This window comes from Tursiops truncatus, chromosome 20, assembly GCF_011762595.2.
Source record: "Tursiops truncatus isolate mTurTru1 chromosome 20, mTurTru1.mat.Y, whole genome shotgun sequence".
In the NCBI taxonomy this organism is placed as follows: domain Eukaryota; kingdom Metazoa; phylum Chordata; class Mammalia; order Artiodactyla; family Delphinidae; genus Tursiops; species Tursiops truncatus.
The window spans coordinates 40926314-41065365 of NC_047053.1; the positions used below are offsets into that span (position 1 = coordinate 40926314).

Here is a 139052-nt window from a genome sequence, read left to right on the forward strand (position 1 = left end):
TATGTAAATTATAAAAGTTCCACGGTGAATTATAAAAAATAAGGAATTTGAATTTAGGCCTTCTGCCATATGCAGTTTAAGGTAGCTTTAATTTTTAGCCTAGAAGGGAATTTTCGTATTTTTACTGTTACCATATAAAAAAAATATCCAGCACTGGCTTCTTAAGAAACCAGACAGGCAGGTGTTTGCATACAGGTTTAAGGCAAATCAAACAGGTCCACAACTAAACATCTTATCAGGGCTTATTTCCCAGGAGTGCCTTTGTTTTGTGACAGAGGAATCTTAGAACAGTTCTAGCCAGGGTCTCCACACTGCTACTGGATGAGGACAGCTTTGTGCACCAGCCTTTTGAAAGAATTGACATTATATACGCACCATCAAAGCATACACTGGCAAGGCTTGATATTTAAAGGACTTCTGCAGTGAATCACTTTATCTTCTTTGAAAACACAAATAGGTTTTCAAAGACTAGATACAAATCTGGACACATGAATGAGATTCAAAGATTTCTCAAGTCAAAGAAAGATCTCAACCTCCCTCTACTATGGACTTTCTTTCCAAGACTGAGAACTGATTCATCCTCCTCCGGCTCCTTACATATCTGAAATCTTCCCTGCAACACGAGAGGCACTTTTATTAGGTATGTAGCATCTATTAAAACTTTAAATCCAGGGTAGAATTTGCTGAACAAAGTAATAACACTAGCCTAATAGGCATTACCTTAAGAATTATTTCCCCTTTAATATAAAAGTATAACTACAGTGGTCCAATATACAAATACAAAGAAAAGTTCTCATACTAAAAAAAAAAAAAGTACCATAATACTGTACATACAAAAACTGTTCAACAAGAATGATTTAAATATATCTGTTCTTTTCCAGATCTGGAAGACGCAAATGTAAAGTTCTGCAACTGTATTATTGCTGGAACATGTGTCCAGGAACACTGTGTTTCCCGTTCTTTCCCCCTGTCCCAGCCCCCACTTCAGAGTCCCCTGAGCTTGGATCATGAGCCAACAGCATCCCTGAAAATAACCAGAGCTGAATGTTTACTCAGTGGAAGTCGTTATTCCGTGAGCCGCTGCTTACCGTGAACTATGAAAAGCACAAGTTTTAAGCCCAGCCAAGGTTAAATCCAGACGGAGGTCTTCCCATCCCCCGATTTGCTACTAGCACTGCTTTTGTTGGACCCAGCCTTGGACCCCACTTTGGCTTTTTTGTCCCGGGGACCATGGGGGTTGTTTTGGTGACTGTAGGCCTGGATTGCCAGATCCAGGCGTTCCTGAGCCATTTTGATTTCCCTCTGCAGAGTCTCCAGGTCAGCTGGGAGGTTGTCCTCATGGCTGCCGTACTGTTGTTCCTGGGCGATGTTGGCCTTGTTTTGCTTGTAGGCAATCTTAGCGTTGGACAGTTCGGTGTACTGGATTTGATCTGGTTTGACGGCAATGTTATAGCCAGGGGGAGCAGATGGTGTGTTCCAAGTGAAAGGATAATTATAAGCACCCGGATCTTCCAGTTCCCTCCTTTTACTGTTTAGTGAGTCTCGAATTGTCCCAAATCCTAAATGAAGCATCTCCCAAATGTTAAGCAACAGGCAAAGGCCTGTGACACCATACATTATCAGAAGAAAGATGGTCTTTTCAGTGGGTCTGGAAATAAAGCAGTCTATCTTATGAGGGCAAGGAAGTCTGCTGCACACATAAAATGGGTGGACTTGGAAGCCATACAGGAAGTACTGCCCTATCAGAAAGCCCACCTCAAACACGGTCCTTGCCAGCAGCTGCAGCACGTAGATTTTCATGAGCCCGTCCTCCTGAATCCGGTGTCGGCCATCATGCTTAGGTTTAGATTGGTTCTGATCTTTATTTTCTTTTTCACTTTCTAATTCCATTTCTGGATACATCATGGGATCCTCTTCATGGTCCTCTTCTGTTTCTTCCAGGGCCCGGTGCTGTTTCCAACGCATTGCATAGGGTTTGCTCCGAGCGGCCTTCTTGTCTGCTTCACCGTGCTCCATTTTGGCAATCTTATGAATGGCGTAGCCCAGGTACATCACTGAGGGGGTGGCCACCAGGATGATCTGGAACACCCAGAAGCGCACGTGGGAGAGGGGTGCAAAGGCATCATAGCAGACGTTCTCGCAGCCTGGCTGCTCTGTGTTGCACACAAATTTGCTTTGCTCGTCGTAATAGATGGACTCTCCTCCTACAGCTGTAAGGACAATCCGGAAGACGATCAATACAGTGAGCCAGATCTTCCCCACGAACGTGGAGTGGTTGTGGATCTCCTCTAGCAGGCGAGTGAGGAAGCTCCAACTCATGGTGACTGAACTGGTTCACCCTGATAAAAATGAAAAAATACTAAAGGAAAATCAGCAAATATTAAAATCTTAATTTTTTCATTGATGATATCTCTAGTAAGTACTTCTCTACATACTTGAAATTTATCTTCAAGGCTCATACTAGAATGACTGTTAGAATAAATAGCATCTCACTCTCTATACTACCATCAGGTAGGACCATTCACCTCAGTCTAAGAGCACTGGTTTGGGCCTACAGGGTCCTAGGAAGTCTGATTAGTTTTCATGTCTTCCTTAGCTTAAAAGGTAAAATTATAGCTATCATTTGAGATATATATCTCAAAATATACTGGATTTTTTTTTTTTTTTTTTTGCGGTACGTGGGCCTCTCACTGCTGTGGCCTCTCCCGTTGCGGAGCACAGGCTCCGGACGCGCAGGCTCAGCGGCCATGGCTCACGGGCCCAGCCGCTCCGTGGCATGTGGGATCTTCCGGGACCGGGGCACGAACCCGCGTCCCCTGCATCGGCAGGCGGACTCTCAACCACTGCGCCACCAGGGAAGCCCTATACTGGATTTTTTACATACAGTATTATTTCATAAGACCCTCGAACTTTGTGGAATATAGAGAAGAAAACAGCACAGAAGCATGGCTATTTGGTCACAGTAAGACTGCCACTGAGAACATAACGGGGACACCCGGGCTGGATGGACTCCATTGTGAAGAGGTACCTTAGCAGGAAAGTTAAATTTTGGACCTGGTGACAAAGTATTAAAAAAGAATTAAGGAGATAGTACAGCTGCAAATAACTGGCAAAGATCAAGAACTAAAATAAAAGACAGAAAGAAACAAGGAAGACACTCCTGAGCCAGGCTGCATCACAGACATTCTAGCATTCTGTATGTTTCTGTATTTTGTTTACGGTAGAAGTTAAAAAATGCCTGTAGATTGAATTGTGAGGACATTAAAAATCCAATCAATAGACAGATCCACTTAAAACAGCATTTTGAAGGATAGTTTTATTCTGAGATTCTTAGATCTATGTCCAGAATCCAGGTAAAAACCATCAAATGAGATAATGTACGTAAAATCCCTAATACAACCCCTGCCACACAGCACACCTAGCTTTTCTCTTCTATCTTCCCTCTCTTGGTTTACTTCTGCAGATAGTAGTTGATTATCAGCATCACCAAAGAAATCTAAATATACTTTTTACCTGTTATCCAGAATTTCTGTTATCCAAACTTTTCTAAGAGAAATGATGTTTTGCTTACAAGTTTTCCAGATTCCCTCTGGAAGGGAAAAAGAAAAAAGAAGGTCATAAGTTTCCTCCCACAGAAAACAATAAATCACTAGAACGCCATTTTCAGGGAGAAACAGTTTTCTATGTACCATAGGAATCAATCAGCATGAGATGGAAACAGGCTTGAGTTTGAATATCACTGTTCTCTCCTCCTATACGTGGTAGGAGAAACTACCTAACAGTGACTCAAAGAGTCTTAGGTCACTGTAGTCTAAGAAAATATGACAGGAAGATGAGTCATTGGTGAAAATCTGAAGCAGATGAACTCTGGCACCTATAGGAAAAAGCCAAAGTAGAAAATTTCACCAAATTTAAACTGGGTCACTACAGGCCTTGCAAAAATCTTCACCCTGTGTGCTCTATTCCTGTTCTATTCTCTGGAGCAGCCAATACCTCTCCCAATGGGATCTGAGCAGCCAACTAGGAGCGAGCTGTTTAGTTTAAACACCCAACAGCTGGCTCTCAGTCACTGGGACACCCATATCCACAGAAGGTGATTTACAGACTCAACTGCTCACAGAAGGAAAACACCTGCATCTGTATTGTGATTAAAAACTATATATATAGGACAAATTATTGCTCATTATCAAGTTCTGCAAACTATGGAATAGCTATGGCCAAGAGTCATCCACACTTACTATCATTTAATTTAATAAATGAATGTAAAACAATCCCTGAGTGTTCCAAGTTATTATGTGTTCAAAATAACTTAATAAAAAAGATACATGAAAAAAACTCAGAACAGTTCCCAAAAGGTCAATGAAGAAGAAGAAAAGTTCAGGCATCTGCATAACATGCGAGTACGAAGATTCACATACAGAATCCAACCACACAAAGATCTCACCATAGGACTTCAAGTACAACTCTTATTTCCAGCCCTGATGTCCAACTGAGCTCACCACTTCTCTCACTGCATACACAAGTTATAAAACCACACCACAAGAAGTAAATAATATGCAGTCTTTAAATGGTGATGTAAGCCAGATTTCCAACACAGAACTCAATAATGATTCACGTCCACAAGTCCAGATTCACATTTTCCCAAACGCCATATATATCTAAAGCATTTCCCTTAAAGCCTGAAATTCTATTTGTTCCAATAAGCCAAAATCGTGAAAGTGCAATTGTTAATTAGTTAGGAAGCTCATCCTCTACACTGCCGTCCATACCGAAAACAAATGGGTACCTTTTTAATAATTATTGCTATGAAATAATTTCTCAACAGTTCAGGGGGAAATTAGTGACAAACCCTTCAAAGCTTATAAGTTATAAAGCAGCCACTTAAACACATCCAGAAATACACACTGCATACTGGTTAAGCTGTAGGCCTAGACAATGATGAACCCTTAGAGCCTGGTTTTCCGTGGCTACTTATAAGTGCCACAGCACCCTATACCTGAACCCTGAGTATAAATGATGTGTAAGGTAATGTAGCTTCAGCATCTCATAAAATGGGTGACGGGTGATTTTCTTTCTAAAATAACCATGGGCTTCCTAATCAAATGGCAGCATCACCACTATGGATCTACTGAGCTGTCAGTAGGTTTTTCTTTGATACTCTTCCCTTTCCAAATCCCTTTCTTCTCCTTGTAAGCATTAAGAGAAAGGCTTAAGTATCAGAGTAGACTCCTCCAATTTGGGGGGTGGGGTGGAAAGGGGAAGAGGGAGAGAGGGTGTGAGAGAGGAGAAAAAACTGAATGAGTAGAATGGTGGGTTCTGGAATTGACATTTCTAAGCAAAAACGTGTCACTGCCAAGTGTGGTCTTGCTGTGTTCTTGCTCCACTAAAATTCCCTTTTCTCAGAAACATTTTTTCGCTCTCCTACCAGAAGCCTAAGATTCAGAACACAGTCTTCTCTGACTTCCCTGTTTCAGCACACAGACTTGGTTATAGAGTAGGGAGTGAGAGCATGCAAAATTAACCTGTGAACAGCTCTCGTGAAAAAAATAAAAATCATTTCCATACTCTATGAATGGAAAATATGGGAGCATGTGATGAGTGGTGGTGAGAGGTGGGGGGATGCCAAACACCTAAATATTTTTTGCCAATTAGGAAAGCCAACTGATTTAAATGTATTTTGACAATGTCTTCTTGAATATATTCCTTTATACTTTGGTTGAATTTATCTATAGACAAATTCTAGGAAGTGCTATTATCAGGACACAAGAAATGTAAGTCTGCGTGGTTTTTGCTCTGTACTGGCATTTGACTTTCTAAAAAGGTCTTAGCAGTTTACAATGCCTGGCAATGAATGAGTACAATTTTACCTCAACCTCATCAGCACTGTCTGTTATGCTACTTTGCTAGGTATAAAATGGTATTTCAAAATTATGTCAATTTGTGTGTTTTTAATACAGCAGGATACCCTTCCCCTATATTCCTCCTTCTTTGTGAACTATTCTATCCTTTTGCCCATTTATCTGCAGAATGTATTCTTAATACAGTACAGAAATCAATCATTTGACATTTAATAGGATTCTCAATTCTCTCTCCACCCCCCAACATACTGAAGAAAATCATGTTTGCTTTTATAACATTTACTGGACAGAAATCAAATGTGCTATTTTTAGTCTGTTTTCCAAATAACTTTCAAATCTACCTTGTCTTACACTAGAAAATAGAATTTAAAAAATTACTTGGTATCAACACGGTAATAAATTAAGTAATCCCCTCCCAAATTATTTATATTTGAAGAGTTTTCTATCAGCTACATCCTAACAGGATCAAGTCAAAGTTTACTGTATGTCTAAAACTCAGGATCTTTGAAGATTAAATATAAAAGCTCATTATTTGGATTATCTCTGGAGGTGGATTATATGATTAGATCTATTTTAAAGATGAAGAAATGAGGTCCAGAAAGTTTATAAAATTTGCCCGAGATCATCCAGGTATTAAGAGGTGAAACTAGAATCTGAAGTCAGCCAGTCTTGTTCTAGTCTCAGCTTTTAACTACTAGTAAAGAATTACATTCCAGATGAGGTGGAACTATGTACAGGCCCCAGGTGAATAAAGAGGAGGGCACCTCGCCCCAATCTTTGGAATCGGAATTAAACTAAATAATAAACTCACAAAGATTAAAGGTGGGGGGTTAGTTCTGCTGCCAAAAGAAAGTGGAAAAAAAAAAATCAAAGGGGGAAATTTCAGGGTTTAAGATCTTACACATAGAATGAATTGAAAGTTAAAACAAAACAAAACCCCCCAAAACAAACAACAACAAAACATAAAACCCAAAAAGAACTCCAAGGTTGTTTCTTGGCAGTTGGAAGGGAAGAATAAACTAGAAAAATGGTATCTTCAACAAAAATGTTTTTTTTCACTAAGAAGGATAACTTCTTTGGGCATTGAGAAAAGTGACACAGAAGGTGGTAAATTTAGTTCAGGGGTGAAAATGCTTGTAAAAGGGTAGATACAAAGATGGTATACATATGAAGTGCTCAGAGCTGTGCCTGGTCTCAAGGCAAGCACCATTATTACCATTACTACCAGTGTTGCTGCAACTTTTTGTCTTACCACCTCAACTGTACTGGGAGCCCCTAGATGTTAGACACATCTTTTATCTCTGCTTCCCTAGCATCTAGCCCGATGATTGGCCATTTTTTAAAAAAATCAATTACCTTATTTATTTATTTTTGCCTGTGTTGGGTCTTCATTGCTGCACGCAGGCTTTCTCTAGTTGCCGTGAGCCGGGGCTACTCTTCATTGCGGTGCACGGGCTTCTCATTGAAGTGGCTTCTCTAGTTGCGGAGCACAGGCTCTAGGCGCACGGGCTTCAGTAGTTGTGGCACGTGGGCTCAGTAGTTGTGGTTCACGGGCTTAGTTGCTCCGCAGCATGTGGGATCTTCTCGGACCAGGGCTTGAACCCGAGTCCCCTGCATTGGCAGGGGGATTCTTAACCACTGTGCCACCAGAGAAGTCCCTGATTGGCCATTTTAAGTGCTAAATAAACATTTGACAAACAAATGAATAAATGCATTCCTATCAGATTTGCCTTACATTTTTCACTGCAATCTCTTCTCTCTATTTTTTTTCCTCCTAGATTCCCACTGCATCAGCCTGTCCAAAAATGGAATAAGCAGCCTCATGAAGCAGTGAACCCTGGTATAAATGCAGCAGGGAGGGTAAAGGGATAAAAAGGGAGGTGTCTGTTCTTCACTGAAATCTATAAAATGTGACACCAATGATGGCAATACATTATGTATGTACAGTGTAATACCTAAAACAACCACTAAAAAAGCACACAGAGGGACTTCCCTGGTGGTGCAGTGGTTAAGAATCTGCCTGTCAATGCAGGGGATATGGGTTCAAGCCCTGATTGGGGAAGACCCCACATGCCACAGAGCAACTAAGCCCATGCACCACGACTACTGAGCCTGCGCTCTAGAGCCCACGAGCCACAACTACTGAAGCCCACATGCCTAGAGCCCGTGCCGTGCAACAAGAGAAGCCACCGCACCACAACGAAGAGTAGCCCCTGCTCGCCACAACTACAGAAAGCCCGCGCGCAGCAACGAAGACCCAATGCAGCCAAAAATAAATAAATAAATTTAAAAAAAGAAAAGAAAAGAATAACCATACCTAGTGTTGGTGAGGATGCGGAGAAACTGGTACTCTCATACAAGTAGGAATGTAAAATAGTATAATCACTTTGGAAAATAGTCTGGCAGTTTCTTAGAAGTTAAACATATACCAACTATATGATCCAGCCATTCTGCTCCTAGGCAAGAAGTGAAACCGTATGTCTATAAAATGACTTGCACATAAATGTTCACAACAATTTTATCTGTAATAGGCAAAACCTGGAAACAACACAAATGCCCATCAGCAGGTTGATGAGTAAATTGTGGTACACTCATACAGTGGTATACTACTCAGCAGTAAACTATTGATACGCATAGCATGGAGGAATCTCAAAATAATTAGACCAAATGAAAGAAGTCAGGCAAAAAAAAGGCACACACTGTATGATTCCATTTATATAAAATTCTAGAAAATGCAAACTAATCTATAATGACATAAAGCACGTCAGTGGTTGCCTATGGATGAGTTGGGGGTGGGAGGCAATGAGGGACTGGCCAGCCTGATATCAAACTCTCGTGGCTATTATTTTTCAGTTTCTACTTCTGTCTTACTTTTCCTTTTCCAAACTTCTAAATACATATCCTGATTTTTGTCCTATCTTATTAGCCTCCTTTTCAGTGCTCTTTGCTGGTTCTTCCACCAGAATCCAAGCTGGAAATGATGTCCCACTTTGCTCCAACATCTCCCTGAAACTTCAGACTTGAAATTCATCTGCTACTCAACATCTTCTCTTGGATGTCTAATAGGCACATGAAATTTAACATAACCCAAACCAATCCTCCCATCCTCCAAAGAGCTACTCTTACTCTGTCTGCAGTTTTCCCAAACTCAGTAAGTAGTTTCACCATTCATGCAGTTTTTTAGGCCAAAACCTTCAAGGCAACCTCACTCCTTTTTCTCACTCCATAGGCAAACTATACCAGCAAATCCTGTCAGTTCTATCTTCAGAATATACCCACAATCCAACCACTTCTTTCCACCTCCACTGCCATCAACTCTGATCCAAGCCCCCTTCAACTCTAACCAAGATTATTGTAAAAGCAAGAGTCTTCTAATTGGTCCCCTAGCTTATGCTCTTATGCCTCTCAAATCTCTTCTCCAAAAAGCAACCAGAGTAAAGCTTTTAGAAAGTAAGTCAGATCATGTCCCTCTTCTGCTCAAAACTCTCTCAGAACAAAACCCAAAGTCTTTACTATAGTCTACAAGGCCCTTTATCATACAGCTACGAGCACACTTCCGGTCTCATCACCTTCCATTCTCCCTCTTGCTCATTCCGATTTAGGGATATCTACATCCTCACTATTCCTCTGATCATACCAATCATGCCATACTTTTGCCTCAAGATTTCTGTACTTGCTATTTTCACTGCTTTGAACTTTTTTATTTCATAGATATTAGCAGAACACTCTCTCATTTCATTCAAGTCTGCTCAAAAGTCATCTCCTTAACTTTCCTCAGACCACTTTCCTAAAATAACATCTGTCATTCTCTAGCCCCTTTAATTTTCTTTATAGCACTTAACCCTCACATAATTTTTATTTTATAATTTTACTGTTTATAGAATATAAGCTCCCTGAAGGCAGGATTTTGTTCTTTTATCCCCAATATCTAAAACCCCACAGCCTGACAAATGGTAGTAGGTTCTCAATAAATATCTGTTCAATAAATTAATTCAAACATTTAGAAAAATGCTCCTGATGTATTAACGGAAAAATATAGGATACGGAACAGAATTATCCCAATTTTGGAAAATTTATGCATTAAAAAATCCTAGAAGAAAAACAAAAATGTAAAAAAAACCCCACCAAAACCTGAAAGGTTATAAACAATACCCACTACTTTCTCCCTGCTTCAGCCTGTTTCCTGCATCTCTACTAGAATTCTCTCTCTAAAATGGATGTGTTACTCCTTTGCTGAAAAACCACTAATGGAGGTGGCTCCTCAAACCAGTGGGGCAAAGACGGACTTTTTAAAGTATTAGAATAAAACACAGTTGATATCTGTTATAACTCTGGATATGAGAAGAAAAGATGAATCTGAGTACAAAAACTAAAAAGTGTCTCCGTGGTTAAAAGAAAAAACAACCTAAGCAATACTGAAAAACAATGGGAACTTGCCTGGTGGCGCAGTGGTTAAGAATCCGCTTGCCAATGCAGGGGACACAGGTTCAATCCCTGGTCCAGGAAGATCCCACATGCCACAGAGCAACTAAGCCCGCGAGCCAGAACTACTGAGCTCGCAAGCCACAACTACTGAAGCCTGTGTGCCTAACAGACTGTGCTCCGCAACGAAGAGTAGCCCCCGCTCGCTGCAACTAGAGACAGCCCATGCACAGCAATGAAGACCCAATGCAGCAAAAAATAAATAAAAATTAAAAGAAAAACAATGAACTGGGGAAAAAGGTTTCAGTAACTCTTTTATAAGCAAAGAGCTAATTTCTAATATATAAAGAGTTCAAAACGTACATTCTACAGAAATAAAAACACAAATTCCCCTTTATAAATGCACAACGTGGATGAACCTTGAAAACATAATGCTAAGTTAAAGAAGTCAGACACAAAAGCCACCTATTGTATGATTCCATTTATATGAAATGTCCAGAATAGGCAAATCAGTAGAGACAGATTAGTGGTTGTCAGGGGCTATGGGAAATGGACTGTGACTGTTAATGGATACTGGGTATCTTTTGGGGATAATGAAAATGTTTGGAATTAGACAGTGGTGGTGGTTACACAACCTTGTGAGTATACTAAAACCACTGAACTGTACACTTTAAAAGGACAAATTTTAGCACATGTAAATTATGTCTCAATAATAAACTACTCTAAGATACAATTCTTCTCCTATGACGCTGGCAAAAATCCAAAAGTTGGAGAGGCTATGGAAAAACAGACATTCTCACATATCACTGATGGGAGTGGTACAACCTCTGGTAGCAATTTGATAATATCTAACAAAGTCACAAATGCATCTATATCCTTTGACCCAGTAATCTCACTTTTGGGAATGATCAAACTATAACACTGTTTTTATATAACTCAAATGTCCACTGTCAAGGCAATGGTTAAATGCACTATGGTCTATTTATACAACAGAATACCACGTGGCTGTAAAAAATAATGAGGAATGCTCTCCTTGTATAGAAAGATATTTAAGGGCTTCCCTGGTGGCGCAGTGGTTAAGAATCCGCCTGCCAATGCAGAGGACACGGATTCGAGCCCTGGTCCAGGAAGATGCCACAGAGCAACTAAGCCCATGCGCCACAACTACTGAAACCCGTGCACCTAGAGCCCGTGCTCCGCAACCAGAGAAGCCACTGCAATGAGAAGCCCACGCACCTCAACAAAGAGTAGCCCCCCCTTGTCACAACTAGAGAAAGCCCGCGCACAGCAACGAAGACCCAACGCAGCCAAAAATTAATTTAAAAGATATTCAAAACATTTAATTAGTGAAAACAGCAAGGAAGTGTATTTATGTATATGTCTTTTACATAAGGAGAAAAAATATCAATCTGTGTTTTTGCTTATATTTCTACAAAGAAACACAAGGATACATTTTTTAAAAAAACGAATAAAAGTGGGGAAGGAGACTAAGGAGGATGGGGTAGGATCAAGACTTTGATTATTAATCTACTTAATTAACTTATTTGGCTGTGCCGGGTCTTAGTTGTGGCACTCGGGATCTAGTTCCCTGACCAGGCACCGAACATGGGCCCCCTGCACTGGGAGCACAAGACTTAACCAATGGACCATCAGGGAAGTCCCTGATTATATTAATATCTTTTTACATTGTCTTATTTTTTTTAACCAAATGAATAAGTTGCCTTTTTAAAGAAAACACTGCTAAAAGCATTCCATGCCCTACAGAATAAAGTCTGCTTGAGATTTTAAAGAAATCCTTTTGCAAACTTTTTGAAGTTAAAAAAAACTTACATATTTTTCAGAAATTAAATGTTTTATAAAAAGATCATCTTTGTAATGAATTCCTTGGAGGTCCACTAGTTAGGACTCAGCGCTTTCACTGCCAAGGGTGCAGGTTCAGTCCCCGGTCGGGGAACTAAGATCCTGCAAGCTGCGCTGCACAGCCACATTAAAAAGAGCTCATCTTAATTTCTGTTTAACCCCAAATTTAAATACCACCTGTACATTTCTCATCAGCTTACACTATACATTTTCACATATGCATTTGTTGTTTCCCTCCATTAAACCCACTTCCCTTGGACATCCTCACAGTTTACTCCCTCACTTCAATTTATGCTTCCCTTCAGATGTCACCTCCTGTGGTGAGGACTTCCCTGACCACTTTCCTACGATAACATTCTTCCATCACTCTCTACACCCCTACCCTGCCTTTTTCCTTCAGAGCACTCAACACTACCTAAAACACTTTTTATTTGTTAATCTGTTCATTATCTGTCACCCCAATAGATAAACAAGGACTTTGTTCTTGTATCCCTGGCACTTAGAACAACTATTAACTGAGTGGTTTAATAAATTTGAATCTCTGCTCACTGATTTTCCTCTGCTTTATATGGTCTTTCCACAATTTCCTATTTGGAAAAATTTTTATCCTTTAGGATCTAGCTCAAAGGTCACTTCAAGTTTTCTTGACCTCCTCGCTTAATCTCCTCAGAAAGTCCATAATAATTTTTCATTCCACAAATAATCAGGACTTAATCTATTAAACTGAGGTTAGTACTATCCGTTTCTTCTGCTGGAATATAAGTTCCTTGAGGGGAAAGTCCATGTTTTTTAAAATTCTCTGAGCCCTCAGCATACAAAAATAACTCAATAAATGTGTGCTATATTTAACAGAAGATCTAAATGAATTTATAGGAGGTAGAAAATATAAAATATGTTCACTAATACAATCATTTCAGGGCGGAATACAAGGAATGGTATAGAAGTACAAAATGTGAAAATACTCAGAGAAGGAAAAGAGACAATTCCTACAAACTAAGAAGTATAAGCTGTCAATTATACCTCAATGAAGCCAGAAAAAAAAAATAGTATAAGCTTACTGCAGAAGACAAGTGGGTCTCTGAAGAATGGGTATGGTTTCACCAGGCAGAGCTGGGGTGGGAAGTAGAGGCAAGGCAGATGGAGAAAGTGGTGTGAGTGAAAAGTTGCACAAGAAGGCTCTTAGACTGGAACATGATGGAGGATGTTTGGGAAGTAGTTGTAGAGAAGGCTGAACAGGGAAGTCAAAGACCAGTTTGCAGAGGGCCTTAGCACACCATGGAACCTGAAATTAAAGCATGTAAGTAATGATGAATAAATGTTCCTCAGATGTGGTCCACAGACCACCTTCATCAGAATTATCCAGAGTACACGTCTAAAATGCTGATTCCTAGGTCCTACTTACCCAATTCCCACTCTCAGGCCTACTGAATCAGAATTTAACATATCTTCTATGGTTAGACATTTAAGTTGTTTACAATGATTTATTACAATACTTATAACTTTGTACACATCCCCAGTTATAGATTTAGGATACATTTTTCTAAAAGAATTGCTGGGTCAATAGTTGTACAAACTGTGAAAAAACTGTGTGTGTTATTAAGAAAAGATCAGCTTCTTTATGCACTATCTCTCCAAAAATTCGAAGGCTTTTAATATGTATTACCAAATCACCCCTGCAAAAAGCCGGTACCTATTTATATTTCCACTACTGAGAGTATGAGAATACTGGTTTCCTCACTCCCTCACCAATGATTTTAATGCATTTTTCAAGAAACAAGGCTTGGGTCAATCTGTGTTTAAACTATAAGAAGTTTTAGATGATCATTAATCATTAGGGAAATGCAAATGAGACAATGCACAGTGAGATACCATTTCATACTCAAAAGGATGACTACTATTAAAAGAAAAGAAACAAAAAAGAAAAGAAACAAGTGCTAAAAAAGTTATGGAGAAACTGGAATCATTGTTGTGCATTGCTGGTGGGAATGTAAAATGATGCAGCTGCTGTAGAGAATGGTATGCTTATGATTTTCTCAAAATATTAACTATAGGGCTTCCTCGGTGGTGCAGTGGTTGAGAGTCCGCCTGCCAATGCAGGGGGCAGGGGTTCGTGCCCCGGTCCGGGAAGATCCCACATGCCGCGGAGTGGCTGAGCCCGTGAGCCATGGCCGCTGGGCCTGCGTGTCCGGAGCCTGTGCTCCGCAATGGGAGAGGCCGCAACAGAGGCCCGCGTACCGCAAAAGAAAAAATGTATATACATTAACTACAGAATTATCGTATGATCCAGCAATTCTACTTCAGGATGTATACCTAAAAGAAATGAAAGCAGGGACACAAACAGATATTTGTACATCCATGTTCAGAGCACATTATTTACAATAGCCAAAAGGTGGAAGCAACCCAAGTGTCCACTGACAGATAAATAAACAAAATATGGTATATATCCACAATGTTATTCAGCCTTAAAAGGAACGAAATTCTGACACATTCTACAATGCTGAGGAACTTTGGAGACAGTATGCTAAGTGAAAGAAGTCAGTCACAAAAGGACAAATATTACGTTTCCACTTATATGAGGGCCCACTTATATGAGGGCTAGAGAATAAAATTCATAGAGAGAGAAAGAAGAATGGTGATTGCCAAGGGCTGGGAGGAATGGGGAGTTAGCATTTAATGGGTAAAGAGTTTCAGTTAGGAAGATAAAGTTCTGGAGATAGATGGTGATGATGTTTGCACAACAATGTAAATGTACTTAATGCCACAGACCTATACACTTAAAAAATGGTTAAAATGGTAAATTTTATGTTACGTATATTTTACCACAATGAAAAAGTAAAAAAAAGTTTTAGACTAACTTCATTCATGCAATTAGTATTCACCTACCATCAAGAAGCTTGCAATACAGTAGTTTATAGGAAATTACAAACACTTAAAAAAAACCCTACAGTTGTTTTCAAGAAGTATTTAATGTTATATATGCTATGCAACAGAAGATGAGGAAATAACTGGAATCATCTGTTAAAGTTTAAACATATTTTATAGCATAGTGACTCTACAGGGAAATGCTTCATTTTCCAGTTTATCTGATTCATTTTTTCCATTACAACCTCTTTACTATAATGTTGGCCACAAAAACACCGTTAATCCAAAAATATCTTTCATATATATATCTTTGGAAATGTTTCTCACAGACTCATGTTTAAAAAAAAAGCTCCCAAGGGTTTCAGATCAACAACTATAAAAGTGTGTAACTTGTCCCTTGTCAACTTTTTTTTAAAATAAATTTATTTATTTATTTTTGGCTGTGTTGGGTCTTCGTTTCTGTGCGAGGGCTTTCTCTAGTTGTGGCAAGCGGGGGCCACTCTTCATCGCGGTGCGTGGGCCTCTCACTATCGCGGCCTTTCTTGCTGTGGAGCACAGGCTCCAGACGCGCAGGCTCAATAATTGTGGCTCATGGGCCCAGTTGCTCCGCGGCATGTGGGATCTTCCCAGACCAGGGCTTGAACCCGTGTCCCCTGCATTGGCAGGCAGATTCTCAACCACTGCGCCACCAGGGAAGCCCCCTTGTCAATTTTTTAATGCTCACTAAACTAAAATAACCAGGAAATTTTAAAAATTTAAATAAGTAGTGCTATTCTAAATGTTTTACAAATTCAACAACCGAGTCCAAATGGGTCAGAGCCAAGTTTTAATCTGCTTCTAATTAAAAAAATTTTTTTAAACCTCAAAATCTATAATAGGTAGACCATATTTAAAAACCTTAATTTCGGGCTTCCCTGGTGGCGCAGTGGTTGAGAGTCCGCTTGCTGATGCAGGGGACGCGGGTTCGTGCCCCAGTCCGGGAGGATCCCACATGCCGCGGAGCTGCTGGCCCCGTGAGCCATGGCCGCTGAGCCTGTGCTCCGCAACGGGAGAGGCCACAACAGTGAGAGGTCCACGTACCGCAAAAAAAAAAAAAAAAAAACAAATAAAAAAAACACACCTTAATTTCTTTTCTAAACAAAAAATCCAGGATGAACTAATATTCTAGAAAAGTGATTCTAACTTTGAATTTTGTGAAACTAAGAGCAAGCACTTAACTAGGAGCCAAGAGATTCTAACAGGCACTTCAGGAATAAATATTTCTTTCCACTTTTTCATTTGTGAGATAAGTGAAGAATATCAGATTAGATTATTATTAAGGTCCCTTCTACTAACAGTTGATGAAAATCAACTCAGGCAGAGTACTATTCATAAAACAACCAACAAATTATGTGGAATTCTGAACTCTAGGGACAGGAAAGAAGCAAAGTAAGAGCCGTGAAATTAAACAATAATAAAATGTCAAATTTTCAAAAAGGCACTTCCTAGTCATCCCAGAAAATCTGTGGTTGGACTAAAATTAAAAATTTCAATATTGACTCACCATGATTCTACATTATTAACTATCTGGGCATCCCAGATTATGAGCTGAGCTATTAAGAATAGTGCTAGTGACTCACATTCCTGAATGAGATTGCTTTATGTGTAGAGACAAAGAATCAATTAAAGGGTTTACAATGAAGTTTTGTTTAACTGGAACGTTTTAAGTGGAAGTTAATTCTGCATGAGTGATAATAGATGTTTAATAACTAGCTAGTGACAATTTCTAAGCAAAAGCACTATGGCAGCCTTAATCTATGTATTACAAACAGTAATCTATGTATTATAAATATGAAAACAACTTGTTTTTCAAAAGAGCTCTTGGCTATGGACGATATTTGAGAAACAAATTTTTTTGTAAATCAAATTATAAAATAAAGGAGAGAAAGTAGTTTGAAATCTTGGCTCCATTAACAAGGAAACAAAATACACCATTGTGGGTTGAAGTGTCAATCTATGCTGGCAAAAAGCCATTCTATTTGAATGTAAGAACCTTCAGGAACCAGCTGGAGAAGTATGGGGAACCTGGGATAATGTGTTCATTCACAGTGCATCGTAAGTGGTACTGTCTTCATGTAAAAAAGGACAGTATTGGTACACTTGTCCAAAACAGCTTAAGTCAAATCAAAAGGATGACATCAGTCTAGGAAAATGACATGTCTAAGAAAAAATTTAAAAAAATAAACATATAACATTACCAGTATGACTAGGGTCACAACACAAAATTTACAAAAAACATTATCATACAACTGATGGTGAGGATGGTCTGATACAATCTTTCTGGAAGGCATTATGGTAATATTTATCAGAAACTTTAAAATGTTTTATGTCCTTTGATCAGTAACATCACATCTAGTAATTTATCTTAAATGAATGCCCAATAAAATATAAATATATTTATTTATAAAATAAATATCTTAAATGAATGCCCAATAAAAGAAAAATTTTACATAATTTATGATATAATCTCTATGAGGAAATACTGTACAACCATTGTAAATCTTGTTTTCGAACAGAGATCACAAAATCCAAATGTCTACAACTATATAGAGACAAAAAGTAGATTAGTGGTTGCCTAGGACTGAGAAGAATGGGGAAGAGTAGGGAATGACTGATAACAGGTACGGGGTTTCCTTTGGGGGGAATGAAAAAATTCTAAAATTAAACTGAGGTGATGGCTACACAAGCCGGTGGATATACTAAAACCATTGAATTGTACATTTTAAACAGGTGAACTGTACAGTGTGTGAATCATACATCAAAAAAGCCATTTAAGACATTTTCTAAATGTCTAGGCACCAGTAAGTGACACAAGGAACTGAAACAGAAAAATGGGGCCTGGACAACACAGGCACCAACTAAAGAGAGGCTACTGATTGTTAGCTACAGCTGCTGTTGTTACCAGACTGTCATATCTTTCAAAATAAGTCTTCAACCTGGATTTTTATGTGAAGCCTGATTTGGGGGTAATTTTTTTCTTTTCTTTTCTTTTCTTTTTTTCCTCTGTGTTGGGTCTTCGTTGCTGCACGCGGACATCCTCTTGTTGTGGTGCACGGGCTTCTCATTGCAGTGGCTCCTCTTATTGCGGAGCATGGGCTCTAGGCGCGCGGGCTTCAGTAGTTGCGGTACATGGGCTTGGCTGCTCTGCGGCATGTGGTATCTTCCCGGACCAGGGCTCGAACCCATATCTCCTGCATTGGCAGGCGGATTCTTAACCACTGCGCCACCAGGGAAGTCCCTGGGGGTAACTTTTTGATTGAAGTATAAAATACCTACAGAAAGGTGCACAAATTTAAGTGTGCAGCTCAATGAATTTTCACATATCCATGTAACTAGCACTGAAATCAAGAGCAAAGCATTACCAGCCACCCAGAGCCACAGTTATGCCCCTTCCTACCCAAGGGAAACCGTCACTATTGACATCTTGGATGATTCTTTGTTGTGGGAGACTGTCCTATGCATTGTAGAATGTTTTGCAGCATCCTGGCCTCTTCCAGTTGTGACAACCAAAGATGTCTCCAGATACTGCCAAATACCCCTTGGGGAACAATATTATACCACATTGAGATCCACTAGTTTAAACTGTCCTTGAACGTTACATAAATGGAATCACAGAATGGACTCTCTTGTATCAGATTCATAAGGAATACACTTCTAAAAAATTTTTTTAAATAAAAGAATACACTCTCGTGTCTGTTTTTTTTTTTTTTTTTTTTGTGGTACACGGGCCTCTCACTGTTGTGGCCTCTCCTGTTGCGGAGCACAGGCTCCGGACGCGCAGGTTCAGCAGCCATGGCTCACGGGCCCAGCCGCTCTGCGGCATGTGGGATCCTCCTGGACCGGGGCACGAACCCGTGTCCCCTGCATTGGCAGGTGGACTCTCAACCACTGCGCCACCAGGAAAGCCCCTGTGTCTGATTTTTGTTCAACATCTGCTGAGTCACCAATCTTATTGCATTTAGCTCTAGTCTGTTCATTCTCTTTGCTTTATTATATTGCCAGTGTGTATATATCACAATTTATCCATTCTACTGCTGATGGGCATTTGAGCAGTCTCCAGTTTGGAGCTATTATGAATAATGCTACTGTGAACACACCAAATGTGCCTTTTGGTGATTATATGTACATTTCTGTTGAATACCTAGACCCAGAATTGCTAGTTGTAGGGTATGCATATGTCAGCTTTAGTAGATCAGTACTTTTCCTAAGGGGGTTGTATTCATTTACACTTCTACCTGTCTCCTTTTTTTTTCATGTTGGCAACTAATAGAAAAAAATTTTTAAATAATATTGAGCCAGATATTTTATTGGCTGAGTAAAGCCTGCCAATTTGTGATCTGTTTTAAAAAAAAATGTTTCACTATGTGAGAAAATGCTCATATGTAGTAAAGAGACAAAAAAACAAACAAAATAACTCCCAATAAGATAATATGCCTGAATGGAAATACACCAACATTAACAATTGCCTATGAATGTTTTCTCTTCTATTTGCTTTTCAGTATCTTCTACAATAAACATGTAATAATGAAGTTGGCAAAGCCTTCCTATGCAACGAAAGCCCCAAGAGAAATTTAAAAAGTAGGTCAGGGTACAAATTTCATAATATTTGCATACATACATATTTTACATTCATGAAGACCTAATTAAGTAATGAATACATCACAGAAAAGTTAACTATCTCATAGAATCTTTGGTACAATTACTACACGGCCCCTCCATAAGGGGGTCCACGACAGAACTTATATAAAATTTCACCCTAGAGTAAAATATAGGATGGTGAGAGTACAGGGTAATCCTTAATTTGGAAGGATATATCAAAAGATAGTAGTCCTCTGACATATGTTATATAGCAGGTAGTATAATAATGCTGCTCTTCCCATTTCTTTAGAGACTCACTCTAAAATGCTCCAGAAGCAACACAGAAAATTAACATACTCAATACTCCCTTGAAATGCATAGTTGTTGCCATTGCTACCTGCTGGTTATTGAGTGCCTGATATTGAATATTTGGCAAGAGTCACCTCTATTTGAGAAAATGATTATTAAAACAGCCACCAAAACCTTTCCAGTGTCCCTTATGAGTTCTATTAAATGTTTACTTGACACGCGAAAATGTTACAAACCTCATACTTCCTGTCCTAATCACTCCACTTCATATCAAGGATTCTGCTGTTGGGATAAGACTGTGCCCATGAGATTCACTACAAACCCAAAAGATGTATCTCCTGAGTCAAGATACTAAATGCTAATATACTGCCTTAAATGGAGTTTTTTAAACCAAAATAACCTGTTACTTTAAGGCTTTGCTAAAGGGCACTAATCTGAGCACTGCTCCCATCTGCATTTTCCTATCAAGAAACTACACTGACATGTATATAATTATAAAACCAAATGGCAAAAAACAGTTTTCTGAGGCAAAATAAATAAAAAGCAGTAGAAAAAAAAAAAGCAGTAGAAAATAAAGCTTTTAACTACTAAGAGCATTCTAGCTGGGGTTCAAAATGCTAAGGTTGCTTTAAATTTCTCATTGAACTAGTAACCATAATTAACTGGCAACCAAAATAAATCTATTCAAGCTATGCATACATAATTTTCCTCCCAGGATATATCACAGATCATAAACACATTTTCCCATCCTCTTTCCTTTTCAGAGTTCAAGTATGATAGGAGACAATGGCTTCAGATACACAATTCAATAAGAACTGAGATACTCCCCCAACTCCCGGTAATTTTTCCAAGCTCAAAAAAGAAAGCTTTCCTTTCCGAGTGAATCTGAGAAGTGCACATCTGCTTGAACTGCTCAACCTTTAATAAATATAAAGCTTTCACTCTGAATAACATGAACATCTAGTACTGAACTGGAATGTGAGATCAAAGAAAACTATTTGAGTTAGACAAGCAAACAAATTCCCTTTCAGAAAGTACTATATGGCTTCTCTCGCTAAATCATTTTCTGTACAAATCCAGATAGGCTAGTCAGTCAGGTCTTTTAAAAACAGAACTAATAATTAACACTTCTGACATTATAAGCTTAAAAATCATTATCTTAAGAAACAAACAAACAAACCAAGCACCTTTATCACCCAAATCTTCCACAAACACACGGTTTCATAGGTTCACACACTATATCAATGGTAAAAGAAATGTTAAGAGATTGGCTACGCTAGTAGTAGTCTCCAATTTCTAGAGTCTGAGGACCTTTATGTAACTGCAAAAGATTTTCCACTACATAATAGTGGTTATACATTTATTATCTATCTTTGGAGAAAACACATACACTGGTAAAGTTTAAAAATAAATCTGCAGTTTATGTATCATAACATCACTCATATATACATTTGAAAAGGTTATACGTAGCTGTAAGACATTACTTATACACTTCACAGATAATACTTGCATGGATTCTGAGGTCATCCTTCAACTATTCTGCAGTGGCCCATTGTCTGACACCATAGTATGACATTAATATCCTTATTTTACTGAAGAGAATACTAAAGATCATGATGACTTGCTTAAGATCACACAACTAATTAGCTGTAAAGCCTAGAATACAACTCAAGACCTACTGATCGTTTTCCTATACCATGTAGATTTAGTATTTAATTTTATTTTAAGACCAAACAGAAGGTCACTGAAAAAACTGACAGTGATATACAATTAATATAACTAAAGAAAAGATTCCATTTAAAACAGCAACAAATAGATGAAAAAAACTTAGGAATAAGCCTCACAAGAAACATAATACCCAGGAAAATACTACCGAGGAACACAAAAGACTTAAATGCGTAAAACACGTTAAAGACTTAAAGCATTCTATGTTCTTGGATATAATAGCCGTCATAAAAATATTAATTCTTCCTAAATTAATCTAAATTTAATGCAATCTTGATTTCTAAAAATGCCAATAGGATTTCTTTGGAACCAGACAAACTAATTCTAAATTTAATGTGTAAAATTAAATAGTAAGAATGGTTGGGAAATTTCAGAAAGAGAAATGAGGGCATACAAGCTTCTCTCAATATATACTATAAAGTTGTAATAATTTTAAAATGTGGAACTGGCAAAACGATTAACAAACTAGAACAGAATAGAAAGTCCAGAAGATCCAAATACATCTGAGAATTTAATGTATGATAAAGGTGGCATTTCAAACTAACGGAAAAAACATGGAATATTCAATAAATGATATTGAACTACCATGGGTAGCTATCTAGAAAAAAATTAAAGTTGGATCTTTAAATTCCAGATGGATCAAAGATTTTAAATTAAAAACAATACAATAAAAGTTAGATGAAAACATGAACATTTTTTCTTAATAATCTTAGTGAAAACTTTTCTAAAATGACACAAAACCTAGAGGTCAAATGAAAGAAATGACAAATTCAATTATATAAAATATAATTTCTAGAAAGCAAAAAAATACTATAAACAACTCAAAAGATACACTAAATGCTTAAAATTATTTGCAATTCTTAGAATAAAAGGCTAAATTCTCTTAACACATAAAGCGCTCCAGCAGATCATTAAAAAAAACAAAAACACTCAATAGAAATGTGAAATGCAGACACAGAAAACAAACTTATGGTTACCAAAGGGGAAGGGGGGAGGGATAAACGAAGAGTTTCAGATTAGCAGATACAAACTATTATATATAAAACAGATAAACAACAAGGTCCTCAACTATACTTCAATTTAAAAAAAACGTGCAAAGAAGAGAGAGTTCTCAGAAAAATATAAATGGCTTTTAATAATACAGTATGAAAAGATATTCAATATCACTTGTAATTAAAGATTTACAAATTAAAACTATACCAGTAGGGCTTCCCTGGTGGCGCAGTGGTTGAGACTCCGCCTGCCGATTCAGGGGACAAGGGTTCGTGCCCCGGTCCGGGAAGATCCCACATGCCGCGGAGCGGCTGGGCCCGTGCGCCATGGCCGCCGGGCCTGCGCGTCCAGAGCCTGTGCTCCGCAATGGGAGAGGCCAAAACAGTCAGTGAAAGGCCCGCGCACCGCAAAAAAAAAAAACTATACCAATATACTACTTTTTCATTTATCCAATTGGAAAAAATTTAAAAATTGATAACAGATCAGCAAGAAGGAAGGGTGTATATATAAAGAGGCATTCTTTGTGCTCTACTGGAAGTGATGGGGTAAAATGGTAAGCTTCTATAAAAGACAACGTGGAAATATCCATCAAAATTGAAAATGCAGATGTATTCTGATCCAGCGATTCCAGTGCTCAACACTTATCTAATGAAATGTTCAGACATACAAAATAATGTACAAGAATATTCACTGCAGTACTGCTGATAATGGGCTGTAAACAATTTAAAGTCTATCAGTACGGGACTGGGTAAACAAATTACAGAACATCTATTAGTCAAAAAAAAAAGAGCTCTATCTGCAATGATATGAAACAAACTAAGATATTATTAATGAAAAATGCAGGGTACAGAACAGTGTGTAGAGTATTCTACCATTTATGTACGTTGGGGGGGTGGGGGATACTGAATATATGGATATCTGTAGAAGAATTCACAAAAAAAGCAAACAGTAATTGCTTCAGCAGAGAAAAGAAAACTGAGTGACTGAGAAGAGAATAAAGGAAGACTTACTTTTTTTAAAACATATTATTTGTTTGTTTTTGGCTGCATTGGGTCTTCATTGTTGCCCATGGTCTTTCTCTAGCTGTGGTGAGCGGGGGCTACTCTTCGTTGCGCTGTGTGGGCTTCTCATTGCGGTGGCTTCTCTTGTTGCAGAGCATGGGCTCTAGGAGCACAGGCTTCAGTAGTTGTGGCATGTGGACTCAGTAGCTGTGGCTCACGGGCCTAGCTGCTCGAACCCGTGTCCCCTGCATTGGCAGGCAGATTCCCAACCACTGCGCCACCAGGGAAGCCCCAGAAGACTTATTTTTCACTGTACATCCTTTCATACCTTTTGATTTTGTATTATGTATACCTATTTCAAAAAAAAATTTTGTCAGTGAAGTGAAATACTCAAACTGTCGATGTCAGCCTTAATGTATAACTGCATAATATAGCCAGGTTTCTTGGGACATTAATTATACTGACTCTTGGCCCACCAAATGGGGAGAAATTAAAATTAGAACTAAGTACAGTATGTCAAAGGAAAAAACTAATCTTCAATTTCTTTATTCCATCTGATAGCAATTTCTTTATTCCATCTGATAGCCTGCCTAAGCCTAGCTGCGATTATCTTCCTGGGAGACAAGAGTCTCCACTGTGTATACCACACCATAAGTGATCATTGTATTTCTGGTCTATTAAAACTGCTGAAGCGAATTCCCTGGTGGTCCAACGGTTAGGACTCCACACTCTCACTGCCGAGGGCCTGGGTTCAATCCCCTGTCAGGGAACTAAGATCCCATAAGCCTTGCAGTGCGGCAACATGGATGGACCTAGAGATTGTCATACTGAGTGAAGTAAGTCAGACAAAGAAAGAGAAATATCATATCCCTTATATGCGGAATCTAAAAAATGATACAAATGAACTTATTTACAAAACAGAAACAGACTCACAGACTTAGAGAATGAACTTATGGTTACCAGAGGGGAAGGATGGGGGGAAGCGATAGTTAGGGAGTTTGGGATCTACATGTACACACTGCTATATTTAAAACGGATAACCAACAAGGTCCTACTGTGTAGCACAGGGAACTCTGCTCAGTGCTATGTGGCAGCCTGGATGGGAGAGGAGTTTGGGGGAGAATGGATACGTGTATATGTATGGCTGAACCCCTTTGCTATGCACCTGAAACTATCACAACATTGTTAATCAGCTATACTCCAATATAAAGTTAAAAAAAAAAAAAAACTCCTGAAGACTGATCAGGCCATGGCTACCAGTAAGTTCACATCAGTAAGTATTTACTGAAGACCTAGCACTGTAATGGCATGTAAGACCAAAAATACAAAAAACAAAATACAATAATAAGGCTTCTAGTCAGAACAAAAGCTTTGTCAGAAGTTACTTCATTACCATCAATAACTACAAATAAAAAAGAAATTAGTAAACATCCAAATAATTGCTGAATACCTAAATGAACTATGAGCTGGGTGGCTGGGGATACTGGCCATCCTTATGGAATATAAAGTATAGTCTGGGAATTCCCTGGTGGTCCAGTGGTTAGGACTCGGCACTTTCACTGCCGGGCCTGGGGTTCAGTCCCTGGTCAGGGAACTAAAATCCCTCAAGCCAGGGCATGGCGGGGGGCAGGGGATGGGGCGGGGTATAGTCTAATGGTGACACAGGTATTATACAAATAATTAAATTAATTAAAACTGTGATCTGTCCTACAGAAGGGAAGTGCAGGGTGCTATAAGAGTGTATTATAGGGGTCCCTAATCTAATATAGGAGAATCAGAGAAGGTTTTTCTTCAGAAGTGATATTTAAGCAAATTCTGAAGAATGAAGAGCTGCCTTCCAGGCAGAGGGATTAGCTACAGCACGTACAAAGACTGCTGGGTGAGCTTTGAACCTTCAGGGAACGGGGCGGGAAAAAAAAAGATCAGTATGGCTAGACCATATATACCAAGAAAGCAAGTAAAAAGAAACGATGCTCGAGAAGCAGGCAAGGCCAGATCACATCATGTTAAATGAAGAGCGAAGGGAAAACAACAGAAGTTTTCAGGTAAGTGACTCGATTAAATTTTTTTTAAAGATAATTTTAGCTGCTGTGAGAAGAATACAAGAGGGTATATTGCTTAGGTGTATATAATACATAGTAAAAGTACAAAGAAATGCAAGAGAATAATAAATTCAAGTTGGTGATTACCTCTGGGAAGGACGCCTACAACAGTGGTTGTTTGGGGTACGGGGGTGCAATCAGGTAGGGAAACAGAGAAGACTTCAACCGTACTGATAATATTGTATTATTATTATTATTTTTGAAACAAGAGTGAACGAGGAAGGACCATTTAAAATTGACCTATAATAGGGACTTCCCTGGTGGTCCAGTGGTTGAGAGTCCGCCTTGCAGTGCAGGGGACGCGGTTCAATCCCTGGTCAGGGAACTAAGATCCCGTGTAACGTGGGGCAACTAAGCCTGTGCACTCTGGAGCCCGCACAACACAACTAGAGAGCCCTCGTGCTAGAGAGAAGCCCGCGTGCTGCAATGAAGCATCCCGCATGCCACAACTAAGACCCAATGCAGCCAAATTAATTAATTAATTAATTTAATTGACTATAATAATTGTCGGGACTTCCCTGGTGGCGCAGTGGTTAAGAATCCACCTGCCCATGCAGGTGACATGGGTTCCAGCCCTGGCCCAGGAAGATCCCACATTCCGAGGAGCAACTCTGCCCGTGCGCCACAACTATTGAGCCTGAGCTCTAGAGCCCGTGAGCCACAACTACTGAAGCCTGCGCGCCTAGAGCTCGTGCTCCACAACAAGGGAAGCCACCACAGTGAGAAACCCACGCACTGCAATGAAGAGTAGCCCCCGCTCGCCACACCTAGAGAAAGCCCGCGCCCAGCAACTAAGACCCAATGCAGCCAAAAATAAATAAACAAATTTATTTTTTAAAAAAATCGTCTTGGGAAAAGGCGGCCTAGACTAGGATGGGGAGACTAGAGTGGAGAGAAACTGCAAGAATCTAGCCTCAGTAAGTTGTTGATAGAGCCACTTAATGAAACTGAGTACAGTGAAGAAGGTCTAGGTTCGGAGCCAAGATCAAGAGCTCAGTCTGGGCAACTCAATTAAAAATACCTCTGAGTATCTAAGTGGAGTTGTTGATTGAGCAGGCAGCTTGGATCAGAAAAGGGGTCTGAACTACAGATTAAAAAATGGTTGTATTCAAAATATACATGGGAACTGAAACCACAGAATGGATAAGATTAGAGTGAGAAGGGAGGAAGACTAAGGACCAAGACCTGAGAAAGACCATCAATTAAAGATCTGGTTGGGGTGGAGGGGACCTGCAGGAATAGCCAGAGATCGAGGAGGGAAAATTCGAACCCAAATAAACACCTACTCTAGATAGGCACTTAGGAATCCAAGGTTCAAGAATGAGTCAAAGGGAATTCCCTATAAATAGACAAGAGTCTAGATCCACTTTACTCTGAACATTCCCAAAAGGAATGCTGTAACTCAGTTAAGTAACAATAAATTCCATCAAAACTGATAAATCCTTCCAAGATGTAGATGAAAAGTTTTCTAACTATTTGAGACTTAAATACAATTAAGAGATTAGTCGAAAACAGGGATGTGGAGTTTATTCCATTTCTGTAGAGAAAAAATGAAAACCCGAAATCCTATACATTTCTTTTCTTTCAAAGATTTTTAGATAATTTCCAGATTGCTAAACCTTTTTAGCATGTTAAACCAGGGGTCCAAAATTGAAATCTGGACTTCCCTGGTGGTGCAGTGGTTAAGAATCTGCCTGCCAATGCAGGGGACAGGGTTTCGAGCCCTGGTCCGGGAAGATCCCACATGCTGCGGAGCAACTAAGCCTGGACGCCACAACTACTGAGCCTGCGCTCTAGAGCCCACGAGCCACAACTACTGAGCCCGTGTGCCACAACTACTGAAGCCCGCATGCCTAGAGCCCATGCTCCGCAACAAGAGAAGCCACCATAATGAGAAGCCCGCGCACCGCAACGAAGGGTAGCCCCCACTCGCCACAACTAGAGAAAGCCCTCGTGCAGCAACGAAGACCCAACACAGCCAAAAATAAAAAAAAAAACAGGGGCCCCCAACACTTGGGCCACGGACTGATACCTGTCCCTGGCCTGTTAGTAACTGGGCTGCAGAGCAGGAGATGAGCAGCAGGCAAGGGAGGGAAGCTTCATCTGTATTTACAGCCACTCCCCATCGCTCACATTACCGCCTGAGCTCTGCCTCCTGTCACCATTATGGTGAGTTGTATATTTCATTATATATTAATGTAATAATAATAGAAATAAAGTGCACAATAAATGTAACGCACGTCAATCATCCCGAAGCCATCCCCACCCCACCCCCATCCGTCCGTGGAAAATTGTCTTCCACGAAACCAGTCCCTGGTGCCAAAAAGGTTGGGACCGCCGTGTTAAACTGTAAGCATTTTGAGAACAAAGCCCACATAACATTCATCTTTGAACTGAATCTTCAGCCCAGTTCAGTGTTTAACATAAGTACCTGACGGAAAAAACAGTTAGCTGAATGAATGGCCACCAGAACACTTTTGTCCAAACTGTGCTAGTGCTACAGCATATATAGCCTCATAGAACAGGCTTTAACTGAGAGTTCTACTCATTCCACAGAAATAAAGATCTCTCATCCTTGTCTTATGGTAAAAAAAACCCCATGGGGCAACACATTCCACTGGTCTGAATGGTAAATCCAAGTGCTGTCAGCCACTGCAATGCTTGCAAAACTCAAGAATGTACTAGCCTATGCCAACCCGTACTGACTGATCATTCATTCTTTTTTTTTCTTTTAAATAAGTTTTAATATTTAATTAATTAATTAATTTGGCTGCTCCGGGTCTTAGTTGCGACACGTGGGCTCTTTTTCAGTTGCGGCATTCGGGATCTAGTTCCCCGATCAGGGATGGAACCCGGGCCCACTGCGCTGGGAGCGCGGAGTCTCAACCACTGGACCACCAAGGAAGTCCCTGATCATTCTTTCTTTCTTTCTTTCTTTTTTTTAAATATTTATTTATTTGGCTGCACCAGGTCTTAGTTGGGGCATGCAAGATCTTTAGTTGCAGCATGTGGGATCTAGTTCCCTGACCAGGGATCGAACCCGGGCCCCCTGCATTGGGAGCCCGGAGTCTTAGCCATTGGACCACCAGGGAAGTCCCTCATTCATTCCTGAGAGCTGTAGAAAACAGCAATGCTCAGACTTAACCAAATAGGTCCTTACTTTCACACAAACTAAATTCATCAGCTGCGGTAGTGTGCTTGAAAAACAACTGTTGACACTTTGCTGATATTAACAGTTCATAACTGTTTTCTATGTGTAAGCTTCAGGTTAATGATAATAACCAAAATCTATCGTATATGTATTCTCAAAGAAGTGGTCTACAAAAGCAAAAAACCCACAAAAAACCCATCCTTTCTCTGCCTAAATCTTCACTAGATATTTTGGATAGGAGCCACACATGTTCTATGGCCACAAGAAAAGCACAAGTTCAGAAATAAGTAATTATACCTCCAGGTGCACTTAACTATCAAGATTAATATTAAAAACAAAACAAAGGAAAACACCTCATTTATTTTGAAATGTGAACTAAAAAAACCCAGCTTTTTTGGAACTCATCACTTTGCACTGAATAAGTCATGGAACAAACTATGTATTTATTAAGAAAGTCATGCTCTGAATTTTAATTATATGTTTTGTATTCTAGGATCCCAATTAATGAATTGATAGGTAAGCCTGAAGCTAGAAGTGAAGGAGGGTGTAGCTAATCAGAGACCCACCCTGAATCCTTTCACTTTGGCTAATTTATACAGATACAAAATAAGAGTAAAAATGATTAAGAGACAGCGGCATTTATAAGTAAGATTATTATGTTGAAGATATGTTAACTTCTTAAATCCTTTCTTTTTTTTCCTTTTTTTTAATGGTTAAGATGGTAAATTTTGTTACATATATTTTCCCACAATTAAAAAAACCAAACACATCTATCTTCCCTCCCTCTCCCCCCCCCCCCGCCCCCGCAGGTGAACTCCTTGTCTTGATCCCTATTTAGTTGATGTAACCTGGAGAAAGCTGGGAGGAATTCTTAAATCCTTTCAATTAAAGACTGAAACTCAATTCAACCTTCATGAACTGAATAGAAAGTTACTGAGTCCTTTGCTCCTTTTTAAGAGCATTGTGGCTACTAGCACAAGTAGAAAACCAATTCAAAAGTCACACAACCTAAAAGGAAGCTAAAAGCGTTGACTTTTGGAAAGGATGTTGGAAATGCTCTGGAAAAGTGCACAACAGTTTAAGATTATTAGTAAATAGTATCAAACCATTACAAATCAGGACAAATAATAAAAGGAGAATTTTCACATAACCACCATGTATTCTCTTCAAAATGTCCTTTGCCTACAACACCCTGCTCACAAAGATCTGGTGAAAACTAAGACACAGATTTGTTTACCAGCGCTTTTTACCTTTTACCCAGAACAGTTCATGTTTCTTTAATTCTGCCATTACATAGCACTTAAGAAATCCAAAGCAACTGCAATATACAAAACTCTGCTAAAATCCAAAAAATAAAACACACACAAAAAAACATCAAATGTAATCACAATTCACATACTTTTAATCGGGAGCTCTGCAGTTAAGTTTATTTTTCTGCATTCTTATTCTGAAAAATACCTAAGCCCTCTTCCAGGGGTAAAGGATTTGATCCCTAAACTACATTATGAAGCCTTTTTTCTACAGATATTAATGTACTCCGTTTATCAGGGAATTAAAATCCCTTTCATTTATAGTTTGATTTTTACAGCACTTTCACCGGAACGTATACACAACACGAACGTATAATAATTTTAGATTAATCAGGCCTACAAGATAACGCTTATCCAGAACTTATTCTAACTTGGTTTATTCGATCCCACAAAGTAATCTCGATGCTAACAAAATAAAGCTCGAGCACAATGAAATCTGTAACACTGCTGGTTCTCAACGAACAAAAATTCCTTCAAATGGTAAAAACCAAACTCGCCCATTTCCCAAAGAAACTGTAATCCCAATCTTAGAAACAGTCGCAAAAAAAAAAAAAGAAATAAAAAAAGAACAAACAATTCTAAACCACACAATCATGTAACTCTTTCCAACTCAAAGCTCCAAGAGCAGCCGCCAACCACACAACTGGCCACAATCACAGCGTTAGCGCCTTCTCGTAATTTTGAATCTGGAGACAGAAGGAAAAAAAAACCACAACACACCAGTCATCCAAAGTTTCACGAAGAGGAAAAAAAAATCATTTTAAGTAAAGAAAACGTGTTAACCGAGAGGCGACTACTGCATTCCCCATCTCCCACTACCAGCCCGCGAACTAAATCTCTCAAACATTCAAGGAGACAGAAGTCCCGGCAGGGATGTTAGAGGAAAGAGCCAGACGAACCGCACGCCGCCCGGAGAGATGTCAGGAGCCAAGCATCGGGAGACAAAGACCAGCCCGCGAAGAGCCCCGGCGCGGCCCTGCGCCCCTAACAGCCCGAGGAGTTGCGAGCACCGCCCAAGAGCGAGCCCAGGTCCTTCGGGCTCCCCGCCCACCTGGCGCCGCATCCGCAGCCCCGGCCCACCCCCGAGCCGTTTTCCCTCCCAATTTGGGAACCGCGCGCCTGGGGACAAAGAGGGAGGGCGCGCCGGGGGCAGCGGGTCGCGACGCCCCTTCGGGCTCGGACGGAAGCCCTTGGTGGCGTCCTCTCCCTCCCCCCTGCCCCCGCCTCACTCCCCGCCGGCCCACCTGCCCCTCTCGGGCCTCCCCACAAGTTCTCCCACACACCCCCTCGGGCCCCGCCCCTGGCCCGCCGCCTCTCCGCCGACCCTGTGGCCGCCCCTCACCTGCCGGCGGGGTCCCCCGGAACCGCCTCCTCCACCGGGCCTCGGCCCGTCCCGCCGGCCGCCGCCTCATGTGCCCCGCGTCGCCATCGCCTTCGCCGCCACCGTCATCTCTCCTCCTCCTCCTCCTCCACCGCCGCCTTCGCTTCAGTCTCCGGCCGCGGCCAAAGCCGCTCCCGCCGCCCAGAGCCACAGGGAGGCGCCTGCGCAGTGCGCGCCGCGGTGGGGGCGGGGGCGTCCCGCCGAGGTCTGGGAGACGGGGGTGCGCTGCACGTGGAGCTGTGGTAGGAGGGGGCGTCCGGAGCGCGGGGGCGGAGGCGCGGGCGTCCAACTTTCCGCGGTGGGGTCCGCGCGCTCCCGGACGGGGCAGTGGCGCGGCGCTTGTAGGAACTACCCAGGCGCGTGGAGTCTGGGCCGTGGGTGGGCGCAGCCTTCGCCTCCCGGACAGTTCATTCCTCCAGCTTGATCCTCAGGACAGGAACTCCGCCGTGGGCAGTGCCTCACTTCGAGCGGGCAACTAACGGCGCAGTGAGGACACGCCTTACCTGGGTATCCTGGGTTGCTGGTCCAACGAGCCCCGGAGTTGTATTCTGTGCACTCCGCCAAGGCCTGGGTCCAGTGTAACGCGGGATGCTGATTCCCCGTTCTAGGTTCTGCTCTACAATTACTCCAGGATCCTACTGGCCTCCGTCGGGTTAATCGTCCGAATTCCTTGGCCTCTGAGCTTTTAGTGTTGTTCTAGATACTTTTGAAATCCTGGACTTCTCCGATTAGCCAGACCCTAATAGGCCATTTCCTTTTAACCCCTTGCATCCCAGCAGGATCCCATTTTCAAAGGACTTTGCATAGGAATCTCCAGCCTTGAATTGCCTCGTAGGAATGTGAAAACTCCTCAAATGGTTTAAGTAGAGGGAGTCCGTGCATAACAACAGAAGTCGTACTAAGGAGATGAGAGAATACTTTACTTTGTAAAGTGCTCCTGAATTATCTTATTGACCATCATTATGCGGAAGGATAGGTTTTCATTTTACCCTTTTGACCACAGAGGAAATTAAACTCTAACTAGTGAGGTGTCTTGCTACAGTTCAACCCCACCCCCTCTACGAAAAGCCAGGCCCTTATGGCCAGTCAAGTGGCTGAAAACTTGAGGGCTGAGCATCTGGCCCACTGACAGATGTTTTGTTTGGCTAGTATGATGTTTTCCAAAATTATGAATTAGTTGCCACATTTTAAAAATCTGTCTTTTTGACTTCTCTCTAAAAAGTCAAAAGTTTCGCTCATTTTGAGCCTCTCTTTTCACGTGACAGTTACTTCTGAGTAACATCTGTCCATCCAGGGCAGGCGCTGTCTCCACTTAGCTGCTTGAATGATTTTCGTTAGCTGCTTGGCCTCTGTATTTAAATTATCTTCCCCCTATACTTGCCATGCCCCAGTCTCCGTCCCCTCCCCATTATCACGTTCCCTCTCTACAAATGTATTTAAAATGACAAGCGTGAAGACCCTGTAAATATGTGAAAACAGGAATAAAGAACATGTTAGCTAAGATGACACAGGAGACAACATCCATACTGACTACAACATTAAAACTCTCATCTATTGCTAGTACAAGTGTAAATCGCTACAAATCACTTTGGAAGACTCTTTGGCGGTGTCTACTAAAGCTGAAACTGGGAATGCACTGTGAATCCGAAATTTCACAGAAATGTGTACAAAATACTTGTTCTAGAATATTCATGGCAGCACTATTTGTAATAGCCAAAAAACTGGGAACTACCCCAAATGCCCATCAACCATAGCAAGGGTATATAAAATGTTATATGCTGACAATGGTACATTATGCAGCAATGAGAATGAATAATCTACAATTACACGCAGCAAGATAGATGAATCTCACAAAACTTTCCATTTATATAAAGTTCAAAAACAGGCAGAACTAATCTGTGCTGTTAGAAGTAGGGATAGTGGTTATCCTAGGGTAAGGATAGTTATCGGAAGGGAGCCTGAGGGGACTTCTAGGGGCCTGTTCCTGTTCTGTTCTTGAGCTGGATGCTGAATACACGATATACAGGTATCTTTAGTTGCCACATTTGAGCCGTTCTCTTTTGATAGTGATAGTACACTTTTATGTGGCATGTTGACTTCAATAAAAACCTTTAAAATATTTGGTTATATATGTATATATAATATTTATAAACAAATATGTATTGTGTATTATATATAAATTATATATACATATATATATATATATATATATATATATATATATACTCAAATGTTTATTGGGTATTATTTTCCTATAAATTCATGGATGAACCTGCCAGGAAGTGTGGAGTCCTAATCACTGGACTGCTAGGGAATTCCCAAGAGCAACCTTTTAAAGATGCAAATGATGTGCTTCCCTGGTTAAGAGTCTGCCTGCCAATGCAGGGGACACGGGTTCGATCCCTGGTCTGGGAGGATCCCACATGCTGCAGAGCAACTAAGCCCGTGTGCCACAACTGCTGAGCCTGTGCTCTAGAGCCCGTACTCCGTAACAAGAGAAGCCACCACAATGAGAAGCCTGCGCGCAGCAACGAAGACCCAATGCAGCCAATAAATTTAAAAACTAAATAATTTTTTCAAAATAAAATAGAAAAATAAAGATGGAAATGAGACCCAGGGAAGCTAAGTTGTTTTAACTACAGATAGTTAAAAAAACAGAAATGTAGCCAAAGACTCTGTCTCCTAGTCAGGACTCTTCGTCCGTTCCTCTGTCACCTTGCCAGCTACTGACATCCTTTAATCCAGTTACAGGTGGGGAAGCTGAGGCCAGAAACCTAAGCCAGAGGTCCAGGCATTCACCATGGTCCGGAGCAAACCAGGGCAACACTAGAACGTGAGCTCCCTGAAGGCAGGGCCGCTGTGTCGCAGCTCCTTGAACCCAGCCCAGCACACAGTAGGAGCCTGGCAAGTGTATGCAGAGTGCATGAGTGAAGGAAGGCTTGCCATTGCTAACATAAGAAAGGCTACGGGAGGGAAGAAAAAAAGCCTCAAGTTTCAAACAGGGAAATGGGTCTGGTTTCCATCCTCTGGCAGGGAGTGGTAGAGCCGGGTGCTGTGAGAACCATGTCACTTTTTATTCACATGGGGCCCAGGCAGGAAAGAATCAAAACCCAGTTTGAGAACTTGAGAGTCGCCCTGGGGCTCTGTGGTTTGGAAACTGTAGGGTCAACTTGAAGGCTGCAGTGTGTCACTATTTCCATTACACATTTTCCAGGGTCCCCACTTGGCTGGTAAACTCGGAGCAGATTCTTCTGTCCAGGGGGATGGGAGCAGAGGCCCAGAGAGGTAGGATTTGGGAAAGCTCCCGGTTGGCAACAGGAAGCCCTGCTTGCCCCAGACTGGCTGGATTAGAAGTTCTTGATTACTTGTGCTATTGGGCGGGGGGTGTTAGTAGCACAACCCCCTGCCCCCATAATCCCCAGCAGTTTCAGTTAACCTGTGAGACACATTATACTGCTCCTCCCTGCCACAGGGATGTTGTTTGAAGCAGATTTTTTGGAATAGGTAATGCAAGTAGTATAGAAGGAACAGTAAGATGACTCCCCCCACTGTTTCCCAGAGCCCAGCTAGCTGTTTCTTGTGTAGTTAATGCTGGATTTCAAGTTAAGGTCAATTTACTTGCAAATGAAGGGCAGGTGAAGTATGCTCAGGAATTAGGGGTGGGGAGAAGGGTATGGGAGCTGAAGAGACCTCCTCTGGTACCACCCACAAACAAGGACTTTTGGACACGCTCAGAACACAGTGGGGGGGAGGGATGAATTGGGAGACTGGGACTGACATATATACACTATTGATACTATGTATAAAATAGATAACTAATGAGAACCTACTGTGTAGCACAGGGAACTCTACTCAGTGCTCTCTGGTGACCTAAATGGGAAGGAAATCCAAAAAAGAGGGGATATGTGTATACTTATAGCTGATTCACTTTGCTGTACAGTAGAAACTAACACAACATTGTAAAGCAACCATACACCAATAAAAATTAAAAAAAAACAAAACACAGTGCGCTGGCTCAGGACCTACCCTGCCTTGGTGAGAGGCAGTGCGGTGGGTGTGCAGTCCTCGAGTGTCTGGAAGCCCTGGGTTTAGAGGTCTGCTCTGCCCAGCTGTGTGCTTTCATTTATGTGTATTTCGACCCCAGGCCCTTGGCAGTGAGAGCACGGAGTCCTAACCACTGGACCACCAGGGAATTCCCTGTAGTGGTTATCATTATTGGCTGGGTAGTGCAGCCATTTACCTGCTGTGTGATATGGCTGTTACTTAACCTCTCTCAGCCTCGGTTTCCTCATCTATAAAATGGGGATAATGATATCTACCAGTTGGGGCTGTTGTGAAGATTAAATATATGAAGTACCCTAAATCTTGTAGGCTCTCAAGACATTAGTTCCCTCCCATAGTGCACTTTGGGTAATTTGGGTATTCAAAAGCACCCAACGCAAGAACTTCAGCAAAACATTTCAACTCCTCTGGAGCAACCATTTGTTAGTACAGGGGTCTATACTGGTGTCTTCTGCAGCTCAAAATTATTCCTTCACAAGACATGATTCTGTGTCAGCATCGCTACAGTCTGATTCAGCCTTCCAAATTGCTATTATTATCCACACCTCTTAGAATCTTTAAAAATATGTGAGCAGTCCCTCCAGAATGATTAGTGGGTACCAAAGGCACTGTCCTGGCCCAAGCCTGTGGCTCTTGAGGCTGTCCTTGGACAAATACTGCGAGGTCCTTGGAACCCAGTGCCTGTTTTTAGAAGGAGAGGGGGTGTCCCACCCTCCCCACCCCAGGCACCCTCTAGAGGCTGCCTCAGCCTAGCCACATCATCTGGAAACTTCCACTGCCTCTGCCTGTTCCTGCTACCCCCTCTTTGCCCCTCAAGTCCCCCAGATACTACTATATGGCCCAATGTTTTCTCCCCTGTGATTACCCCAGCCCTTCAGCCTGGGTCCTTCCCATTCCAACCCCAACTCAGAGCATCCTCTGTTCCTTGTCCAGTTCATTCATCATCATCCCCTCACTCACAGCACTCCTTAGCTCAAGGCAAAAGCTGCACGTCCCTCACCTCCCCCCTCTTGTCACTCAGCTCCCTCAGGCTATATATAGCACAGCTGTGTCTTAGATTGTGTACAGCCTCAAGTCCAAGTCCCCCTCCCCTCCCCATTCCCTTCCCCCCACACAATAAGGAGAACAAGCCTGAAGCTTCCAGTTAGGCAGGGAAGCCCCTCCAACAAGGAGGAGGTGGGGTTGGAGTGGAGAGTGTGCTGAATTCAGGACCACCCAGAACATGGGAACCTTCCCATCTGTTGTCAGGGACTTTCCACTTCTCCCCCAGCCTGTTACCCATCCCTGCCACTTGCTCATTCTGGAGGAAGAGAAGCAGGCAGTGTGCAGGGGAATTCTAACAATCATCTTATTTAACCCTTACAACGATCCTATAGGTAGATGCTACCTCCATTTTACAGATGATGACACACACTCAAAAGAGGTTGAGTGGCATAGGTCCAAGTATTCAGAGAGTGGTTGGTCAAGCAGCTGACCCCCCGTCTGACTCTGGCCTGCACTCTGGATCCATTAAGTCTGTCTGCATCATTCAGTTAGACCCCTCTAATAGAATTTCTATTAGTGTGACCTGATCTGGAAGAGGTTTATTAAGCAAATTACTAATGTAGAAAGGCTTAAATCAAAGTAATTATTAAAGACTTGGCATATTAAACAAAAGTGTTATCATAATTTTATCTTATCTGTTTACTAAAACAGGACTCTACAGAAATCTGGTCCTTGAAGTTTCAATTACTGTGTGTTCTCAGAGGTCCTTGAAATAAAAAGCAATTTTGTTTCTTCTATTTAAAGACTTTCCCCCCACTTTACAGTCATTCTCCTGTTAGTCCAGAGTAGTGAGCTTTGACTTTAGGAATGGTTAGAAATCTGGTCCTTTTTTCTGTCACTTTCTGTGACCTTGAGCAAGATGTTTAACTCAAGCCTCAGTTTTTCATCTTTGAAATAGGAATAAAAATAATAGTACCTACCACATACCTAATAGAGTAATAGTTGTGAGGATTAAATAAAATAACCTACTTAAAGCAATTAGCACATTTCTAGGCTCACAGGTGCTCAGAAGATCATAGCAACTATTATTTTCTTGGTTCTGGGCTGAGATGCTGTGGGAGCATCGACATCATCTCAACGGGGAGAAGTTGAACTTCGCTCTCCATAGCTTGGCCTCCATTCTCTAAAGGGCTTGGAGTTGGTCCTGATTCTTGCACTGTCTCATCCAGACATTTCCATCCTCCCACTTGTGGCCTAGAGCATTGATCTCTGGAGAATTCAGGCCACTGCTGGGACCAGGAGAGGCAGCACAGGAGTGTGTGTGAATGACTGGGAGGAGAGTTCCCATGGACGCTGGGGATATGCGGAGGCCCTGGGGAGATGCTGTGACCCTGGGTCTCTCCCTGAAGCAGTGAGGGCTCGGGAGAGAAAAGAAAGACATCAGCTGCTGGACACATTTCCAGTGCTGAAAAGCCCCTTTAGGACAGACACACAGGCTAGGAGAGGAACAAAGGCATGGGATGGAGTGGGACTCTCCACAGTGCATCCGATCTTTCTCCATTTCTTAGCAAGAAGCTATTTTGGAGCCAGCCAGACCTAGGTTCAGATCGTGACACGGCCATTTACTAGCTGTGTACTCGTGGATAATTCATTTAGCCTCTCAGAAGCTCAGTTCCTGGTCTGTGAACAAGCTGCTACTTACTGTGTAGAATAGTGGAAAGGTCTGAGATATAAATACTTGAAATAGAATAGGTGCTAATGCCGGTCGTTGTCATCTCTGTATCCTGAGTGAGCATCACCCCACAGGCAGTATGAAGGGGTCTGGAGATGTGAGGGAAGTCCCAGTTGTTTCAAACTCCTGGACAAATCTCTTTGGCCCAGAAAATATCCTTGGAGGGATCAAGACCAAGACCAGACAGCCCGTCTCTCACAATGAAGGCACAATTAAGGCAGTACAACTTGCGGGAGAACCCAGGATCTCTACCCATCCTTGCCTCTATATTCCCATCTCAGTTCTCCAAATCAAGTCCGTCTCTGATCCAGCCACTTACGTCCAGAAAAATGAAAAGACTGAATTGAGGTAAGGGCTCCCCTCCATCTGATCTTTCATTACTTTCCAGTGCTTGGAGCTCCAGCCTGGAACTCAGCAGATGGGGGTTTAAGATTGATGCCCTGTCCTATCTCCTCCCCTCTCCATTCCTGACTTCAAAGTCTCCATAAAGCCAGACACTGCTTCCCTGCCCCCATAGTTGCAGCTCCATCATCAGCTCTTGGCCGATTCAAAGCAGCAGACGCTGAGCCCTGGCTGGGCTGCTTGCACTCCACTTTCTAGCCGTCTCCTAGGGTAAGCACCGGCGTGCTGAGGACCTGTGGGGCCAGTAGTCTTTGCTCCTCCAGGAGAGGAGAGGCAACTAGGAATAGAAGTTGCCTCAAGCAGGGACTTTGTCTCGTGGTTAGACTTAGAAGGCAACCGGCAGGCAGAACCCCTGGTCTAAGGACCAGGACTCTGGGACTCCATCTAGTTTTTGATCAGAGCAGACATTTACAGGGTTAGCAATTAGAGCCATAGGGGTTCCAGCACAGGGATAAGGCAGGGGGTTGGTACCTGCAAAGAACCTGTCAAGAGATGGACTTAGAGACAGGGGAACAGCTCAGGGACCAGAATTTGTTCCATTAGCCTTAACATCCAAAATCTACACAAAAAATTATACACAGATCCATGCCTAATCGTTTCAATCTCTGGCTCTGGTGATTCGGTAACCGGTGCTGTAACACTGGGATGGCTCTGGCTGCCTGGGGCCAGATCTTCCTCTGCAGCTCCATCAGGGACAACCATCACAGACTCAAGGCCAGTGGGGGACCCAAGGTTAAAGGCCTGTTCCTCCCACCCTCATCTGTGGATTTTTCCAGCTGCTTTTCTTGGCCCAAGGATCACACCCGTAGGGACACAGATGGTAGAGGGGGAGGCAGAGAAAACAGTGAAGCTGGAATGATCTGGACAAGAGGCAGATGTTGGGAGGAAGAGACCGAGAAATGGCTCCAGCCGTCTGAGACAGGACACCCAGGACATCTTTTTAAGTAGTGTCTGTGTTGGGCATGGTAAGAGAGGTCTCAGCAGTCCACTTCTTCCCTCCCACCGTTGACTGGGAATTGGAGTTCTTCCTGCCTCCTTCTAGGACTGGTTTGAAGCCTAGGAGCCCCAGCTGCTAACATCTGGGGGCAGGATCATGTCTGCTAACAAAGGCTGGTGGGCACCACCTGAGGGTGAGGACAGCATGTCTGAGAAGTTCCTGAGGAAGACCAGGGAGTCTCTGCTGGTGCCTATAGGTGAGTGGGAGACGAAGGAATGGGAGGCGAAGAGGGGGCCTTCTCTCAGAGAGCATGTCTCCTGGTCTTTTCAAAGAATGAAGCACAGAACTCAAGTGGTCCTACCCATCAAATAATCAACAGCTAGAAGAGAAGTGAGCCAACAGCAAAGGTGCCGAGGGACTAAGGGACACATCCTGACGATGAAACGAAGGAGTCTGGATGGCTGGATGGCTGGATGGCTGGAGGTGGCAGCCAACCAAGCACATGGGATACCAACACCAGCCTCAGGATGGGCAGAGCAGTTTGGGGTCCCCCAGGGCTCCCTTCCCCCTGGCCCTGGGAGGTTAGAACAGCTGTGGGGGCCGGCAGCAGTTGGAGAAGAGCTAAGGGGGGTGGGAGAGTCATGATGATGGGCTATTTGTACAGGGAGGAGGGGAGTCATTGGAGGGAAGCACTTTGTAAATATCTTTGAGAAGAAACAACTCAATGTTCTAATGATAGCCTCTCCTCACCCCACTGCCAGCCCCAAAGCAGCAGCAGGAAGGCAGCTGATTATCCAGGTGCCCAGCCTGCCTAGTGAGGTGTCTCTTCACCAGGAGAGCGACGTACTTGGTGACTGAGGTCCAAGGGGTCACGTTCTCTGCCTACGTAGGCTTAGGAGGCTGCGTGGTGGTGGCAGCAAACAGGATTTACCGGCTGAAGCCTCGTGGTTCCACCAAGATGTCCACACACCTGATTCACACCCGAGTGGCAGCACAGGCCTGTGCTGTGGGTGTGATCATGCTGGGTAAGTAGCTGGTGGGGTCATGGGAGAATGAGGGCAGAACTGATTAGGCAAAATGTGGCTGTGAGTCCTGACAGTTAAGGGACCACGAGTTCAGTCCCTGTTCCCTATACCAGGCTCCACAGCCAGTCCTCGGTGAGGCCCTCATACCGAGACAGTTTCAGGGCTCCCTGTTTAATTTCCTGTGTTCCAGGGGAAGATGCACAGTCTGTTTCGTGAGTTTGTCCTAGAAATGAGAAAAACCATGCAGCAGAACCTATGCTGAATTTCTTTTCCTCTCTGGATCAAAAGGCAGACAGCTGCTTACTAGCTGTGCGACAGTGGACAAATCTCTCTCACAGTTTCCCCATGTGCGACATGATGATAACCACCCCAGCTTGCCTCCCTCATGTACTGCCGTGAGGTTTCTCAGACAGATTAATATACGTGAAAGTACTTTGTCAAGTGTTCAATGGGATGTTTCCCCAGGCTGTGCAGCCAGGTGTTTGTAGCAGCTGTTGTGACCTAGGGCGGAAAGTAAGCAGCAAAGCTGGACTCTCAAGGGGACAGCTAGTGTTGGACCCCCAGGACTCTGGGACACCTGAGAGAGCCAGAGGATGGGTGGAGGGTGCGATGTCAGGGGGCCTTTTCCCTTCTCCCTCACACAGGTGCTGTGTACACGATGTACAGAGACTACGTCAAGAGCACCGCGCAGGATGCTGGGGGGAAGTGGGACTCCTACAGGCCTGGGGCAGTCAGACCTCTTCGATCAACCCCTGGTATGCACCTAATAAAGGAGTTTGAGGCAAATCAAGTCTCTTCTTCACGTAGACGAGAGCAGAGTAAGGGACTGGTAGTGGCTGGTAGGAGGACTTAGAGCCAAGGACTGGAAATCGGAGTTCTGGCACCAGCTCCAGGGCAAGGAGAATCCTCAGGGCCAGAGGAGGAGGTGCAGCCCTCTGATCCCAGAGACCCAACAACTCCCAAGCCCCCTCAGGTGCCATCCACCAGGAATGGGAGCTGGGGACAGTAACGAGGCCCCAGTGCTCATGGGAACACTGAGCGAAGAGGCAGGCGTTCCTCCCCCCACAGGCCGCCTCCCTGGGGACCAGGCAGGAAGAAGGCTGCAGCTGGGAGCAGAGTCAGTGCGGCCTCGTGGGAGACAACACAGATCCAGAACCCAAGTGCCAGGATGAGCCTGTGCTGGAGGGAAGGGGGCGGAGCGGTGGGGATGAAAAGAACGGAGCAAGGCAGAGGCCAGAATGTTCTGTTCATTTATAAACCATGTCTAAGGTCAAACTGTTATACAAATAAAATAAAATAAAATAAAAATCCACGTAAATCCTGAGGACAGGGCCCCCTTGGGCTTCAACACTTCCATCCCCTTCTCGTTCCCTGGGCCCAAGCTCCTCTCTGTTCTCTGGGAATGGAGCCAGGCAGAGGCCACAGGAGGAACCAGGAAGCCAAATGCTCCTCCGTCTGGGTTGGAGGCTTGGAGGCTCTGGGCTTGTTAAGGGCGGCCACAGCAGTCCCAGACACGCTCTGACAGCACGGAGTCCGAGCCCCACCAGGTCCTAGCTCCGAAGTCCAGGATGCAGCCCCGTGCAGGCAGTAGGAGCCGCCAGGTGTCCGGGCGCTCACATGGGGTAATTGAGCACAACATCCTGCTTGGCGAGCTCCAGCAACATAGGATCATCGAAGAACTTGCTGATGCTGACGTCTTCACTCAGGCCCTGCAGAGTGGGGCAAATGCAAGGATGAGCCCTGCGTGACCGAGCCGTGCCTGAGTGCGGGGAGCGGGTGGGGGCCAAGTGTCGGCTGAGCTGCTTCGGGAGCCCTGCCTCTAGGGTACTGTCCCAGGGCAGGGGAAGGCGCTCCCTTCCCAGGCACGCGGCCCCAGGTCTGATTGCCTGAAGCCTGTACAGATCGTGACTCTCCACGCTGTGCTGTGAAATGCTTTCAGTCTTTGGGAGAAGGCTCCAAAAGCAAGAAATGAAGAGAGATCCAACTCCTGGCAAGACCCTTGTGGGTGGAGGGAAGGCCGTGGGTCTGAGGGACACGTACCTTCCTACGACGGGTTTTGATCATGAATTCTCGGGCCAGGTGGGGCGCTGGCTGCGGCTCCAAGGGACGGATGACAATGCTCTTGTCCAGAGGATCACCGGGTACAATCTGAAAGGCAGAGTGGTTTCATCAGATGGTCCAGGCCGACCTCCCAGAGCATCCGGCCTAGAAGCAGGGCCCTCATCTAGGATGCTGGCGATCCCCCTTGGGGCCTGGAGAGGAACAGGTCAGAGGGGATGGCCCTGCAGAGGTGGGGACCAGCCTGCGTTGTTTCCTTACCTGCCAATGGTGGAAGACAGACAAGGAAAAGGCCTGCCCCTGCGTGTGAGTCCGCAGATCGGTCTCAAAGCCAAAAGAGTCGATGGCGGGGATGAAAGCTTTGATGGTGTAGAGAGGGGAGCCTGGGATGGGTGCATCCTGAGTCACATGCCCCCTGAGACAGAAAAACAAAGGCTGAGTCCCTAGTCCTGAAGAGGCCAAAAGCAGAGTAGTGTACCCCCAAATGTTGACCATCAAAGAAAGAATAGCCACAAGTGCACTACGGAGGGCAGAAACGGCTCTTGGCATAGTTCCCTGTGGAAGTCAAAGGGGCAGCAACCTCTGGGCAACAGCGCAACACTGACGAGACAAGGACCTGTAGACATTCCCACCACTGACACACCCAAGGAATACTTGCCGCAGGAGCTCTCTGAGGGGGGAGCCCAAGGAGAAATCTCAAATTATAATCTGTGGTAAGGCTGGGGATTGCCTCATTCCTTCCCTACTTCCTTCTAAAAACCTTGGTTTCAGAAGTAGAGAGTGTGGGGTCCAGTCCCTTCTCCTCCACAGCGAGGTTCCCTCTTGCTGGGCGGCTTGCTCGCTGCCCCCTCCCTTACGTGCCTGGGCGGCTCACCTGCGCCTGGCCAGGACAGTATAAACAGCAGAAACACAATCTGCGGGGGCCTGGACCTCTACGAAGTAGTAGGGCTCCATCAGACGAGGGGTGGCCTGCAAGAGAGCCAGAAGGAAGGGTTCCTCAGCTTGGGGAAGGCTGAGGACCAAGAACCTGGGTAAAGAGAAGGCTGGGGGACAGTAGCCTCGAGGCCCCACTTAATGCCCTGCGGCAGGACAGCCCTACTCGCTCACCATGAGGAAGGCAGAGTAGACAACTCTTCTGGCCGTGGGGATGATTTGGCCCCCGCCCCGGTGCAGGGGCTCCTGGGCAACGACTGCATCCAGGATCTTAAACTTGACATTTCGAATCACTGGAAAGGAGAAGGGGAGCTGACCGCTGAGTGGTTCTGGTGCTAGTCAAGGGCGCACGGGCAGAGCAGCAGGGAGCCTCCTGCAGCACTGCAGCTATCTTGTAGCCATGAAAGATATGGTACAGACTCAGCCTGCAGATGCGCGTTCTAATACCATATGCGGAGGTGTGAAGGTCAGCATATGTTCTCAGAGTTGGTTTTAGGCCACGTTCAGACAGCATAACGTGTCCCTAGAAGTTTATATGTTTCTTTTCCAGATATTTAATTATTTTGGGATGTAGAATAAGTTCTAGGAATTGCACATTTGTCCCTACTAAGTCCAGTCCTGGTCTATAAACCACTCCAATCCCATCCCCCCGATACCCTTCCTGAAACACATTCCAGAAATGAGGAGCAAATGTCAATCTAGACGTGACTTCCATTTCTAAGATGTACCAAGCAGTAGCACCAGAATAGGGAAGGAGAAGGGAGGAAGCTGGCCCAGGACGTGGGAAGGCCCTGTGGGCCCCAAGCTGCTTCTTCTGCTGGGTCCCAAAGATGAGCCCATCCCACCTCATACACCCAGATGCAAGGACCCTAGAGGCCTGGGGTGGCAAAGGCAGAGGCGCTGGTGGACTTACACTCATCACAGAGGGGCCCCTCCCTGGTTCCCCACTGGAAACCTTGAACGATGCTGTCCTTCACCGAGCCGAGAAGAGCCTTGTCCACCTGCACAAAACATGAGGGCCCCTTAGTAGTGACCCCGGCAACAGCCAAAGAGTTTAGAGGGAGAAGGAGGTAGGTACACCAGTAAAAGAATACTCTTCTTCACCAGAAGATACAAAATACTTTCCGGAAAACTAAGAACACTTTGTAGTTTCTTCCACTCAAGAGCTAAGAGAAGGCCACAGGGCTTCCCTTAGTTCTTCTGTACCTCAGAGGGCAGGGTATCATCCACCAGGATGTTGGGGCCGGTGGCATCGGGGCCGAAAGCCCAGATGGAACGGGCAGCCAGCAGATCCCAATCGTACTTGGTCTGGAAGAACTCTCCCAGCTTCTTCCTGGGGGAGGAGGAGAAAATGGTCATGTCAGACAGCTCTGTGCTTGCCTGTTCCTGAGGCCACAGATCCTGCTTTTCTGGATGACAGTCGCCTCAGCCTACCTACACTGTGCCAGGACAGTGGAGACAAAATCAATTCCTAGAGGGAGGGATGTGTCGTGCTAGAGACTCATCAGGTAAGCTGTTCGGCCCTGGGATCAGAGCCACACTCTCACCTGTTCCACGTGATCTGGACCACCTCGTTCTCTATGTCCTCAGCGAGCCCCTTCTCAAGAGGCTCGGCAATCATGGTGATCTTGTTCCTGGTCAGAAAGGAAATGGGTAATGAGGAGGGTCAGCAGGTTGACCCTCTAGTCAGAAAGGAAGTGGGTTCTGAGCAGGGTCAGAAGGGTTGTTCCTAAGAAAGGGTGACACAGGAAAGAGCTAAGGCAGTGACATCAGTGAAAGCCACAGGAGCAGAGTAGAGCAAAAGGGCTCATCTTCTTACATTTGAATCTATCACTCTTTAAAAAAGTAAAATTTGGGGCATTTTTTAAAAAAGCTTTAAACAGTGTTAGTTATTAAACGGTGAAACAGCAGAGTTGCTGCTAGGGCAAATTTTAAGGTGGTCATGTCATACAGAGAGAGAAAGTGGCGATTATGAAACCACTGGGAGTAGCTAAGGCAAAGAATTCCACAGCATCATGTCCAAAGGCATAATGAGAGGGCTGGGGTAAAGCTCAGGTATCCTAAGCACCCTCATCCCTAGACTTAGGGGCCTCTATTGGTGATTGGGGTAGAGCTGGGGGCAGGGGAAAGCGACCCCTGTGAGTCCCAGGGTCACTATGACCCCCAGCTTACTTCTTATTGGGAGTTTCAGCAAAGCACTTGAGGGAGGATGTTTCCACGACCGTCTCACAAAACGTGACAACGGGGTCAGCCACCTGAGAAACAAAGTAAACTGTTAGGCAAGGTCTAACTGTTGGAAGGACAACCTTCTGCCAGAGGGGATTCCGAGGTTCCCCTGACGCTACCTCTGCAAGAACCCCTGTCTTTTTTTTTTGCGGTACGCGGGCCTCTCACTGCTGTGGCCTCTCCCGTTGCGGAACACAGGCTCCGGACGCGCAGGCTCAGTGGCCATGGCTCACGGGCGCAGCCGCTCCGCGGCATGTGGGATCCCCCTGGACTGGGGCACAAACCCGTGTCCCCTGCATCGGCAGGCGGACTCTCAACCACTACGCCACCAGGGAAGCCCAGAGAACCCCTGTCTTAATCAGTGTTAGTGACAAGTACCATAGCAGCCTGAGGCTAAAAGTCTGCACCTAAACTAAGAAGCCTGGAAAACTTAGTGTAGCGCACAATTTATATTCCTGAGCCAAGAGTAAGTGGAGATTAGCTTAAGGCCTAAATTATAGTCTCCCAAGGTATCTTCCAACAACCATATAGCCGTCCCACCGGCATTCACTGAACACCGTGGGTCTGTCAGAGCTCTGCCTCGACAGACTGACTGGCGAGCGCCTGTTCCATCCTCAGCCCACGACCTCGGGGCAGCACAGCTCCTCCCAGAAGCCCCCACACGGCCTACTCCCGGAAAAACGCAGCGTCTTCTACAGCACCAGCCCTGGGCTAAGAGGGGCACTTGAGGGCACTCACTCCCATGACCACCACCCACGGCCCTGGAGAAAATGCGTCTGTCCACTGAGACCAAGGCTGTGCGACGGGCAGTTTAACTGAGGGGCTACATTGAGACCTCACCACAAGTCCAGAAGAGCCAGTCCCCACGCTCTCCTCGAAACCATCCACTCTGAGCCCTAATCCCCACAGATGGCTTAGCTGTGCAACTGTTTTCTTAACAAAAGATCAAGAATAACTTTGGCTTGGGAGGCTTGACTCTGAACGTTTGACACTGAGAATAATCCCCACCGAAGGAGGCAAACCGGATTTCCAATCCTTCCCACACAGGGAGCAACAGGTCATGCTTTTCCCACGCAGATCTCCTCCCCTGGACCACCCTTCTCCCCTTGGGCCTTCCTGGGGACTCAAGGGTTTGGCTGCTTGTAAAATCATCCTGGAGCTGTGAGCCAAGCTCCTGGCCAAGCAGGCGCCAAAGAAAGGAGCGGCTGCTTTACCTTGATGTCTATCTCCGAGTACATCTTCCGCAAATCGTGCATCACACAGTCCAGGTAGAGCTCCCCAGTACCCAGGATCACGTGCTCACCAGATTCTTCCACCTGAAACACAAGGACCCTGGTGGTCACAGCCTGGACTCTCTTGTGGCAGCAACACAGACAGAGACAGCATCAAGGCTAGAACCCAGAAGGAGGTGCCCAAGCCCACTATCAGAAAAGCCACTGGTCAGTGTTGGTTCCAGCCTCTTCAGGAAGGATCAGTGGGGAGCAGTGACCTATGAGTCAGTCCTCAAGACACCCGGACCACCGAGCACAGTGCTACTGGGTGTGAGGTCACGGACTGAATTAACATCTTAGCCATTTAGGGAAAACCCTGCTCTGTGGATATAAGCTGACCCTGTAGCCCTGGCCAACTCCTCAGAAAGCTATGCTGGCAGGCTCAGAGTGACTCACTTTTCCCTGTGTGTTTTCTGGAAAATCAATTCAAAGTGTACTTTCCAGGAATCACCTTTCCTATCTAAAGACGCTTGTGTAAGATGCACACACACGTGCATACAGGCCCATACACATAAACAGGGGTCTTGTACTGCCTTCAAATGACAATTAACAGACAGGGACCAGTCCCTGATGTAGGCTGCCGGAAGCAGCAGATCAGAGCCACCCGATGGACAGGAGGCAGAGTGCGGCACAAGCAAAGACCCCTCAGCCTGGGCACACAGGGCTCGGCAGCGACTGCTGCCTCGGGCCTACCTTGGTGGTGAGAGACGGATAGCTCTTGTTGACCTTGCGGAGGCCGTCCAGCATCTTGGGCAGCTCAGAGGGGTTGACTGGCTCCACAGCAATCTTGATAACAGATGTGGTGTTGAACTTCAAGGGCCGGAAAATCTGAGCCTGAGACCCAAAATGCAGAGCAGTGAGGACACCTGCCCTGAGCAGGCACAGACAGTGCAAAGGTCAGGGAGAAGCTGAGGACCTGCTGGGGAGCGGACTATCCCCCCCACCTGGAGCTAGGGCGCTGCTCGGAGGCAACCTGAAGGGCCATTTATTCCCACATATGTTGGCAGAACAAAAAGAGGAGAGAAAGAATAAAAGGATCCCTTCTAACTCCTAGCATTCAGTACAAGGAGAATCCAGCAGGGTCAGATCTGGAAGGCTGAGCCCATGCTGAGGCCTGGCAGCAGGAAGCAGCAGTGGCTCCGGGTTCATCCCCTGCATGTTCTGCTGCTTGTTGCTCACGTGTGCTGCGGCTCCTTGTCACCCTCTAGCTTAAGCCAATCTAGTTGCCTCTTCCAAAACTCTACCTCCTCATTGCCTCGGGGTTCAGTTATGGTCGCGGTCTTCACAATTGGTTGATCGACACCTTCAATCAGAACCCAGTTGCCAGCAGGAACACGGTTCACTTCGATGTGGTACCTGGAGCAGCATCCAATAAGCAGCAATGGAACTTGGGCAGAGTATTCCAGAGTAGTTATTCATTCCATAAAAATTTACTGAGCACCCGCTCTGTGCCAGGCACTGAGCCAGGAGCAGGGTGAGCAAAACAGATACATTCTAGCAGGGGAGGGATGCGATAAACTATCAGTCATATGGCCACACATATGCGTGGTTACAAACTGATGCGCGCCATGGGAGAAAAGTGCAAGGTATAACATGAGGACAGAACAGGAAATCTAATTCCAGTTAGATGTTGGTAGTAAGCAAACCACTGCCCAAGGGGCAGAATGTAAGGAGTTGCCAAAAGCACCACAGAAGATACTGCAGCTCTCCTAGCTCTTCAATTTTCTCCTGCTTCTAGAGAATGGGGTGAACTTGGGGGGAAAAGGGGCTGTTGGCAAGGTGCAGCAGCCACCCCAGAAACAGGACAGCCTCGGTTCGGCTTTCTAGCTAAAACGCCAAACTGAGGAACTGACGAGCAGCCCGGACACGCAAGCGAAGTTTAATTCTGCAGACTGGGATGCTACAAGGGATCCAGCAAAGTCTTTATCTTAGTCAAAAAATAGTCAGTGGAGTTTGGGAAATAATTTCTTTCGGAGAAACATAAAGGTTATGATTTAAAGAACACAGAAGAGGAAGACAAGATTAAGATGAGTGAACATGGAAATCCTGCTACAAGTTTATACAAACCATCCAAAAGGCAAAGGCAGGGCTCTTGGCATTATCTCAACAGTAGCTGCCTTGTGACCCTAGCAACCTTGGACAGTAAGAACCAGAAGTCAACAGATCTGCTGAAGGAGTGTCCATCTTACCCCCATCATAGGCGGCTACTGTGTTTCCAAGGAGGACCACCCCTTTCAGCTCGCCGGGGCAGTTCCAGTGCAGAGGCCCAGGCATGCCCCTAGGGGCCCTGGTTGGCAGTACCTGGCCACGGAGATCCAAAGGCGGCCCACGGTGCATATCTGGGAGTCCTCCTCATCCTCCAGGGTGTAGTTCTCTCCCAGCACCTTCACAGGCTGCCCAGCATGGATGGTGCCACTTAGCACCCGGCCGAAGGCATGAAACTGAACCCCATCGTCTGTGCTGTACATCTTGGTAGTGTGGCACATCAGGGGACCCTGGAGGTGGGGACAGGGTGCAGCCTCAACCACATAGACTCTCTGCGTAAGCACCACTGGCTCCACCTTCCTTGTTAGCAATGACGTGAGCTCCACGAGAAGGCAGCCCAGACCGAGAAGAAGATGTGGCAATCTCCTGGGAAATTCCAACCAAGGCCCACCCCTGCTTAGTTAATAGATGTCACAGGCATAGCAAAATAAATCTTCCTTTTTCTTGGGGGGGGATGAGGGCACTGGGAAAGAGAAGCAGGTTTAGGATGGTAGAATGGCACTTTTAACTTGCAAGATTATAAGACTAAATTGCCCCAAATTTCCTCCAAAGAAGTAACTCACAATTCTCGACTGGCTGTAACGTTTATGCCAAGAAACTAGATTGCCTAAGGAATGACTAGGAAAGGTTTTTTTAAAAGCCAGGACTGGGACTTTCCTGGCGGTCCAGTGGTTAAGACTCCGCACTTCCACTTCACGGGGCACGGGATCGATCCCTGGTCAGGGAACTAAGATCCCGTGTGCTGTGCGGCAATCAATCAATCAAAAATTAAAAGCCAGGACTGACAAGATCAGTTATCATTCGTTGAATCTTTACTACCTGTCAGGCACCACGCTAAACACAACCGTGACACTTGCTTAATCTTACTTACTTCTCATAACTACCACATACAAATTATTATCATCTCTTTATAGACCAAGACCCTTAGACTCAGAAAGCCTAAACAGTGTTCTCAAGATCACACCAGCATTAGTGGTAACATCGGGCTTTGAATTCAGGTCATTCTGACTACGCCCATTGGGAAGGCCATGTAAGGATGGAAAAGAGGGCATTACTCCTGTGACTGGAAAAGAGTATTCCCCATACAGTAGGGGACGGAAATCAGAGAACCGGGGGGCCACGTTCCCTTACATCAGGGTCACAGTCGCTCATGGCCTCCCCGAGGTCGGAATCCACACCTCCGGTGTAGGTGTGCTCGATCTTGGGCTTGGCGCCCACCTTTGGAGAGGGGATATGCTGCACACACATGTCCACAAAGCCTGTGGAGGGAGAAAAGAAAGCCATTACTATACACTCTCATGGGGGAAGGAAGTGGGGAGTTCTGATCCACTCATGATGGTCAGAAAACTAACAGTGAAGGGACTGCTTTTCAGCTCTAAAAGCTATGGTCCTATGATTCTAGGCAGAAGTGATACCCTGTTTCCTGGGCATATGCTGCTAAGAGATTTGGAATCACACTGATGCCAGGGAAGAGCAAGAAGCAGGTCTAAGGAGTTCCTTGGAACTCAGGTGACAAAAACTTCAGCCAATAAGCCACACAAGAGAGAACCTGCATTGGCACCTTGGGGTGCCTAGCATGTCTGCTTTTAGTTGGGGTCTCCTATGTCAGAATGATGACCAGCCCAGAATGAACCATTAAAATTACGCGCTTTAGGGATTCAGATACCTAATTCCTACCAGACTCGGAATCAAGAGGTTGCTGAGAGGGCCCTTAGCCATCACCTTTCCCACCTCCCTTATTTTACAGATGAGAAATTAGAGTGACAAAAGGATTGAGTGGCTGGCCCGGGATCACCCCATGGGACAGGGCCAGAGTAGGATTAAGACTCAGGTCTTTTCCCAACCAGTCTGGGGCTTGTTTTACTACAGCACCTGCCTTCTGCGTGACTAAAATACGAGAAAGAGAAGCTTGGGGGAAAGAGAGATTGGAGCCTATAACCCATCTCCCAAGTCCCAGCCTGGGGCTTTTCCCACTATTTTACCACACCCACGAGTCCACCTTCCTGACTGCCCTCTGGCAAAAATACCAGAACCTCAGAATCTGTTTCCCCATCCCCTTTACTTGCATGTTCCTCCTGGTAGGGAAATCTAATTGCTTTTGTTTTCCCAAGATAGAATTCTTGGTACCATCCTCTAAGCAAAGCAGCTAGGAAGAAACCCAGGTGCCCTGCATCCTGACCTGCAGTTTACTTAACAGAGGCTCAGATCTCCAAACACCACTGTGGGGTAAGGAAAAGGTCCCCATGATACATGTGGAGGAAATGGTGATGACGACGAGCTCCTTACCTGTGAACTCGCCAAAGAATTTTTTGCAGACCAGCCTGAGCAGGGGGCGGATGTTCAGCTTCAGCTCCTCCTTGGTCAGGTGGATGCCAAGCTCATCCAGGGTCCTCGGGAGGCTGGTGTCCACATCACCCACGACCTGTGACAGAAACAGACACCATGTTAGCTTGAATGATAGCCCCAGTGTGGTGGTACAGAGGACAAGGGGGGCCAAAGGGCAGGAGGAAGGGTCACTGCACTGGGTTCTCTTCTACAGGGAGAGCTCTTGGCAAGGATATCAATTTGGTTTCAGGGAAATCTTTGGTACTTACACTTCAAACCAACAGTGGGTGTAGCAAGCTCAGTTAAATGCCCACACCAGCCAATAAACCTAGCCCTCTCAAACGGACTGTCAGTGCTGCCCCCTGGTGTCCAAAAAGCAGTATCTCACCTCACTCAGGAAATCCCTTACCCTTCCTTCCCTATTTAGAGATTTCTCAGATTTAGAGGATCACTGCACTGGAAGGAACCAAAAAAGGTCACCTAGCAGTCCATCCGCTGTCAGGATGGGGCCAAGCTAAACCGTCCTCAGCAGACTCAAGGACTCTACGGAGACGGACTCTATAAATTTCTTCTTTAATCCATTCTGGTCTCACACAAGATACGAAGTATTTTCCAGCACTAATAAATTTTAATCGTGGTACTTTGTCTTGTTGCTATGTTTTACTATTTTGTCAGTGGAATGGCCACACACATTTTGTGTATGTGTGTGTGTTCACTGTGCACAGTGCTTATTAAACACTTGCATAAACACATAACATTCATAAAGTATAACTGTCTTGGAAGAAAGGTATGTATGAAAATTCCTGTATAACATTATTACCCTTTTAGGTAGCACAAATTCATACAAATGCAATGTTATATTCTTTTCTTTGGAGCATCCCACATGTTTGTTTGTTTATTTATTTTCATTGGCGTATAGTTGCTTGGAGCATCCCACATGTTTAACTACATCATTACCACTGTCTGATGCACCCTTTTCAATCTGACAAACATCACATACATACGTGCCCAGAATAGTCATTAGAATCAAGCTCATACAGCCATTCATTTAATGGCTACAAAATACTTCATTTTATGGGGTGTACCGTAATTCATTTAATCAGATTCTCACCGATAAACAAGTATTTCCAGTTTTTTCCCCTTTTCTTGCTGGTATAAATAACACTATAACATATATATATATATATATTTTTAAAATATATTTTTATATGTGTATAAAAGTAAAAACTAGAGGACGTTCACGTGAAACAATTATATCTAAGTTAAATCCCCATAACTGAAACTATAATTTCTCAAGTGTCACATTCTTTCGAATAGTCAAAATCTTTGTACATTTCTCCAGGCTGTGCCTTTTCTTTTCTATCTTCCCCCTTTACTCTGATCTCAACAGCACTTAGAGGACTGTAGTGTTCTAGATCCAGAAGATTGGTGACCAACCTCCCTCATACTGAGTTAACACAAAACTGATCAGGTTCAGGGGCAGGGCGAAGACCAAGCTCACCAGCTCTTCCACCTTGCGCTTAGAAGGGCAGACCTGAGCCAGGGGCCTGACACACTCACCTGAGCGAGGATCTTATAGAGGGGCTCCAAGATAAACTCCACGAAGCTCCTCTGGGAGCTGCTGGTTGGGGCCTTTTTGGTGAACTTTCGCCTGAAGAGATCAAGAGTTATGGGAGACCCAGGAGGGAGAAGGCAGTGTCACCAACCCCAAGGGTGTATTTCCTAACTTCTGAATCTGGGCAAGGCCAAGCCTTGAGGGGAAGGAATGTGTGAGATCATACAATCTCCAAACAGAGACTCCTGAGAGGGCATAGGTTATGACGCTCATGAATGCCTGGGCTGAGCTGTGGAGACTTCAAGGGAAATGGCCTCTCACCGTGTTAGAGCTCATGAAGTCAGCTCACTTAGAGGAGAAAAGATGGTAGTTCACGTCTAATAAAAAAGTAGGTTTTAATCTTAGGAACTCTTTGTCTGTCTGCACTTACTGGGAAAATGGATCACGCCTCTAGAGAGTCACTTCCTGCACTCTACTTACGTCTTGGGGTTGAAGTAGATGTCACCCCAGAGTCTTTTAGCAAATTCCTGGTAGTTAATGTCACCTATAAGAGAAGCCATAGAATTATAGTCTACCCAGCAAAGTACTGTTTAAAATTGTTTCATGTGCCGCAAGTGGTTTCTAGCTGAGGAATTCTTGCACCTTCCCCTCCAAGGTCCAGACATTTGTTTCAACCCAGGCAGGCAGACAAGGATACTGAGGCACAAGGGACACGACTGGTCCAAAGTCAACAAGGCGATGCGGGAGCCAAAATGAGCACTCAGGTAGCTCCATCTCCGGCAAGCCTGTGCCTGAGCTATGGACAAGGATACAGTTTATATCCTTTCCTTTGATGCAACAGGCTCAACTGCCTACATGCTATCCTCTGTGTGCACCTGTTACCGCCCCTTCCTGCAGTGGATCTTAGTAGTTCCTTCATTCCTTCCTGACCCACAGAAGCTCTACTCCGCTGCCAGTGTGGGCAACCTCCCAGCTGCAGCACCACGCTGAGGCTCCGACTAGCCCTCAACCTCTAGAAGGCACACACCCAGCCCTCTGGAGAGAAAACACCAAAGCTAACCATGGTGTCATCTTTTACCAATTGATATTTTTAGCTTGACTGCAACTGCTGATCCTCATCAGACTGAAGTAAGCAATTGTGGCTTTTAAAATTCAAGATCTTCTGAGTCCAGAGCTCCTCTAACGTTCAGTTAGATCCCTGATATCACCAGCTGTCTCATGGATGTTTCTAACCCAGATGTCACACTGCAATCTCTTTCTCGAGAAGCCACAGAGGAAATTCATCACCTTTTCCCTAAAGCCACGTTCTCTCAGACTTTTCGCTACCTTTCAGTGAGGCCATCATCGGCACTACAACCAAGCTCAAAATCTTTGTTGCCCACTTGGTTAATGACCACGTTTCCCTTCTTTCCCACATTAGTTACTTTCATCCTCTCTCCTCCGTGAACCGCTGTTTCTTTTCCACACCTCTATTACTGCACTTAACGTACACTGTATTATGATCACTGGAGTGAGCTGCCCGAGCACTCACAAGAACCAGGCCTAGTGCGTAACAGACGTTTAATACATGCTTACTCCAAGAATGAGTGAACACCTCTCCAATCCCCCTGCCCCCTTTCAACCTCAAAGATAACATCCGGCCAATAATCACAATCCTGTATCTGCATATTGGCGAAAATGTCTAAATAAGTGTCCCTTCCCTCATCCTTTCCTCTCTGGCCTATCTTCCATCAGCTTTGCACATATCACCCCACCCCAATCTTTACTAGTTCCTAACTGCCTACAGGATAAAGTCTAAATTCCTTAACCTCGCATTCCAACCCTCCCCACTGTGGCCCCAACCCAGCTTCCCAGTAGTTTTACTTGAACTCTTCTCCTTGCTGGAACAGTCCACTATTCCTGAACAGCCGCCCGTGGGCCAACACCACCTGCCTCCATGCCTCCCCTCCCAGCCCAGCGAGTCTGGACATCCTGGCTCCCCACTCCACCGTCAAGGCCCCATCTCCTTCACGCAGCCTCCCCTGGGCCTTTGGAGCTCTACCTGCCTACGGCAGCCACCAGGCACTAAGCCTACACCACCTTACACTGTCATTCATCACTGTGGGATTCTGTCTGCCCACTGGATGAAGTTCCCAGGAGTCAGAGATTATTCATCATGCCTTGTGTTCCTAGTAAGAAGACATGGTATCAGTTTTGGCAGGATGATGTGATAAAAAAAGCACCAAAGTGGATTCTAGTCCCAACCCCATCAGTAAGTTCTGTGTCCCTGGGCACAGCTTTCCCACATGTAAAACGATGGGGAATGGCTCAGTGATCTCTGATTCCTTCCAGTGCTGACTTTCTAAAAGTCCATACGTGGCTTTTCATAATGATGCTGGGGCTCACAGCTGGCTTCTTCGGAAACTAACAGTGGGTTCCAAGGGTGAGTAATAACCTCTCCTGAGGCTCAGAGCCATTTTCAGTCAGAAACTGAATCGTCAATACATTATAATTATAGAAACAATCTTGGATTTTGCTTCATATGTTGATACAAAGAACATTCAGAAACATAACCTGGAACTTTGTTCAGGTGAATTTCATTTACTGTCTGTCCATCTATACATTTTTAAAAAAAGAGCCATTTGGAAACAACCAAAATATATGTCTAATGATGAGAAAGCGAATAAGTTATAGTACATCTATACAGCGGACCAATAGGCAGTTACATAAAATCATTTTTTTTTTGCGGTACGCGGGCCTCTCACTGTTGTGGCCTCTCCCGTTGCGGAGCACAGGCTCCGGACGCGCAGGCTCAGCGGCCATGGCTCACGGGCCCAGCCGCTCCGCCGCATGCGGGATCTTCCCGGACCGGGGCACGAACCCGTGTCCCCTGCATCGGCAGGCGGACTCTCAACCACTGCGCCACCAGGGAAGCCCCATAAAATCATTTTTATCAATAAATTTTAATAGGCAAATTATTGTGATCTAATGCTAAGTGAATATTTACCTTATGCTATTATACTATATGTATATATATATTATGATCTCTTTTATGTAAAACACTGAACTGAGAAAGAAGGAACTATCTCAGAATATTTGCAGTGGTTATGGTAATGAGGTTATGGGTGAATTTTGTTTCCTTCACATTTTACTGTATTTTCCACTTTTCTAAATAAGGATGCAGTAAATACGTATGTATTTTAAAAAACACCAAGTTTCAATTGGTCCATTATATTCACCAGAGCAAACGTTTCCACGTTTTAGAGTAGGCAGGACCAGTGACTGGAGAGAACACTGGTGCCCCAGCGCCAGTGCTGACTAGCTGTGAGGCCTCTCACTGAGCCTGTCTCCTTAGCTCCAAAAATGGGGGTGACAAAGACCTCTGTGAGGAAGTACAGACACACAGGCTGCAGACTGACACCCAGGACATGGTTCCTACTAGATCTGAGGGAACTGGGGAGGTACAGAGGTGGAGCGCACGGGAACCTCTTGAGAGTTGGGGAGCTGGTCCCAGGGTTCTGGTGTTGTGGCTCCAGGGGCCTATAAAATCATTCCACTGGACGTCCCAATGGGCTGCAAATCCAAATGGAGTTCTCAAGTGGGCCTACAAAACTTCTGCCTGGATACAGTTGGAAAGACAGCTAGAAGCACAACCAGTGAGAGAAATTCCATCTCTGAGAAAGAGGCCTGGATGGCTTTGGGGCCATGGATAATTCCTTCTTGACAAAATCTGTTTCACTCTAGGAGAGATTCTTATTCCTAACTTGAGCTCCCTCTTCACCCATTTCTTCCCAGGCACCTTTATCCTTCTATTTATTGTTTGGAAAGCAGTTAGCCTGAGGAAGGAGCCTAGGTGCCAAAAAGAGCCCCAGATGTGAAGACAACACTTGATAAAATGCCTGCCTCCGACAGGGAACTCTGGCATGAAGCCCATTTCTAAGCCATTCAGCAGGAAAGGCACACATGACTCTGGGGAAGCTGGAGAGACAGACTGCCAGCCAGAGCTTACCAAAGGTGTCAGCGTAGATCTTGGCAAAGGAGCCCAGTGTGAAGCAGATGCTGTACTGGGAGCTGGAGAAGCAGACGTTGCCCAGGAGCGGGGAAAGGATTAGGTTCTCGTCAGTGGAATACATGCTGAAACAGAGACAGCCGTGAGTGCAGAGCCAGCTGGGCAGCAATGCCGGCGCGATGCCAAGGGTGAAGGGCGCAGGGACTCAATATCACAGCTTCTTTCCAGCCCTCACCCTCAGAAGGGGCTTGCATAATACACTCAGCTTTGCCAACAGCCTGGTCCAAGAAAGTGACATGATGGAGCTGTACCCTAACCCCCAGTAACAAAGTGATTTCCCAGAGCTGGAAACATTCTGCGTGATCTTTAAGAAGTTAACTGCGCCGGGCAAGGGGAAACTTGGAGGACAGAGACAAAGACCTTGGAACACAGGAAACTAATCTAATGTGATAAGATTAGAGAAATCCAACATTTTAGAGAAATCTCAATTTCACAAACAGAAACACCAGTATAAGTAAATGAATGAATGAATGAATGAATGAAGAAAAAGCAACTCTGCCCCCTGCTCTCACTGCCCTACTCTTTATTGCCTTGTTTGGCTTTGCTTTACAAATTCACGTTAAAACGTTCGGTCTTAAAAGCCATGCGGAAGCCACAGCACCCCAAGTTCACTAGCATTTATAACAAAACCAGCTGTACACAGGGATCAAATCCACAACCCTAACCTTTCTGACACCCTGCTTTACGGAATTTCTTTTCTTTCTAAAAAATATTTATTTATTTGGCTGCATCAGGTCTTAGTTGCAGCGTGCAGAATCTTTTTAGCTGCAGCATGCGAACTCTTAGTTGCGGCATGTGGGATCTAGTTCCCTGACCAGGGATCGAACCTGGGCCCCCTGTGTTGGAAGCGCAGAGTCTCAGCCACTGGACCACCAGGGAAGTCCCTGGAATTTCTTAATTTAGAAATAAAAGTACTGGCTTATCAAGAGTACTCCCCTACCATACTCCCAAGTTACGGTCCCCAGAGGCAATTGCTTTCAACTCTTTTAAAGGTACTTCTAGAGCATTCACCTCGATATTTCTAAATAATATGTTCATGTTACTATTTCTTTTTTTTTTTTTTGGCTGCATTGGGTCTTCATTGCTGTGCGCGGGTTTTCTCTAGTTGTGGCGAGTGGGGGCTGCTCTTCGTTGCTGAACACAGGCTCTATCTAGGTGGCGGGCTTCAGTAATTGTGGCACGTGGGCTTAGTAGTTGTGGCTTGCAGGCTCTAGAGCGCAGGCTCAGTAGTTGTGGCGCACGGGCTTAGTTGCTCCGCGGCATGTGGGATCTTCGCGGACCAGGGCTTGAACCCGTGTCCCCTGCATTGGCAGGTGGATTCTTAACCACTGAGCCACCAGGGAAGCCCCATGTTGCTATTTCTTGTTTGGTCGTTGAGATGTGACTTCTTGACTTCCTACTCTGGTAGATCAGGATTTAGCCCTGTCCAAGCCGTCCCCCCTTTAGAGAAGTTTATCATTTCATCTTTTGGACTCCGGCCATTATACGGGCTCCAGTCATTCTCAGCCCTTCCAGTGACAGGGAGAAGATACCCCTGTTGAGAACCAGCATTACAAACTGGGGGGTGGCGGGGGTGGGGTGTCTGAAGGTGAACCTGTCCCTGGCCACGAGAGTACTGTCCCTGATCCTCAGCTGGAGAGGAATTCTCTCAGGAGGACAGCCTCCTCCCAGGTCCTTCAACAGGCCTCAAAAAGTCATCCAGTACATCCTTCAGCCTACAGATAAAACTGTCTTTAAGAATATACTTAGGGAGTTCCCTGGCGGTTCAGTGATTAGGACTCCACACTTCCACTGCTAAGGGCCCGGATTGGATCCCTGGTGGGGGAACTAAGATCCCACAAGCTGTGCGGTGTGGCCAAAAAAAACTATATTTAAGCTATTCTTCAAAGCCACCTTGGTACTGTATTCTAAGGTCTCCCAACCATCACTCATAAACCCCAAATCCATCTTGTTGAAAAGCAGCTTCAACAAGAAATAAAAGCCAACAGTTCCTTCTCTTACTGAGTCTGTACCAGTAAGGTAATAGCAGCTAACATTACTCACCAATCAGCTACTGTCTGCTGAGCACTGTGCTAAGTGTGTTACATTGGCTGTCTTTAATTTCTTGTAACATCTCATTGGGCAAATATTACTATTCCCTTCTTACAGAAGCAGAAACTGAGGCTCTATGAGCTTAAGGACTCTGCCCAACTTTACATGGTTGGTTCTGTGAAGACGAGACTGATTCTAGAGCTCAGGGTACTGACTGCAGTACTAAATTGAGGACGTGCGGCGAGCTGCATATCTGGTTAAGGAGCAGAGTTAACAAGGCCAAGGAGGTGGAGTCAATCCCTGCAGAGCCACAGAATGCGCCTCTAGCTGTGTCCAACAAGCTTGTCAATGCATGCCAAGGAATCAGAGTTGCCCCCAGAGGTGTTCAAGGTTAAGATTTATAAAAACCAGAGTGCCGAGGACAGGAGGTCCACTCCCAGGGTTCCTCTACCTTATTAATCCGTTGACCTCATCTACAATGTGACGCAGCTTGTAATAGGCATCAGTGGGGGGCAGCTTCAGCTCTAGGATCAGCCGGTCAATCTTGTTGATGCACACGGTGACCGCCAGCCTCTCCTGCACGGCGTGCTTGATCAGCCGCTCTGTGTTCAGCATCACCTGAGAGACACAAGGCTCAGAAGGTGGTGATGAGAGCAAAGAGGGCAGAACAGTCCAGAGCAGAGCCAAAAAAGGTGCTATTTAAAAATATGAAGAATGTGGAAAAGAGGAAATAGATTGTTGGGGGGAAGCAGAGGGTATCTTGCCCAATGGCAGATTCAGGAATTTTAAGAGGTGACCTTGCAGGATTGAGAAATGAATAAATACACTGATGATGTTGGGAGCCAGGTTTCTCAGTGCCAGAGAAGGAACCAAGGAAGGCTTGGGAAGAAGCTGTGGTGCTGAAATGGAATTGTGGGTATTAGGATAAATTGATTTTTTTCTTCTCTTCTACTGTGTTAATAGTTTTTAATATGTATGTGTAGAAACAGTTACAGATACGTATGGGTGTATATTATCTGTGTTCAGTGGAAAGTCCTAGAAACAATGTGTCCCAGTAGCAATGAACATACTTTGACCTTTGTTTCTAAGTATCTGTGCTCACTATAAGGAGCCGAAGCTCTATGGAGAAATGGCTGATTCCAGGATTGGGGCAGGGAAAGTACAAGATGAGTCTAAGACATCTTTTTGTGCCTGAAAAAAGACAGGGCATGTCAAAAGGATAAAGGAGCCAGCCTGAAGGAGTTCTCACTAGCCAAATCTGGGATAACTAGAGTATCAAAAGATATAAAGATACTAGTGGATTATAACCCGCCGAGTAAAATAAAAATCCGTGTATCCATACGGATAATAAATAAGCAAATGGAGAAGGGAAATCTCTTCCTTACAACAGAATTCCAACCAATAAATATAGAACAAATAGTAAGAGTTAGAAAATCACCATTTGCAACTATTATATCAATAAGCTAGGAATGACCAATGGATGATAAAACTGGTAAAGTTTGATAAGGAATAACATGTATACATAGACTCAAGGTAATCGCCCCATAAATCAGTTATTACAAAGGGGGAAAACAGTAACTTTACATTGGAGAAGCCTGGCACACCCACCTTAACCAAGTGATCAAAGTTAACATCACCATCATGGGCCTTCTGATGTGATGGACTAATAAGATCACAACTGTGCTGATATAGTATTCCTGCCCCAAATAACCTGAACCTAATCATGAGGAAACATTAGACAAACCCTGATTGAGAGACAGTCTACAAAATAAATGGCCTATATACTTCAAAAATGCCAATGTCATAAAAGACCAAGAAAGGTAAAAGAAGAATTCCAATTAAAAGAGACATGAAAACTAAATGTTATGCATGATCCTGGATTAGGAAAAAAAATTCTATAAGGGACATTATTGGGACAATTAGTGAGACTGACTAAGGTCTACAGAAAAAGATCTGTACAACAATATTGTATCAACGTTGAATTCCCAGATTCTGGTAAGTGTATTATGATTATGTAAGTGAATGTCCTTGTTCTTAGGAAATACATTCTGAAATATTTTATTTTCAAATGGTTCAAGGGGAAAACACATACGTGTGAGTGCATATGTACATGTACAGACACAGAATGACAAATGAGGGTGTTCTCTGTACTACTGCAACTTTTCAGTAAGTTTGAAATTACTCCAAGATGAAGTCAATTTTTAAAAAGGTAACCCTGGCTCCCTCTGCTGGCTATCTCACCGATGACAACATGAATGAGGTTAGCCAAATTACCTAATCTTTGGGCCTTTTAACTCTAATCTCTCTTTACCTTAGACAAATTCATTAACATTTAAAATTCTCCTCCCTCCCTTTTATTTACCTTTGTCATTTTTGTGTTTCTGAATGACAATGGGTCCTATCATTTTGAGCTTCACTGGGCAGGGAGTGAGGGACTCACTGAGAACTAATTTTGACTTTCATTTGTTGCCCTAATTTTAGAGCAAAGGTGAGCCTTAATCCCACAGACTCTCACGTTCTCTAATTCCCAGCTCACTCAGAGCTCTGGGCATTGTGTGCGGCAAACATGACAGGGAAGAGGGGTCCTGAGGGAACTGACGCAGACTTACGCCCTCAGCAGCATCGATGAAAAGGACCACTCCATCTGAGATGCGCAAGCCAGCTGTGACCTCGTCAGAAAAATTCACGTGTCCTGAAAAGCAAATACCAAGTAAGTCGCCACTTGTGCGGTGGCAGGATGAGGCACGATTAACTTGTACGTGGTCTGTGGGGCACTGCAAAGCATGTGAACCCACAAATACCGCCTTCTCTTCTCCCCACAGCTCCCTGCAGTGTGCCAAGTTCTACGTTAGAGTCACATCCTTGGATTACGCTTTTATACAGGAGGCCCCCAAACATAAAGAAAGCATTTTATCAAGGAGGGCACAACACATTCAACTCGCAGACTAAACCAGTCTAATCAGCAGTGAACAGAGTTCTGCGGGACAGAAGACAATTTGGAAGCAGGAAACAGGGCAAAGGAGGGCCTGGAGCACGTGAGCCAGTTCCTGGCAAGGTGGTGCTGGTGGGTGCGGGTAGGGGTCGGGGCTGAGAGGTACGAGGGCATCGGGCATCTGATGGGGCAAAGAAGGCCAATCTGTCAAAACCCAAATTTTCCTATTTAAAAAAAGGGAACCCTGAGTTGGTCCTTCCCAAAGAGAAAGTCAGCCACAGGGTGAGGTATGCTGCTTCTATGGTAACCTGCATGTCCCCCAGCCATCGGTGCGTGCTCCCATAGTCTCCTTCAAAAGACTGAGACTGCCTGAGGCCGGGACCATGTCTAACTCAGCTTTGTTGCCCCAGTGTCTAGCATGGGCTGACACAGGCTGAAATGAGTAAGTGAATAAGATTCCCCCAAATTTAAATCTTCTACAGCAGAGTCAAGAGAGGAACAAAATAGAAGGCCTGCAGTACACTGCTGGCTAATTAACTAGTTAGAAGCAAAGGAGACAGTTAAAAAAGAAAATTAACTCAATGAAGGCAAGGGAATGTAAAAACAAAGACATAATGCTCTGCTCTGTTCTGGAAGCAAAAGAAACAAACAGGACAGGGTTCTGATGGTAAAAAGTCAAGGAATGTCCTACCTGGAGTGTCCATGATATTGAAGAGGTAGGATTTTCCTTTGGTATCTGGCAAGACTACTGTCACAGGAGTACTCTTGATGCCAACACCCCTCTGAAAGTCGCAGAGAGAAAGAGGGCGAGAGTGATCAAGGCTTCTTCCTATGCAGGAGGGATTCATTCTGCTCTTGGATCTTTCCAGTTGCTAGTAAATTACACTGATGTCTCTCCTTGTAATGGGTATGATTTTTACCTAGGTCTCTAACCAGAATGACCTTAAAGATGAACAATCTTGATGTTAAAAAGCACTGGGGCGACGGGGGCGCGGGGTGGGGATTTGGTTCAAATACAAAAAAGTAAAAATAAAAAAATGAACAAGCTAGCAAAGCAGTATTAAACCTTAATAGAGAATCCAGAGTCCTAAAATCTTATCCTCCTCATACACTGTAAACAAAAATAATTTAGCACAGTACAAGTAAAAAGAAACAATCTGCAGCACTTTAGGTTTTCTTAAAAATATACTATAAAAGCTGTAACAGAAAATAAGTATTAAAACAACTCCAGTCAAACATATAAATAAAAAAACAATAGTTAGTATCTGTTGAGTGCTTAACATATGCCAGCACCATTCAAGGTTCCTTTGGTTAATCACAGTACTTACACTCTTGTGCTTTCCATATGGTCATTTAAGAGAGACAGAAATAAAGAAGAGGGGGAAACAAGGGATTCGAGGGGAGGGACAAAGATCCAGATGGAAAGGAAGACCAACCAGTAGGAATGGGAAAGACAAAAATGTATGCTCACTCCTTTATACAGAAGAGAAGCCCAAAGACAGACGAACCCATTCCCCAGGAGAAGCTACTCCCAGAAAGATCAACATATGGATGGAGTCACGTTACAGATTTTAAGGACGATGTCATTTTAAAAATCATGTTTAGCTTCTGCAGAACTTATAGCATAAATGTACACATGACCTCTTAGCATTTGCCCTACTTGGCTAAATTAAATCCAGCCCAGGATAGGAGGGTCCCCCCTTTTACCCTACAGTTTGCCTACCCAGCTCTCTTTCAAGTTATAGATCATAGGATGACCGAGAGAAGCAGGGAGATAAAGAGATGAGGGGTGGGAGTGAGGGTGGGGAGGTGTGTGGTATGGACCAAAATGTTACCGTAAAGCTCTTCTACATTCCCTACAAAACTACTACTGCTGGGCCTGCTGTGGACAACAATCAGACTTCCAAAGGCACACTTACCTCTTGCTCTGTGAAGAGGATGTCAGTGTAGCACAGCTTAAAAAAAAAGAACTGTAATTACCTCCTGAATTCAGACTCCTCTCCCACACAAACCATCAATCACTTTCCCTCACCACCTCCCAGCTCCAGGGTCTCTGCCTCAGGAGGAGAACAGATGGAAGAAAACAGGGTACCCCTACAGAAATTTCAGACAATGAGACCAGCACCCTCCCAGATGGAAAATGCTCCTGGGTGTGTGGTTTTTTGGGGAGTGGAGGAAGTCGCTAAAGACCAGGTATGACGGAAGAGCTAAATTATATCAAATGCACTGAATTTTTCACGGTGGTACAGGGAGACACGCCCGGCCCTCATGGGACCCCTGAACGTCAAAACAGTCAATCTGGCCAAGATTGAACATTTATTGCACTGAGACTTGCAGCCCCACTTGGCCTCATTCACAGGCGCTTAACTTTATCATGAAAACAAGGTCCAACTGTATTATATTTATAGAGAGGCTATTAATACTATGACAGGAAAGAATAGGCTATCGAAGTCAGGATATATCAGAACAGAGGAGGGATCCCAAGCACAGAACAGATCATCCAAAAATACTGCGCACTAGTATTTCTATGTTTCTGAGAAAGCTGAAGTTATTTTCTTAAGGTCTATTAACAGAAATTACAATTATAAAGCAGCGTATTATATGCATCATTATTTACAGTGAGAGTGGGAAGGTGGAAGAAAGGGGAAGGAGAGAGACACCCATCCCTGTATATTCTGAATGGTTCATCCTAAACCTTCAACAGAATTTCTACTCACATCTTGGTCGTAGCGCTTTCTGATTTCCGGGTGAGTCTGCTCTATTAAACAATCTACAAAACATGTCTGAAAGGGAAGAGAAAGTTAAGTTCTGCAAACCACAGAGAAAAATCTACTCTACCCTTCTCCCAGTTCTCACTACATCACATAATTTAGGGATAGAGAGGAAGAAGAGAGCAGGGAGGATTATGGGACAGCAAAGAATTAACATGAAGCCACAGGATTATTTTCAAATGAAAGATGAAATCTTTCTTAGACAACCATCCCCCAGGAAATGAAAACTTATAAAATCAGAGTAAGGCTCAATTTCCCCTCTTCTGTCCAGATGTAGACACAAGGCTCAGGCATGCAAGTGGCTTAGCTTTCCATCTGCTGCTCAGGAAAAGCTAGAATTTCACAGCTCAGTTTCACAATAGGCATGGAGGCCCCCCAGAGTGAGGAGGTCCAGCCTTATGGCCTCAGACCCCAACGTGTGACTCTGAGGGCTGAAAAAATGAGCAGAAACGAAGAGCAACCCTGTTCCAAGTAGCCGAAAGCTCTCTCACCTTGCCATGGTGGAGATGACCACAAAGGGTCACATTTCTGATCAGCTCCGAGTTATCCATCAGGTCTGCCAAGAAACTGAAAGGAGAAGGGAAAAGAGCAAAAGGGACTTTGCCAAAGGTTTTCAAATGGGGGGGGTGGTACAAAGGTGTTTTAGGTATTTTCGGCCAGGAACAACTTTCAGACCAACTGGAGAATGCTCAGAGGCAGAAGTGAGTTTCTACCTCCATACAGTTCTGTCTTTGGGAACGGAACGGACTTATTCATGAGGAGACACGACCTGTGAAACGTCATGGAGATTTCAACAGTAAAATAATGAAATTTGAAAAGCAAGCAAAAAGAAAAAACCAAATACCAGCACACACATACATGAGTACTGTTCAGTTCAAAACATTCAGGCTAGATGTTATACATTTATACCACTGATGCCAAGGGGACTTCAAATCACTTTGGGAGCTTTGCTTCTGAAACTGCCGTCACAGTTGGTTAACAAGGCTTTCAAGAAAACCTCATCTCAAAAAAAAAAAAAAAAAAAAAGAAGACCTCATCTCATTAATGATGAGCAGAGGAGTTCCATTCTGATCAAAACCAACCCTGCCTTTCTTGCTTATCATCCACATTACTTATGGTAAATAGCCTTCAGATGACTTTTGGCTCTGAAAAATCAAGCCTGCTTTCAAAGACTGGAGATTTTTTTAAAAAATCACCACTGAGAACACAAAAGAATGTGACGCAAGTTCTGAAGAAAACTGAAAGGTTGTTTCAAAAATGTGTGAATGGGGCTTCCCTGGTGGCGCAGTGGTTGAGAGTCCACCTGCCGAGACAGGGGACACGGGTTCGTGCCCCGGTCCAGGAAGATCCCACATGCCGCAGAGTGGCTAGGCCTGTGAGCCATGGCCGCTGAGCCTGCGCGTCTGGAGCCTGTGCTCCGCAACGGGAGAGGCCACAACAGTGAGAGGCCCATGTACCGGAAAAAAAAAAAAAAAAAGTGTGAATGGGGGACTTCCTGGTGGCACAGTGGTTAAGACTCCGCACTCCCAAGGGGCCCAGGTTCGATCCCTGCTCAGGGAACTAGATCCCACATAAGATTCACATGCCACAACTAAGGAGCCCACCTGCCGCAACTAAGGAGCCCGTGAGCTGCAACTAAGACCCAGTGCAACCAAATAAATAAATATTAAAAAAGAAAAAAAAGTGTGAATGATGGCAGGTGAGCTGACCATTTCAGAAGGGACCTTACTCCTTCGGACATACAAGATGTCAACATGTTTTAAAAAAAAAAGGTTTCATTATCTAATAACGGGCCACAAGCTCCTCAATATATGAGAGCCTTATAAGTGCATTTCATCAATGAAAATATTTTCAAAAACAGTTTGCAGTTTGAGGAGTCTAAATTATTCTACACATATCTACCTACCTGTGCCTCCTTTTCAAAATAAAGAGTTGTTATGTTCCCAAAACACTTAGCAACCATACCATGTCAAAACAGGCTCTGGTGGCCCCAACACTGACAATACCCAATTCTGTCTCAAAGGCTGGCTTCTAATACCAAACTAAAGGTTTGGAAGAAGAGAAAATGGCTGAGGTCCAGATGAGAGCCAAGAAGAAAGTTAAGATCGAGCCTAAATATCTCAGCAACGATATAAGCTGAAGGAAAATTTTGGCAAATTGTAGGAAGAGATTTTTGCTTTCACAATAACTCACTGGCGCAGCACCATGGATGGACCTAGAGATTATTATCCTAAGTGAAGTAAGCCAGACAGAGAAAGACAAATATCATATGATATCACTTATATGTGGAATCTAAAAGAAAAAAAAAAAAGATAAAAATGAGCTTATTTACAAAACAGAAATAGGCCCACAGAGAAAACAAACTGACGGTTACCAAAGAGGAAAGAGGAGGGGAGGGGAGGGATAAATTAGGAGTTGGGGATTAAAATATACACAGTACTATAGATAAAACAGATAACCAACAAGGACCTACTGTATAGCACAGGGAACTATACTCAATATTTTGTAATAACATATAAGGGAAAAGAATCTGAATCACTGTGCTGTACAGTGGAAACTAACACAACATTGCAAATCAACTATACCCCAATTTTTAAAAATTAAATAAATAATAAAGAGCTCAGGGATATGCCCTTTTACCCACCAAAATAAATAAATACATAAATAAAGCTGAAATCTGTCAGACTAGATCTGGCAGCAGGCAGCGACAGAGCTGAACCTGGTCATAGAGAGAAGTCGGCAAAATGACTCAGGCACAAACAGATGCCGCTGCTCTCACCACCACCGCCCCAAAAATTCACTGTTTACTTCAACCACAAACCACCTCCTACCTCCATGAACAAACTGAACCTACAATATTCGTGCAGAGAGGCTGCAAGACCTTATAACTTACTCCATTTCATATACCGTGACAGGTAATGTCTGCTCCATCAGAGTGAATTTCTTGGTTTTCACCGGTTTAATAATGGGTTCTAGGAGGAAAAAAAAAAGTAGTGATGTGCAGGTAGGCGTAAAGCATAAAAATACAGAGCCCTATTCCATTAGACTGAGCTTTCAGAATGGATGATATACGACATCAATTTATGTTGTTCTCGAGGACCACTCAGGTTGAGAAAGTTCTGGGAACGCTGTTTGGCATGAGACACTGAAAGATCTTGAATTGTGGACTGAGGTGTTTGCACTTCATTTTGTGGGAGGAAGGGAGAGGGACTGGATATAGGATGAGGTCAATGTCAGTTCAAAATCTCTCCTTGTATTTATAAAATGCAACTACTTCCCAGAAGATCAATGAAAATTATTAAGGAAGTGGAAAATAAGCATTGTGAGGACTAGTTAAAGAAACTGGTATTATTTGGATGGAAAAACGTATCAGACCAGAGGGAGAACTTAAAAACAGTCTTCAAGAACCCAAACGAGTATTAGATAAAGAAAGAAGTAACACTTATTTGCTTGGTAACAAGCTGTTCTGTTGAATATCAAAACAGGGTTAATTGAATCTCAATCCAGAAATACCACCTGAAAGAAAAACTAGTCAGTTCATTCACTGAACTTTCAAGACTGCTGATGGCTATGAAATGAAGTTTTCTAGTTTCGATTTCACCTCTCACAGCCCAGTGCCTCCAGACTCACCTGTGAGAGGCTGGGTGTCCTCCTCCTGAACTATGGTCTCCACTTCAGGACCATATACCTCCTCAGCTGTGGGGTAGTACTTCTTGTCCTCATGCAGCACCACCTCCATCCCAGGGTGGTCTTCATCATGATCTCCCAGCTCGTCGTCATCATCATCATCATCGACCTAAAAGCAAGAGACGGAAGGAGGTTGGAAGAGGCATGCACTTTTCCTGCTCAGTGACTCATACACTACACGAGTTAAGAGCAATGACTTCACATGCCTGACAGCTTCTTATTTTGAGTTCTGTGCTACCGTCAGTGGGGCAGGTTCCACTCTTGCATGATCCTTCACAAAGAGAAGACTGTAAGCCATGGGTATGGACGGCTCTCCTGATTCAAATGGACCCTTTCTTAAATGCAGGCCATTGGTCACAAATGGATCAAGCTTGGAGGCACTTTTCTGGATATTGCCCTATGCCTCACATATTAGGAATCCCATAGGACGGGAGTTCTTTGATCACTATTTCTCTCTGTGTCCTGAGAACACAGCATGTTAAATGAATGAACTCTCTCTACGTATTCCTGTCTCTGTTGAATACTTCCAATAACAACAGTACTCACTCACAACACAGCCCAGTTCCCTGTTGGAAAGTGAGTCTTCGTAAATGACATCGAACTCACCTCCTTATAAATTAAAACCCACAGTCACAAGCAACACTAAACAAAGCTATGCCCTCTTCTCCTAAAAAGTCTTTCAAATGATTAAAAGAGGCTACTACATAACCCTTTATGTTCCAAAACACCCTGGTTAATTCACTCGCTCAACAAATATCTACTGAGCACTTACTATGTGCCAGGCACTGTTCTAGGTATTGGTAATATAGCAATGCAAAAAAGAGAGGTGATGACATTTGAGCAAAAATCTGAGGGAAGAGAGAATAAGTTCTACAAGTAAGTGGGGGAGAGCATTCTAGTTGGCTGAAACGGCAAATGCAAAGACCCTGAGTCAAGGGTACGCTGGCAACTTTGAGGATTAGCAAGGAAGCCAGTTCAGTAAATAATGGGGAGAACAGTATAAGCTGAGATCTCACAGGAGGTGATCATGTAGGATCTTCTGGATCATTCTAAGTAATCTAACTTTACTCTATGACAGTGCTTCTCAGCCAAAGACAATTCTGTCTCCCAGGGAACATTTGGCAATGTCTGAAGACGTTTCTGGTTGTCACAGCTGGCTCTGTGTGTGGGGGACCTAGTGAGTAGAAGCCAGGGATGCTGTTAAATATCCTATAAAGCGCAGGACAGCCCTTGTAACAAAGAATTATCTGGCCCCAAACCTCAATGGTACCGAGGCTAAGAAGTCCTGTTCTAGCAGTTCTGAGCAGAGGAGTAATATGATCAGGATTTTGTTTTAAAAGACTCACTCTGGTTCCCATACTGAGATATACTAAAAGGAGAGAGATTAGTTGGAAGGCTACTGCAGTGATACAGGAGAGAGATGGCAGTGATTGTGGCTTATGCCCAGAGGAGTAGCTGTGAAGATGGAAGGAGAGGTTGGATTCTGCATATATTTTAAAAATAGAGTAAAAAATGTATTCTAGTGAATTCAGAGTAGGAGTGAAAAAAAAGAGACAAGGTTTTTGACCTGAGCAACCGGGGAATGGCCCTGTCTTTACTAGATGAGGAAGACTGTAAGAGGAGGTTGGAGGCAGAAGCAGGGGACAGGGGATGGCGAAGCTCTGTGTTTAGGCCTTAGATATGCTAAGTTTGAGATGCCATATTAGACATCAAGTAGAGATGCCAAGTAGAAAGCTAGACATACAAGCCTGAGGTTCAAGAGAAAGGTCCAGGTTGGAGATATAAATTTGAGAGTCCTCAGGGAATAGAAGGGATTTGATATACTGGATAAGATGACCAGGGGAGTGAGTGTAGATAGAGAACAGGTATTAGGAATGGAGCCTTGGGGCCCATTGACAGTTAAAAGGTCAGGGAGATGAGGAGGAACCAGCGGCAAAGACTGAGAAGGACCGGCCAGAGAAGAGAAGGAAAACCAGGGGATTCCCTGGAAGCCAAGGGAAGAGAGTATTTTAAGGAGGGAGGGATCAGCTGGGCCAGATGCTGCAGACAGGTCAAGCAGGATGAGCACTGGGTCTGCGGCAGAGGTCACCGATGACCCTGACAAGAGCAGTCTGTGTGGAATGGGAGAGGCAAAACAACAAAACTTGGATTCAGAGAAAATGGGAGGAGAGGATTTGGAGACAGCAAGTAACAACTCTTTTGTGATGTGCCGCATTGGGAAACAGGGAAATGGGAGGTAACGACAGGGGGCTATAGGGTCGTGAAAGGATTTTATGATGAAACAACAGCATATCTGTATGCTGATGGGGATGATCTAGTAGAGAGAGAAAACTAATGACATGGGAGAGAGGGGAGAATTGCTGGGGTGAACATCTAGAGTAAATGAGAAGGGATGATGGAAAAATCAAAAACACTAGTTCAAAAAGACACATGCACCCCCAGGTTCATAGCAGCACTATTTACAACAGCCAAGACATGGAAACAACCCAAGTGCTCATGAACAGATGACTGATTTAAGAAGATGTGGTACATGTATACAGTGGAATATTACTCAGCCATAAAAAAGAATGAAATATTGCCATTTGCAGCAGTGTTGATGGACCTAGAGAATATCATACTAAGTGAAGCCAGACAGAGAAAGACAAATATTATATGATATGACTTATATGTGGAATCTAAAACACAACACAAATGAATCTATATACAAAACAGAAACAGACTCATAGACACAGAAAACAAATTTATGGTTACTACTTTATTGCTTTCTTAAAAAAGAGAGATGAAAAAAGTATATATTTGTTTTACCTCATCAAGATCTTTGGTCTCTCTGCCCAATTCATCATCATCTTCATCAGAATCAAGCTCTGGTCCAATATAATTCCCAAACTCATCATACAAGTCAGTATCCATGATGCTAAAATTCAAGGAGAAGAGTTAGATGCTGGCAAGGTAATCAAGGCCTCCGCCCTAGCCTGTGGCTGACCATATCCCACACACAGTCTCCTCTCCAGTTACATCAACCCACTGACTGCTCCTCCAAAGCCCTGCATCTTCCCCTCCTGTCTGTTCCACTCCTGTTTCTGTTTACATATACTTCATCCACTTCTTTTTTCTAATACTAAACAAATTTTAATTTTAAAATAATTAAATACCAGAAAGTTGCAAAAATAGTACACATAACTTTCTTTCTCCTAAATTATTTGCAAATAAGTTGCTGACACAATGTCTCATCGCCTCCTCATACTTTAGTGCAGCAGTTGGTAAACTATAGCCTGTGGCCAAACCTGGCCTGCCAACTATTTTCAAACAGTCCTGAAGGTACGATGTTTTTTATTATTTTTAAATAGTTGAAAAAAATCAAAAGAATAATATTTCATGACACGTGAAAATTAATTATATGAAATTCAAATTTCAGCATCTATAAAAACAGCATTATTGGAACACAGCCATGCTCATTCTTTTATATTGTCTGTGGCTGCTTTCACACTGTAACAGCGGAGCAGAGTAGCTGCCACTGAGACCATATGGCCCACAAAGTCTAAAATATTTACTATCTAGCCCTTGAGACAAAGTTTGCCAACCCCTGCTTTTAGTGCATGTGATTCCTACAAACGAGGACATTCTCCTACATAACCACAATACAACCATCAAAATCAGAAAACACTGACATATTACTACCACCTAACCCACAGGCCCCCATTCAAGTTTCACAGACTGTTCCAATAATCTCCTGCACAGCAAAGGAGCCAATCCAGGATTCCATGTTTGCATTTAGCTGTCATGTCTTTAGTCTCTTTCAATCTGGAACAGTTCCTTGGTCTTTCCTTTGACTTCTGTGACTTGAAACTTTTGCAGATTATAGGCTAGTGAGTTTGTAGAATGTCCCTTAATTTAAGTTTGCCAGTGTTTCCTCATGATTAGATTCAGGTTATGCATTTTTTGGCAAGAATATCACAGAAGTGATGCTGTGCTCTTTTCAGTGCATCTTCTAACAAGTGGCATATGATTTTAATTTGTCCCATCAGTGGTGATGTTAACTTCACCACTGATTATGGTGGTGCCTACCAGGCCTTTCCATTGTAAAGTTACATGCTTTCTCTTTGTAATTAATAAGTATTTTGTGGGTTGTCTCCACTTCAATTCCAGAAATTCTACTCAAAGTAACAGGTCAAATACCACCTCCTTCAAGCCTTCCTATAGCCTCAATTTCTCACTCTCCTATACTGCTGTAGCCTTTAGTGTCTTTATCAGCATTTAATTCTGTCATGAATGGTAGTTAACTGTACTAATTACCCTCACCAACACCTATACAGCTTACAGTAATAGGCAACAGACCAGAGTGTGGGTTAATGGTCAGGGCTCTGGAATTGGAAGACCTAGATTTGAATCCCAACTTTGTCACTTAATAACTATGTCATTTCAGGTTATTTCACCTCTCCAAGCTTGTTTCTTTAATTGGAAAATAAAGTGATTAATCCCCATTGCATAAAGCGTTATGAGAATTAAGCAAAATAGGCTGTGTAAACAATTTATTAGAGTTCCAGGCTCAATAAATGTTAGCTAGCATTATTTTTTGGCCATTCTTGAATACAGGAACCCTGCGTTCCTTGTGCCCACCTGCCAATGACCAAGACAGCGCTTCACCTAAGTAGAAACTGGATAAATGTTAACTGAACAGAATGTTTAATTTTGAAATACTGATACTTCTTTCATGAGGTTAATCCCGCCACCTCCCTCAATGCCCCTGTTGAGTGCTAACTGTGGATAAAATAGAGAATTAAGAGCTCCAAGCACTAATAATTAAATGTAAATTATTATAGAAACTTTCATATGCATAGAGATTCTTTTTACTTCCAAAGAGCTACCACATCTGTGCACATTTCATTCTCCCAAGACACCCATGAAATGACTGCAGAAATTTTTACAGAAGGCTGTCCATGGAACAACCCACCTCATTTCTGCTTCAGGGCCACTGCACTTACTATTCTCTTCCAAAATGCTCTCCCCTTGGGCATGTATACCTTGTTCCTTCATCTCACCCAGTTCTCTACTATATAAAATGTTACCTTCTCTGAGAAGCCTTCCCTTGTCACTCTAAAAAAAGCTCCACCTTGGGCTTCCCTGGTGGCGCAGTGGTTGAGAGTCCGCCTGCCGATGCGGGGGACGCGGGTTCGTGCCCCGGTCCGGGAGGATCCCACATGCCGCGCCATGGCCGCTGGGCCTGCGCGTCCGGGGCCTGTGCTCCGCAGCGGGAGAGGCCGCAGCAGTGAGAGGCCCGCGTACCGAAAAAAAAAAAAAAAAAAAAAAAAGCTCCACCTATACACACATTCTCCAACCCCCACTTTCATTGTTTTATTATTTTTATTAACATTTATCATTAACTGACACGTATCTATTCGTGTATTTACTGTCATCTCTCCAACTACAGTTGAAGCAAGGACTGTTTTTTTTTCACTTAGAACGGTGCCTGGCACAAAATAGAACCTCAATCAGCATTTGCTCAATGACTAAATGAGTGACTCCAACAAGGCACCCAGAAGATAGCTGACTTGCCCACAGTTGCACAAATTAGTTAATTTCGGTACCAAACTTCACCGCAGCTTCCCGCTACAACGCAGGCTCTCCAAGAAAAACAGAGTAAGGACGGAGAGAGCTTGGTAGAGAAAGGGTGAAGGCGGCACAGCTGGAAGAGGGAGTGAGACAGGTGCAGGGACAGTGCAAGAACGACCCCTGCCCCGGGAAAGGGTTTTAAAGATGGACAGGAGGGAACCCCGGAATCTGTGTGTGTGTGTGAGGGCGGTGTGGTAGGGCCTTCATTCCCTTTCCCGCCTCATCTGTAAAGTGAAAGGAGAAGACAGCATATAACGTCTCCTCCACATCTGCCATTATTTAATTTCCCATCCCACAGGAGCAACCTTCCCATGCCGTGGACCCGCGTCAACTCACCTCCCGCTGCTCAGCCAGAAACTCCGAGTAGGCCGCCGGAGACCGCGCTTCCGTCCAACGCCGCCGCACCGCCTGCGCCCGCTATTCGGAAGGACCCCGCAGGCGCCGCGGTCGCGTTTCTGCCTCGGAGGACAGCCCTTTGCCTGTGGACCAGCTCGGAAGAATGCCGGCCGCGGACACAGGAACCTGCGAGGCGGAGTTGTGGGTCCCCAAACCAAGGCGTGGGCTGCTCCAAAGAAAACAAGGTCCGAGGAGGCGAGAATCTGATCAGGCGCCTCGGGGCTACCCTGACGGGGGCCTTCGGGGAGGTCACGTGGGCAGGCTGTTAGAGCAGTTGCTGGGCAACCACAGCTGCTGGGCGTGGTCTACGCTGAGCAGACGTGATCTGGCGGTAACTGGGGATCCCCGAAGAAAGGAAACCAGGGTGCTGGCTGCTGGGGTGAAGGTCAGGGGGCAGGAGGATTAGGTGTTCTATTTATTCAGTGACTGGCAAGGGCTCAGAACTAGACAGGAGCCAGGACACCTGAGTTCAGTTCCTGGCCAACCCAGCCTCCTTCTTGGTCTTAAAGCTTACCCATGTTGGGGTGGAGGGGGAGGGAGGGGTTGGTTGTAGACCTCAAGCTTCCCGGCCCTAGGGCTGTTGATGATGACTTCACCACGTAATCTAGCTTAGTGCACTAGGAGTCTGATGGTCAAAGGGGTCTCACAGTAAGGAAATGCTAGAGCCAAGACTAGAACCCATATAGGTGATCTCCGTGTAGAACGGGTCAATCAGCCTCAGATATGCGGAGGCTGCAGAAGTACAGTGGCAGAGCTAAAGAGGTTGCCCAAGAACCTAGGAATCTGTGCTCCAGCCCTGGCTGGACAGAGGGATTTGGAAACGGGGATCATTGAGCCCCTTCTTCTGCCACCTCTACTTGATTTCCTGCTCAGTCACTGAATCTGGTTTGGGTGGAAAGTATCATTCCTCGTTAAAGACATTTAACAATGAGTGGAATTTTATCCCAGGGCTCAAGAGTAGGTTACAATAGTTCTGCTTTTGTGTGAGGGCCTCTATCACAACTCGCTATAGAGTGAGTCCATGTGGAAATGTGAAGGGGCTGAATTCTGAAATCCAAATGCTTCCTCAGCCAAAGCACCAATGCTAAAATATTTTTAGAGGCAGAATAAAAAAGAATGAAAAATTGCCGTTTAAAACAACATGGATGGACCTAGAGGGTGTTATGCTAAGGTATTATACAGCATTACAGGATATTATAAGTCAGACAGAGAAAGACAAATAGTGTATGATTTCACTTATATGTGGAATCTAAAACACAAATGAACAAACAAAACAGAACAAACTGGTGGTTGCCAGAGGGGAAGGGGGTGGTGGGGTGGACGAACTAGGTTAAGAAGCACAAACTTCCAGGTATAAAATATATGAGAATGTAATATACAGAATAGGGAATATAGTCAATATTATTGTAATAACCTTAAATGATGACAGATGGCAACAAGACTTACTGTGGTGATCATCTTGTAATGTATATAAATGTTGAATCACTATGTTGTACACCTGAAACTAATATAACATTGTATGTCAATTATACTTTAATTAAAAAATATTTTCAGAGGCAGAGAGCAAAATTAAGACAAGGCACTAAATTGAAAGTCAAGACTATTTTCAGTGGCAACAAATCTTAAGCAATACCTCACTGTGCAACTCAGCTTCCCTCTGTAAAATAGAGACCTAGATTTTTATAACACCCTCCTCAAGATAAGTGACTAGACATCTAGAGTTTGACAGCTTTGGGGTCATTCTGTGGGCTGGCAAAGAATCCAGATGCAACCCCCCACCCCTGCTATTCACCCTCTGCTGACATTCATTCCCTTTGCCTTCCCAGGCACAGGCCATGAAAAGGAATGACATCATTGACTTCAAGGCTTTGGAGAAAGAGCTGCAGGCTGCACTCACTGCTGATGAGAAGTACAAACGGGAAAATGCTGCCAAGTTACGGGCAGTGGAACAGAGGGTGGCTTCCTATGAGGAGTTCAGGTCGGCTTACTGCCACTTTTCTCAGGCTCTCCTGTTATGGTTTACCATAGTGGATAAGAGCGTGCACTTGGAGTCAGACAATTCTGGGCTCAGTCTTGGCCGTACCTTCTGCTACCTGTGTGATCCTGTGCAAGTTATTTAACCTATCGGAGCCTCTGTTCCTCATCCGTAAGAGAGAGTAACCACCGTCATGATTAAATGTTATCGCACATAAGATTCTGAGCACAATATCTGGCACATGGAAAGTGCTCAAAAGTTGTCAGCTATTGTTGCTGTTGTTGTTATTATCATTGTCATATTGGCCTGCCAACAGGTTCAGCCGGTATCACACAAAGTCCAGCCACCTCACACCTACAGATGGCATTAGGTCCATCCCCTAATCTCTGTCCCTTGCCTGTAGGGGTATTGTCCTTGCATCACATCTGAAGCCGCTGGAGCCGAAGGACAAGATAGGAGGAAAGAAGACTGTGCCCTGGAACTGTCACACTATTCAGGGAAGGCCCTCCCAGGATGAAACCACTGAAATCTCCCCGGTAGGTGAGGCCCAGCAGGATTCTCTGCCTTAAACCTCCAACTCTGTTTTCTTATAACACATATGTTTTCCTTATTTCTCATGTAAAGCCAACAGAGGCAGGTTTCTGCCTCCAATCCCAGAAAGAAAAGCAACCAACGGGTGGTGAGGCCCAAACCAACCAGAACAAGTCAGAAAGGTGGGCTCGGCAGGCCCCTGTCGTTCAGTCCTTGTCCCACTCCCAGATCAGCTTTGGGTTGCTCTGCCTCGAGTTCTATGGTATAGAGCCTGTGACCCTCTGGCAGTGTCGGGAAGGAGATCCAGCCTGTCATATCCTTAATACTCATCTGGAGTTCCTTTCTCTCCTCCCGAGGTTTCCAATTACCCCCTCTCCTGCCCTGCCCAGAGTAAACTCTGACTTAGTCTTGCAGAGCAGGGCTATGTCCACATTCATCAGTAGGAAAAGTCTGGTACAACTGAGAGTCTCAAATCACAGCCTGGGTTCCTTGGGACCCTCCCTCCCCATCCCATCCCTTGTTCCCTCATCTGAAAATGAGGCCCACAGGGACCGCAGCCTTGCCAGTGCTCAGAGAGTGATACTAGAGCTCAGATGAAAATCCACAGGCTCCCCTCACTCTCACTGTCACAGAGCAGCTGGAGGAGCTCTGTACTCTCTTTCCTTCCTTTGCGATCCAGGAGAAAACACGCCTCCAGCCCGAGACCTCGGCTGAGTTCTACCGTGATTGGCGGCGATACTTGCGGAGTGGGTCAGAGCGCTACGAGGCCCTGCTGCAGCTCGGGGGCCCAAAGCTGGGCCGCCTCTTCCAGATGGATGTGGGGTTTGGACTCCTAGGGGAGATGCTGATGGCGCTGGCTGATCACGTGAGGCCAGCTGACCGGTGGGTGGTGCTGGGAATCCTGCGCAGCCTGGCCGGCACCGGCCGCTTCACCCTGAACCTGAGCCTGATGAGCCATGCGGAGAGAGAGAGCTGCAGAGCCTTGTTTCAGAAGTTGCAGGCCATGGGCACCCCCAGCCTGGAGGGGCGGGATCTGGGGGAGCAGCCTGGTGGGCTTCAGGAGGAGGAGAGTCTTCTGCAAGAGCTGCTGAGGCTGTACCATGTGGACTGATGGGAGCAGTTACCTTCAGAGGCCCCCAGTGGTCACTGGAGGCGTTTTTCGTTGTCTCGAGGGCTCTGCAAGACTGTAGTGAAGAGCCCACACCTAACTCCCTCTGGTCTTGGAAGTTTCACAACAAAAGCAGTAACTGAGTTTTCCCTTTTCCTCCAGCCTCTTGGGGGCTCCATATTCTGAACTGTTAGATCCACAGGATGGTCAAGGGCCCAAGAAGTTGAAAGACGTTTGCTTCCCACCCTTAGAGTCTGCCAGTCTGCTAGCCCATGGCCCTGAGAGGTGGGTGAGCACCCAACCAAACACCGGTACCACCAGTTATAGCCTCCACTCAAAAAAAGGAAAAAGCAAAATTGTTAATCTTCCATGATAAATTAATACTGATCTCCATAGCTCTTAACAAGAGTATTTGTAACTGGAAACCAACAGAATGGACATTTAATCAATAAACAATCAAATGCTACCTCATTTGAGGTGCAGTATTTTTCTCTAGCTCCAGGGGCTGAGTTCCCGTGCAGGTTGGGCCTGGGAAAACCCCAAGCCATCAGCTCAGGCCTGGCCAGCCTCCCAGGCATCTTCAGGTGGCCAGATGTGCAGGTAGGAGGGTTGCCTTCAACTCCTGGATTAACCAAAGGGAGGACCTTTCCACCGGGCAGGCAGGGCAGGGCCTGGAACAGAGAGGCAGAGATTCCCCTGTCCTGGTACCTGGGCCCTTGCTTCTTATTCTGGCTTCCCCTGACCCATTCTTGAGTGAGTGCCAGTGTTCTAGAAAGGGGACAAAGGGCCAGGTTCTAGAATGGTTTTCCCTCAAGATCACGTCCGGAACCTTAGAAGGGCATCTTGTACATCCACTGGGAATAAATTGCCTTGTCTGTGGCAGCTTCCTCTGCAGATTGTTGCTTCTTTTCCTGGCTGCTGAATCCTTTCCTCATCTAGATGCCTCCTCCCAGCAGTGATTTCTAGAAGCCCCATAGGCCTTTAGTGCCTAGGTTCTGCCCCGCCCCCTCTGACTCTTCTCTCGCGCAGGCATGAACCTGGCCCAGGCCACTGTGCTCCTGTGGGTGTTGGGGAGCCTCCAGGCCTTTGAAATCGTGGAGAAGGAGAACATTTTTCAGAGGACCCCTTGCCCAGCGTTCCTGATGTTTGACAATGCAGCCTACCTGGCTGACATGAGCTTCGAGCTCCCCTGCCACTGCAAGCCCGAGGAGGTGTCCTCTGTCGTCTGGTACTATCAGAAGCACCTCGGCAGCGGCCACACCAAAGTGCTGACGGACTTTGACGGGCGGGTCCTGACGGAGGCAGCCCAGGTGCGCGTGGGCAGCGACATGCTGGTCCGCTTCAGCATCCACATGTTCAGCCTGTTGGTCTTCCGGGCGCAGCCCGAGGACTCAGGCTTGTATTTCTGCGGCACCCGCAAGGGGGACTACTTTTACGCCTACGACGTGGACATCCAGAGCAGTGAGAGGATGGTGGCCACCTTCGAGGACCAGGGCCAGGAGCCCTTCGCAGATGAGTACCACGGGAGCCTCCGTGTCTTCACCACCTTCTGGGAGTGGACCCCCTGCGACCGCTGCGGGGTGCGCGGGGAGCAGTGGCGCATTGGCCTGTGTTACCTGCAGAGCCCAGGCCTCTCCCCCCGCTACCGCAAGACACTGCCCGACGTGGTGTCCTGTGGTTCACGGGCTGTGCCCAGGCAGCTCCGGGCCAAGGCCAGAGACCACGTCCCCGAGCTGCTGCTTCGGAGCTGCCTGGTGCCCTGCGAGGAGAAGAAGAAAATCCAGGAGGGTGTGATGGCCCTCTTCAGCTACGTGGCCAAAGTGGGCAGCCGGCCCTGGTTGCCCCCGGTGCCCATTCAGTTCCACCAGCAGAGGCTGGGCCATGGACTAATCATCTCCTGTCCCGGGGCCCGGCCGGAGCATGCTGTGGCCTGGGACAAGGACCAACAGTACCTCTACCACACGCAGTACCTAAAGGGCGTCAACAGGTCCATGAGGGTGTTCATCGACCACGGCAACCATCTCCACATCCGCTTCACCCAGCTGGAAGACCGGGGCATCTACTATTGCTGGCGGCAGGGCGTGCGCATCGCTGGGCTCCGACTGGGCGTGACATCTCGAGGCCGCTACCCAGTCTCGTTCTCCAACCCCGAGATTCGGGCTGCCCTGGTGCTCACCCTGATAGGCTACCTGCTCATCACGGCAGTCTTCATCACTATTCACCTCTGTCGTTGCTGCTGTTACTTATTCCGCTGTTATCCCAACTTCTCCCCCTAGGCTCTCTCTTCCCAGCTCTGAAGACCAGTTGTGCTCAAATGTGTTTGTTAAATGGTACCAGATGCCTCTGGATAGGCATCCTGAGCTGGGATGTGTGGCAGGGCATGTGGACAAAGTTGTTAGCTATAACCTGCTCCCTGCTGTCATGAGCCAGTCTGAGACCCAATCCGGGAAGTGGGGAGGCCCGAGGCTGGTGGGAGATGGGGGGCTGAAGCGAGATGGAAGTAGCCAGGGTGCACGTGTCTTCTGACTTCAGAGAAGGAAGAATTCTTGTGAACCTAACATTTATCACCTGTCTGGTGTTGAACAGTGTTTAACGTGCTTTATTTTCTTGCCTTCGAGGATTGCTAAGTGGGCGGTTTGAATTGGGGGTAGCAGAGGGAGGAAGAAAAGAGTCGGGGTACCTGGTGTGTATCCTCTTTCCCAGCCTCATCCTGGGACTGGCAGGTAGAAATGGTGAGTTTGGGAATACAGGTAGAGACTACAACAGGGGAAATGGGTGAGGAAATTGGAGACTGAATTCAGGACTTTCCTGCCAGATTGCACCCAGGCTGGGGGCTGGGGGTGAGAAGAGGGGTGGGAAGCAAAGGCTGTGGGGGGCCGGCAGCAGGGCTGCAGGGCAGAGCAGGGCTGGAGATGGGATTTGTCATATGGCCACTGCTGGGGGTGGCTGGGTGTCCCAAGATGATCAGTGATAAGAAGCAAGTTGTGTCTTGTCCAAGGCTACTTCCTGCCCCCTTCCCCCAGCCCCAGCCTCTGCCGAACAGATCAGAGTCCACTCTGGGGAAAGCCACAGCAGTTGTCTTTATTTATGTCAGTGACTAAAGGCAGCAATGGTGCCCCGAGGGTTAGCAGCAGTGGGTGGCAGGAGGGAGTAGGGGAAGGGCACCAGTCTTGGAAAGAGGGAGGGACTCCTACTTCTCCCTCCCTCTGCCTTAGAGGGAGATGGGGACGCTGGAGCGGGCCTCTGAGCTCCACTCGTGGGCACTGATCATCTCGTGCCCGCCAGTCTTCCCGTGGGCGAAAGTCTCTGCCCCAAGCTGTCCTGCCTCTAGGCTTCAGGAACACAAACCAGTGTCTTCACTCTGCGTGCGTCTCGGGTTCCCAAATTATGAAATAGGGTGCTACCTACAACACGGGGGTACGCTTTGTATTTGACTACGAGGGGACAACGGGGCCTTGGCTTAGAGAGCAGCGGTCACTGTGGGGAGGCGGGGCTCGGGCGTGCAGCAGAGGCTTTGCCTAGCAGTATTTGCTGGGGTCAGGCGGCAGCTGCAGCGGCTCCCAGGCCTGGGTGGACAGGGATTACGCAACCAGGAGAGGGCCTTTAGAGCTGGGACAAAGTGGGCCCTGCCCCCAGGACCAGCAGCCTCTTTCTTTCCTGTTTCACCATCTTCAAGCGGATGAGTCACTTTCCTGATTCCCACGACCCAGAGGCCAAGTGTAACTGCTCACTCCCAGCCCCCCACTCTGACGTCTGGCCTCATCCCAACCGCCTCCTCTACCATCTCTACCTGCCCCCCCTCCAGCCTGTATGGGGTGGGGGGGGTCCTCCTGGGCTTGACCTCTCTGTGCCCACAGCTCGGGGCCAGGCCCCCTTCTACTCCCTCCCAGCACCCCTTCCCTCACCACTTACACTGTAGTTCCCCCAAATGCCCACGGCATGCCCACGTGGCAGCTCAGTGGGTCTGAGCCACTTGAACCGTCACTCAGGAGGCCCCTCTGCAATCTGGGCAGCCCAGGAATTCTGTCCGGCGACTACTCCAGGTGGCAGGATAGCCCCACCCATCCTCAGACTGGTCAGAGTCAGTCTAGAAGAATAAGCCCCTGGCCAAGGCCTCCTTGCCTGTGGGGATTCCCCTGCCTGTCTCAGAGTCTCGGATTTCCTCCACCAGCCTGAGGAAATTCAAAGGCCCCATTCCCAGATACCCCCAGACACCTCCGGCTCTGGCAACAGTTGCCATGACAACAGGGATTCGGGATACGGAGGGTGATTTATTAGGTCTCCCTGCCCTCCCCAACTTCTCTCCTCCCTCCCAATTCTAACCCAAGCTGCTGGCCATGCCCCTCCAGGCTGCCCCTTTGGAGTGAGTGCCCTGTTAGAGTTGCTGGGTGCTGGCTGGGTGCTGTCTGACAGGCTTAATGCTGATGGAGCCTAGGGCAGCAAGCTGACATAGAGACTGAGGGGGAAAAGGAGCAGCTGGGGTGGGTGGGAACTCAAGTCTGGGGAAACTAACTAGCAGAGGAGAGGCAACTACCCCAACTCCTGCTGCAGGCCCCTCATACTGTGGGGCAGGGACCACCAGGTGGGTCCTGCCTCACATCACATCCTTGTGCTCCTGCTTGGACTCCTTAATGACCTGCAGGGGACAGAGAAGGTGCCACGGTTAGGTTAGGAGCCCACACAGACTCCAGGTCCACCACAGCTAGGCTATGGACCTAGACAAGTCCCCCGCCTTCCTGGGTCATCTTTTCTATGATAGTAGCCGGAACACCCCCATGCAGCAGTCAGAGGGGGAGATGAGGTAACACGGGCAAACAACTAGCACCGTGCCTGGCACATGGTGAGCTGATCTTGTAAGATTAGCTGGTACTGTTGCTGGTGTGATGGGGAGGGGGTTATGACCAATCCCCCCATCCCATTCTTCTGCCAGGTTCCTTTCACCAAGCTGCAAGTTGAAAGTTGGAAGTGAAAGCTACTAACTTTAATTTTCTTTCTCTCTCCCCCAGGCCTGGCATGGGGGCACCTGAGTCTGAGGGTGAGACAGGGAGAAAGCTGGAGTCAGGACCCCATCCAGTGGTCTAGGCACCCAGGCTCTCCTTAGAACTGCCAGTGGAGGGGCTGGGGAAATGAATTACATCTGGGTTCCTTCCCCTCTTGCAGAGCCTCCCAGAGGAGCGCTTTGTGAATCATCAACAACCTTCTATGTGCCAGTCAAGCTTTCTTCCAGAGTCTGCTGGGGCCAGAATCTGGGACCCACCCTCCTCACCTCTCCATCCCGCATCTCCACGGTCTTCACCACAATGTTCCTCTTGAGGTGGCCTTCTGTCACGGAATTGGTGTCCAGGCTGGTTTCTGCAGGCATGAGGAGAGGAGGCCTCCATGGGCTTTCAGGGCACTAGACATCCTCTCCCACCCTCGGTTTCACCATGAAAGCCCCAATCATGAGTAGCCAATCAGGCAGAGAGGGCATAGGCTCTTCCAAAGGGGCTGGCAACCTCCTAAGTCCCCATGGTGCTGGGCAATTCCTTGCTGCCCTGCTCACTCTCCTGGCCAGGCTGCATTTCAGCCCCTCTGCAAGCCCTCACCTGGCCCCTGGCTTCCTGACGACCCAGCGCCATGCCAAGGAAGGAGCACGTGGGTTTTGAAGTCAGGCAGGCCAGAACTTGAGTCCCAGCTCAGCCACATGACTGTGGGCAAGTTAATTTACCTCTTCCAGCCTCAGTGTCCTCATCTGCAAAATGGGGATGCTGTTGTCTATTTTTCTACGTGAGAGTGAGGAGTCAGTTAACTGAAATAATGTTTGTTAAACAACGGGCACATATTAGTGCTCAATACACGTGGGTCCCTTTCCTGTCCCCCTTCCTCTTTCCTACTTCTCTCTGCCTCTTCTCTGGGCCCTAGTGACCCTTTTCTATCTGGCATTTGGCAGTATTGCCTCTACCTGGTCTGCCTGGTTAACCCTTCTGATGCTGAACTAAGCCCTGGGACATGCATAGCTAGTGTTCCTAAATTTCTAGCCCAAAAGAAAGAAGAATTTATTTTTCCTTAGCTAAGAATCATTTGAGGGCCACATACACTCTCTTTTCCCCTCCTCAGAGAGAAAAATATAACATGTCACACTCACTAATATTTAAAATTAAGAGCAGGGGACATAAAACTTTATTCACTCCAAGAGCAGCAGTCCAGGGGGAAATAACCCTCTAGGTTGAATCATCACTGAGCTGAGCAATGGAGCCTCAGGGACAGACGAATCAGGCAGAGAGCCTGGCCACCGGGCACAGCAAGACCCTAGGGGCCCTCCCAGGGATGGGAAAGAGGTGAGGCAGAGGCTGGCATTTGCTCAGAGGCCCCAGAGTATCTCATCTGTGCATCCGAGGACTGATCACCTTGAACACCGGCCAACTCTGCTACTTTAACCTACATTTACCCTGTGCCAGGTCCTGGGCTGGGTGCTGAGGTTGCTGGGAAAATGACACAGGCTTGGCCCTTTAAGGAAACCTGGGAGGAAGGAGCCCAAGAGGATGGGGAAAGTGGGCTTGGTGAGGCTCGCTCCCTATCAAGCTGGGAAGAGCACCGTGTCTAGAAGGCAGGCAGGGCAGGCAGCTAACCGAGAGCCGAGCCGGCGGGGGCTCCATTTACAATCTGGTGAGCCTGTATTGGTATAACCTGTATTGTGAGTCTTTTGAGGTGTCTTGTGACCTTGTGACCTTCCCCTTCTTTGGTGCTTTTGCCCCCTGTAGTGATAAGCAGTTAAAAAAAAAAACACACAAACATCAAACACTTGGATGGGCAGAGCTTAATCAGGGATCTGCAGATAGGACAGAGGTTGAGACCGTCACCCAGTTCTGCAATGGAATGGGGGGTGGGGATGGGGGTGTGGGGTGGGACAAAGGGCAGAGCAGGCTGCAAGCCCCACCTCGAATGCTCTGGGATGGTGTGTTCTGGCTAGAAGTTCTGCGGTGAATCATGAAGGTCCCCATGGAGAGCCCCAGGCCCATTTGCCCTGGTCCTGGGCCCCAGGCCAGAACAGCAACCCACAGGCCTGGGGGAGGGGGCAGGAATCCAACACTCTGCCCACAAGACCCTGTTCTACTGACCTCGGATCTGCAGGTTGGAGAAGGTCTGCACAGGAATGGTGATGCTGAAAGACAGCAGAGAGAGAGAGGGGTGACCAGGCTGCCCGAGGATATCCCCAGGCCAGGATTTCATGACAGCTTTGAGGCTTTTTTCCTTGCCAGGAAAGGCCGACCCCATCTTTCAGCTTCCCCAGCAGCAAACACACTCCTTGGAGCTACCAAAGCCGGCAAGGGGCCTGGATATTGTGAGGGGAACATCTCTTTTCAAAAGAGAGTGGATGCCTGGAGGATGGCAGAGGGGAGGGAAGAGTGGCGAAGAGAATTCCCAGGAGGCAGAAGACACTGGTCAGGGGAAAAGAAGTCCGATTTTTGTTGGGAGGGTGGGGAGTGAGCCTCAGTTTGGGAGGTTACCCGAGTCCTTACTCTGGGACCTAATCAACATGGGCTGAATTGAATCCGTTCACTCATTCATCAGACATTCATTGAATACCAACTGTGTGTCAGGCAAGCACTGTGCTGGGCACTGGGATAGGAGGGAGCTGGACGCAAGACTGAATGAGACAGTCCCTGAAGGGAGCAAAGCAACTCCAGGGAGGGGCCAGCAGGGAGGGCTGCTAGGCAGGCCTCACCGGTTCTCTTCGCCCTCCAGCAGCTTCCTGTAGGTGGCGATCTCGATATCCAGGGCCAGTTTAACGCTGAGCAGGTCCTGGTACTCCTGCAGGTGGCGGGCCATCTCGTCCTTGAGGCTCTGCCCCTCCTCTTCCAGCCGGGCCAGCGCCTCTAGGTAACTCGCCGCCTCCCGCGCGTGGCGCTCGTCCTGCTCCCGCATCTGCCTCTCCAGGGACTCGTTCTGTGGGTGGAGTCGGCTGGTTTCTCGAGGCCCCGCCCCGAGTAACTTCAGAGCTCCGCCCCCAGCCCTGGTCCCAGACCCTGGCCCTTTTCCAGCACCTCCTAGGGCGGCAGGTCCCGTCCTCCGGTTCGCCAGCCTCCGCTCGCGGGCCCCTTCCGCCCCGCCTCTGGCCCTGCCCGCGCTCACCGTGCCGCGCAAGGACTCCAGGTCGCAGGTTAAGGCCTGCAGCTGGCGCCGGTAGTCGTTGGCCTCGTGCTTGGCCTGGCGGAGCAGCTCCGCGTTGCGGGCAGCGGCGTCCGTCAAGTCCGCAAACTAAATGGGGAGAGGGCTTTATGCTGAGGGGAGGGCTGGGGACGCTTATGGCGGGAGCTGTGCGGGCCCGTGGGGAGGAAGATGTCTGGAGGATCAGGGAGATGGGCGGGACCCCAGGGTGGTTGTTCAGCTCACCCCAGCCAATGGCCCTGGGTGGGATTATTCGCAGCGACTGCGGCCCGTGGACCGGGGACACAGAAGACACTGCTACGCCTCTAGCACCTAGCACAATGCCTGGTCAGGGAATGCAGGAATGAACAGTGCCGCGGAATCCAGAATCTCCAGCACTGGCAGCTCCATCCGCGTGACCGAACCCTGTCCTTCTCCACCTTACACAGGGGATTCTGGTGAGCAGAGCTCTGTATTCTAATAGCCCTGCTGCAGCGAAGCCCTCAGGGCTCCATCACGGCTTGCCCTGCTCAGAACCATCACTGGCTCCTGCCACTTACACTCCTCAGCTCCACGCCCTGGCCCAGGATCTCTGAGCCCCTACCTCTTTGTGCTTTTCGGCCGCTACTCAGGCTCTGTCCTGCACTCTGAACGCCCCTTTTCTCTTTACTTTATGTTCACAGGCTTCCAGTCCTGCCTGGCCCCAGTGCCCTCCCTTCTATGATATCCTTCCTGTCCCCACATTGTATATAAACTCTGCCCTGCTGTGTTCTCCGTAGACCTCATTATTGAGTGACATAACATCTCCCTGGTCAGACATGTCTCTGTATCCTGGGCAGAGCTGGAGATGTAGTAGATGCTCAATAACCCAGGATACAGACACATCAAGAATGCAGGCTTCCAAGTGAGATAGCTAGGGTTAGAAATCCAGCTCTACTGCTTAGGAGCTGTGTGACGTTGGGCAAGTTGGTTAACCTCTCTGGACGTTAGTTCTCTCATCTATCAAAGAACAGTACCTACTTCATGGTAAAATAATCCATGCAAAGCACAGGGCCTAATACACAACAGTGTTGGCTAATAGTAATAGCAATAAGTACTAATAAGTACTTATTGGAAATAATAGTGCCTGTGTAGCCCCGGGCAAGTCACCTCACTTCTCTGGTGAAGGTCAGTCACTCAGAGAGGATCCTCCCCCAGCTTCCTCCACCCTCCTTCCCCAGTTCTTTTGTATGGAGCCAGGAGGGCTGCCTGGAGGAGGCAGGCTGGCCCAAAGTCAGGGCTACCTTGGAGCGGTACCACTCCTCCGCCTCATGTATGTTGCTGGATGCCACTGCCTCGTACTGTGTCCGGATCTCTCTCAGGGCTGCTGTGAGGTCGGGCTTGGCCACATCCATCTCCACGTGGACCTGCTGCTGAGCCAGCTGCTCCTGGAGCTCCCGCACCTCCTGGCCAGGGTGAGAGAAGGGATGCCAGGGCTCAGGGACCAGGCTGCACCTGGGGTTTCCCCACAGCATCATGCCCTCTTCTGTCTGTCCCTCGGACACAGAAGTTGGCTAAGGGAGATGGGCATTCCTAGTTGGAGGAAATGGCATGGCCCAGGCTAAGGGAGGCGGGGGTAGTTTGGGGGTCTCATGGTGTCCTCCTCCCAGGCCTGGAAGGCAGGAGCGCTGAAAGTGTGCCTGTGTTCTCGTGGGAGAGTGACTGAGTCCTTGTGGTGTGGGTGTGCCTGTGGGTTCCCAGGTTCCCTGAGGCCCTGGATTCCGCATCCATTATCTGAAGTCAGAGCTCAGCGGGGGCAGGGGGTTTGTTCGTTTGTTTGTGTTTTTATGTATGGCTCTCATTTACGTGGAGACAGATGGCAGAGGGAATGGAGTCAGAGAGACTAACTGTGTGACCTTAGCAAGTTCTTTAACATCTCAGGGCTTCAGTGTCCTCCTCTGTGAAAAGGAGGTAACACTGGAACGGTCCCTATCTCACACGGCTGTAGTGAAGAAAAACAGGAGGCAACGAGGCCCGTTGTAATTCTCAGTAAGTGGAGTGTGTGTCTGTGTGCATTTTACCGGGGGCGGGAGATGCTCTCTTGTCTATCATTTTGTACCCTGGCCGCACCACGAGGCATGTGAGTTCCCCAGCCAGGGATGGACCCCGTTCTCCCTGCAGTGGACGCACACAGTCCTAACCACTGGACCACCAGGGAAGGCCCTGTCTTTATCTCTGTCTCCCTTAGTCTCTCTCTGTATCTCTCTCTGTCTTTTCTCTCTCATTTTCTTTCTCTCTCTGTCAGTCTGTCTCCTCTCTATGTCTGAATATCTCTGTCTCAGTCTCCGTCTCTCTGTCTCTTTTCCTCAGTTCCAATCTCTGTGTTGGCCTTTCCTCCCTCTGCCCTGGCCTTACCTCCTCATGGATCTTCCTCCAGAACCGGATTTCCTCCTCCAGAGACTCAGTCTTCCTCTCCAGATCCAGACGGCCCAGGGTGGCTTCATCTGCCTCCTGGAGTAGGGAGGAGGCAAAGGGCCCCTCTGACCCCAGACTCCTCCTCCCCACTCCCTAGTCTTATCTCATCCCTCCTTTTGTGGCTGCGGGGAACAGCACACTGCTCTGGAGGGCTGGGCTTGGGGGCTGTGTTTGGGTGGGCTGCCATCAACACTTTCCCCCCCCCCGGCCCCTCCCCTCTACCACCCTGACCTGTCGATAGGCAGCCAGGTTGTTCTCAGCCTCCAGCCTCAGGTTGGTTTCATCCTGGAGCCTGGGGTAGGGGGACACATTCCTGGGTCCGGGCTCTTCTGAGGACTATTGGACCCCTGCCCTAACCTCCCTGGAGGTGGCTGCCAGAGAACCGCCCCCGCTCCCTCCCAGGACCAATGTGAGTGGCAAGAGGAGTGAGGGGCAGATGGACTTGGCCAGGTGGGTGAGCAGACAAGGGCCTTTGCTTTAACTCATTACCAAGGTGCCTTATCAGGGTTGCTGCACCTGCTCCTGCTCACACAGGCGCTTCCACCAGTGTACACTCACTGCTGCACACACACCACACACACACACACCACACACACACACACACACACACACACCACACACCACACACCCCACACACGCACACACACCACACACACACACACACCACACACCCCACACACCACACACACCACATACACACCACACACACACACCACACACACACACACCACACACACCACACACACCACACACACCACACACCATACACACACCACACACACCACACACACACACCACATACACACCACACACACACCACACACACACACACCACACACACCACACACCATACACACACCACACACACCACCACACACACACACCACACACACACCACACACACACCACACACACACACACCACACACACACACACACACCACACACACACCACACACCACACACACCACATACACACCACACACACACACACCACACACACACCACACACACACCACACACACACCACACACACACACACCACACACACACCACACACACACACCACACACACACCACACACACACCCCACACCACACACACACACCACACACACACACCACACACACACCACACACACACCACACACACACACACCACGCACACACCACACACACACACCACACACACACCACACACACACACACCACACACACACCACACACCACACACACACCACACACACACCACACACACCACACACATACCACACACACACCACACACACACACACCACACACACCACATACACACCACACACACACCACACACACACCACACACACACACCACACACACACACACACACACCACACACACCACACACACCACACACATACCACACACACACCACACACACACACACCACACACACCACATACACACCACACACACACACCACACACACACCACACACCACACACACACCACACACACACACACACACCACATACACACCACACACACACACACACACACACCACACACACCACATACACACCACACACACACACCACACACACACACACACACACACACACACGGCCTCCCACACTTGAAGTCACACACGCATGCCCTGCCAGCCCAGCAAGGACCATGCCCCGGGGGTTTCCTCTGACCTTTGGAAATGGGTTTTATTAAGATCTCCGCTTTACAGCTGTGCAAGTTGAAGTGTCTTGACTAGGGTCATAAGCTGGTGACAGGCAGAGTCTCCTGTATTCTGAAGCCGGTATTCTGCCTGCTCTTTCCCTCTCTTCCTGTAGCCCCAGCCCAGTCGTCCTGGTGCATACCAATCTTCCCTTCCGGTTCCCCCTCTAGACAGACCCAGGCTCAGAATAGGTGCGCTCCCCGACCACAGTAACAAGGCCCTGCAGTGAGTGAGACGCAGAGACCCTCCCCGCTGGGGGTCCCTGACTGTCCCACACAGCTTGCCCCAGCGGGGAGGTGCTGAGAGTACCCGAAGGTCTTTGGGAATCCGATCCCTGAGATCCTGGGCCTCCTCCCGGGCCCACCCTCATCTTGGGGAGCAAGGGCCACCCTCTCCTCCCAGAGGTGGGAAACTGGGGAGCAGGGAGGCAGAGCCCCTGCCCGAGACCCTGCAGGCCTGCAGGTGCTCCCTCTCTGGGGGTGGAGGGCGGCTCAATGCTCCCTGTTCGTGACGCCCCTCTGCGGCCCCCTCCTCACTTCTGCCTCAGGGTGCCCAGGTCCTGCGCCAGATTGTCCCTCTCCACCTCGAGCCGGGCGCTGTTGGCGGTAAGTTGATCAAGCCGCAGCCGCAGCTCGCGCAGCTCTGCCTGGTAGACGTCGGCAAGCTTGGTGGGCTCCTTGGCCCGCAGCTGGTTCAGCTCGGCAGCCAGCGCCTTGTTCTGCTGTTCCAGGAAGCGCACCTTCTCGATGTAGCTGGCGAAGCGGTCATTGAGCTCCATCATCTCCGCCCGCTCACTGGCCCGGGTCTCCTTGAAGCTGGAGTTGAGCGCCCCGGCCAAGGAGAAGTCCACCCGGGCCGGGAGTGCAGGCGGCATTCGAGCCAGGGACAGGCGGGTGCCAGGGCCCAGGCGGCGGCCCCCCACCCCCATCTCTGAGGAGGAGACGTAGGAGCGGCGAGCTGCTGAGGTGACCCGTCTCCTCTCCATCCTGTCCTGGCTCTGCCTGCTCCTGGGATGTGCTGGCTTTATGGAGGAGGGCCTGGCCGGCCCGGCCCAGGCTGCCCCTGGCAACACCCCCTGGCATAGCCTAAGTGGGTGGGGCTGGGCCGCAGCCCAGCCATGGGGAGAGTGCCGCTCATGCCCACCAAGGTCACTGTGCCCAGAGACAGGGCCTCCTGGGCATGCCAGCCCCAGCCTGGCTCCAGACAGAGGTGCTAGTGGGCAGTTCCCGGGGCCGATGCTGCGTCTGGGGCCCTGACCACCGGACAAGGAGACCCTTTCACTGGGACAGTGGGTCAAGGAAGGGCTGGACCAGATGACCTCTGACCTGTCTTCTAACTTTTAGATCCTATGACCCAGGCCTTTCCTCACTCAGCATTCTCAGGCACACTCAGTGCCTGTTAGATGCTGGGAGTCTGGTGGAAGACAAACCTGTTCCACATCTTCAAGAAACAGCCTATGTTACAGTTTCCTGCCAGCCTCATTCCCAACAGATTCCTGGAGTCCTCCCCTCTGAATACAGGTGTTCTGCATTCCTGCTTTCTCCCCATCTGCAGGTGCGGGGCTGTGGGCCGGAATTAGAACCCGCCCTTTGTCTGGAGGGTCAGTCAATTGAGGCCTCTGTCTGGCAGTGGGGGAATGATGGAAGGAACGTGGAGCCCGTTATAGGGTAAGTGGAGGCAGGCGCTGTACTCTCTGGCCCTCCCCCTGGGTCACCCTTAAGCCCCAGCCTCAGCCTCATCAGGCTCACCCCTCCCTTGCCCAGCCTCCCCACACCCCCTCCCAGAGCGCAGGCCTTGACAGCTCCACAAAGCACTTATGAATGAGCCGGCTGCCCCAACTCCCATCTCTGTCCCTGTAACACCCCGTCTCCCTGGCCACCTCACTCTCACACTGGAGATTTATCTCCTTCAAGTTCCCACGCATCGAGCTGAGAAGCTGGGAAAGGCTTCTGGGGAATCGGTGGGTTTGGGAACCTAGGAGCCAGTGGGTTTGAATTGGGAGCCTGGGGCCTGGGCCCTGTTGCCCCTTGAGATTTCAGATCCAATCACACCTTCTCTCTGGTCCCCCGGGGTCAGTACCCTGCCCAGGCCCTTCACCCATCTGTGTCCCTGGACTTCTGGGAAGTGGGCAGCCTTCCTCTCCTGCCCACCCCCCGCACCGCCCCACTGCCCACTGCCCACGCCTGGGCCTCTGATGCCTTTTCCCGAGCACTTGCTGAATGGAGCCTTGTTCTCCACTGCCGGTGAGGGTGTCGCGTGGCAAGGGCAGCCCTTGCAGGGGGCTGTGCTGTTTTTATCCCAAGATGCCAGCCTGTTGGGTGGGGTGCAGCCCAAGCCCCTTGCTCAAAGAGCTTCTCGGAAAGCATCTGATGGGGGCTGGGGTGCAGCAGGGAGCAGGCTCTGTGCCCACCCCTGACCATTGTGTTTGTGCCAAGGTGAGTCATTCAGTGAGCACAAGGGGAAGCCCTGGGGGTAGCCCAGCACTGCCAGGTCTCCAGCTCTGCAGACAGGGTCTGGCTACTCGCCTCCTCCCCAGCTGTCAGAGCCAGCGCAGCCCCTGAGCTCCTGTCTGGGCAATGCCCCCTCGTCCACGCCAGGGGAGACGCTTTTCATTCGGGCAGGTTACAGGCTGCCTGCCAAGATTTCCCCGTGAGTTCCAAGCAGAGAGAGGAGGTGAGAATCCCTAATTCTTTAGCAGAGTCTGACCCTGGGCCTGAGCAGTGTCATGGGGAGGGGAATCTTGAATCTTGAGGAGGGGGCACCCAGTCACTTGATCCTGCTGTGGGTTGAGGGGCCGGGGAAGGATGGGGGTGGGGAGTGACATTAAAGGAAGAACAAGACTGGGGACAAACCCTTGCCCCAACTCCTCTCGGTGGCTTGGAGAGGCTGCCCTTCCAGCTTGCAGGGCAAGTCACAGTGTGTGGCCTTCTCTCTTTGTACAAGTGAAATCTAGTTGAAATGAGCGCAAAGCGGAACTGGAGGGAAAAGATGTAATAGAGCAGGAAGGGCTTGTCAGGGACTCTCAGTAATTGTGTCTGGGAGACAGGGGCTCAGCTCCTTTCAGCAGCAGCAGATGAGACCCCCTCTTTAACCCCTTCAGCCACTCGCTGGGCCCCTGTCACCCACCCAGGCCCGCTCCCTCCATCTTCAACTCCCATCCAACCTTCAGACCTAGCTCCACACTCAGCCCTTAACTATCTGAAGTTGTCCACACAGCGAAGCAAAGAAATAGATAGACTCAGTCATGGTTGTTTGTCAGACCTTCATTATTTTTTATTATACCTTCATTGTAGAAAAATCAGCAAATACAGATAAGCAAAACAAAATTTAATTAGCTATAATTTTGCCACCCGGAGATATAAACATTACCGGATTTTTTTCTACACATATAAATTCAGTTTTTAAAAGTAGGCTCATGCTGTACAAATTATTTTGTAACTTGCTTTTCTTTACTAGACAATATGTTGTGAGCATCTTTCCATATCAGTAAATATTTATCTACATCATCATTTTAACAGTTGCATGGTTTTCCATTACGTGCATTAATGTAACCAAGCCCTGTTGTTGGACAGTTATGTCCCCTCTCCCTCTGTTCTAGGTCACACCGTGATGCACATCTGCCTCAGGCAGACACAGCTCCCGGCCTCCACCTCTACCCGCCTCCTCCCAGCCTGACTCAGGCCCCATTCTCTGTGGCGCCTCCTCTCCTGCTTCCCCAATCTGAGGGCCTCATCATCCAAAGCCTCGGGCCAGTTCCTAGACTGACTTCCGGACTAGACGGCAGAACGCTGCGGGTCCCAAGAAGAGGATGCCCGGACACCCTTCCACACGGCCTTCGGCCAAGCTGCGCCCCACTGCAAGCCGAGTTGGGGACAAGATGACCTCCCATTCCCTATGCCCATCTTCTACGTCAGAACTTGCCAGGATGCCCTCCTGCCTACAAGGCCCAAGTTGATCCCAGGATAGATCAACACGTCACCCGGCCTCAACCTGCACGCAAGGTGCCCAGTGTTTTCCAAACCTGCCAGCCTCTAATTCAAGGGGCCCTTTTGTCCCTTGACTGCTGCCCACTGACTCCGCTTGTGCTCCTGCCACTCTCCCAGTGCCTGGCACAGCACGGTGGTCAACAAGAATGAGTGGGATGGAGAGAACATGGATCTCTGACCAGTCCATCCGCTCAGTGACCCATCTCTGAGGAAGGAAACTGGCCACTAGATGGCAGTGCTGAGCTGACCAGGTCCGAGTGGCCTGGTGGACATAGCCCTTTGGAGGCAGGAAGAAAGTTGGTCTCACTGCTCTAGGCAGGCTTTCTAAAACCCAAATGTGCGTCACTTAGAAGGCTCACTAGAACTGCCTCTGACTGCTGTGGCAGTGCTGCCTAGGGGAGCGAGCAAGGCCATGGCCACTCAATAGCTGTATGATCTTGGATGACTCAGGAACCTTCTCTGAGTCTCCATTTCCCCATCTGTAAAATGAGGTCTAGACATATTTACTTCCAAGGTAGTTGTGAGATAAAAATCAGTGAAAAGCCGGACACAGCAGGTGCTCGACAAATCCTAGCTTCCATTTAATAACACCTGCCAGGTGCTTCACCTGTTTCCATGTTAGCGCATCTGTGATGGGGTGGACCTGGGGGGCTGGGAACTGGGTCTTCCAGGGGAGCGGCCATGTCCTGTTGACTCCATTGGGGTTGGGGCAGGGACAGCATGTGGGCAGGCCCCCCTGCAAAGGGCAGTTACCTGGCAGTGTGGACAGGATGTGGGGAGGGGGCAGCACCCTTTGCCCCCAGATCACTAGTTGTTTGTGGCTTTGGGTCTCCCAGGGGACATGTGAGAGTTATGTCCCCCTGTTCTGGAGGAGACTCAGAGTACAGGCTGTCTCCCAGCCTGCTTGCTCTCCTCCCTGACTCCCACAGTGGGCTCTGTCGCTCCATCCTTGCCCTTCCCCAGCCCTTGTGGGCTTGAGACCCACAGCTCCATTGGCTTGAGAACCTCTTGGTGTGTCAGCATCTCCCATGGGTGCGAGTCTCTTCTGCACTTTAGCCTGAGGCTTCCCAAGGACAAGACCCCCTGAAGATGGGGTCCTCCCGTTGCTAGACCTATGTTTTCCATCAGACTGGGATGCACCTAAGGGTATGGTCTGTCTCCCCCTTCAGACTCAGGCACCCACAGGACAGGAGCTGCCCTTTCCCCTTGGATGGGAGCCAGCTAATGGGAGAACCCATGGTTCACTGTCAGCTGGGAGCTCCCTGAGCGCAGGGGTCTCCCCTTTCTGTTGGAGGACGGTTGGAGGATGGCTGCCTCCAGCCAGGGATGGTTCCTTCTCCGATCCTGAGCCTGTGTCCATCCAGCTCTGTCGGCTAGAAGCGCCCGACTCCTGTGGCTGCAGAAGGGCTCCTGGCTGAACCCCTGGACTCCTTCTCCTTCTCTTCCCCAGCCCCTCAGCCGTTGGAGGCACCAGCTCATTCACCTTCACAGACCCAGGGGCCAGGCTGCTGTGTTGGGGTTAATAAGCTCGGGGCCTTGCTCTACTCCTGCCTCCCCACCCAGCCAGGGGCCGCTCAAGCCTGCCCCCGGCCTCTAACCCTGAGACCAGCTCTTTAATTGCCTTCCTTGGTCTGCTCTGCTCCCTGCTCCCTTCTGTCTCCCTGCCTGACTGTGTCCCTTTGGGAGGGTGAGAGGCGGGGACCAGATGTGTCCCTGGAGGGAGGAGAGGGCTGACCGGCGGCCTGTTATTTCCAATCCAGTGGTCCTTCAAATGGGCAGGATGAGCCGGGGGTAGGGCTGCAGGTGAGCCCAGGGGAGCTCTGGGGTGAGCTAGAAAACACAGCCATGGTCTCCAGGCTCTTGGGTACGACTCTGGTCCCTTCCTCCACCCACAAACTCCATCCCAAGACTTTCTAGGTCCCTATTCACAAAAGAACTGTGGAGAAGGGGAAGATAGCCAGAAACTAGACTCTGTCTGGGAAGCAGGATCCCCCAAACCTAGCCAAGAGCCAAAGAGACATTCTGGGGGAAACTGGAGGCAGATGAGCAAGGGTCTGGGAGGCAGGATGCCTGAGTTAGCAGCTGCCAGGGAGGAAGGATCCCCATGGGGTGAGGATGTCCCCTGTGGGTGCCAAGCCGATGGCTGGCAGTGGGAGGACCCAGTGGGAAAAGCCCAGTCCCTTCCTCTTGACACATCCTAACACTGACGGAGGTTTGGTTTACTCTCAGGTGACAAGGACTCCATCCTGACTCTGTGTGAAGGGACCATGTCTTGTTCTGTGTCTGCAGCTCCTGACACTGAGCCTGATTCTCTGAACTGGGCAGAAATTTGTGCCCCCGGGGTGGAGCCCAGACCTGAGCTTCGGGGCCTGGAGTGGGTGCATAGAGCCTGGGAAGAGAGGACGTCTAAACTCCCTGAAGTAGAGGGAGGGGCTCTGCGTAGGCCCTCAAGGCGGAAGAGGCAGGCTGAAGCCGGGAGGGGGAACCTAGGGCAGTGGACGGGGGAGCCATCTATTGCCGCCTCTGGCAGATGACTCTATGTGAGAACAATCCAATCTCAGAGCCTCATCGCTGCCCACGGAGGTCAGCTGGGAGCCGGCCGTCAGCTCACTGCCCCCCTCAGCCCCTGCCAGCTCCCTGGACCAGCCAGGCTGCCTCCTTGTGAGCGGCCCATCTCAGCCCAACCTCCCGTGATTGAGGGCAGGAGCCACGTGTGCTTCACTCCATTGGCAGAGTCTTTGTACATTTAATGGGTCACCCGAGAGCACATTTTGCACCACGGAGCCACAAATGTTTGCTGAGCGAATGGTCAGCTGCAGAACATCCTTGTCAAGAGTGACCTCTTCCCCTTGCAAGCTGCCCCCAGCCCTCGTGCAACGGAGCCTGTTGGGCGAAGCTTGCCCTCCTGGCCCTGGTTACCAGCCACCTTGCCCTGTGCCTGCTGCCTCTGCGCTTGCAGGGGTGATGGTGACGATCAAATGAGATAATAGATGTGAGGGCCCCAGGAAATGAGGAACTTATTCAATTTGGATCCAACCAGCATGCGGCGAGGTCTCCTGAGGTCAAAGGCACCACACCAAGCCGTTGGGGGCTACAGATGTGAGGCGGTGACTGCTTCTGTGGGGATCATGGTACCCAGGGGAAGGAAACTCATGAAGACTAATTGGAGAGGAGGAAATTCCCGGCACGCGGAAAGAAACGATGTCTGTTCACTTCTAAACAGAAGCAGCTTGGTGTCACGTGTGCGACCAGATCCTGGTCTGAGTCCTGGCGCTGCCACTTGCCGTCTTAACTCCGGGCACATTTTGTTAACCTTTTTGTCTATTTCCTCATTATACCTCATAAGGTCGTGAAGTCGTGTGAGATGCCTGCAGCCGGTAGGAATGCGGCGCTCCCCTCTGTGCTCTCCACTCCTCCAAAAAGGCATGGAAACTGAGCGGGGAGGGGTGCCCCAGGTAGAGGGGGAGGTTGCTCGCCCAGAGCAGCAGAGGCCTCACTTGAAATTAGCGACATTGTTTACACACTACTCACAAAGCGCTAAATGCCTTTTACGTGTTTGTTTTCAGAAGCAATTTAAACACAGACTCCTGGAATTTTGGTTATGCCGTTCGTTCATGCAGCCAGCCACGTCTTCCTGGGGAAAAAGAGGTAGGCTTGCGTTGAACTGTCACAATCCGAATGAGTGGAGAGGAAAGCCACGAATGGGGGTGGAGGGGAGCTTTCGGAGCTGTGGGAGGAAGATTGCAATGGGTTCCAGCAGGTGGAGGCTCAGCCTGGAGCCTTGTAAGACCTGGGGACCACTAAGATGCTCTCTCTGACGACAGGACTCCTGGCAACCCACCACACGCAGGCTGTAGGAGGATGGACCAGGCCTCCAGGGGTGATAGCTTCTTCACCTGCTAAGGAGCAGGGGCCCTTAGCAGAAGGTGGGGCTGCGGAGTAAGGGACAGGGCCCACCTGTAAGGCTGAAGGAGGAGGCAGAGGGGGCATGTTTCTTATACTCAGAAGTTTCTTGAAGAGGAGGAAGGGGTTGCTATCCTACCTAGGTGTACAGAGAGAAACATACACCAAGGATGGAGGTGGTTTATTAGTCATTATAATTAAAAAACTATATATGTGTATATATATATATATATATATATATATATATATATATATACATGCAGAACTGAAGGATCAGCAGATATAAACCCAAGTATTACAGCTCTTACGTCTAGGTGGTAGCATTAATGTTTACACTTCTTCTTACACTGAGTGTGTATCCTGTTTACAATAGGGTAAAAACGATAAACTCTCTTCATTTGGAAATCAAGGCACCACCATCATCTGCATCATCGCCAGGACTGTGGCATGGGGTTGGGGCTCTTACTCCAGGCTGGGGGGATGGGGCTGAAGACGCCTTCCTCTCAAAGCCAGGAAGAGCCAAGCTGGGACTCCCTCATGCCCCCATCCCATGCCCACCCCTCCTCAACTGCACAGCGGGCATCACTGTGCAGAGCCCTGTGTTAGATGGGGGGTGGGCAACAAGGCCCCCAAAAGCCACCTTCCTGCATGGAGGGTGTTATAAACCAGGGGGGAATGATGGCCGCACCCTTTAAAATAGCAACACGTTAAAACTCACAAATGAATAAGTACACGCTGAGAAGCTGAGTGTAACAAGAGATTAATAAAGAGGGTGAGCAGCAGAATGAACGTCTGGGGGAGGACTGTTAGTAAAGGAAGAGGGCGTTGGCATTAATTGCTCCGAGCCGAGGAAGGCAGGTCAGGGCTCCTGGTTTAGGCGGCTCCAGGGACCAACAGGGGCCGGCGGTCAGGACACCTTGGCGGAGCAGCTCCCAGCTGACAGCGCTCTCCCAACCCTCAACAGTTCCTTCTGGCTCCTCTGGTTGCCAGGGGAGTGGAGACTGGAGGGGGGCTCTGCAGGCCAGTTAGATGAGGGGACGCAGGGAGGAAGGAGAAAAGTGAGGCTGTATCCCACCGTTCCCTTCCCCCACCCCATCCCCCATTTCTCTCACCAGGGTCCCTGAGATGCTCGGAAGTACCCCATGCCCTCCTCTCGCCTGTCCCCGCCTACATTTTTTTTTTTTGGCGGCTTGCGAGGTCTTACTTCCCTGACCAGGGATGGAACCTGGGCCACCGCAGTGAACGCGCCGAGTCTTAACCACTGGACCGCCAGGGAACTCCCTCCCCTCCTACTTCTTGTCCCCATCTGCCACTCTGACCCAGAGCATCCCTGCCCCCAAATACCAGTCACCTGGGATTGCCAGGGGCCCAGCTGACCTCTTCAAGGTGCTGCTGGGGAGGCGGGCGATGCGACTGTGGCCGCGGGAACTGCGGGAGGGAAGGAAGGAAGAAGGGAGGAAGGTCACGGCCAAGCCTCTGGACTATGGGGGGGGGGGGCGGTGGGGGTGGGAGGGTAAGAGCTAGACACGGAGCCTTGGGAGTGGGGGGAGGCTGAGCAACAGTAGGAAGCACTTGGCCAAGGCCAGACCTGAGGGTGGGAGAGGCAGCAGAGGGGAGGGGAGCTGAGTGCGGTTTGGGAGGGAAGTAGAGGTGAGGGGGTGGGTAGTCCACTCCCTGGATTACCCAGTGAACACTGAATGTCCCCCTCGTGGAGAGAGGGTCTGTGGCCTTTACCAAAGGAGGGAGACATCTCTAATATAATCCTGTAATAGCAAGAGCCCAGGGAACCTCAGACAACCAGACGCTGGTCCTGCCAGAGGACCAGCTGTAGTTGGCCCAGGCGCCTGCTGCCCTGGTGACAGCTCCTTCTTCTCCTCTGCCCACACCTCCCCAGCCTCACCTCACAACGCGCCTCTTCTTGCGAGCTGAGGTCCCAGGGAAGGAAGTTGCCGGCTTGGGGCCCTTCACGGTGAACAGGGGCCTGGGTCCGCTGGGGAGGGAGGAGGATGAAGGTGGCACATCAGGAGGGAACCAGAGAAGAGTGCCAGCACCTCCCGCTCCGGCGCCCGGCGTGCGGGGCAGGGAGGTTAGACAAGGTGACCTCTGCGGTTTCTTCCTCCTAAGAGGTGGACTCCCCTCCCTGCCTCACTCGGTCTGGGCTGACAGCTGAGCGACAGGCCTGCTCTGGGAGAACATCCAGGTGTCAGTTTCTGGCGCGTCCGGGGAACTGGAGTTCAGACAGTTTCACCCTTCCACCTGCCTGGCTCTGAGCTTGTTACTGAGAGGGGGTTTGGGCTGTGGGAGAGGTGGGGGGAGCAGTGGGCAGCCTGCCACCCTCGGCCTCCCGAGTCCAGGTCAGTCTGCTGCTTGTTCGCGGCCTTGGACCGTCCTGAGCTGGTCGCTGCTCCCCCCTCCCTGCCACGCGGGCAGAAGCCGAGGGTGAGAGCATCTTCCCACTGAAAAATGCTGAAGAAAGTTTTCTCAGGATCCCCTTCCCAGTTCCAGATGCTGGGCTGGAGGGTAAAGTCTGGGGTGGAAGTGGTAGAAACAGGTATTTCTCAGTGGGATACAGAACTCAGACCAGGCCCAGGTTATGCCAAGGAACAGAGTGGGCCGGGCACCCCGTGTTAGTTCCTCCTCCCCGCTGACCCTCCCCATAGGGGGCGCCTGTGAGCTGCTCAGGGGCATGTGACAAACCAGCACAGAGCTGGCGGCTTTGAAGTATAGATGGACAAGGCAGGGCCTGGAGAGGAGCGACGCCTCCAAAGAGACGGCGCGTTCTGCTCTCCTGGGCCTGGATGCTGGTCAGACCAAAGGGAAGGAGATGCAGTGTCCCAATTCCAAGAGCGTGCTGTCTTCCGTTCCCCTGGGCAGCACCTCTGTCCCTTGTGGCCCCTGACCCCCTGCTGGGAGGCCAGAAGGGAGACCCACCTGGGGATGAAGGGCTGATCCAGCCTGTTCAGCTCCCGGGGGACACTGTCCCAGCCAATGCATTCGTGGAAGCCCAGCTTTGAGGGGGTCTCCTCAGAGAGATCAAAGGTGGCGTTGAGGTCCCGTGCAGGCAGGGCCAGAGGGGTAGAGCAGTTCTGCAGAGCGGAAGGGCCCAGGGGCACCCGGCTTTTGATGACTGTGGCTGGGCAGAAGTTGGGGGAATGGCGGGGGGAGGAGGCCCGTCCCCCCGTGGGGGTGATGGGCCCACACGGAAGCCGAGCCTCAGGCGGGGTCCCCCTCCTCGGGCAGGGCAGGAGGGACTGGCGCCGGCGCTTGGTCCCGGGCTTCGGGTCTGGGGGGCTGTCTGGCTCCAAGGGGCTCGGTCTCCTCCTTTTCTTCTCTGTGGGCCGCTGGGATGCCTGAGCTGAGGTGCGGTCAGGCCCGGGTGGGACGCCGAGAGCGTGTATGAGGCCATTCAGTTGCTTTGCCATGGTCCGGGTCACAGGGCCGGAGTATCCTGGAGACTCTGGGCAGAGAGGAGGGTGCTGAGGGGAGATCAGGGATTGGCCAGAAGGAAGAATGTGTAGAATTGGGGAAGAGAGACACCGGACAGGCAGGAGCCCCTGACTCCTCGGGTCTGCGTGACCCCTGGGGCCTCTCTGTGCAGAAGTCCATGATCCTAGGGGTCCAGTCTCTGACCGAACTATAACCCTGCACCTGGGGCCCCAGCCACCCCTTGGCACCAGAAGACAGAGGCCGAGCAGGGCTGAGACTCACTTGACTCTGAACGTAGCTCCTGAGCCAGAGGTGGCCCCCTGGCCGGGTCAGGCTCCGCGGTGGCCTCTGCTCCAGGCTCAGTGTTTTCCTCTTGTACCAGCTGCTGCAGCATCTCGAATTCTGCGATCATGTCAGGGGTCAGGAGGTTGGCTGCTTGGAGCAGGGAATACTGGCGCTGGGCCAGGCACAACACCCTCAGAGCCAACCTGGAACAGAGAGAAGGGGATCCCCACTCCACCTCAGACCTGCCTGGAGGACCCAGCCCCAGGGCTCCAGGTGTGGTGAGCAGCACACGTGCACTGGCCCTCCCGGACTGCCTGGCCGGCCTCATCACCCTTCCAGCCGTGCTAAAGACCAGGGCTGGCGGAGATGACCCCGGTAATGGTGGGCGGCTTCACCCACTAAACGTGTCCCCTGACAAAGACAGTACTTGGGAAGTAGGGAAAGGGCACTAAGTGGCCTTGGACTCGGAAGGTCTGAGTTTCCTCTGAGCTCTGCCACCTACAAGTGCTGTGATCTTAAGTCCATTTCCCAGAGGGGCAATGGGAGGTAGCAGAGAAGAGCCAGGCTCAAGTCAGACTAACAGCTCAAAACCCAGCTCCAACACATCCCAGCTGCGTGACCTCGGGTCACCTCTTACCCTCAGTGTCCGCATCCCTAAAATGAGGTCAACACACGCAGCCACCTCACAGGGTTGCTGGGGAGATGAAATAGGCAGATTGCGGAATCCTAGTTCCCTGACCAGGGATTGAACCTGGGCCCTCAGTAATGAAAGCACAGAGTCCCAACCACTGGATTGCCAGGGAATTCCCCAAATGGGCTATCTTAGATATAAAGTGTTTAAAGAGTACTTGGCACATACCCAGCACTATAAGGTTAGTTAACTGTTGTTTTCTCTAATAGTAATAATAATAATGCCATCTACCTTGTTAGGATAATAAGAGATTAAATAAGATAGGCCATGTTGATCTTGGCTCCGAGGAGACCCTCAAAAATGCATTCAGTCTGCTCTTTCTATTCAGTGATTGGGATGCTGAAAGAGTCTGTGTGTATTAACACATACTTCACATGCACTGAGGGGCTATTTAAAGAAAATTACGAAGGACTCCCCTTGTGGCACAGTGGTTAAGAATCTGCCTGCCAATGCAGGGGACACGGGTTTGATCCCTGGTCTGGGCAGATCCCACATGCCGCAGAGCAACTAAGCCCATGCGCCACAACTACTGAGCCTGTGCTCTAGAGCCCGCGAGCCACAACTATTTTTGAGTCCGCGTGCCACAACTACTGAAGCCCGCGTGCCTAGAGCCCGTGCTCCGCAACAAGAGAAGCCACCGCAATGAGAAGCCTGCGCACCGCAATGAAGAGTAGCCCTCGGGCTTCCCTGGTGGCGCAGTGGTTGAGAGTCCACCTGCCGATGCAGGGGACACGGGTTCGTGACCCAGTCCGGAAAGATTCCACATGCCACGGAGCGGCTAGGCCCGTGAGCCATGGCCGTTGAGCCTGCGCGTCTGGAGCCTGTGCTCCGCAACGGGAGAGGCCACAACAGTGAGAGGCCCGCGTACCGCAAAAAAAAAGAGTAGCCCTCGCCCGCCGCAACTAGAGAAAGCCCGCGCGCAGCAACGAAGACCCAATGCAGCCAAAAATAAACAAATAAATAAATTTATTTTTTTAAATATATATGTAAAAAATAAAATAAAGGAAATTAGGAGGGTAATGTGATTATTGATGTTGTAAATTTAGATTCTAAGAAAGCAAATTTTCCTTCTGTGAGGCACACCCACGATAAAAGGATAAACAGTTATCTCGGTGGGGGTTATTCATGGCCAGTCATTTATCCCTGGGTAGCATTTACCTGCCTGGACATCTCTGAGCCCCCTCCTCTGTCCTCAGTGTGTGCTCAGGGAACCCAAACTCATTTTATAAAGCAGCCTCAAGGCCTTTTTGAAAGAAGGCAGGATATAAATTAAAAAGGACACAGCAGAAACTCATTCTATATCTGCCTGAGCCACACATTATATGAAAATTAGAGAGAGAAAAGTGGGAGTCTGAGGAAAAAGCCACTGGCCTGGATGTCAGATGACCCAGGTCTGGCCCCGTCCCTCTTGCCGTGTAGCCCCCGTCAGGCTATATCATGGGTTTTCAATTCAGGTTTCAAGAAACCCATCAGAGAACATTTTTAATAGAACAGCTCTGCTTTATCCGTTCTACATATTAGACCTCAGCATAAGATTTCATTTGAAGACAGGGCTTTGCCGCTAAAAAAAAATTCCGAAAAACCACCGAACTGGAAAATCTAAGATCTACTCAGTGCCCTGGTGGTCTAAGATTCTAAACTCTAAGGCCAAAGCAAAATTATTTTCGATGATCTGGTTGTTAGGTTGTTTTCAAGCATGGAGAAGATCTAGAATGTTCTGCAGCCCTTGACACTTGGGGTCTTCCATCACAGTTTATTAGTATCTATTATTAACTCTAAGAAGTAAGGAAAACGAGGACCATGATACCCAAATCGCAGCCAAGGTTGAAGCAACTTGTCAGAAACCACAAAATCAGAGGCAGAGCAGAAATGAGAACCCTGGTGTCCTAGCAACGCGGGACTCCAGGCAGAGAGACCCTGAGTCATCAGTGGGAGTCCATGGTTGTTCCCTGGGGGCCAAGGGGACATCCCGCCAGTGCATCCCTGCCACTCCAGGGCCCCAGGGAGTCGGCAGCGGGAGACAGATAATGAGCCGCTGATTATTCAGGCTGCAGCAGTTTTTGCTGAGTCGGGAACAGGCACTCCCCAACAAGAAATAAAATTAAACAGGCCCTTCTGTCCGGAAGCTTTAAATACACTGCTTAGCGTGAAGCGTGCTGGGGAGGGAGGTGTAGGGTTGGCAGCAGCAAAGCTAAGTGGCAGGGGATTTATGTTCTGGGGGCCAAGGAAGAAAATACTAGCTGCACCTCTCTATTAAGCACGGAAAGAATGGTCCAAAAGCCATTTCTCTTTGGGTTTGTATTTACTTCAGAGGAGAGGAGCAGCAGTCAACATGTTGATGAAGACACACGACGAACACCTGACTCAGGAAAGCTGTCCCTTGCTCAGCTGCTGGCAGCTGGCTCCTTGCTGAGCACAGGCAGCTTGGCCTTCAGACTGGAGAGCAAAGCACTAGCCCAGGCAGCCCTGCCCTAGCTCGGTGTTTGCCAGCTGTCTGGATGGAATTCGGTGTTTTGCTTCCCTCCTGTTGGGCTGCCAGCTACACGGAGTAATAAATAGAGAGGATGCTACATAAACAGAGTAGGTGATAATATCTAATTGTTGACAGCAGGTAAGGGACAATATTGATGAGAAAAGACTTGCCTCTTTAACTAGAGCAGAAACAGAGCTTTTGTGATGTACTTAGCGCCAGCTCCCACCCCAGGAGGCCTGGAACCCATCGCCTCCCGCCTTGGAGCAAGAAGATACCTACTGCTTAGAACGGTCGCTGCCCAGGTTCTGTGGTGGGAGGTGGTCCGCGACTGGCTTGGGCTGCAGGGTCAGGTCAGGGGAGCCGGGCAATGGGTGTCTGAGGTTCTGTGCTGGCACCTGGATTGGAACCTAGAGAGGAAGGGAGTCACAGGTCGAGGGCCCAGGACGGCCTCCCTCGCTTTACGTGAGCAGCTCCTACAACCCGTCCCTCCTCCAAGAGTGGGAATGACAGCTCCTGGAACGACCAGGTCCTGGTAGCGGCATTTTCTCTCCCGGTCCCCGTGCTCCTTCCCTGCTCCCCTTCTGTTAACACTCAGCCTCCCCATTTCCAGACACACAGGATCTGACAGACTAGTTCTTCCTGCGCAGGATCTGAAAGCCTCCTAATGACTGAGGTGTAAGACATCCAGGTAGAGAAGCTGGGACTGAAGGGACCCTGTGAGTTGGGGGTGGGGCATTTCTTTCAATATTCCACCAGCTCCAAGTCTTACCTCCTCAGCCGGACCTTCGTCCTTGTCCTCTGGGAGCTGCTCCCTTTCTGAAGAGTTCCCTTCCACGACCTTCTCCACCTGGGCCTCTGTCCCCAGGCTCTCCTCTTGAAGGACCGCCGACCCTGGGCGTAGCTCTGGGGTGCAGGGCTGGCTGGGGAGGCGGGATGGCGAGGGGCAGCTGGGAAGGCTAAGGCGGAAAGGAGAGGTTTGAAAGGTGGGAAGCGGGGGCAGCTGGGAAAATCAGGGAGGCGGCAGGGTCTCTGTGGCTCCAGGTCCATAAGGGGTGGATGCCTGGGTAATAATAGGGCAGTAGCTGAGCGTGGGAGAAGGAGTCAGGGATTTTCTGGTTTAGGAAACAATGACACCCGCCCCTTAAATGCACCTTCTTTTGAAGAGTAGATGCTGCTTATATAGGCTGGGGTGTGATTTACTCCTTTGACATAGACCATTCTAGGTGACAGTCAGTGTGCCGGGCAGTGAGTAGGAACCCCTAACCCCAGGTGCCAGAACAGAAGCGAGGAGTCCTAGCCCTGCAGAAGCTGGAGAAAGGATGGGGGCAGGTAGGGGTGGCAGAACTCACGGTTGATGTGGAGGGTCCGCTTTGGGGAGCTGCGAGGAGTCCTGCTGCGGGGCCTGGGCTCCTGCCTCGTACACTCGGAGCTTCTCCCTCAGGGCGGCCACCTGGAATGAAGCAGCCCAGCCCCTCAGAGCGCCGGGTGAGCACAGGAGGCAGGGGGCAGGCAGAGCGCCCTGGCCGCGCGCCGGCGGTCCCGTCCTGCCCCCGAGCCGGGCGCCCTGCCTCCCGGCCAAGCTCCCGGGGCGGCTCCTCACCTCAGCCTGGAGCTGCTGGCAGATGCTGGCGTACTGGCTGATGTGACAGTCCAAGCTGATCACGTTGCTCTTCAGCTGAGATGGGGGCACAGGGGAGGGATCTGTTTGTTCATTCAAAGCAGCTTTCGGCAACCACTTCCGGCGGCCAGACGCCGCGCTAGGCACACCTCACTCACATTCCCGAGACGCACCCTCACGACTGAGGGAACAGGGAGGCCAGTGGCTCTCCTAGCACAGCAAGAGGAGAGCTTGCCTTTGAACCCGAGACCCCGGCTCTCTGACCGATATGCCCTCTGCAGGCCAGGGGCTCTGCCGCAGCGGCTCCTGGAGCACCGGGGCTCCCTGGAGGAGGCGGGGCAAACCGGGCAACTCTGCTTTTATCTGTGTTATATGTTGTTTTGCCAAAAATATGGGCCTGCTGCTAAAAACAAGTCTGACAAAGATCACTGGCTGATACTCGGCCAGTCCCTTCCGTTGCCTCCCTCTCGAGAAGATTCTGCCTCAATCGTCCCAGCGCTGTGATATTTTAAGGACGAGGACCCCTTTAAGCACTTCTTCCCTCGGTCCTGCGGGAACGCTTGCTCCAGGTACCAGAGGAGGCCAGTGGGTCCTGTCCCCTCCTCCTCCCAGCCTGGGGGCTCCCCCGACACCCCTACACTCCCACTCCAGGGTGGTGGCCCTCCCAGCTGGCACGCACCGAGAGCTTGATCTCCTTGGCCCGGTCGGCATACTTGAGGGTGTTGTAAGTGTCCTCGTAGGCCAGGCTGGAGGGGCTGATGGCAGCGATCATCACCGTGCGGCAGTTGCCCCCGATGGAGTCCTTGAGCAGGCGGGTCAGCTTGCTGTCCCGGTAGGGCACGTGAGACTTGCGGCCCTGGGGACAGTGGGTGGGCGTGGAGCGAGTGTCTGGACTACACAGACCCAGGCTGGACTCGGTAGCCTTTGCTTTTTGTTTGTTTGTTTTGTTGACCCCGCTGCTGGGCTTACAGGACCTTAGTTCTCTGACCAGGGATTGAACCCGGGCCGCTGGAGTGAAAGCACCAAGTCCTAACCACTGGACCACCAGGAAATTTAGACTTGATAGGTTTCGGCCCAGGGCTGGAGGGAGGAGCCTTGGCTTGGGCACTGGGTCGCTGTCCCGGGGAGGAGCCTGGCCCCGTGCAGCTTTACCTTTGCGTCGGCCAGGGCGTTGAGGACGTTGATGAGGGCCAGCAGGGAGCGGTTGATGTTGGCTCCCTCCCGCAGCCGCTCCCCCTTGGCGTGGGTGCTGGACGCCCGCTCCGAGCCAGCCAGGTCAATCAGGCTCATCTTGGCCACCCGAAGGGCCTGGGTCAGACCTGGGATCCGGTCCTGCTGCTTCACGAAGATCTGGGGGCAGATGGCAGGGGTGAGGGGCCACTGGGCACCAGGAGCTCCAGCTTCAGGCCCTGGCCTGTGACCCCTCCTCACCTGGAAGATGGCATGGGAGCGGGAGGACGTAGCGTTGACGTCAGTGGGGTGCTGCGTGCGGTTACGGTTCCCCCTGGTCAGCATCCCCAGCAGCTGCTCAGCTGAGGTCGGCTACAGATGAGATGTGCAGGAAGGGGGCTGTGGTCTCCCCAGTGGGGACTTTTCCCCCAACAGAAGGGCTGCTCTTCAGGACCCATGTTACCCCCTTGCTATCACCACCACTGCCCCAACAGGATCCAGGACATCCCCAAACTACCCGGGGAGGGGATCCCGGAGGACCAGTGGGGCTGCTCGTCCCACCTGAGCCCAGCCCCTTACCTGGTGGAAGGAAAGCCCTTGCACCACCACCCCCTTGTCGGGGTCCTCACGGATGGCAAGGGGCCCCTTGGGCTCCAGGAGGTCGTGGATCTGCTCATTGTACACCTGAGGAGAAAGGAAGCCAGGGAGAGACCCGAGGGAGAGGCTGGTCAGGAAGCCTCTCCCCTAGGCGCTGGGGAGAGCTGAGTTGCTGGGCCAGGGAAGCATGATGAGACACGCCGTGGTGAGTGGCACTCTGCTGGATGATGTCACGTTATGAGTAGGACAGGCGGGGTCAGTTCACACGCAGTCTCTCTTGGAGCTGCGTCCACCCTCTGGGCCCCCGTCTGCCCACTCCCTACCACCCTCTCCCCCCTCCTGCTTACTCCACCCCACTCCCTCTTTAGGTGGTTGTGAGAATGAGAGATGGGGCTGCCCAGTCCTGGGGTGCAAACAGCCCTACCTCCTGGTAGCTGATGAGCACCTCGAGTCTCTTCTCCTCCCGGCAGGCCTCGAGCCTTCTGTACAGTTCCATGGTGGTCAGGTACATGATGCCAGGGTCCCCCTCTCTTCCCAGCATGGTGTGTGTCTTCCCGGCCCCAGTGGCCCCATAGGCAAACACTACAGAAGACAGAGTAGGGAGTAGGGTGGCGGCAGGGCCAGATCCACCTTCTCCAGGGGCTCCCCCAGTGCATTTCCATCCGGTCAGCCCTTCCCTTCTCCCCGAGTCCCTTTCCTTCCTTCCACATGCGCGGTTCCACTGCTCCCTCCCACCCACCCACATCCCCTACGTTCACAGCTGTTGAGTTCTCCGTGTCCATTCCTGGTGCCCCTGTAGGCTTGTGGATTTGAGGGCAAAGCGGTCTCCACTATGAGTGGGAGCTTATCCCTTCCTCAGGGAAGCCTTCTCCAGCCTGGGTAGCTTCCTCTGTGGAAGGCCCACAATTCTTTCCCTCATATCACTTATCTTGGTTTTTAACCACACATTTGTGGGTGTGATTCTGTGATGTGTTTTCTCCCAGTTCTAGACTGCAAGCCTCATGAATACAGGAACGCTGTCTGCCTGATCTGCTATTGTATCCCGTGGCCCAGTGGAGTGGTCCCCACACAGGAGAAGAATGAATGGGGGACCCACAGAGAACGCACGGCCAGAGCCCTCCTCAACCAGTGCCCAGCAGAGGGGGAGACGGGCTCACCTGAGCAGTTGTAGCCCTGGAGGAAGCTGTCCAGGATGCTGTGGGTGGTGTGATGGAACACGTCCTGTTGGGTGGCCGCCTCACCAAAGACCCGGTCAAAGACAAACGTCAGGTCTTTGCCCTTCTTCTTGGGGCCATCATGGACGCTGCCCCATTTCAGACCAAGGAAGCCCCCATCAGGCTCCTCAGGGTCAAACACCAGCACCCGCTCATCCACCACCTGAACCACAGGCCGCCGCTGACTCTCCAACTCCCTCGGGGTGGGGGGCCGCACCCGCACCACGACCCGCACCATGCTGTTTTCCACCGCCATTACCATGGCAACACCTGGGCAGAGACATGATGGAGATGAGGACCAATCTGACCCAGGCCTGACCAGGTGCCCTCAGCCTAGCACTCAGGGGCCTTCTCCCACCTCCTCCTCAACAGCTCAGCTCCATGTTATACCTCAAGAGAACATTGATGCCAGCACCAATTATCGACAAATATCTTTCTCATCTGAAAGACCATCTTCGTCATATCCAATGACTGTATATTTTTCAGAGGCCTATTCTGGGCTTTCTATTACGTTCCACTAATCTGTCCACTCCTGTGCCAGCACCACACTGTTTCCACTCCATTCCTTTACAGTTGCTTCTTATCTAGCAAGGCAAGACACCCCTCCCAACCCCAGCTTTCTTTCTCATGATTCTCTTGGCTATGTTCAGTCATTTATTCTATTCGACTTTAAGAACATTTTATCAATTCCATCCCCATCCCAGAACCAACCCCCCCCAAAAAAAACTCTATTGGGATTACAATGGGAATTATATTAAATTTACATATTTATTTTATATGAAATGTTTTCATACAAGAATATGGCTATTACCTTTCTATTTGTTCATGTATTTTTTATATCTTCAGATAGTTTCTATAATTGTCCTTTTAATACAATACTTAAGTACTTTATTGCTCTTATGAATGGAATACTTTCCCTATTTCCAGGTGCTAATATGGAGAAACATGATTGATTAAAAAAAATTATTTATTTGGTTGCGTTGGGTCTTAGTTGTGGCAGGCGGGCTCCTTACTTGGCTCCTTAGTTGTGGTATGCAAACTCTTAGTTACGGCACCCATGTGGGATCTAGTTCCCGGACCAGGGATCAAATCCGGGCCCCCTGCATTGGGAACGTGGAGTCTTAACCACTGCGCCACCAGGGAAGTCCTGAAACATGATTGATTTTTATATATTTGCCTTATACCCACCATCCTCAAACTCTATTATTATTTTTATTATTATTATTATTATTATTTGGCTGTGCCACGAGGCTTGTGGGATCTTAGTTCCCTGACCAGGGATTGAACATGGGCAGTGTTCAATCCCTGGTGAAAGTGTGAAAGTGTGTAGTCCTAACCACTGGACCACCAAGGAATTCCCTCAAACTCTCTTATTGACTTTAAGTGCTTCTTATTAGAGCTCATTGAGTTTTCTGAGTATACAATTATGTATCAGAAAATAATTTTTTTAACTTTTTCTTCTCCATACTTACACTAAATATTTCATATGTTGTCTACTGTATTCCCTAGAACTTCCAAAACAATGTTGAATGATAATAGGCATCCCTGTATTGTTTTTTTTTTAAATAAATTTATTTATTTTTGGCTGTGTTGGGTCTTTGTTGCTGCGTCTGGGCTTTCTCTAGTTGTAGAGAGCATGGGGCTACCCTTTGCTGTGGTGTGTGGGTTTCTCACTGTCGTGGCTTCTCTTGTTGTGGAGCACGGGCTCTAGGCACGTGGGCTCAGTAGTTGTGGCTCACGGGCTTAGTTGCTCCGCGGCATGTGGGATCTTCCAGGACCAGGGCTCGAACCTGTCTCCCCTGCATTGGCAGGTGGATTCTTAACCACTGGGCCACCAGGGAAGTCCCCCCACCCCACTAATTTAAATGCCACATTTAACATAACTAAATTCTCATATAAACATGAACTTGTTTTGTAACTCTCCATTCTGATCTACTGAAATGTCTATTCCTTTTCCCGTAACTCGTAATTATTGTGGTTCTATAATATATCACCTTATTGTTCTTTTTCTTGGCTATTCTTGGGCGTCTTGTCTTGTGCATGATTTTAGAATCAGCTTATGAAGCTGATTCTATGAAAAATCCTGCTAAGACTTTAATTGGGATTATTTTGAATTTATAGATTAATATGAGAATTGGCATCTTTACAGTATGAAGTCTTCCCATCTAGGAATATCGTATCTCTTTTCATTATTCACAACTTTATAATCTTCGGTAAAATTTTATTGTTTTCCTCACATGAGTTTTGTACATTTCTTCATAGGTTTATTACTAGTTACTGTATAGTCTTTGTTATATCGTAAATAAGCTCTTCTTTTTTTTTTTTTTTTTTTGCTGTACGCAGGCCTCCTACTGTTGTGGCCTCTCCCGTTGCGGAGCACAGGCTCTGGACGCGCAGGCTCAGCGGCCATGACTCACGGCCCCAGCCGCTCCGTGGCATGTGGGATCTTCCCAGACCGGGGCACGAACCCGTGTCCCCTGCATCGGCAGGCGGACTCTCAACCACTGCGCCACCAGGGAAGCCCAATAATCTCTTTTTAAAATTACATTTTCTAATTCATTTTGACAGAACAAAGGAAAGCTACTGATTTCTGTATGCAGATCTTGTATCTGGCCACATTGTTGAACACCCTTATTAGTTCTAATAGATTGTCATTGATTCTCTTAGGTTTTTCAATTAAATGATGATATAGTTTGCAAATAATAAGTTACTTTCTATTTTTAGCTCTTCTTTATTTAGTTCCCCACCCTCCACTACCCATTAGGAATGGGTGCTAAATTTTATCAAATGCTTTTTGGCACTCGCTGAGATGATCACACGGTGTTTCTCCTTTAGTCTGTTAATGTAGAGGGTGACATGGATAGATTTCCTAATATTGCCCTGGTAGTAATCCCAAAAGCTTATTTACCTATTCTCTCTTGAATTCCCCTCAGACCTCTCTCCCCTTTCATTTCACCTTCAAGCCAGCCTACCAAAGGTAGAGATGGAATTTCTGCAATGCAGGAGTCACAGATATCCTGGAAAAGTTCAGCCCAAGTCTAGGGATATGTTAACAGGGGTAAGAAACAGGGGGCTGTGCCTGGGGGATAGGAATAGATGAATGCTTTCCTAGGAAAGATGAGGTCCCACTGATGGGTCACAATTACCAGGGTCATTCAGCAAAGAAGCACGGGATTTCTACCTAAAACTCCAGCAAACAACTCATTTTTTCCTTGGGGAATGAGGCAGAATTGAGTTGACTTTAAACTCCTGTCCTTCACCCCCAAACTTCTTAATTTCTTCCCCACACAAAACAAAGGAGAGATGTCAACCAATAATCATCTTTTTACTTGTGTGTAATTAATTCTATTCCTGTCCCAGTAATCAGCTCATCATCATAATAAACATAACAGGTAAGTGTCCACTCTGTCAGGGACTGTTCTAGGCGCCTTACACGTTTCACCTCCTTTCAACCCCATCATGACCCCACGTGATAGGTACTATTATTATACTCATTTTTCAATGAGAAAATTGAGGCAGAGAGGGTCAAGCAACTTGCCCGAGATCCCAGTGGTAGTAAGTGATGAATCCTGCTTCCAACCCGGGCAGTCTGCCCATAGAGCCTGCGATACTGCCTGGGAATGACGTTATATATCACACCCTCATGATCACATTGTTGTAATAGTCCCTTATGTTTGTATAATAATTATAATCCCTTTTATGTAACTAGCATTATGTATGCTGCAAACGCTTTCGGATAAATGGACTAGACCTAGTTTTCAACACTCAGAATTCCTGTCTCCCATCCTCGCATTCCCACCCCCAGGGAACCCCACTCTTTTTTTTTTGGCTGTGCCCCACAGCTTGCAGGATCCTAGCTCCCTGACCAGGGATCGAACCCCTCGGCCCTCGACAGTGAAAGCATGGAGTCCTAACCACTGGACCGCCAGGGAATTCCCAGGAACCCCACTCTTGTGACCAGGAAAGTGAAGGCAGAGGGTGCCTGGTCCCACCATCTGAGTCTACACTGTATTAGCTGAGTTGGAGCTACAGAGCAGCCTAACATTCAAAGCAGGAAGTTAAAAAGGGCACTGGCAAAAAAAAAAAAAAAAAAAAAAAAAAAGGGCACTGGCAGCGGAGTGCGCCTAACCTTTACAGTTCTCTCCTCTCCGCCTCCTGAGGACCAGTGAGGCTGACTGTTTGCCTAATGAGATGTTTTCCTTCTTCCAGAGACAGTGCTGAGGGTGTGGGGTGGGAGGTGGGAAGCGGGTAGGGTGACACTTGGCATGGCCACAGTTAGGACACCTGGGTCCTCGTCTCTGCTTTGCCTCTGACTGGTGGGGAGGTCTTTCCACCAGCCACACCACGTTGATGTCATATCATCTCCCTTTGAGAGCCAGAGAGAACAGCTACCGATCTGCTCCTGCCCCAGGGGGATGGGAGATTAATGAGAAAACGTTTGTCAAGTTTGCTTTGATCCTCGGTTGGAAAGAGCTTTTCAGCCCAAAGTACAAGGGACATGATTCTTTAATAAGATCTTCAGGGTTCTGAGCCAGCCACAGTCACGTCCTGTTTCTAACCTGGGGCAGCTCATTAAAACCCGGAGGCTAGTTCACCGCGGAGCTGAGGCTGGGAAGCCAAGATTCAGTTGTTTTCAGGGTAGCCTCCTCTGCCCATCCTCATAGGGACAGAGAGAACAAGCCCAAGGTCCTCAGAAGCCCCTGGAGAAGAATTTTTGAGGACTTGAGGGGAGTCTGCCTGCAGACATTGGGAGCTCGGAAGGCAGGGAAAGTGCTTAGCCCTTGGGTGTTGTACTTTTGTATAGCGGTTACTGTGGTCCCCTTCATTGCTCCTTCACAACAATCGTACACTGTGTTTCTGGTCCTTAAGCTCCAAGAGAGCAGGACCCTCTTCTGATATAGTCTGTGCACCCCAGATGCCTAGGAGCCAGATCCAGCATGCAGTAGATGCTGTATAATATTTGTCCTGTGAATGAATAGAGGCCAGAGAAAAGCAATCTGAAGCCAAAAGCCTAAAAATAACTACAATTATAGCTAACATTTATTGAGCACTTACTATGTGTCAGGCACTATGCTAAGTGCTTTACAAGTGTTTCGTTTATCTTTCACAGCAGTCTCATTCTGCAGTTATTGATACATTTGTTACATCCCTACTCTGCAAAGGAAACTGAGGCTCAGGAAGGAAATTGCCTCATGGATGGTAAGTAGCAAGGCCAGACCTTGACTTTGTTCTGTCATCAGAGGCGCTACTCTTCATCCTAGCCTGCTCTGCCTTCTACCTGGGCTTTTGCAGCTCTTAATCCCCCTCACCTTAGTACCCACAGAAAAACGTCCAAAGATGGCTGTTTCTTTCTATGGGTGGTAGCAAAGAGGAAGGAGCTGTGTCCTTTTGTTTTATAGATAGACAGTCATAAGGCTGTAACTAATGATAGTTTTGTTTATTCCTTTCTAATCAATTTTATTTATTTTTCTTGTCTTACAGCTCTGGCTGGGACCTCAGGTACAATATTGAAAGCAGCAATAGTGAGCAATCTTGTCTCTTTCCTGCTTTCATTTTGCTCTTTGTTGGTTTAAGGAAATTTACCTCTATTTCTAGTTTACCATTGAAAAAAATCATAAATGGTTATTGAATGTTATTTCTGTACCTAATGGGATATGTTTTCTCCTTTAATCTGTAAATGTGTAAATTGTATTAATAGATCTTCTATTGTTAAACTATTCTCACATTCCTGGGATAAACCCAATTTAGTCATAATGCATTTTTTAAAAATACAACACTGGCTTCTGATTGCTAGCATTTTATCTAAGAGTTTTACAACTACATTTATAAAAGAGATTGGCTTGAAATTTTCTTTGCCTCATTTTTGGTATCACAAAATAGACTGGGGACTTCCCTGGCGGTCCAGTGGTTAAGACTCTGAGCTTCCACTGCAGGAGACACAGGTTCGATCCGTGGTCAGGGAACTAAGATCCTGCATGCTGCGTGGCACCCCGCCTCCCCCCCAAAAATAGACTGTAAATGTTTTCTTCCTTTCTTTCTTTTTTTGGAAGAGTTTCTAGAAGATTAGAATCATTTCAATTGCCTGTATATTTTTGGTGGGTTTTTTTGATGTGTGTGAAGGTAGATTTTAAACTAATCAAATTTCTTCAGTAGTCCTAGGTTTGTTCAAAATTTCCACAGCTTCTTTTTTTTTAATTAATTAATTTTATTTTATTTATTTTTGGCTGTGTTGGGTCTTCATTGCTGCTTGTGAGCTTTCTCTAGTTGTGGTGACCGGGGGCTACTCTTTGTTGCAATGCGTGGGCTTCTCATTGCAGTGGCTTCTCCTGTTGTGGACCACGGGCTCTAGGCAGGAGGGCTTCAGTAGTTGTGGCACAAGGGCTTAGTTGCTCTGTGGCATGTGGGACCTTCCCGGACCAGGGATCGAACCCGTGTCCCCTGCATTGGCAGGCGGATGCTTTAACCACTGCACCACCAGGGAAGTACCTTCCATAGCTTCTTGAATCAGTTTAGGTAAGTTGTTTTTCCTAGAAAATTGCCCAAAAGCATCATCAAAAAGAGTTTCCATTGAAGTCTTTCTCTCTCTTTTAATCTTTCAGTAACCAAAGTTATGTCCCTATTTTCATTCCTAAGGTCATTTTTCCATGTTTCTTTTCTTTTTCTCTTAATCAATATTACCAGAGGTCTGGCTTTTTTATTAGTCTTTTCAAAGATACAGCTTTTGGCTAAGTTAATCATCTCTATTATATAGGAAAATGCTATTGCATTACTTTTTGCTCTCAAGTTCTTTTATTTTCTACACTTTAATTCTGTTGTTCTGTTCTATCTTATTAAAATTGAATATTTGCCTCATTTTCAGATTGAAAAAATACATGTTCTAATGTAAGTCTTTAAGACTATAAATTTCCCTCTAAGTATTCTCTAACTGCATTCCCCACATTTTATAAATAGCATTATCACTGTTTCATGCTAATTACATTTTAATTAGAATAATGATATCCTATTTGACTGAGTTATTTAAATGTTTTTTTTTTAAAAAATCCAAATGTGGGTTTGTTTCTTTTTCTTTTATATTTTAAATTTAATTGCTTGTGGAAATAGAATATGGTCGTACAATACTCTGATAACTGTTTAGATTTGCTCTGTAGCCAGATAGAGATAATTTTTATTAAGACCTCTAAAAATATGCTACTGGCATACTTTTTTTAAAAAAAAGGTATAAAATGGAGCTGGGTTGGTTAACATAAAACCAACAAATTGAGACACTTTAAAATCTCTCTCTGATGGTGGGGGAATTCAATCATGAAATAGGCAGAGAAGGACTGGATACTTTGGTAGTTGTTTGAAGCATGGACTGTGTGACCGGAGAGGAAAAAGAATAGTGATAAGACGGGTGAAAGCAGTGTAACATCCACGAGAAGCTCATACAGAAAAATTTTGTGGATGTTCTCCTCTTAGCTAGGCTTAACTTCTCTGTTTCTTAACCTGTAAAATGTAAATATTAGTATCTATTCCATTGGGTTGTTGTGAGGATTAAATGAGTTTACTCAAACCTGGTAAGTGCTCAATAAATGTTAGCCATCATTATTAGAATTGATATGACATACTAGCATTTCGCCCCCTACCAGAAGAACCAACATCTGCAGTAAAATCGCCTATTTTCCTTGACACAGACCAGGCTTATCTTTCCCGTGTCACTTCAGTACCTTAAAGGGTCAAAGCTAAGAAGAAAGGCATCCTAGGAACAGTAGCAGAAGGCCTGGTTTTCCGTCATGCAGATCTTCTTTCATTCTTTCCTTTATTCAATCAAATATTTACTGGGTGCCCCAGTAACTATGTTACGGCCCCTGGCACAGCTCTGCAATCAGTTCTGCACAGATGTGCAGCGAGGGTCTTAGCTACTCCTTACAGATGTGCAGAGAGTCCCACGTCTCTAGTTCTAGTGCGCGGGAGGACCCAATTCGTCCTTACGTATGAGCAGGGGTACCTTTCTCAGAGCGGATGTACAGAGGGCTGGGCCCGGATGCAGACATGAGGGCCCAGTCTAGGTCCTGTACAAATCAGCAGAGGGTCCCGATCTCCCGTGCAGGTATAGAAGGAAGGGCCTTCTCCCCGCACCTCCCCCCACCCTGTTCGGAAGGGGCCGCCCGGGACCTGATCGGTCTTCACGCTGCACCTCCATGTCCCGCACAAAAGAGGCCGGGCTCCGGCTTCCGCCGCCGTCAGCAGCTGGGTCCGCCGGTCCAGACTTGAGCGCAGGAGCCCGAGGGGCCGCCTCCGTCGTGGGTCAGCGCTTACCCTTCGTCGGTTCCCCGCCGCTGGTGTCGCCCCTCGCTGCCGGGTCCCGCCGCAGCAGACAGGAAACCCTGACCACCGGAGAGCGCCACCCCTCCAGCACCCGACCGGCGCCAACCTCCGGCCCGCGCGGAGTGTTCAAATTAGCCGGGTCGGCTCATCGGCGCTCGCCATTGGTCACAGTCCAGATGGCTGATTGGCTGTTTCCTAAGTAACAGTGTACTGCTCCGAGGTGGCGGGAGTTGTCAACAGTGCGCTTGCGCATTTCCCCTTCCTGCTGGCTGGAGGTTTGAAGCAGTGTCTCTGAGGCTGGAGCCACCAGACCGACTGGCAGAAACCAGTATGGGGTTGGGGTACGGAGGGGGAAGGGGAGGGTTACGGCCCGTCTCAGTTGTCCCTGGGACTGAGTTCATCACCAAATGCAGCAACCAGACATCAAACACGTTTTCAAACCTGCTTTTTCTGTGGGCTAAGTCGGCATCCACTTACCCAAGAAGGGAGTTTCCAGGGTTTCTTCTCTTCCGCGACCATCCGAAGAATGAACTTCAAGCTTTGATGTGGAGAAACCGGTGGAGGCAGAGAGTGGCTCCTGCTTGGCTTTGACAGTGCCAGGAGTATCATGGACGGATTGTTGAATAAGAGGGGCGGCCCCTTAGGGCACCGCTGGGCTGCAGTGTCTCTATCCTCCACAGTGGTCTGCTGCTTGGATTCTGGTGGGCCACCCTCATGCTCATCCCCGGCACCGGGGGCTGTGGAGGTGGAAGAGAGAGCCTTGCCCTGGAATCGGAAAGTCTGATTGCAATCACTAGTGCCTGTATCATTAATTAGTGCTGAGACTGTGGAAGTCACTTCTCCTCTCTGGGTGTCAGTTTCCTCATCTATAAAGTGGGGCAAATATCCTGCCCTTCCTAAGAGCATGGTTGGAAAACCCTCTTAACTTCCAGCATATGTAAGCTTTCTATGAGTCTGATCAGGATGAAACAGCAATGGCTGCCCGGAGTCAGTTGCTCACCAGTTTCTAATGATCTGTCCCCACACTGGGACCATGAACAGGTCTGAGGCATGCAAGAAAGCAGGAGGCAAAGTTCCCTGGCTGGCCTGCCATCAAGATAGGAGTGTCACTATTTAATCCCTGGTTGATTTGGCCCAAACTCCATTCACCTACCTGGACCTCTACCGCCCTCTATTCAGTGAGCTAGCACTGCTGGTTTGGTGAGAATAAAATGAAACAACCATGCAAAAATGCTGTTATTGTAAAGCTACCAGAAAACCAGGCTATTCTTGCCATCTCCACTACCCAGGAGAAATAAGCTGTTAAAGAATGCCTTCCAGGGCTTCCCTGGTGGCGCAGCGGTTAAGAGTCCGCCTGCCGATGCAGGGTACACGGGTTCGTGCCCCGGTCCGGAAAGATCCCACATGCCGCGGAGCGGCTGGGCCCATGAGCCATGGCTGCTGAGCCTGCGCGTCTGGAGCCTGTGCTCCGCAACGGGAGAGGCCACAACAGTGAGAGGCCTGCGTACCGCAAAAAAAAAAAAAAAAAAAAAAAAGAATGGCTTCCAGGGCTTCCCTGGTGGCGCAGTGGTTGAGAGTCCGCCTGCCGATGCAGGGGAAACGGGTTTGTGCCCCGGTCCGGGAGATCCCACATGCCGCGGAGCGGCTGGGCCCGTGAGCCATGGCCGCTGAGCCTGCGCGTCCGGAGCCTGTGTTCCGCAACGGGAGAGGCCACAACAGTGAGAGGCCCGCGTACCGCAAAAAAGAAAAAAAAAAAAAAAAGAAAAAAAAAAGAGAACGGCTTCCAGGTTAGGGATCTCCTCCCCCCTCACAGGGATGTGCATTATAACAGAGGTTTGGAGTGTGGTTGAAAGCTTGGGGTGCCCAGGAGACGAGGGGAATAGGAGCCTCTTGTGCCCTGTAAGCCAATCTTGCCCTGGTCCTATTCTGACTCTGACAATTACCTGGAGAAGGTGAGGTGAGTCACGGTGAGGCCAGGAGCAGAGGCTGGCCCTGCTATGGGCAGTGGAAAGGGGACATTTACTTGCTTGATCATTTGGGGCAAGTCACTTAGCCTCTCAGAGCCTCAGTTTCTGCAGTTGCATAAAAAAGAGGATAAAATAATACTTAGCTTGTTATAAAATTAGAAATAATGTAGGGAAAGCAACTTGCAGACATTCAATGAAGTGGTAATGGGTGTTCTCGTATTCATTCATTCAACAAGTATTTACTGATATGAGACAAGTAGGCTCAGAGGATAGGGTGGTACGTGATAAACACTCACCTCCTACCTTCATAGAGCTTCCACGCTATGGGAGAAATTGGCCTATTAAACAATGACTAACAATGACATGAGAGATGGGCTATAATGAGAACATCTGAGGGTGTCAGGAGGAAGTGACATGCAAGCTGAGGTCTGAAGGAGGAGTGGAGCTTGTTTGGTGAGTGGAGCCATTCCTTGGATCTTAGAGGCCAAGGGAAAAGGATTCTGCAGGTGACGGAGTCAACCAAGCCCAGTGATGCTGAGAGAGCTTGGTAGGGCCTGGTGAGGCCCACCTTAGTGGACACAAATGGAAAACCCTTGGGCCCTACACCACAGATGCTGATAAGGGGAGAGCAGCCTGGTACTGGCCTAACAAGAACTTCAAAGCATAGAACCCAGACGTGAGGGCTGGGTGCAGGAGTTTTGCCTCATCTGGCAGCAGATGTTTCTGGGCTGACATGGCTGGGGGTGTGAAAGGCCACAGGCTCTGTGCTCTTGTGAGGTGTGTGGATGTCTCACTATCTGCAAGTGGCAAGACTACCAACCCTGGGTGCTCAAAGGAGGCAGAGAGGAGGCATGTCCATTCACCTGTACCCTTGTCACTGCACATCTTTGCACCTGGATGTAGCATTCACTGCTTCGGGTGTAAACCAGTTTTAAAAGGTCCTTGGAGACTTCCCTGGTGGCTCAGGGGTTAAGAATCCACCTGCCAGTGCTGGGTACACGGGTTCAGTCCCTGGTCCGGGAAGATCCCACGTGCCGCAGAGCAACTAAGCTGGTGCGCCACAACTACTGAGCTCACGTGCCTCAACTACTGAAGCCCGTGTGCTCTAGGGCGGCATGCGACAACTACTGAGACCGAGGGCCTATAGCCCGTGCTCCGTAACAAGAGAAGCCATCGCAATGAGAAGCCCTCGCACCGCAACGAAGAGTAGCCCCCACTTGCCTCAACTAGAGGAACCCGTGTTAGGTACTGAGTGAGCCACTTGGAAGATGCTCTCAGTATGGCCTTGGAGACGGCAGATGGCTGCTGGGGAAGTCCAGGAAGGCTTCATGGAAGAGTAGGTGTTCTGCAGGCAGCTGAAGTAGCCCAGGGTCTAGCAGACCCATCCCTGGTTCTGGGCAGGCAGGGAGAGGTCTGTAACGCTACTGGCCTAGGCAGTTGTCCTAATGCTGGCTGGGGTTCTTCACTCAGGGAGCAAAGGGGCTTGAGCCCTGGGGGCCTGGGAAGAACTCCTTGAATTTGCCCATTACTGTCTGGGAAGAGACAGGAACCCCGCCCCTGCACAAGCTGCCCAGGTGTTATAGGAAATGTCTAGTGATTTAGGGGATGAAAGACTTCTCTGGCTGGGAGGGAGTGAGATTCAACCCTTCCCCTACTCCAGGGAATGGACAGTCAAGAGAGCTGTCATCAGAAAGATTAAGCCTGGTGATCTCGGGCAAGGTTTACCTCTCTGTGCCTCATTTTTCTCATCCAAAAACATGGGTGTGATAATAGTAACTACCTTATGGGATCGTCGTGAGATTAAAATGAACGAATACGTGCAAAATTCTTAAAACAGCGCATGGTGCATAAGCTACTGTTATAACTTAGTTGTTGATACGGAGATGAGAGTATATTTGTTCTTCCAGCTCCAATATTCCCCAAACTCCTGGACAAAAGAAGAGAAACCCCTCAGCTGCCTGGGTTCTGCCCCCTTCCCTATTCCAAAAAGGACAGCTTCAACAACAGCTGGGGTGGGGTTGGGGTCTCAGATTTTGGAGGGAGAGTTGTTGTAAAACCTTTTTGAACATCATATAAGTAAAAAAAAAAAATGTAAGCCTCCACTTAGTCCAGCTCCCTCAGAGGTAAACACTGTTAACAGTTTGGGGAGCCTTCCCTGCCTCTCTAATAGCACCATGTCCTGGATGTATTTATATGATCTCTGTAGGTATCTTGAAGCCCTGGGTGGTTTCTTATCACTTTCTGGCTCCTCCACACTGAGCTAGGGCCTGGCCCAGATGAGGTATTCAGTAATGTTAAAATGAGCAGAGCAAGCTCTCTCTCTCTCTCTCTCTTTCTCTCTTACTCCTCTTTCTCTTTCTCTGCTCTGTGAGGACACAACAAGAAAGCAACCATCTGCAAGCCAAGAAGAGAGCTCTCACCAGAGCCCAACCCCGCTGGCACCTTGACCCCAGACTTCCAGCCTCTAGAACTTACATGGGCCTCTCACTGCTGTGGCCTCTCCCGCTGCGGAGCACAGGCTCCGGACACGCAGGCTCAGCGGCCATGGCTCACGGGCCCAGCCGCTCTGCGGCATGTGGGATCTTCCCTGACCGGGTCACGAACCCGCGTCCCCTGCATCGGACTCTCAACCACTGCGCCACCAGGGAAACGCTGAATGTGGATCTTGATGTTTGAATATGTTTTAACCTTGCATGATGTCTATACTAACAATGTATGGGTTGTTTGATAAATAAATATTTTTAAAAAAATGAGCAGAGCAAGTAGAGACCAAACAGATGGGTTGGCCAGGTCCTCTGGGGCATCCCTGTGCTCTTACCCCAAACTGGAGGCCACAGAGCAGAATGGTGGGAGAATCCACATTGGAGACTCCATTCTTAATACTTAGCTCTCCATCCTGGGTACCTCAGACCAATCTCTCCCTTAGTGCCCCACACTCACTTCGGGTGGGAGAAAACCCAGATGTCTTCGTTTTCTTCAGTGACGATCATCACCGGCCCACACACTGAAGTGCAGCCAAAAGAATTTTATTTTTATTTATTTATTTGGCTGTGTCAGATCTTTGTTGCAGGCTGTGGGATCTTTTGTTGCGGTGCGTGGGCTTCTCTCTAGTTGTGGCACGGGCTCCGGGGCCCGCTGGCTCAGTAGTTGCAGGGCGCAGGCTCTCTAGTTGTGGCACCTGGGCTCTAGAGCGCATGGGCTTAGTTGTCCTGTGGCATGTGGGATCTTAGTTCCCCCACCAGGGATCGAACCCATGTCCCCTGCATTGGAAGGCAGATTCTTAACCACTAGACCACCAGGGAAGTCCTCAAAAGAATTTTAAATCACAGGGCTTGGGAGACTTGCATCTGCATTTTGCTTTACAACTTACAAAATATTAATAATTTCTTACCCACTGCCTCGTAATGGCCCTTCAAGTAGATATTTTTATTAGGCCCATTTTATAGATGGAGAAACCGAGGCTCAGAGAGGTGAAATTTCGTTTCCTGAAACACTGAACTGGGCCAGAACTTGAGCCCAATTCTTCTGACTCCAACTGCTGCATGTCTGCTGGGTCCTGCTGTCTCAGGTTCTAGCTCTGCCCTGAACCAGCCCGAGCAACCTTGGGTTCATCTCTGGGTCTCAGTTTTTCCAGCTGTGTACTGAGAGTTGCCCATTCTGTGGCTTTGATTCTCAATTTTGGCAGATGGGGCAAATGGGTAGCATGTGGAAAGCACGGTGGCAGGGAGCCCTCTGGTCCCTTTTCTCTCCAGGCCCCAGCTGCCCTCTCTCAGTAACCCTTCCACCCCCACCCAGTCCCAAACATTTATAGACTTTTCACTTCCACTTTATTATCACTTCATTTGTAGGATTTTTTTTTTTTTTTTTTTTTGCGGTACGCGGGCTTCTCACTGTTGTGGCCTCTCCCGTTGCGGAGCACAGGCTCCGGATGCGCAGGCCCAGCGGCCACGGCCCACGGGCCCAGCCGCTCCGCGGCATGTGGGATCTTCCCAGACCGAGTCACGAACCCGTGTCCCCTGCATCGGCAGGCGGACTCTCAACCACTGCGCCACCAGGGAAACCCCATTTGTAGGATTTTAAGGTTTATTACCTGGAAGGAAGTGAGGAGCTCACACCTCCAGTTCCGCTTTTCAAATATGCCTTCATCACTTGTGAAAATAACCTTATTAACCGCATCTAACCTGCTACAGCTTACAGGGGTACCCAGGTAAGTACATGCAGAAGGAACCAGGGCAGGGGAAACAACACTGCTAGCTGAAGTAGTGCAGCCTCTGGACCCCTCGGATTTTCTCCCAGCTCTTTGGGGTCCTGGAGCTGTTGTCAGCGTCAGCAGAATGCAGGTGAGCCCCAGAATAGCCTTGAGCAATTGGTCCTTGCCTCCTACCTCCTCCTCTGACGCTCAGAGATCCTCCCGGACGCAGCTCCCGTGCCTCCGCGCCTCCCCTGTCCCCTGGATGCTTGTCCAGGATTGATTCTCCAGGCAGCTCCCCCTCTGAGCAGTAAATGAAATATCGGTTACCAGGAGTGAGGCGGGAGGCAATTAACCCCTAGACCTCACCATGGCAGATGTGTTTGCAGCGAGCTGAAGCGGAGAGCCGAGCGCACCTGCCTGGCCTTCCTGCAAAGTCATCCAATTAGGGTAGCCCCCAGCGGTGGGTTCCTGCTGCCCCCTCTGCTCCCCTTGACCCCGGAAACCAGGGCAACACCAGCTCTGAGGGCTGGCAGCTGCCTGGGCACAGGATGGCCTGCCATTCCTCGTGTGGGTGAGCTCCAGGGGCACTGCCATCCTCACACCCCTTTGGCAGGGACATTATTCGTTAATTAATCACACATATTTCTAAAGGGGAGGCAGCCTGGGGAGGCTTCTTCCTTCCTTCCTCCAGAGTGGGCTCACCATTCTGCCTGTCCAGCCTCCTTTCCACCACCTAGCCAGCCCTGCCCTGTGGAATGTTTCTGTGGCAGACACGCCCCTGACAGAGGAAGAGGCGAGACACGTGCCCTGCTTTCAAGGAGACCCCAATTGGATGAGGAGACAGAGTTTGTCCTTCAGGGAACCTCCAGTCCCAGGGTCTGGTCTCGGAAAGCCCTAGTTTAATAGAAAAAGCACATTGTCTACCCTTGGAGTCACTGGGAGGACGGCCACAATCGTTGCAACTAGGAAACGGCCCCTCCTCATCCCCAGTCTCTGGAGATACACACCTTGCCCTCAACTCAGTCAAAACACTGTCTTTGAGGACACCCAGGCTGATGGAGGACACGGTCTTGCCTTCAGGAAGTTTCCCATTCTGAGGATGGAGACATAGTCCTTGCTCTCAGGTGTCCCAAGTCTGAGGGGGGAAAAAATAGATCCACCCTTGGGGAGCCCCTGTCTCGTGGGGGAGACGCTACCCCAACATGTTCCCCGCCAGCTGGGATGCCGCTTGAGTGACAACCAGCTGGCAACTGGCACTGCCGGACACCCCTGGTGCCCTGCAAAGGAAGAAAAGGTCCTTGGCTTCAGTCCTGTCCCAGTTGTGTCACAAACTTGCTGCGTGACCATAGACAAGTCACAGATTTTCTTCAGACTATGATTTCCTCATCTGCGACACGGAGATTTTAGGCCCATCTCTCAGAATGACGTGAGGAACAGCCACTCACCAGAAAGAAAAGAAAGCAGGCCAACCAGCCTGGCTCTCCCTACAAAAATGGTTAACATGCTTTTTGCTGTAGCAGGGGTCCTAGACCAGTCCCTGTGGCCTCTGGAGAGGGCTGGGGAGCACGCCCAGGTGTGGTGGTAATTTGGGGCCAGTTGGCCATTAAAGAATCACAGGGGGTTGTGGGTGGCACTGGGTGGGGGGGCGGGGGGGTGCTGGCTAATCTAATCACTCTTCCCAAGGAAACTCTCGTTCCAGCTAGACCTGCCAGGGGTTTTATTGGGTTTGTGGGAACCCGCAGATTTCAATCTCCAGACCCCACAGGGAAGGAACAAGTATTAAGCTAATTTTATTAAACGGCCACAGCTGGCAGTAGGGGGATGTCAGGGAGAGAAGACAGGATAAAGAAAGTCATTCAAGTCCGCCAGCCTTGACAAGGGTCCATACATGGGGCCTGACTGGGAGGGAGGCCACCCCTCCTTCCTGTCTCTCCAGCTGAGCCAGCAGGGGGAGGGGAGGCCAGATGGGACCCTTCCCTCAAGCAGAGCCTTGGGATTCTCCAAGAGGTTCACCCCATGGCTGCTGCCCAGGGCAGATGCCTGTAAATCCCATCAAGGCTCTGCAGGGCAGCGCTGGAGTGGAAGCGCTGGGCTGCCCCCAAGCCATCCTTCCTCCGTTCTGCTTCGGAGATCCCAGGTCTTTATGTAATATGGCATGCTGGGTAAGAGCATGGTCTTTGGCTCAAATACTGGCATTTGCCTCTTCCTAGCTCTGTGACCGTGGCAAATTATTTATCCTCTCTGAGCCTCAGTCTCCTCATCTGAAATGGATAAGACAACAGCATCCACGTTAAAGGGCATGGGAGCATTTCTTGCCAGTCCACTCCCACCCCACACACATTTCCATCAGATAATATTTATAAAGTTCCTACATGGGGCTTCCCTGGTGACGCAGTGGTTAAGAATCCACCCTCCAATGCCGGGGACATGGGTTCGAGACCTGGTCCAGGAAGATCCCACATGCCGCGGAGCAACTAAGCCTGTGCACCACAACTACTGAGCCCGCATGCCACAACTACTGAAGCCTGTGCGCCTAGAGCCCGTGCTCTGCAACAAGAGAAGCCACCGCAATGAGAAGCCCGTGCACTGCAACAAAGAGTAGCCCTGCCCGTCACAACTAGAGAAAGCCTGCGTGCAGCAACGAAGACCCAACGCAGCCAAAAATAAATTTAAACAATTAAAAAGTTCCTATATGGTGTCAGACACAGAGTGGGTGCTCTCTAAATATTAGCTATTATGATTTAGGAGTGCCCTAACTGTGCAACCGTCATGGTCCCAGTAATAGGAGGTGAGGGAGGCAGTGACAAGGCAAGGAGATTTAGTGTGTCTCCAGGGAGGCAAGGGCTTCTTGGATTCAAGTGCAATCACAGAACTTGGGGACTGTGTCCTATATTGTTTTAAAAATAAATTTATTTATTTTATTTTATTTACTTTTGGCTGTGCTGGGTCTTCGTTGCTGTGTGTGGGCTTTCTCTAGTTGAAGCGAGCGGGGGCTACTCTTCGTTGGGGTGCGTGGGCTTCTCATTGCGGTGGCCTCCCCTATTGCGGAGCATGGGCTCTAGCTGCGTGGGCTCAGTAGCTGTGGTTCGCGGGCTCTAGAGCGCAGGCTCTATAGTTGTGGCACGCAGGCTTAGTCGCTCCGTGGCATGTGGGATCTTCCTGGACCAGGGCTCGAACCCGTGTCCCCTGCATTGGCAGGTGGATCCTTAACCACTGCATCACCAGGGAAGTCCCTGTGTCCTATTTTAAAAGCTCTTTAACCTCTTTGGAAAAAGAATAAAATCTACTCATCCAACCTCCCAGGGCTCTTGGAAGACTCAAGTGAGACGACATACGTGAAAGCCTTTGACAAACTTTAAAGTGATGCATTAATAATAAAAGTTGTGTTTATTGAGCATATACATGATACCTCTTTAATTCTCAGTCAAGTGAGGTAGGTTAGGTCTCCTCACCTACACATTATAATGAGAAAACTGAGGCCCAGGGGTGAAGTGCTTGGGTCAGGGTCAACCAGCATTTAATGCAAAGCTTGTTCCTTTCGCTGCTGTCACTAACCCAGAACTGAGTCAGAAAAGAGTGACACGGCCAGGATTCTACACCGTGACACTGGGACCGGAACCTGGGTTTCCCAATTTAAAACTTGCTGTGCCTTTGGAATGCTGATGCCACTTTCAAGGTCGAAAAGATGGAGCTTTTCCACCCTGGAAAATGATGATGTAACTGAACTGCTTCCTATTCCAGCTGCCCAGGCCCACTTGGGCTGTGGTGGGCATTGGGTCCCTCGGCCCACCTCCTCCGGGACCAGCTCTGGCTCCGGAGCCTGGCTCCCCACGGATCCGTGAGAAGCTTTCAGCAGACTCATTCCCAGCCTGGAGGAGGGCAGGGTTCATGGTCCCCTCCTGCAACTCCTCTCCACGGCACAGTCGGAAAGCCAGCGGGGTGGAAGTGTTTTATTATAGCTTTGGTCAGACGGGGCTCAGCCGGCCAGGGCTGTAGCTGGGAAGCCATCCAGCCCCCAATACACCGCTCCCCCAGGCAGCGCCACCCCAGAGCGGGTGGGCAGCACATCCGAGCACGGGGAGCGACCCCGCCGAGACCTCTCCCCCAGCTGGGGCGGGCTGGTGGGTCAGGTGGGCAAAAACAATCCTATTGTACAAATATACAGTGCGGGCCGGGGCGGGGGCGGTCGACACCGCCTCCCGGGGAACCGGGACGGGGCGCGCTGGACCCGGCTCTGTGGCGAGACGGCGGGAGGGCTTGCTGCGGCCCGGACGGTGGTGAGGGCAGGCCGGGGGCGTCATAGCCGGGAGAAGCCGGCGGCCGTGGCGGGCAGCGAGGGGGTGTGGGTAGGGGGACGGGTCATCCTCTGCCCCGCCGGGAGGGAACCTCCGGGGGGATAGGGGATGGAGGGGTCGCGAGGAGCTCAATCAGAGTAGATGATGAAGCCGGAGAATGTGCTGTATTTGTTGCTGTTGCCGCCGTGCGCTTTGCCTCCGTCGAGCTTGATGAAGACCTCGTCGCCCGCGTCCAGGTGCAGGATCACGCTGTTGCTGGCGTAGTCGTAGTTCTGGTCTGCGTCCTGGGCAATGGCGCTGGCCCGCACCTGCGGGGTTGGTGGGGGTAGGAGAAGAGGGGTGTGTGTGAGAAGGTAGGGGAGGAGGAGGGAGAGAGGTGGGGTCGGGGAGGGAGGGGGACCGTCAGAGGTAAGGCAGCTACCTCTGGAAGCCCCCAAAGCCCCACCTCCAGCCCCATCAGGGCTCTCAGCCTGCTTTTCTCCCATCATCCCACCACTGCCCTGTCCAGTCATAACTGTGTGTTTTGGGAAGGGGTTACAGAGGAGCCTTGGATCTCTAGGGCAGGTGTAATCTGGGTCTGAATTGGCAGTCAAGGTGTAATCGGCCTCCTTAACTCCCCTAGGTCTCACTGTCTGACTTCAACAATGTTTCCGGGATGCCTCAGCCTGGAACTCCCTCCTTGCAGAGAGGAATTCTCTGGACCCCTAAGGGATGGAGGGCCATCCCCTCTCTCACCATTGGTTCCTCTCTGCCTTATTGTGATAATGATGCCTTACATCTCAGCCACATCCACCTGTTCTTATGTCAGTGGATGGACAGGAGGGCACCCCTTGGCCTTATAGGTTCGGGCCTGGATCAATGCCAGGCTACTAGAAAGCAACCACAGTAGTACCAGGGCCTGCTCTGTGGACGCCTTGTCTGAAGTCCATTCTGGAGTCTTTCACACCAGAGCAGTGAGATGGAAGGCCTGGTCACTACTTCCCCTCCCAAGGCTCAGGTTGGGCCTGCATCCCGCCTCCAAGGAGCTGTAGCTATACCTGTGACTATTCCCCCACCCAAAGAGGACTTCCGGCTCCTCCTGTATCACCCCACGGTGGTAGAAAGGAAGTGGATGGGAAGAAGGGAGCCAAGCCTTATAACCCTCTGTGATCCTCAGTCTGATCTGATATCTTTGTTGCTCCTTGTTTGGATGGAGGAGGGGCAGGACAGGCAGGACGATGGGGCAGGGGAGCGCCAGCCTTTGGATTTGAAGCCTGACACATCATTTGGGGGGCTCAGACTATAATCATAAGATATCGAGGATGTGGGGTGGTGGACGAATTCCCTCCAGGCATTCCTTTCCGACCGCTGAGGCCAGCGCAAGTCCTGAGCCATCTGACCTGGGGCCTCTCCGGGATATTCTGGGTGGAGAATGGGAAGAGAGGAACCATCTTCAAGTTCCGGCTTGTGTTGGGGGAAGGCTGCATTGAATGGGGTTCTCTCAGCCAGGCTCCTCAACAGCCCCTCTCCATCCTGCCCCTTCCCCGAAGGCAACTCCCCCAAGGGCTGATAGTCAGGGCTGGACCAAGCCAAATTAGGGGAGGGGCCCATCCTCCCTCCTGGATGGAAGGCAGAATTGTAGATCAGCTGTGCCAAAGCTGCTGACTCAGCAGCAATGCTGCACCAGGAGAACCCGACATATTTGCACGCAGTCTGCCAGTTAAAGCCCAGATCCTTTCAGCCCCTTCTCGCCCCTCAAGCTCTTCTTCCCCAACCCGGGAGGGAATTGTTTGGGGCACTCAGTTGGGAAAACTCCTGGTCCAGCTAAAGGTGGTGGAAAATCAAATGAGGGAGAGATGCCGTCTGCCAAGGAGCTCAGTTTCTCCATTTAGAAAATGGATGAGAAGATCCTGCCTCACCACTGCCACCAGTGTAGAAGCTTTTTGACAGTGAAGGAAAAAATTTTTAATCTTGATGGGCTTTGAGCTACTAGGAAAGAGCTGAAAAAAGCAAGCAGCCAACTCCTGTATTGTTCCCTGGGCCCTAATCCTGGTAGTATTTATTATTACACATGCATTTCATTATCTTTGCTAATAAATTACTATTAATAACAATTATTTTTATTACCCAGATTAATTTAGCCTTAACTCATTAAAACAGTGTGCTTCTTAATAGCCAAATCCATTAGAATACCGTCATCTGTCATCAGGAATCTCCTGGTGATGTGACAAGCATCAGAACTGTTACGCTTATGTTTATTATTTATTCATCACCATGATTGTTGCTGTGATTATCCTGACTGTCCACGGAGGCAGGGAGAATTAATGCTCTTCCATCCTTAGACAGCGGGGGATCCAGGAATGGAACCCAGGGGTCCTGATTCTCTGCACAAGACTGGGAACAGTTGAGGCATCCAGCTCCTCCTGGGGGCAGAGGGGAAGTTTGGGGATTTGAGGTTGTCCTGGAAGCAGGCAAGCAAGTCTGGGGCTTTTCAGGAGGGGGTGCTATAGAAGCACCTCTTCAAGGGCTGCCAATAAAGGAAACTGAGGCAGTGGTCCGATTAGGGGCCTGGAGTGGGGGTGGGGTGGGGGCAGAGAACCCAGGAAATGTGCCCCTACCCCCAGAGCAATGCTGGGGTTTGGGATGTGCAGGTGTGGCTCCCACAGGCAGCCAGCCTGGTCCACAGGGCACTTGTGCTTTCACACCATTGCTGGGTCCCTACTATGCCAAGCACTCGTTCTGTGCTGTGAAAGGCATTAGAGGCCAGAGAGGACAGCAGGGGGCCCCTCTCCTCCCATCAGAGAGGCTGATCTCCAGTTAGGTCTTTATACCATGGTCCCCAATTTACACACCCCACCACTTCTCACCTCACTCAAACTCTGGTGTCCAAGCCCCTGCCCATCTGTAATACTTGCCTTCCCATAGGCCCTGGCCTGTTCCCACACAGCCCCCTCTTCTCTAGCCCTGTTTATCAATTTCGCGTCCTCGCCCGGCACGTGGGATCTCAGTTCCCCGACCAGGGACCAGGGATCGAACCCATGCCCTCTGCACTGGAAGCATGAAGTCTTAACCACTGGACAGCCAGGGAAGTCCCTGAACTGTGGGTCTTAGGGGGAGCTGCAGGGGGCTCACCTCACCCAGGGCACCAGCCCCAACCTAGAGACCCTTCCTCAGGCTCCTCCGGTGCCCATGTCCTGATGACTCAGGCTTAGTGCTATCAGGCTGTGCAGTGGTGACTCAAAGCTACCCCTAGATAGAGGGGCTGGTGGGCCTCACACAAGGACAGAGAGGGGGTCTCAGCACCGGGCAGGAAGGTGGTGACGCCCCGTCTCCCCATGTTGCCCAGGGAAGGGCCAGGGCCCCAGTGCAGCTCTACCTTCTGGAGGAAATTCTGGAAGCCTCTCTGCAAGGCAGGAAGCCAGGAAGGAAAAGCACAGAGCCCAGGGTCACCCCTGGACTTGAAGGCATGGGAGGAGCAAGCTCCTCTTTTCTGGTCCCACCCATTGCCCAGCCCCATCATTTTTTTCTCCGCTCACTTGAATGTCCACCTCTGAGCCAGCCTTTCCCTACACTTGACCTTTTCATTTTCTCCCTAGTTGTGTCTCCTCACCTTGGGGACCCAGGTTCACCTTCCTCTCCCCAGAGCAGGTTGGTCTGAGCTGGGGCAGGCCCCACTGAATCACTCCCTCCAGCCGACACATCTGGGGACAGGAGTGCCCGTGGTCTCCCTATCCTTCTCCCACTCAGTAATCGCTGGGCTGTGTTATTGTGTGTTTACGACTGTCTCCCCTGCACAGACCACAAGGTTCTGGAGGGCAAGCAGACTGAACCTCTGGAACCCCAAACCTGGCTCCTAGTAGGGGCTCAAAACTAATATAAAGAATGACCAGTGAGATTAAAGGAATCTCTTGGACAATCTGGAAGAAGTCACAAAGGATGTAGGGGAGGACCAGAGCCTATCACCCCACTGCTTGGATTTTTTTATGTGTATGGAGGAAATGGTCTGAGTAACTTAAAATGCTGGGTCTCTGAAACCCCTGGTTAAAGCCACCTCATTTCTTCTACCAGCCTGCGGTGCCACCTCCTTGTCAGGCTCTGTCGATGTCCTGCCCCGGGCGGGGGGGGTAAAAAGAGGCTTTGGGGTCAGTTTCACCTCCCTGAGACTGCAGCAAGTGTCCTTGCCCCAAGCACACACCATCTTTGGGGCCTCCTCTTGTCTCATCTCTGGGGCCCTGCGGCACCCTCCTGAAGTAGCACAGGGTCTAGGGCCCACTGGCGGCCTGGTGACCACCTCCCTATTCAGGCAAGCTGGGCCCCCAGCCCCCTGAAACCTCAACTTCATGCCAGCCCAAACTTTCTTTAGGAAAGGAAGAAATTCCATCAATGAAGGTGACATTGTTGCATCCCTTACCGGCGATTCATAAGGGGAAATGTGGGACTGTCTGCAGAGATGGCCCTAACTGGATACTAGGGCCTCCCATTTGGTCAAGAACCAAGGACAAAGAGGAGAGACACAGGAAGCCTGATAGACACAAGTGGGAGAGACACCAAAGAAATAAAGGGGGGGGGGGTTAAACCCAGGAGTGAGGGACCAGAAACCCAGGGAGAGACAGATAGGACTGGTAGACACAGGAGAGAGGCCAGCACAAGAGATGGAGAGATAAGAGAAAGAGGCAGGGGAGAGGCAGAAACCAGACACAGCAGGCATGGGAGAGAGGGCAGAGAGGGCAGGGGGCAGACTTACAAGCACCTGGTAGGCTTTTTGCTGACTCTCAGGCCTGTCCTTTCCCCCACCCTGCAAGCCAGGGTCTGCCTCAGGGTAGTGCTGCAGTGGGAGGGGTTCCAGCAGGATCTTGGGTCTCAGTCGCAGGAGATTCCTTCCCAACTCCCATCAGCCTAGCTTTAGGTCTGATTGGCACAGACACCTTCTTCCACAAGGATGCTCTGCTTGACTACCCCAGGGGCCCCAGGCCACCGTGGTCTGGGAGCACTGAGAAGGGAGGGGGAATCAAAGCGAAGGGAGCTGCGTAAAACTGTCACCCTGGGGCAGGGTTAGGTCAAGATTGGTCCCGGGGCAGCGGTTCCAAGGAGAGTAGGAGGCATTGCCGGTCCCAGGTACCAAAGACCTCGTGAGCTTGGTGCCTGCCACTCTGGTCTCTCCGATGGGGATAGGGAAGGAAGAGGATCCCCCGACACCCCAGGAATCAGGAGTTGCAGCTGGGAGGCAAAGAGGAGGGGAGTTTCCACCTCTTTGCCCTGCCTCAGGAGGAAAAACTTCCCCCCCCCCAGGCCGTCTTTTTGTGCGGTTAGCTCTGACACAGTGGGAAGGGGCCGCGCAGTCCCGGGTTTTGCAAAGGGTGTCAGATCTGCCCAGTGGTCCCTTCCTTAGGGCGGGGGATGTATTGCAGCTAAGGCTTTATGCGCTCGGCTCCCTTTGCCTTTGTGCGCAAAACATCTCCTATAGCTCGCCTTCTCCGCTTGCGCGCCTAGCGGTGCGCCCAGGCGCCCGTGGGCGCCGATGCTGCCTTTCCCCAGAGTCCATCCTGATCCGTCCCCTCATCACCAGCTGGTATCAACCAGAATCCCAGCTCTCAGATGCTGTTTCCCAAGGGCCAAGCCCCCAAGGGCCAGTCCGCGCGCCCGGGAGCCCTGCGCTCTGATTATTAGTTGGATTTATCTCCCTCATTTCCATACCGCAGGTGCCCAGCGGCATTTGCCTTGGAGCTGGCGCCCAGGAACCGAGGAGTTAGGGGTGCCAGACAGCCTGGACCATCCCCGCCTGTAATGCCTAAGCCGCTCCAGGGGCTCCATCTGCGCCCTTCCGTACCCTTCGGCCCCGGGCTCCCTGGATGCCCTGCCCCCAGGCCAGCCCCATGCCCCCGCCGGGCCCACCTGGCCGTTCTTGCAGAGGTCCGCCCACATACTGGTGCCGTCGCCTCCGCGCATGAGGACGTGGTAGGTGAAAAAGTAGGTGCCGGGAATGTTGCATGTAAACTTGCCGCTGGTCGCGTCGTAGTTGTTGCCTAGGTTGGTGACCACGTCGTCGAATTTGAGCACCTCGTAACCCTCGTGAGGGTTCTTGAGGCCGGCGTAGAAGGCCACGCGCGGCACCGTGGTATAGGTGGCCGTGCTGATGGCGCCGCCGCCCCCCGCGCCCGGCAGCCCGGGAGGGCCGGTCTTGCCCGGCTCACCCTTCTCCCCGGGTGGCCCCACAGGACCCGGAGGACCCGGGTCCCCCGGGGGCCCGGGAGGGCCCGGCTTGCCTGTGCGTCCCGGCTTCCCCTGGGGGCCCTGCACCAGCGTGGAGGGCGGGGGCGCGCCGCTCTGCTCGCTCAGGGCGTCGCCGCCGTCGGGCCGCGCGCCGGCGCCGGGGCCCCGCGCGGGGTAGGGGTCGCACACCATGCGGCAGGTGCCCAGCATCTCGTAGTGGCCATCCGGGCCGCCCGAGCTCACCAGCACGGGGATGAGCACCACCAGCACCAGCAGCATCACCACGCCCGCGGCGGCTGCCAGGAGCGTCTTCCGGCCGGCGCGGAGCCTGGGGAGCGCCGGGCCGCCAGGCCGCGCCGTCGGGGCAATGGTGCCGGCGGGCGGGGGGCGCGGGCAGGGCGCCCGTGCTCAAGGGCGGTCCGGCGGGGCTGAGGGCATGGGGCCGGGCCTGGGGCGCCGCGCTGCGCTGGATGCGCTGCCGAGCCCAGCCGCCGGCTCCCACCTCGCGCTTCCCTCCCGCGGCGCGGCAGAACTAAGCGCGGCGGCCACCGCCTCCTGCCTGATTCCTCCTGCCTCCCCGCGCTCGAGCCACCGCCCCCTCCGCCCTATCCAGCCCCACCCGCTCAGCGCAGCTTTGCGCCCGTGAGGGGTGGGGCTGAGGGCTGGGCCGGCGCCTAATTGGGCCGCGGACGGTAGGGCTCCGCCCACCAAGGGGGGCGGGGCCGTGGGGCGGGGCCGCGGAGTAGAGGGCTGGAGCCGGGAGAGGAAAGGGGAGACTGACTGAGGGAGACAGGGCCTCGGAAATGCACAGGATGCTAGAGTCTCAGACATAGGAGAGGCTCGCATAGAGAAGGGAAGACTAGGGACGAAAAAGCGAATAGAAGAGAGGGTCATAGGGAGAGCTAGAAAGCGCCGAGGGGGATTGGGAGGGAGAGGACTCGAGGGTCGCTTACGAGGAAAGCCGAGAGAGACAGAGGGAGGCACGAGGGGCCACGGCCCGCAGGGGCTGGAGGCTGGGGTAGGGCACCCCGGTCTTCAGGGGACAAAGAGCGATTGAGAGGAGGAAGGAGCGGGGAGCAAGAAGGAAGGACAAGGAAGAGGGTTATGAGGGGGGAGAAGAGGGGAAGGCAGGAGGATGGGGAGGGGGCCAATCCGCCCTCGGGCCTCGCAGACAACCTGTCCGGGAGACGGGGGTGGTGGTGGGATGCCTGTCAGGGTGCCCAGCAGAATCCCGAGTGCTAACATCTGCCGCTCCCTCCTCTCTTTTTGGCTCCTGGATGTTCCCGGGACCGCCTTTTCCCAGGAGGAGCAGGATCTTCTACCCACACCTCCTTACCTCTGCTCCTTCCTGCCTGCGCTCCAGGCCAGGTCAGGCTGCTTTTTCCTGGGGATGGGCGTGGGGCCGGGGGCCCCTCCATCTTACTCTGGTCACTTCCCTTCTCCCTGCTTTTAAGCAAGGCAGAAATCGGGGCCCTAAGAAAGTGGGCACCCCAGGTAATTTCTCCGTTCTGACAGTACAAACACATCCCTGGGTGGTGACCCCCTCTCCCAGGCTCCAAGAGGAGGGGTTGATCTCTCCCTGTCCCTCAGCTCTCCACTCCTACCCAAGCTCGAGCCTCCTGAGCTCCTAACTCTTTTCCCCATCAGGCTGTATAAGGCACTCCTCTTCCTCAAGTGCAGTAAAGTGTTTAGGCTGCATAAACGAGAAGGCATCTGCTTCCATCAAAATATTGGTCACGTTATTTGAGGCCCAGTTTGTGCTGCTCCGCTGCTCCTTCTCACCCTCCTTTATCCAGCCTACCCGGGAGGGCTCTGCCATGCAGAGGCCACGAGCTGCTGCTAAAGGATGACCCTCCAGCCTTTCTCCTTTCTCCTGAGAGGACCCCTCCCAAAGCTGAGATTGATTAACCCCACCTGAGCTGGGAGGAGGACAAGAACAGGAGGATGTCGGGGGCGGGGGGTGGAGGCTGTGAGAGAGGACCTTTCAAGCACCGCCGAGCCCGTGTTAGAGTGATCCCCTCGCCAAGGAAGGAGCTAAAAATTCAATCAATAGCATTTATTCAGGGTTTTCTGTGTGCCAGGCCCTGTGTTGACTGCTTCACAGAGGCCATCACACCAGATCTCCACAGCAATCCAAGGAGGTAAAGCCCATCATTACTTTCATTTTACAGCGGGAGAACTGAGGCTCTGGGAAGTTAAGAGATTTGCCCAAAGCCACACAACTAGTAAGCGATAGAGCCGGGATGCAAACCGCCAGCCTGGCTCCAAGCTCTTCTAACCGCCACCCAGTTGGGTCTCTAGGTACCGTTTACTTCCTAGAGGGAGGAAGGCGTTAAGTGCAGGCGGAGGAGGACAGCTAGACCCCCCACCCCCAGGCTCGGGAAGAGTAGTCCCGACTCTCGGCTGTCAGTCCGGCCTCCCGTCCCCCACGGCGGTCTCCCCAGTATGACTCCCCCAAGAGCGACAGGGCTGGTGACCCGAGGGACAAGTGCGCGGTCGTCGGCGTATGATTTGTACAATCCCGCGCCCCCTAGTTCGCGCGCACACGGCTCTCTCCTCTGCTGTGCCGCTGGGGCTCGTCTGTCACCCGGAGTCCTTCCCGAATCCGCCGGGGAAACTGCGGCTGGTCGCCCGAGGCCGCGGAGGGGCGGGAGCACGCACCCCCGGCGCTCGCCGGGGCGTCCAGGGGCGCGCTCGGCGCTGCAAGGCGGCCCGCCCCCCGACCCGAAAGAGCGCCCGCTCCCCTAGCGCGGTGTGGCGTCGCTGTCAGACCAGCCGGATTCTCCCCGCTTCGCTGGAGTGGAAAATAACGGCTTCAAACTTTGCAGAGAGGAGCCGGTGCCAGCACTTTAATTAACAGCCATCTTGGCCTGTGAGCCTGGGCCACCGGCTCCGCGCCTCCCCCAGGCTCGCCGGCCCCGCCCCGGCCCCGCCCAGGTCCCCGCAGGAAAGGGTCCTCCGCCGCGGCGCTCCGAGCCCCTCTTCCCCGGGACAAGAGGGCCTGGCTGATTGGGGGGCCGGTACTGTCTGGGACGGGGGCGCGTCTCCCCAGCTTAATACCTGAGGACCTCCAGCCCTCCTACCCCATCCACCCCGAGTTCTCTAAAGCCTGGCCGCTGATGATTCCGGGATTAGAGACCTGCATGCCAGTCCCAGGTGGTGATTTTAGGCTACAGACTAACCAGCAGCGTCTCAGGTGTTCTCCTCTGGAAAAGGGGTTGTTAGAAGGATTAAATGAGTAATAATGAAGGTAGCAAAGCGCTGGCCTCAGTATCTGACCCTTATTAGGCGCCAAGTAAAGGATGGCTAATATAATTATTTCACAGCAAGACCCTTCCACCACCCCGGGGCATGGGATCTCCTCATCCTGCCTTTTTTCCTACAAATTGCTGTGCTTGGCGCTAGGAGAGGAGGACAATGGCCTATGCTTCCGGGTTCAGAGACAAGACTAGATGAATGAGAAAGGAACCCAGGAGTTCTGGCTCCCAGGCCTCTTCCTCAACCACCTGCCAAGCCCAGGGACCCAGGTTTTCAGAAAAGGAAAGAGGTGAGCCCAGGTAAGGGAGGGAGGGCAGTGCTAGCTGTAGCTGTGGTACTGCCAGTGCTGGGGGCTGAAGGTCCAGCTTTGCCTTCCTTACTGTGAGTGAGAGCTCCCTCCCTCCTACAGCCCCCATCATTCCAGAGGTGAGGAGGGGGTACTGGGCATTGAGGTGCTGTATGGTGGGTGTAAGAAAGTGGGTGAGTCTCTTCTTTGATGCATGGCTGACTTTAGAAAGCTGGGTGGCTGTTCTGTGGTATTTTGAGGTTCTTTGAATGAATGTGAGTGGGTGTGAATTGTAAGAGACTGTTTGCATTAGTGTGTGTCTGGGTTTGTGAGTGATGAAAAAGCGTGCAGTGCCCTGACTCATCGGCTGGCAAATCTGTGTTCATTTGTTCACTTGTTCACTCAGTAAACATTTACTGAAAGCACCGAGCTGGGCACTGTGAGGCCGTAGAG

General features: G+C 48.8%; 8 protein-coding genes and 1 long non-coding RNA gene across 42 annotated transcripts; 4 read left to right on the forward strand and 5 right to left on the reverse strand.

The window, feature by feature from the left end:
• Nucleotides 1–716: 716 nt before the first annotated feature.
• GJC1 (gap junction protein gamma 1) lies at nt 717–32061 on the reverse strand. 15 transcript variants are annotated; one of them, XM_073798459.1, is made up of 4 exons: nt 31553–32061; nt 23657–23999; nt 3514–3589; nt 717–2339 (listed from the first exon to the last, which is right to left on the reverse strand). In XM_073798459.1, the coding sequence occupies exon 4, from the start codon at nt 2317–2319 to the stop codon at nt 1129–1131; it is 1191 nt and encodes a 396-aa protein (XP_073654560.1). In that variant the 5' UTR covers nt 2320–2339; nt 3514–3589; nt 23657–23999; nt 31553–32061; the 3' UTR covers nt 717–1128. The 15 variants fall into 15 exon arrangements, with proteins under 15 accessions (XP_073654560.1, XP_073654562.1, XP_033703295.1 ...); XM_073798461.1 differs by having other exon boundaries at nt 717–2359; XM_033847404.2 differs by lacking the exons at nt 23657–23999; nt 31553–32061 and adding exons at nt 7215–7536; nt 8176–8314 and having other exon boundaries at nt 717–2359.
• A 1818-nt stretch (nt 32062–33879) lies between these two features.
• Nucleotides 33880–42041, forward strand: HIGD1B (HIG1 hypoxia inducible domain family member 1B). Of its 7 annotated transcripts, none has more exons than XM_073798467.1 (5): nt 33880–38717; nt 39814–39964; nt 40599–40733; nt 41378–41488; nt 41802–42041. In XM_073798467.1, exons 2-5 carry the CDS (start codon nt 39865–39867, stop codon nt 41903–41905), a joined length of 450 nt encoding a protein of 149 aa, XP_073654568.1. In that variant the 5' UTR covers nt 33880–38717; nt 39814–39864; the 3' UTR covers nt 41906–42041. The 7 variants fall into 7 exon arrangements, 4 of the variants coding, with proteins under 4 accessions (XP_073654568.1, XP_073654567.1, XP_004323770.2 ...); XM_073798466.1 differs by lacking the exon at nt 33880–38717 and adding an exon at nt 38724–38981; XM_004323722.4 differs by lacking the exon at nt 33880–38717 and adding an exon at nt 38989–39736.
• On the reverse strand, nt 41968–74934 carry EFTUD2 (elongation factor Tu GTP binding domain containing 2). The gene is made up of 28 exons (XM_033848631.2): nt 74782–74934; nt 71641–71749; nt 68779–68944; nt 68042–68120; nt 65640–65715; nt 65095–65160; nt 64297–64332; nt 63069–63159; nt 62055–62137; nt 59897–60063; nt 57355–57479; nt 53847–53910; nt 53372–53462; nt 51773–51908; nt 50618–50745; nt 49523–49716; nt 48466–48577; nt 47915–48055; nt 47165–47266; nt 45897–45979; nt 45272–45358; nt 44931–45057; nt 44638–44725; nt 43899–44017; nt 43666–43760; nt 43053–43206; nt 42774–42881; nt 41968–42442 (listed from the first exon to the last, which is right to left on the reverse strand). Exons 2-28 carry the CDS (start codon nt 71743–71745, stop codon nt 42347–42349), a joined length of 2919 nt encoding a protein of 972 aa, XP_033704522.1. The 5' UTR covers nt 71746–71749; nt 74782–74934; the 3' UTR covers nt 41968–42346.
• Nucleotides 74935–75132: 198 nt separating this feature from the next.
• Nucleotides 75133–79423, forward strand: DNAAF19 (dynein axonemal assembly factor 19). 4 transcript variants are annotated; one of them, XM_073798465.1, is made up of 4 exons: nt 75133–75226; nt 76668–76750; nt 77220–77352; nt 78027–79423. In XM_073798465.1, exons 2-4 carry the CDS (start codon nt 76677–76679, stop codon nt 78456–78458), a joined length of 639 nt encoding a protein of 212 aa, XP_073654566.1. In that variant the 5' UTR covers nt 75133–75226; nt 76668–76676; the 3' UTR covers nt 78459–79423. The 4 variants fall into 4 exon arrangements, with proteins under 4 accessions (XP_073654566.1, XP_033704524.1, XP_033704525.1 ...); XM_033848633.2 differs by having other exon boundaries at nt 76668–76819; nt 78027–79410; XM_033848634.2 differs by lacking the exon at nt 75133–75226 and adding an exon at nt 75233–76012.
• A 62-nt stretch (nt 79424–79485) lies between these two features.
• Nucleotides 79486–81037, forward strand: FAM187A (family with sequence similarity 187 member A). The gene has a single exon (XM_033848632.2). The coding sequence runs from the start codon at nt 79487–79489 to the stop codon at nt 80729–80731; it is 1245 nt and encodes a 414-aa protein (XP_033704523.1). The 5' UTR covers nt 79486; the 3' UTR covers nt 80732–81037.
• Nucleotides 81038–81771: 734 nt separating this feature from the next.
• Nucleotides 81772–91727, reverse strand: GFAP (glial fibrillary acidic protein). Its single transcript, XM_033847159.2, has 9 exons — nt 91279–91727; nt 89268–89328; nt 88977–89072; nt 87866–88027; nt 86568–86693; nt 86161–86381; nt 85553–85596; nt 83722–83807; nt 81772–83091 (listed from the first exon to the last, which is right to left on the reverse strand). Exons 1-9 carry the CDS (start codon nt 91725–91727, stop codon nt 83050–83052), a joined length of 1287 nt encoding a protein of 428 aa, XP_033703050.1. The 3' UTR covers nt 81772–83049.
• LOC117309445 (uncharacterized) lies at nt 86670–98812 on the forward strand. Of its 3 annotated transcripts, none has more exons than XR_004523731.2 (6): nt 86670–87040; nt 87944–88036; nt 91290–91347; nt 91473–92409; nt 94341–94743; nt 96958–98812. It is a non-coding gene; the product is annotated as an uncharacterized lncRNA (long non-coding RNA). The 3 variants fall into 3 exon arrangements; XR_004523730.2 differs by having other exon boundaries at nt 91473–91707; nt 92297–92409; nt 94341–98812; XR_004523728.2 differs by having other exon boundaries at nt 94341–98812.
• A 563-nt stretch (nt 98813–99375) lies between these two features.
• KIF18B (kinesin family member 18B) lies at nt 99376–118527 on the reverse strand. Of its 8 annotated transcripts, XM_073798092.1 has the most exons (17): nt 118404–118524; nt 114235–114507; nt 110049–110375; nt 109316–109473; nt 108874–108978; nt 108556–108666; nt 108277–108474; nt 107804–107980; nt 107107–107181; nt 106856–106956; nt 106276–106462; nt 105786–105913; nt 102340–102545; nt 101563–102088; nt 100532–100621; nt 100009–100059; nt 99376–99645 (listed from the first exon to the last, which is right to left on the reverse strand). In XM_073798092.1, exons 3-17 carry the CDS (start codon nt 110365–110367, stop codon nt 99438–99440), a joined length of 2640 nt encoding a protein of 879 aa, XP_073654193.1. In that variant the 5' UTR covers nt 110368–110375; nt 114235–114507; nt 118404–118524; the 3' UTR covers nt 99376–99437. The 8 variants fall into 8 exon arrangements, 7 of the variants coding, with proteins under 7 accessions (XP_073654193.1, XP_033703043.1, XP_033703042.1 ...); XM_033847152.2 differs by lacking the exon at nt 114235–114507 and having other exon boundaries at nt 118404–118527; XM_033847151.1 differs by lacking the exons at nt 114235–114507; nt 118404–118524 and adding an exon at nt 118260–118397.
• Nucleotides 118528–127941: 9414 nt separating this feature from the next.
• On the reverse strand, nt 127942–135621 carry C1QL1 (complement C1q like 1). Of its 2 annotated transcripts, XM_073797103.1 has the most exons (3): nt 134738–135621; nt 131119–131268; nt 129053–129174 (listed from the first exon to the last, which is right to left on the reverse strand). In XM_073797103.1, the coding sequence occupies exons 1-2, from the start codon at nt 135332–135334 to the stop codon at nt 131167–131169; spliced, it is 699 nt and encodes a 232-aa protein (XP_073653204.1). In that variant the 5' UTR covers nt 135335–135621; the 3' UTR covers nt 129053–129174; nt 131119–131166. The 2 variants fall into 2 exon arrangements, with proteins under 2 accessions (XP_033703985.1, XP_073653204.1); XM_033848094.2 differs by lacking the exon at nt 131119–131268 and having other exon boundaries at nt 127942–129174.
• Nucleotides 135622–139052: the final 3431 nt, after the last annotated feature.

Coding starts and splice junctions, on each gene's coding strand:
- DNAAF19 (XM_004323720.4), top strand. CDS start 75,983: ATGGATGGACCTAGAGGGTGTTATGCTAAG. Junction 76,013..76,667: donor CTAGAGGGTGTTATGCTAAG/GTATTATACAGC, acceptor TTGCCTTCCCAG/GCACAGGCCATGAAAAGGAA. Junction 76,820..77,219: donor GCTTCCTATGAGGAGTTCAG/GTCGGCTTACTG, acceptor CCTTGCCTGTAG/GGGTATTGTCCTTGCATCAC.
- C1QL1 (XM_033848094.2), bottom strand. CDS start 135,334: ATGCTGCTGGTGCTGGTGGTGCTCATCCCCGTGCTGGTGAGCTCGGGC. Junction 129,175..134,737: donor ACCTCTGCAAGAACGGCCAG/GTGGGCCCGGCG, acceptor CCAACCCCGCAG/GTGCGGGCCAGCGCCATTGC.
- HIGD1B (XM_073798467.1), top strand. CDS start 39,865: ATGTCTGCTAACAAAGGCTGGTGGGCACCACCTGAGGGTGAGGACAGC. Junction 39,965..40,598: donor GTCTCTGCTGGTGCCTATAG/GTGAGTGGGAGA, acceptor CTGCCTACGTAG/GCTTAGGAGGCTGCGTGGTG. Junction 40,734..41,377: donor TGTGGGTGTGATCATGCTGG/GTAAGTAGCTGG, acceptor TCCCTCACACAG/GTGCTGTGTACACGATGTAC.
- EFTUD2 (XM_033848631.2), bottom strand. CDS start 71,745: ATGGATACTGACTTGTATGATGAGTTTGGGAATTATATTGGACCAGAG. Junction 63,160..64,296: donor TCCTCTTCACAGAGCAAGAG/GTAAGTGTGCCT, acceptor TGCGACTTTCAG/AGGGGTGTTGGCATCAAGAG. Junction 62,138..63,068: donor CAATATCATGGACACTCCAG/GTAGGACATTCC, acceptor TTTGCTTTTCAG/GACACGTGAATTTTTCTGAC.
- KIF18B (XM_033847151.1), bottom strand. CDS start 118,287: ATGGAGGTGCAGCGTGAAGACCGATCAG. Junction 106,463..106,855: donor GCGGACCCTCCACATCAACC/GTGAGTTCTGCC, acceptor TTTCCGCCTTAG/CCTTCCCAGCTGCCCCTCGC. Junction 102,546..105,785: donor GGCAGCGACCGTTCTAAGCA/GTAGGTATCTTC, acceptor TCTCTGTTCCAG/GTTGGCTCTGAGGGTGTTGT.
- GFAP (XM_033847159.2), bottom strand. CDS start 91,727: ATGGAGAGGAGACGGGTCACCTCAGCAGCTCGCCGCTCCTACGTCTCC. Junction 89,329..91,278: donor CTGGGCACCCTGAGGCAGAA/GTGAGGAGGGGG, acceptor CCCCTACCCCAG/GCTCCAGGATGAAACCAACC. Junction 83,808..85,552: donor CTCCAACCTGCAGATCCGAG/GTCAGTAGAACA, acceptor TCATGCCTGCAG/AAACCAGCCTGGACACCAAT.
- GJC1 (XM_033847405.2), bottom strand. CDS start 2,319: ATGAGTTGGAGCTTCCTCACTCGCCTGCTAGAGGAGATCCACAACCAC.
- FAM187A (XM_033848632.2), top strand. CDS start 79,487: ATGAACCTGGCCCAGGCCACTGTGCTCCTGTGGGTGTTGGGGAGCCTC.